General features: G+C 52.1%; 2 protein-coding genes across 7 annotated transcripts; both read right to left on the bottom strand.

Moving 5' to 3' along the window:
• Window positions 1-21982: 21982 nt before the first annotated feature.
• Window positions 21983-91595, bottom strand: USP10 (ubiquitin specific peptidase 10). 3 transcript variants are annotated; one of them, XM_047846199.1, is made up of 14 exons: window positions 91404-91595; window positions 61771-61839; window positions 54480-54540; window positions 49152-50192; window positions 39181-39272; window positions 38548-38657; window positions 38080-38135; window positions 37649-37752; window positions 34932-35031; window positions 34001-34178; window positions 30955-31120; window positions 27575-27719; window positions 26386-26451; window positions 21983-23013 (listed from the first exon to the last, which is right to left on the bottom strand). In XM_047846199.1, the coding sequence occupies exons 1-14, from the start codon at window positions 91593-91595 to the stop codon at window positions 22826-22828; spliced, it is 2568 nt and encodes an 855-aa protein (XP_047702155.1). In that variant the 3' UTR covers window positions 21983-22825. The 3 variants fall into 3 exon arrangements, with proteins under 3 accessions (XP_047702155.1, XP_047702156.1, XP_047702157.1); XM_047846200.1 differs by lacking the exon at window positions 61771-61839 and having other exon boundaries at window positions 91404-91526; XM_047846201.1 differs by lacking the exons at window positions 26386-26451; window positions 27575-27719 and having other exon boundaries at window positions 91404-91526.
• Window positions 91596-113357: 21762 nt separating this feature from the next.
• KLHL36 (kelch like family member 36) lies at window positions 113358-125806 on the bottom strand. Of its 4 annotated transcripts, none has more exons than XM_047846231.1 (5): window positions 125648-125806; window positions 123304-123382; window positions 117858-118931; window positions 116123-116280; window positions 113358-114110 (listed from the first exon to the last, which is right to left on the bottom strand). In XM_047846231.1, the coding sequence occupies exons 2-5, from the start codon at window positions 123364-123366 to the stop codon at window positions 113465-113467; spliced, it is 1941 nt and encodes a 646-aa protein (XP_047702187.1). In that variant the 5' UTR covers window positions 123367-123382; window positions 125648-125806; the 3' UTR covers window positions 113358-113464. The 4 variants fall into 4 exon arrangements, with proteins under 4 accessions (XP_047702187.1, XP_047702188.1, XP_047702189.1 ...); XM_047846232.1 differs by lacking the exon at window positions 125648-125806 and adding an exon at window positions 125452-125545; XM_047846233.1 differs by lacking the exon at window positions 125648-125806 and adding an exon at window positions 123731-124051.
• Between the last annotated feature and the right edge of the window lie 16619 nt (window positions 125807-142425).

Below are 142425 nucleotides of genomic sequence, written 5' to 3'. Positions count from 1 at the left end.
CAGGGAAGTGACCTCCCGGGTTTGCAGCAAATAAAACCGGGAAGGGTGTGGGCTCCGTAAACCGTGGCACAGAATACACATTTGCTGAATTTACTCCCATCCTCCACACGGTGGTAGAAAACTCCACTCATCACACACACAGACACACACACGCACACACACGGCCACAGGCACACACACGTACACAAGCACATTCCCGGCGTGCAGATAAAGAAAGGAAGGAAGCCTCAAGAGATGGTCCCGGATGGGGGCAGTTAAGCGATGGTCCAGACTGGGCACTTGACCTTCACGATCCCAGAACACGTTCACAGGAATCCAGTGGTGTGGTGGAAATGGTCCCGTTTCACAGATCAGACAGCTGAGGCCTGGAGAAGAGAGTGCCCGGAGTCCCGCTGCCGGCCAGCAGTAGGCTTGGTCTAGCTACATTATGCCCGCAGGCATTTAGCGTCCTTAACCGGTGCAGGTAACTACCTGGTCAATTTAGAGCCAGGAGAAACTGCCTTTGAAACACAAAAATCTAAGGCCCTGGCCAGCAGGTGAAGAAATCAAGGCTAGGGGACTAGAGGAGCGGGGGGACCGACTGTGTGCCGACCAGGGCAGGAAGAGCCTGTCCTCATGGTGCCCGTCCCTGCACGAAGACCGCCAGGAGTCCAGCACTCTGCACCAGCCCCCGTGCTCTGAAGCACCAGCAGGGCGGACAGGCCCCTCTGGGATCTCCCGCGTCAGGGGCACCCGGAAAGGTCAGAGCATATGGGGGTACACTGATGGAGAGCGAGTGGGGCAGGGACGAGGGAAGGCCCTTCGATGACCGGCAGGGCACGTGAGGCACAGATTCAGAAATCCACAACGCTTGCCCAGGGTTTTGGTGCAGCTCAAAAGCAAATAGTGGCACAGGCCTCCTGTTACCTTCGTTTGTTTCCTTCACTTTTCTCACTTTTGCAGCATCATGCCAGCTCAACGTTCACCTAATACTGACTAAGCAAGCACCTACTGTGTGCCAGGTTCTGTTCCAAACACCGTGGGGTACTCAGTGGTGCGCAGACAGGTCCAGAACATGTGCCCCGTTTGACAAAGGACAAACCCCAAGCAGAAGAGATGCTTCTCAGGCACCGGGCCTCCCCCGACCCCCAACAATTCTCCAAGGCTGGTGTCGCTGTCGTCAGGAAAGGCACAGAGGCCATACTGCTCCCGAGGGGAGGAACTGGGGTTTGGACTCACGTTGTCGTCCCCTCAGCTGTCACTTCTGCCATACTCTCAGTCGGATCACAGAGCTTGCCGAGGGTCAAGGAGACAGGATGTCAGTCACACACGTCTCAACAGCCGGAGATCAAAGCGTTTGCAGACGAGATACGTGACGACACACGGCCTGGCCCCGAGCAGACCCTCAACAGAAGAGAATCCATTCTTCTTAGGGGGCTAAGCTAAGTGGTCCAGTGGAATGGGCACCATATTTCCACCTCCATGGATGAGTGTCAATCCTGACCCCACCATGCACAGCTGTGCGTCTTTGCTGAACCCACTGGAACTCTCTGGGCGACAGCTGCCTCCCAGGGGACAGACTGAGCCCGTAACTCGCTGGTTGGTGCCATCGTTTGGAACCGGTCAGGCTGGGTCCCAATCCCAACGCCTCCGCTTTCAAGCTGCTGGCCTGTGCTCAGGTCCCCGTCTGCAAGATGAGGGTGATGGCGATGGCATCCTTCTCCCTGTGGGCTGCCTTTAAAACGTTACATCGTTTCAAGGTATAAATTAATTAAGGGAAAATAATTAGAACCGGATCTGGCCCGTAGCAGGAAGTAGTTAATATCGTTGCTATTAGAGCCAACCAAGTAAAACAAGAGACAGAGAATTGTGATTTTGGTGAACAGTTTTCCATCATTGTGCAATCTCAGAATCTAATTTCCACAACGTAATATGTGCATTTGAATCAGATGATGTGTCATGGGGAATGTGGGTTCCTGAGAGGCCCTGAATGGGAAAGGGCCAAGATGTACCCGAGCCCTCGTGGGAAGGGACTGGCCACTTCTCTCCTTGGAACTCCCAGCCAAGGATCCTTTTTGCTAGCCCGGCAGGAGTCAAGTCATGGAGCATTTGAGACAGAGGAACGTCTTTCTGGCTATAACGGGGCACAGCCTGAAGAGGGAGCATGTATGCAAGCCTGTCCCGAAATCCAGAAGGTCCCTCCCTCTGCCCACTTGCTCTCAGAGCCCAGGTGGGCTGCTCAGAGGGCCAGACGCACAAGTGCGGAACAGTGGGTCGCACCAGATGGTCCCGAAGGTTCCACCATTCGGAGCAAAGACCCGGTCTTTCCTTCCTATCTCGACGTGGTCGCCACAGGGCTGGTGGGTCTGGACTCACACCAACATCTTCTGCACCAGCTGTTTTCATCAGAAGCTCTTGGGCTGGACATCAAGAGCCCAGGGGACTTCCAGCTTCTGGTCTGTTCCTGCCACACCCGTTGAGCAGCTGCAGAACCGAGCCTCACTGCACCTCAACTGGCATGAAAGGCCGCTGACGATTTGAGACGAGGAGACGTGGAGGGGGTGCCATTTTGCGATGGGCATGGCTTTGAAAGAGGAACCAGAGGGTCATGAGCGACGGTGGTGACAATCGTGTGGTCCTCCGGGACCTCAGGGGGTGGTGGGTTTGCTTGGTTTGCTAACAGAGGACAAGTTGCTGTTGGCAGGCAACTCTTTGGGGGCCGTGCAGGCCCCGCCGGTGGGGAGACCTGGGGCAAGGTCCTGACGGAGTGAGGTTATAACGGAAACGCGCGCAAGTCAGCGGAGGCAGAGAAGGGGCTTCTCTGGAAGGGTGGCAGCTTGGTGTGGAACCCAAGGACGGCCAAGACCCTCAAAGAACCAGAGTCGGTCCTGGAAGGTGACGATGCTTCGTGTGCATTTCTCACAGCCCCGATTTGGGGGCCCTTCCGCCCTCCCTCTGTGGCCAGGCCTCCTCCACCTCCCGTGGACGTGACCATCACACCAGCACGGCCACACCCCCCTACTTCCATGGACGGGTCAGGCTGGGCCCAGGCACCTCTCAGTCGTGAATCCTGGAGACAGCATCTAACTGGCCCTGTTTGGGAGCGGACGTCCACCCTGGTCAATCAAGTGACACCCAGGCAACACGACCACGACGGCAGGCACCATGGGCTGGGGGGACGGGCCTGATGGCCAGACTGGTGGGGGTGGCCCCCGAGGAGTCTTCACATCCTTCCAAAAGGGGGGACCCCACTTTGTAGTTCCACGAGGCCCCCTGCTCATCCTGCTTTGACGTTAATCGTGGTCAGCCCACGCCAGCGTCCGAGACATGCCTGGGTTCCCGCCACCATCGGGGTTTCCGCGCCCTCCCTCTCCCATCTCCAGGCATCAAGGCCAGAAGAGGCCACGACCATGACTGGAAACTCTTCAGGAAACCCGGCTCTTTTGGCGAAGGCTGCCACGGTGATTGCTTTCTCCCTGGGTCACAGTCAGGCTTTTCCAGGGAGGCTTGGCCCGGAGTGTCACGCCCAGGGTGTGGTGTTTCCGGAAGATTCTAAACCTTTCTGTCAGCCTGGGAGGAAGCCAAGCCTCCGGATGCTGCTCATCTCCCGGGTCCCCCAGGGCCTGTGCTGGGCCCTTCTGTGAGCTGGGCCCCTGAGGGCAGCACCGCGCCCCCTGCTGGGGAGGGGCCCTCGCACACCTCCTCCCGGCCCCGAGCTTCCAGATGCCCCGTGGGGCCTTGAATCCAAGCTCCATCACGCCTGCCTTGACGTCTCTGTCCCCCCGTCTCCTCACCTGTAGATGGGAATACTAATAGCGCACGTACGGTGCCATGGCCTGGAATGAGCTAGTAACGGTTGAGAATCCACAGTATCAACCCTTCTATCTTCGTTCTCCAAGGTGTCCACACTCCCGTTCCTATAAACGCTGTGCCTGCCAAGCATGACCCCCCCCTCACCACCCCACCCCAGAAAACAGCCAAATAAGTAAGTCTGTGGTCAACGTTTGAAAAGCAGGGTGCGTGAGTACATCTGGTGACAGATGACCACGGATGGGGTGGGGGGGCCGGGACTGTAAGCGCCAGAATTTGTCACCGCCCGGAACGCCGCGTCTGAAACCCAGGTGTCGGCAGGACCGCATTCCCTCTGGAGCCTGAAGGCGGGGGATTCCTGCCTCCCCCGGTTTCTGTTCTGTTCGGATCTTGTCTTCTTCGAGGGACACCAGCCACATACGATTAGAGCCACGGCAACTCTGATGGCATCTCATCTTACGGCATCTGCCAAGATCCTTCTCCCAAATATGGCCACGTTCTGAGGTTCCGGGTAGACGTGAGTTTGGGAAGGACCCTCCTCCCTCGACTCTGGACTACACGACCAAGAATGTGGCAGAAGCGATGCGTGCCCCTCGCGGAAGCCCCCCACCATTGCTGTCAGGAAGCCCAAGCCGCCCTGGGGCGGGGAGGAACCAACAGCGGGCGGCAGGCCGGGACCCGCAGACGTGCCAAGTCCTAGCAGGTGCTTCGACCCGGGGACAAGCGTGAGAACGACCTCGTCCTGGGGGCAGGTATTCGGGATCACGGTCCTCAGTTCCGTAACAGGGGTCTGGCGCGCATCAGGTCTTGCTCTCAACCCAGGCAGAAGATGAAAATGTCCCTTCAGAAGAGAACTGCCCGTGTTGAGTCGTTAGAGATCGTTATGACGATGGCTCCCAGGGAACCCTGCATCCCCGTGTCCTGTCCCTTGCGTGACCCTGCCCCTTGGAGCATCAAGAGGTGGAGAGGATTTCTCTTGCGCGTGGGCTGGCCACGCGATTCACGTTGGCCAACAGGCCGTGTCAAATGAGGGGCACCCGTTCCAAGCCTGGGAGCGAAGGGCTGCGCAGCCTCTGCTCTCGCGCTCTCAGGCCGGGGACAGCTGTGGAGGAGCACAGTCCAGCTTCCTGGAGGCTGAGCGGCCCCATGGAGGCAGATCAGGGCGCTGAGCTGTCAGCCAGCACCATTCGAACGAGTGACCTTGGACAACAGAGCAACAGAAACTCGTGCTCTCCCAGCTCTGGAAGCCAGAAGTCCGGAATCAAGGTGTCAGCATGCTCCTTTCTCAGCTCCCGCTGGCCGTGGACAGTTGCTGGCGTTGTCTCCTCGGGCCCCGGTCTCTGTCTGCATCTTCAGGCGGCCGTGTTCCCTGTGCACCCTGGTCCAGACTTCCCTTTCCTTCCGAAGAAGCTGGTGCCTGCCTGGATCAGGGCCCATCCTGACCCACTACGACCTCGGCTTGGTCCCATTTTCACACCTCGCAGACCCTGTTTCCTAACAAGGTCACATTTGGGCGGGGGGGGGGGGGGGCCCTGTTCCGCCACACACCGTAAAAGGGACTTTGCCGATGTGATTAAGGATCCTGAAGTGACGAGATTGTCCTGCACTACCCCATGGGTCCAATGTGACCAGGTGGGGAAGCAGGGGAGTCAGAGATCAGAGAGGAGGTGACGTGGTGATTGCAGCAGAGGAGGGAGCGATATGCACTGATGGCGGAGGAGGGGCCACAAGCCAAGGGATGTTGGGGGCGGGGGGATGCCTCCGGAAGTTAGCGAAGGCCAGGAAGCGGACTCTCCCTGGAGCCTCTGGAAGGAGCACAGCCAGCCCTGCCCACACCTTGACTTTGGCCCCGCGAGGCCCATCCTGGACTTGTGACCTGCACAACTCGTTACAGGACACGGACACAGACCCACGATCGGCTGCGTCTGGCAACGGGCACAGGGGCTGCAGAGCTGGGCCGGGGGCCCCTGCACCGCCCGTCGGCGGGAAAGCCCCACGGAGCAGCACAGCACAGAGCAGCTTCCAGTCGGAGGGCTGTGCAGGCTGGGCAGCTCGCGGACCACACAGCACTGGCCTGGCCCGGAGTCATCCGGCTCCGAGAGGTGCCCCTTTACCAGAAGGGCCCTGGGTTTGCCTTTATTTTTCCAGTGATAGAGTAACACTTTCCAGATGCAAGCCTCTGCGTGGTCTGGGAGGTTCCTGTAAGCCACTCGGCGGGGGGGGGGCGCTTTGGCCCTCGTGGCCGTCACAGCACCCCCCGTGCCCTGGAGTGCTGCAGGGTCCCGGTGGGCAGCAGCCAGCCTGCCACCATCTGGGGAGCCTGGACGCGCCTGCAGGAGCCCCGACCGGGCCGCGGGCAGGGCATCCTCGGTGTCTCCCCGAGCCACCAAGCTCCACGCACCTCTCACGGGCATGGACGGGGCAGCCGCTCGCTCAGAGGTGTGTGTACCTTCTGTAACGGGCGGGTGGGGCGGTGCGGGGAGAGCCTCCCGCCGCTGGGTCTCCCTCAGCTCTCCCCTTCCTGAGATGCCAACGGGGGTGGAGCTTGGGGTCCTTGCGGTTTTGGTGGGGGGACAGCCCACCCCCAGGTCCCCAGACCCATCTCTGAGGCACAGGAGCCAAGGTTAGTAATCTGGGGCTCTGCCGGAACAAGTCCCCACAAACGAGGGTGGGGGGCGCTCAAGACAACAGGGGTTTCCTCTGTCCCACTTCCGGGGGCCTGAAGTCCAAACTCAAGGCGTCAGCAGAGCCACGCACCCTCCAAGGACCTAGGGGAGAACCCTCCCTGCCTCTTCCAGCTGCTGGTGGCTCCAGGTGTCCCTGTGGCCACATCACCCCTGTCTCTGCCTCCGTCCTGTTGTAGCCTTCTCTTCCTACAAGGACACTCGTCACTGCGTTCTGGGGCCCACCCAGGTGATCCAGGATGATCTTGGCCTGAGAGCTCTGCTGGCCTCACATCTGCAGACGCTCTGCCCAAGCAAGGTCACATTCACCAGTTCTGGGAATTGGCGCTTGGATACATCCTCTTAGTGGCCCCACTCGACGCACTAGCGGGCTCGCCTCCGGCGGGTGTCCCCTAGCCAGGCCGCACCGGACGCGGTGCAGAGACCACGTCTCACTCCCGCTGCCTCCTCAGCACGAGCACAGGGCCCACAGTTGAAGGGGAAGGCCTTTTAGAAGGCCTCGTGAAATTATGTATTACTCATTTCAGCCAGAGGAAGGAAAGACAGACCTAGGAGATCCCAGCAGGACGGGCCCTCTCTGGGACAGCTTAGAAGTTAAGACCGTGGGTTCTGATCACTGGACACCCCAGGCTTAAAGCCCAGCCGCTTTCTTAGGGGCCTGAGCCCCACAAAGTGGGGCTAACAACAACGTGAACCTCAGAGTGTTGTTGGGAGAAGGAGATGAATTAATGCGGGTAAAGCTCCGGGTATGGTACCTGGCACATTGTTGGGCCCAAAATGCTCCCCCAAAATTGGCATGTCAGAGAGATGTACAGGCCACCCCAAGAACTTAACAACGTAAGAATGGAAAACACTAGTTAAGAGAAATAGCCTTTGGCCAGGGCAGTTTTGGATCATGGAATACATCGCTCCGGAGAGACAGAGGCTTAGCATGAGGGAAGGAAGGAGAACCACAGGGAAGGAAGGGGAGAGAGGTGAGCACATCACTGCCGTTGGCTGAGCTTCTGTGCCATTACCTAGTTTCTCCCAAATTTCCAGGACTCTCCACTTTGTTCCTTTGAGGATTCCAACCATCGACACCACAACTGTGAGCTTAAGGAATAAAATGCTTCTGATGTTAAGTGTATTCTGTTTCCTAATGGTAACCAGGAGCAAATCCAAATATGCATTGTCATACTGACCTTTTCCTTAACCAATCGTCTTGGAATTTGGTCTCATTATTTTAGGGAAAACCTCTCCTTTCTCTACATCCCCTAATGAACTTTCAACTTTGTAAATATCTGCAAGCAAATAATAAAGGTAAATTGGAATCAGACAAGCCCTGCAATTAATCCAAAAGAAGAAAAATGAGAACAAAGTATCAAAGGAGATGTGAGACAAACTGAAAACAAAGAACAAGATGGCAGGTTTGACCTCAACTAATATTTATATTAAACGTAAATGGTCTAAACAATCCAACTGAAATGCAGAGGCTATCAGATTGTATGAAAAGGCAAGGCATGATGTGCTGTCTGCAAGAAACCAACTTGAGATACAAAGCCCCAAACAAGTTAAAGCAAAGGGAGGAAGGGGAGCCTGGGGGGCTCAGTCGGTTGGGCGTCCGACTTCGGCTCAGGTCACGATCTCGCGGTCTGTGAGTTCGAGCCCCGCGTCGGGCTCTGGGCTGACAGCTCGGAGCCTGGAGCCTGCTTCGGATTCTGGGGTCTCCCTCTCTCTGTTCCTCCCCCGCTCATGATCTGTCTCTCTCTCAAAAACAAATAAAGAATAATAAAAAAAAAAAAAAACTTTTTTTAAAGCAAATACTGTAATACTGCCTTGCTGGGTTTACAGTGTGTATGGACCACAAGGGCACAAAGTTGAGGGGGGCAGGGGAGATAAATGGAAATGTACTGTTGCAATGTTCCTGCATGTTCCTGGAGTCATTCACTAGTAACCTCAACTAAGCTGCAGTAAATTAAAGATGCACAGTGAAATCCCCAGAACCACCCTGAACCATGATGGTGTTTTCCGTGGCCCCGGGAAAAAGCTTGTGAAATACACTAAGCAAAAAGTAGAGAAAAACAACATCATATCAGGGGTATAATCCTAAATACACAGGGGCACCTGGGTGGCCCAATCGGTTAAGTGTCCTGCCTTTGACTGCAGCTCGAGGTCACGATCTCGTGGTTCATGAATTCAAGCCCCAAGTCAGGCTCTGCGTGGACAGTGTGGACTGGGATTCTCTCTCTCTCTCTCTCTTTCTCTGTCCCTCCCCCACTAGCTCACTCTCCCTCTCTCTCTCAAAATAAATAAATTAAAAAAAAACAACAACTATATTCCGAAATCCTAAATATATAAAAGGAACATAAAAAGGCTAAAAAGAGGGGCACCTGGGTGGCTCAGTTAAGCGTCTGACTTCAGGTTGGGTCCTGATCTCACAGTTCTTGAGTTTGAGCCCCACATCAGGCTCTGTGCTGACAGCTCGGAGCCTGGAGCCTGCTTCGGATTCTGGGTCTCCTTCTCTCTCTGCCCCTCCCCTGTTCGTACTCTGTCTCTCCGTCTCTCTCAAAAATAAATAAAACATTAAAAAAAAAAAAAAAGGCCAAAAAGAAATACACGGTCACGTGAATGAGATTATGGAATCATTTCTTTCCCGCTGTTCCATGCCTGACAAAAACTGCTTACAGTGAGCATGTGTTGCTTTAGAGGGAGATGTGCAAAACAGGAAAATGGAAGAAAAATGAGTGGGAGGGAAGAGGAGGAAAAAACAAGAAGGGAGAGAGGAAGGGCCAGAGGGACCGAAGGGAGGCATGTGGCAGGGCGTCCTGCAGAGGGAGGACAGAGTGGCATGTGCAAGCCGGGAGCTCCCCCCCCCTCCCCGCCCCCCCAGGGCACCGTTCAACGTAGGCTGACGGCGACCTGCCAGGACAGGGCATCCCGGGAACTTGCAGCAGCGGGACACCTACCCGTCCAACAGTCCACACCCCTAGCTGCACCCTCTGGGCTCATCACGACCCCAGGGCAAAGGGAGGCGGGCTGCCAGCTGTTCACTAACAGCAGCAACCCGATCGAGCCCTTGCAGCTGTGCAAGCCCCCCCACCCCCGCCCCTGCCGTGACCTGTTTCTGAGATTCATCAAAATGACGGAGTCGGGGAAATTTCTGGCCCTACCTCCTTAGAACCGGACCTCTCTGAGTCAGTGCTGCTGCCCAAGACCGGGCCGGGTCAGCGGAAGGGAAGGTTAAGAAGTTCCCCAGAGTGACGTGGTCTGGCTCCATCCGAAAAGGAGCCAACTCCGGTGTGTGTCCGGCTTCCCAGAATTCTTAATCAAGCTCAGCTGGCCTGCTGTGTTTACCTAGGGCGCGTCGGCGTTTTATTTTCTTCACTTATGCTAAGAGGCACCACGAAACGGGCACCGTGTTGGAGTCTTCGCCACGGCGCTTCCTTGCCGTGTGCCCTTGGGAAAGTCACTTCCCTTCTCTGGGCCCCACTCTTCCTGCCTCTCAATGAGGGTCGTGAGCACGATCTACCCCACAGGGCTGCGGGGCAGCTACACGAGAGGACCGTGAAGCGCTTAGGACCTGGTGAGCGCCCGATGTGGAGCGTGCAAGTACGCATTTAATGAGCGGTGGCACTCGCCGTGAGTATTAAAAATAGAGATTCTTGGCTGTGCGCGCATTCACTCCCTACATGAGTCACGCCCTGTGAGTGAACAGAAGGAAGGAAATAACAAAGACGAAAGGCAAAGGTCAATGACATTGGAAAGAGAAAATGAGAGAAAAGCAATGAAACCAGAAACTGGTACTTTAAAAAAGACCAATAAAACTGGACAGAATTCTAGCACGATTGCCAAAAGCGGGGGGGAGGAGGAGAGACGGGGTGGGGGGTGGGGAGACACTCATGACCGATACCCAGAATAAAAGGGGCCTATCACCAGACCTCACGGACACTAACAGGTAATGTGAGAACACTTCAAGTATCTCTATGCACACAAACTCAACGATGCAGATGAATGAGAAAAATTCCTGATAAAGCAACAGACGACCAGAACTCATCCAAGAGGAACCAGTCGCCCACGAGTCCTACTTCGTGGACTGTATCTTAAAGAAATTGAACTTGTAGCTAAAGACAAGAAATCTTCAGGCCCAGATGGTTTTACTGGTGAATTCTCCCAAATATTTAAAGAAGAAACAACACCAATCCTACACCAGTGTCTCCCAGAAAATGAAAGAGAAAGAAATCCTCGTCAACTGATGTCGTGAGACCAGTATTATTCTGACGCCCAAACCATACGAAAACAGGACAATGTACAGACCCGTGTGCATCATGAACACAGACACAAAACTCTTCAACACATATTAGCAAACTGAATCCAGCATTACATAAAAAATAGAATCTACCGTGACCAAATGGTGTTTATCCCAGGAGTGCAAGGCTGGCAACGTATTAGAAAAGGAAAAATCGGGGTGCCTGGGTGGCTTGGTCGGTTAAGCGTCCGACTTCGGCTCAGGTCATGATCTCACAGCCCGTGAGTTCGAGCCCCGCGTCAGGCTCTGTGCTGACTGCTCGGAGCCTGCAGCCTGTTCCAGATTCTGTGTCTCCCTCTCTCTCTGCCCCTCTGCTGTTCATGCTCTGTCTCTCTCTGTCTCAAAAATAAATAAACGCTAAAAAAAAAAATTAAAAAAAAAAAAAAAGAAAAGGAAAAATCAATCGACATACTCCATCGTATTAACAGACTAAAGAAGAAAACACACGATCAAATCAATATTGGTGCAGAACAAAAAAAAAAAGAAAAAAAAATTGGTGCAGAACAGCATTTGACAAAATTCAACACCCGTTCATGATAAAAACGCGCAGAAAGCAGAGAGAAGGGAACTTCCTTAATGTGACTAAGGACGTCTACAAAAATTCCTTAGTTAGCATATACCTGATTATACCTGATGGAAAGAGACCAAGTGACCTCCCGTAGATTCGGAAACAAAACACACACACACACACACACACACACACACACACACTTACCATTCCTAAGCTACATTTTACTGGAAGGCCCAGCCAGCGAGATATTGCAAGAAAAAGAAACAGACTAGAACAGAAGAAACACAACTGTCCCCGTTTGCATACATCACTGTCCAAGTAGAGAATTTTAAGGAACGTGTAAAAGCAGCTGATTGAAATGAGTTGAGCCAAGTCTCAGGACACAAGGCCAACAAAGTTCAATCCTATTTCTATACACTCACAATAAGCAAGTGATATCAGACATCTCAAAAATAACGCCATCTACGATTGCTCCTCCATAATGAAACACTTAGGTATAAATCTAAATTTAAACATGATTGGTAGGTTTCCTGAAAGCACCCATGGAAGAAATCAAAGGCCTAAATAAACGGAGAGGTACGGTGCTTATGGACTGGAAGATTCGACGTCACTAAGTTGCAAATTCTCCCCAAATTGATCTCTAGGTCTTGACACATCACAAAGAAAATTCCAGCACAGTTTTTGTAGACAGAGGCAAGCTGAAAGTAAAGCCAATGGGGAAAGCAAAGGACCCAGAAGAGAGAAAATACTTGTGAGAAAGAGGAAGGTTGAACTTGCTCTGCACCTGTGCAATCTGCCCTCCCTCTGGGCTCTCCCACCCCCCACCCTACCCTCCATCGGCCATTCCCCCCCCACCCCGCCCTCCGGCTCTTATGCACAGTCTGCCCTCCCTCTGGGCTCTCCCACCCCTCCTCTTGTGCTGGGACCGGAGCGCACGCTGTTGCTTCCCTCCCAGTCCCGGGCCCTGGGCCCAGCGTCCTCCCATTGACTGTGACTTCATCAAAATGGGTGAAATTCTCACCTCCTTTCACTTCTGATCTCCCCGCAACTACAAGCCAATCATGGCCCTGAGCTGGTGCTCAGTAACGGTTTGAAGAATGAATAAATCCAACTGAAGCTGCCCCAAGACCTGATTCTGGTGATGGTTAACAGTGGACTCAGGGCGAGTATTTCTGGGCAGGGGGCCGGAGGCGGGTGGGGAAGGCTGTTTTGTGATGGCGGAGGTTTGCTAGATCAGCGACCCCCAGACCCCATCTGCACCAGCACAAATCCCCAGGAGAGGTCTCCTTAGCCGTTTACAACCGTTTACAGCCCTCCGAGCGGACTGGCAAAGCCCCTACAGACCTAGTTATTAAGTATCAACTGGGATTCAGGCTGGAACCATCCCGGGTTTGGAAAATGTTTTTCAGATTTATTTTCCAAGTGTTTCATGAAACCCCAAAGAGATTTTTCCCAGGCCTATTTTCCCCAGAAGCTGGAAACCCGTAAGTATTTGAAGGAGAACTTAATCCTTAGGTTTAGCCTTTTGTTTGTGCTGAGCTCACCCCAACGGAACGGCACACGACGCCTGGGGGCTCGCACACCCCGCATCTGAAACGTGCAATTAGACACTTGCCCTCCGGGCGCCCGCCGGGAGCCTCACGGCCCTTCTCAGACCAGCACTGAAGTCCAAGCAGGCACACGCTTGGCAGACGTGTCCCCGATTACTGGACTCAAAAGAAGTCCCCCGGGTCGCAACGAAACCAAACTGCACGTCCTGGGGAACCAGGACCCTCGGTCTTCGGGAAGGGGACAGGAGGGGCTCCGGCTGGCCTGGCCTGCCAACTCCGGCTGGAAGACACAGAGAGAGGGTCAAAGCATTTTTAAGCTTCCAAAAGTAAAAAACACCCATCGTAGAAACCTCGGGATACATGTACGGATAGGTTCTAGCCAGCAACCTACAAAGACGAGCACTGGGGATGCTTTTAGACGAGGGTATTTGCTCTCGGGGCTCCGCCCTGGCCTTCGGGGACGGGCTCTGAAGGTGGCAAACGTGTCACGGGAAGGTGCGGTGGGGCTGCATGGACGTCGGCCCTTGGCCCCCTGGGAAAGCTTCAGGCCGGACAGGGCGGGGCTGTCCTCCCGGTGGCCAGCCTCGTCCCTCACACCAACTCCATCCAGAAAAACGGGAAACCGCTCTCTGCCCGTCCCACAGAGGCCGTGACATCGGGGTGGGAGCAAGCCGGAGGAGACGGGGTATGCCACGATGGGCGGAACGGGGCGGCTCTGCCCAGCCCCGCGAGCTCACCTTCATTTTCCTTGTTTTCACCTGGGACTCACGCGCTCCCCCTCTGCTCCAAGAGTCTGGGAGCATCAGGAGGACCCCGGGGGAGGACTCAGCGGGACCTGTTTCGCCTGGCGTTTGACTACGCGGCGCGCCTTCGATCGATGCTTTCAGGGCATTTTCAACCATGAGAGTTGATCACTTTGAGGGTAACGTGGGAGTCGATGCGGCATTACTAAAATACTGGCAGGCTCCGGCCTTATTTCTGTGACCTTAAACCTCCCTACTGTGAATTCTAACACGAGGGGACTCTGAGCCCGCCGAAAGGACTGCGCTAACCCTGCAGCGCGTTTACGACCGTGACGGGAGCGCCTCGACCGGCGTCCTCTCTCCCGGCTGGTAGTCTCGGAAGACTGGGTGACAGTGTCTGCTGATGTGCACTGGAGGGTCACCCCAGGACCTTGCACTTGCCCTCCCGAGCCCCCCACCCCCCGCCTCAGAGAAACAGACACGCACATACACCAGAAGAGGACTGCCTTAGCTTCACGCGGCCCCTCCATCAGCAACAGAGTCACCAACACACTGTGGCCCTCCCACGTGGCTCATTTCAGAGAACTAACCCTGAGTAAAAGAAAACATTCAGAGTGCGTGGTATAGAATAGCATTTACGTGAAGGCCCAAACGGTCAAAGCTGTCCACCGTGGCAGTCCCCAACCTGGCGTGACTTGGGCCATGCAGGGAGGTATGCTGGGCTGTCACGACCCGAAGGGCTGGAGGCCAGAACGCTAAGCCCCCTAGGACGCAAGGGAGGCCACCCCTCGCCACAGAGAATGACTGGCCCCAGATGCCCACGGCGCCGAGCGGAGTAACGTGGGGACCCCGGGGAGCTGCGAGGGCTCCCTACGTGTCCGTGGGTGTGTCGGTACCCAGCCACCCGTGGAGCGGCACACCCCCATCCCTGCGCTCTGTCCGCTGGGTGCAAGCTGCCAGCCCAGCACGGCGCAGCCTGGCCATCACCCCCACTTAAGTAGGACAGGGCGTCTCGGTCGATGAATTACTTTTACTCAAGTGAAATTAAAGGGTTGGGTTGCCGGGTCTCCCAAGTCAAACACAAACCATATGAACACGCAGACTCGCGGCAGCCGCTCCGTGCTCTTTCTCAATATTTTCCAAACCACCACCGTCGCAACATGTAAAAGCACAGAAGCCTCTAGAGTTTACGCTCCGCCTCCCCCCCCCCCCACTCCGTGCCCAGCCCCGCCCCAAGGTTTTATTGCTTTGGCACCATCACTTCAGAGAGCTCATCATTTCCGTGAAAGGTGGGCAGGGCCGGGCCCACCCCTTCCTGCTCCACACCAGCCACAAACCTACACGGGGCCGTCAGCGCTGGTGGCTGTGCAAAGACGCAGTGGGGGTCATCTGCCCCGTGGGCCCCAGGGGTGGGGGTGGGGGGGTCACTTCAGAAGAGCCGGCGTGCAGCTCAAGTTCTGAGCCATGACTTACTCCGGTCCCGCCGGGGGCAAGAGCGGGGTGGCGACCCCACGAGGAGGTCCCGCTGTGGCCACGGCTCCGGGAAGAGCGCACCGAGACCCAGACCCAGGACGCAGAGAAGCCATCAGCCCTGCTCACTCTGGTTTTCTTCGCGGGATTTTATTTTCCCTGTGATGCATTATTACCCCCGTCACCAGGACCGACCCCAACACACTGACAGAGATTCGGTTCGGAGAGAAAAACGCTCCGAAGGCACAGTAAAAAACGTGGGTTCTTCGGGCGCTGGCGACATAAACAGCCCAATGCCCCAAGAGAAAGGAGGCCACCGCGTGCTTGTAAATGACGGATGGGCTCTGGGGCCAACTGGACAGACACCTCCAGTCTCTAAAATGAGTCTCTAAGACGCAAACCATTCTCGGGTACTGAGACCTGCAGAATTCGAGCGAGCTCCGTCTCCAGGAGAAATGAGGCTGCTTCCTGGAGGGATGAGGGGGTTAGCGTTAACGAGGCTGATTCGGCGGCTGGTGGCGAACACGGCAGCCTGGCACAGAGACCCGCAGACTCGTCAGCACCTCGAGGCGCCCCCGGGCCCACGCCCCTCCCGGCCTCCTCACTCGCACCCTCTCTCCTCCCCCTGCGCCTCCACTCCCCTCCCGCAGCCTCACCCCTTCGGTGCCCTTAACTGGTCCCAGGACAGAATTAAAGCACATTATTTTTTTTTTTAAAGCACATTTTAAAGTGTGTGCTGTGGTTACTGAATGAGAGGTGTGCCTTCTTGTTGTGAGTGTTGAGTTGAGGATCTTTATTTATTTGAAAACAAATCTTCGGTTGTTCCCAATCTTAGGTCGGACTCATCTTTGGTTTATTTTTCCTGTGTTCTAGTGACTTTGATTTTTTTTTTCTTTTTTTTAAGCCCCATTAGAGCTGTCAAGAAGAGTAGACATTAAAAAGACACAAGGCGAGGGGCGCCTGGGTGGCGCAGTCGGTTAAGCGTCCGACTTCAGCCAGGTCACGATCTCGCGGTCCGTGAGTTCGAGCCCCGCGTCGGGCTCTGGGCTGGTGGCTCAGAGCCTGGAGCCTGTTTCCGATTCTGTGTCTCCCTCTCTCTCTGCCCCTCCCCCGTTCATGCTCTGTCTCTCTCTGTCCCAAAAATAAATAAACGTTGAAAAAAAAAAATTAAAAAAAAAAAAAAAGACACAAGGCGAGGGGCGCCTGGGGGGCTCAGTCGGTTGAGCGTCCGACTTCGGCTCAGGTCATGATCTCACGGCTCCTGGGTTCGAGCCCCGCGTCGGGCTCTGTGCTGACAGCTCGGAGCCTGGAGCCTGCTTCCGATCCTGTGTCTCCCTCTCTCTCTGACCCTCCCCTGCTCATGCTCTGTCTCTCTCTGTCTCAAAAATAAATAAATGTTAAAAAAAAAGATTTTTTTTTAAATGAATAAATTTTTTTTTTAATTTTTTTTTTCAACGTTTATTTATTTTTGGGACAGAGAGAGACAGAGCATGAACGGGGGAGGGGCAGAGAGAGAGGGAGACACAGAAGCGGAAACAGGCTCCAGGCTCTGAGCCATCAGCCCAGAGCCCGACGCGGGGCTCGAACACACGGACCACGAGATCGTGACCTGGCTGAAGTCGGCCGCTTAACCGACTGCGCCACCCAGGCGCCCCTAAATGAATAAATATTAAAAAAAAAAAAAGTACTCAAGGGGTCACCAGAGAACCAAACGTCTGTACAGAAGCAGGCCTGGTCCCCACGAAGCCCTGTCTTAGCCACCAGCAACATCTTCAAAAGGAAAGGATCCAAGCCATAAGCCAAAGGAGAGTCAATGTCCCAAAGAGGGCAGAGGCAGGCAGGGCAGCTGGAGAAGGGAGCTGTAGGGGCGGCAAGCGGGAGCACCCAAGGGTGACCGCAAAGGATGCCACGGTGCTCTGCCGGTCCCGGCCCCCAGGGGTCACCGTCAGCAGTGCAGGTGGTGGCTCCGTCTGAGTCCGCTGCCCGCACTGGGAGGTGTGACCCCAGGTGGCGGCATGCGTCTGAAGCCATGGGAAATGGGGTGTCACCCTAGAAAGCACGTGTCACTCACTGCCAAGTTAATTCGCACTTTTCTGAAAGCGCAACAGACACTCTGTCACTGCGTCACCCGCCAGGGGGACCCACTCGCTGGCCTCGGACGTGAGGGCGGGTGTGTGCTGTTCCCAGCTGAGGCACCAACTTACTCGTCCCGGGCCTGAAGCTGCATGTGACAAGAACAAGCAGCACAGCAAATCCAGTCCTGCGGCTGTCAGAAGCCATCGGTACGTGGTCACCCGGGCAAAGAATGACCTGCAGATCGGCAGTGTGGAGGCGCAGCGTGGGGCCCCACCGACGTCAACAGGCACTGAGGGAGGACAGAGTCAATTCGCATATCAGCAAGTAAATCCACATCGTACACAAGAGGTTTTCAATCTTTTTTTTTTTCTTTTGAGGCAGTGTGCGTGTGCAAGTGTGAGCAGGGGAGGGGCAGAGGGAGAGGGAGAGAGTCCCAAGCAGGCTCCATGCCGAGCATGGAACCCGACACAGGGATCGATCTCACGGTTGTGAGATCACGCCCGGAGCTGAAATTGAGAGTCAGACGCTTAACCAACTGAGCCACCCAGGCGCCCATCACTCTTTTTTTAAAAGTGGAAGAGTAACTTTTTCTTACGTCACATGAAGAATCCCCAAATTCTCTAAAAATACATGAAGAGGTTTGCTTTCTTTGAAGGACAGGTGGGAAACCCAAGGGCAGTTCACCAGACCCAACCTCGGAATCCATGGGTGATGCCGAACCCAGAAAACCACGCAGACGGCTGCACAACACAGACCAAAACTCACTCTGGAGGCGCTGAAATACTTAAAGAGGAGAAAAAAAAAAGCCTGTATTAAAAAAAAACAAAAACACAGCGCTGAGGTTTACCGGTTCCCAAGGATATCTCGGCTGTGCCGAGAACAACGTGAACGCTCCCCAAGGTCCGTCCGGGAACTCTGCAAATGCACATACACAGGCTTGCGTTTCGTTGGTTTCATGCAGAATAAACAAAGCCACCCTAATATTTTACTTGTTAGAAAACACACAAGAAACTTTGCCAACAAATAAACGGCAAGCGCTTCAAGAGTCAACCATGAGTAAGCGGGGCTCGTAAACAGAACATCAACACGATCACTCGGCGTGGAGTCCTAAGGTCAAAGGCGTCAGGACCTTGAATGCGGTTCTCTCCCCCCACCCCGCCCCTCCGCCTGCTTGTGCAGGTGCGCGTGCACTCTCCCCCTCTCTCAAAGTAAAGATATAAACTCAAAAAAAATAAAATAAAAAATACATAAAAAGCTTAAGCTCATTACTTGCTGGTTGTCTCCAAGGCAAGGTCACCTGATAAAACCCTCTTGTGTTCAGCAAATCAGGGCTTGTTAGCCAGTGATCTCAGCCACAATCAGGGTGCAGGAGACACAACCAGGTCTGAGGAACAAAACGTGTGTAACAGGGAGACATGGGCAGTACGCACTGTCCAGGGGAAGCCCCTGCTCAACGCACAGCGACGCGTCCTTCCCGTGGGAGCGGGGGCGCCAGACCAGAGACCGAGCGACTGCCTGACGGGGCCCAATGCGTGTTGGCTGGTTCATCGTTTGCTCCTTAAAAGAACAAACGTCACCGTGTGGGTGACGGGCTGTGAAGCGAATGTCCTTTTCCCAAGGAAATACATTTTTCTCCAAAAGATATAAGACGGGAATGGTTAGTTCAGAAGAGGAATACCCACACTTACGCAAACAATAAACGAATCCTTGGAAGCCTGCTGAAGAAAAGGCAGGCCTGCTTGGCGGTGTACTTGACTGGATTTCAATGAAAATCACCTCGGGGCGCCTGGGGGGGCTCAGTCGGTTGAGCGTCCGACTTCGGCTGAGGTCACGATCTCGCGGTTAATGAGTTCGAGCCCCGGGTCAGGCTTTGTGCTGATGGCTCGGAGCCTGGAGCTGCTTCGGATTCTGTGTCTCCCTCTCTCTCTGCCCCTCCCTCACTTGGGTTCTGTCTCTGTCAAAAATAAATTAAAAAAAAAAAAACATTAAAAAAATACATTAATAAGTAATAAATGAAAATCACCTCACGTGTACAGCTGGCTGGGAACAGGTGGTTCTCCTGGACAGTTTTAGGGGCATGGTCTCCCTGGGGACAGTCACCGAGCCAGCGCAGTGACAGAAAAGATACATCTCTTCCATCTGTCCTGATGGACCAAACAGACCATTAGACGGACGTGTCCTCAGCGGCACAACTTACTAACGGTGCAAGCTGGTCTGGAGGCTGTGCGGTGCGAAACCCGCGGGCCGACTGCGTTCATCCAAAGCGTCTGACTTTGACTGCAATCTCGGCCTCGTAACCAGGCATCCTGGCCAAGCGCAAACAGCCCGAGAGAGCGATAAACAGGAATTTCCGCTCAGAGAAAGGCGTAAGAGGGCGCGTGTGTTGATCACAAAGTTTCTGCTCGTGGTGCCCACGAGTCAGACCATGAGGATGCGACTGGTGATGCTGAGAAATGAGAGCAGGACGTTGCCACGAGCCACTCGGGCCGCTGGCCCGTGTACCACGTGGGACAACGAGAGGACCACCACTTCCGTTCTGAACAGAACCCGCTTTCTTGGCTGCTGGGCACACATTCCAAGCAGGTGAGTTTCGTGACATCGTTCCCTGTAGGAGAATGTCCACGTCTTGTTAGTGACCATTCACACATCAAAGACACATCTCCCTGTGATACGCTTCCCACGACCCCCCCCCCCAGTACGCACAGAGGCTTAAGAGCCCCCTAGAAAGACGTGTCACATGCTGACAAAGGAAAATCACAGAATTAACGACCCTCACACCAAGGTTAACGGGCCAAGTTCGAAACGTAAATGACCTAAAACCAGGGAAACGGTCTACAAAACTTACGAGAACACTAACGTGGCAGCACTAAATACTGAACCCAGAGTTCAAAATCTGAAGAACACAGACCCCACGGCTAACAATCCACTTGGGACCCTGGAAAACGTTGGATTTGCTAGAACAACCTTGTTCTCTAACCAGGGACAACATGAGAACTCTTGATTCCGGGCTGACTTCTTACTCTGCATACTCTCCCTTGGTGAGTTTACACCTCTTTCGCTGGGTGTGCGGGTCCATTTTTAAGGGAAGGAAACCGGGAAGCTCCATCTGTGTCTCTCTCTCTCTCTCTCACACACACACACACACACACACACACACACACACACGCACACACACACAATCAGGGAAGGCAGGTGTTCTCTCTTTCCTACAGAGCTGGAGTCCATCTTCCAAACAAATGACATACGGACCCAAAGGCCAGGAGGAGCCCTTTGCTGGCCGTTGGACGGCTGTACCGGGAAGTCCGGTGTCCCCCGGGGAACAGCAACGTCAAGAACCCATCCTACACTGACTAAGACACCCAAGGCCCTGAGGGACCAACTCACTTCCACCGCGCTTGAGAGACAGACTGGAGACCTTCCAAAGTTCCGTGATACCTCGTGGTCACCTCCCAAAGATGTTGGGCTTGCGAAATCCGTACCTTAGCAGCGTAAAGACCATACAGAAACCCCCGAACGCTATTTGGGGGGACGTGGTCTCATCTAAACACACAGGAAAACAGGTCCCAGCAAGGCACTGTTTCACCTCCAGAGGCCTATGAAAAGGCATGCTCAGACCAGAGGGCCTCGTCCTTGAGAGGGCACTCAGTCTGACTCACAGGGGATGGGGACAGTCCGGCAACAGAGACCCTCACCCTGCTGGGGGGCACGGGCAGCAGTGGTCGGAAGCTGGTGTGTGTCAGGACAGAGAAGCCATTCGCGAGCGAGGACATGACCTGGGTCACGGTATCACAGCACAGAGCTCGATGACAAGCTCTACGACACAGCTCCAGTTGGTCCCCGGCTGGGGCAGTGTTGGGGGGGGGAGGGGGGGGTGGGTCGCCTCCCCAGAGGGAATGTGGACTCCAAACACCATATGCTCCTGAGAAGGGTCTGTTTCTTTCTTTTTTTTTTTTTTTAATTTTTTTTTTCAACGTTTATTTATTTTTGGGACAGAGAGAGACAGAGCATGAATGGGGGAGGGGCAGAGAGAGAGGGAGACACAGAATCGGAAACAGGCTCCAGGCTCTGAGCCATCAGCCCAGAGCCCGACGCGGGGCTCGAACTCCCGGACCGCGAGATCGTGACCTGGCTGAAGTCGGACGCTTAACCGACTGCGCCACCCAGGCGCCCCAAGAGAAGGGTCTGTTTCAATGAAAACCGAACCATAACTTGTAGGTCGGCCAAGCAAATCCAGATAGGGTGGCGACAGGTGAGTGGGCTAAGTGGACAGCGTTAGTCCCATGACCGTGAAAACTAAGCTCGGAGCCCGAGCGGCACACGGCTAGGCTCAGGACCACCGGCTGCCACAAGGAAGAGCTCGGGGGTGAGGCCGTGACCATGTAAGCTGGCTGGCTTGTCTGGGGATCCCGGTTCATTACCATGAATGGTCTGCACGGGCTGGAAGCGGGACACCACAGGCACGAGAGCCACTGCGGGTGGCCTGACCCCCACGTGAACTCTCCTCCATCTCTTCTGCCCGGGAAGGGCTTCCTGTCCCCAACCCAAGGGCGGTGTCCGAAGTGCTGCTAAGATGCCCCAGCAGCACGGTGTTCAGCCGTGTGTGACGTAAGCCCACTGCTCTGGGGATGCTGACTGCGCTGGGGACAGGAACGAGGAACGGAGGAGAGTCACCTCCCTTTTCTGCTATCGGAAGATTCAAAAACTCCATCCCCCCAAATCGCTAGTTAGTGGCGTTGGCGACACTAAGCGGGCACGACCCGAGCCTTGGTTCGGCTGGCTGGAGGGCCCGCCGTGATTCTGGGGGAGCCCGCGGGCCCACGGGAGCGCCGGCGACCGGAAGTGGCGAGAGCAGTCAAAGAAACACCGTGCACAGCTTTAAACCAACTTTGTGATTTTTATTGGTGGGGGACAACTTCTGTAGTCCTAGAGATCACTAAACTGTGTACAATTAGAGACGCAGCATCACAGAAGAGCAGACGGCAGAATTGAACAGAGCGACTGAAGGAAAGATCCGTCGTCATGATTTTGCCCATTTTTCATTATGTGTACACAGAAGCATGAACGCAACGTGAAATCTTTTAATGGCAATAAAGTTTACAACCACCCACCTACGTGGGCTAACGTCTTAACTCCGGGTATCTGATCTGCAATGCATACGTAAGCAGCTTTTCATCGCACGATTACTAACACGTATCTTTCCGGTGAGGAACCAGCAACTTATTTTTCGTATTTATGTTTCTTTTAGAAGTAAGAACTATGTCTCCTCTGATAACTGGCTCGTTTTTATCGTTTATCAAAAACTAGAGGGTGGGGAAGGAAAGTGTGACGGATTAAAAAATTTACTCCTTAAGGAAAGATAAAATTCATTTTCACAAATTTACAAGTGTCGCTGGTGCAGGATTTATTCTACTAAGCAATTAGACTGCGAATCGAATGCAAGTTCCCCCTTCTCACTCAGGAATCGGCATTATTTCAGAAACACGGGTTCTGTGTATTTTCTCAAATCGAGTGACGGTCTGTTTCAACCAAATGATTCGGATCTGGAAGGCAGGCGGCAACGTGAACTGTTGCGCACAAGCCCCGAGGCGTCTGCTCTCCGTTCTAGCCCGTTCTGCCAAGGACGAAGAGGCTCCCCCTAGAGAGCCACTAAAGACGGGAAGGAAGTCAGAGGGAGTCGGCGTCTGCAAGCGGGCGGCGGGCACACGGCGCGCAGGCGGCTACAGCAGGTCCACGCGGCGGTAATACAGGAGGTAGGCTGTGCGTTCGGCAGTGGGCTTCACCACCTGGTACTGGTTCACCACCTTGACCGTCTGGTCATCGATGCGCAGCCAGCCGTTCAGACCGATCTGGAAGACGTCCGTGGTGTAGTGGCCGCCCGTCGCGCTGCTGCCGTGATGGTAGACCACTGTAAGAGAGGCCCGGCGCCCGGTGAGACCAGCGGGGCGGGGCGGGGCGGGGCGGGGCACGGCAGCCCGCCACGCCCCCCACGCGCGCCACGCCCCCACGCGCGCCACGCCCCCCACGCGCGCCAAGCCTGCCTGACCCCCCACAGAGCCACCTCGCGGGACACACCTTTCCGAGGCGCGTGGGGCAGAGATGCCACCACAAAGAGCAACGTCATGTAATCCAAAACCCTCAGCGACGCGCGAGAAAGTCACACTCGGACACCTTAACGACACACTCGGGACGTTCAAGGCCTCGCGGAGGAGTCGCCGGCCGGGCAGGGCTGTCCCACAAGCCAGCCCTCCCGGCGAGGACGGCCCACCGCTGAAGAGAGCACGCGGGGACCTAGCGCCAAAGACCCCCCCCCCAGCCCCCACGGAACCGGTAGCACTGACGGACCTCCAGAAATGCCACCCAGACCCCCAAACGCTCATGCTCTCGATCCAGCCCATCCCCTTCTAGACCGTTCTAAAGAGATCTGAACCTCCGACAAAGATTTGGTAAGAGTGAAAAAGCAAGGAAACGTCAAGAGCCGTGCACGGTAAGAGGAACAGGCTGAGAGCACGGCGATGTAGGAATATGCCGGTGTTACGTGGAAAATGGACAGTTCTAGGTTTTCTGTGACATCACGAGTGACCGCGCCGGCCCCAAGAGGGACAAACAGCAGGATGTCATGTGGGCAGAACGGGTGGGGTCCCCACCGAAATGGCACCTAGTCATTACTCTTTCTTCTTTTATGCTTAAACGAAGCTTTTCACTTAAAAAAATTGTGTAATCCAATCAAGAAGCCTTTGGTCAAAGGCCTAAAACAAACACAACCAACCACTGGAAGACGCAGTGAAGTCCCCTGAAGACACCAAGGGCCCCCGTCTTCCCCCCACGATGGGGAGGAGGGCCGGGCCGCAGGCAGGAGCCGGGGCGAGGGAGACGCCTCCCGAGGACAGGGGGCTGGCAAGGCGGCCGGGCGAGCTCGTGCCACCACCAGTGCAGAGGAACAAGACTCGGCTGGTGGCAGGGTGGCTGGGCCCTGGCGGCAGCGGTCACTCCAGCAGAGGGACGACCCTGTCCGGACCCCGTGGCCGAGGTCGTGGCTGGTGGGATGACAGTCCCCCCGGCAAAGGAGCCTCCGTGCTGGAGGCGCAGGGGACGCCCTTGCCAGCCACGTGACAAACACGGCTGGTGCCCTGGGGACAGAAGACCGCAGGAGGCCCCGGCAGGACACCAGCGGTGGGATCGGCACACACGGCAGGTCGCACCCATCAAAAGGCCATCGAGGACGTGGAAGAGGCTTGACATGGCCCGTCCCCCAGACCCCAAACCCACTTTAGGGCTTTCGTCCTGGATTTTCACCTCCAAGACACGTCTGGGGCAAGAGTTTTGATCGAGTGACCAAGTCAGTGGGATTTAAGGAGCTGTGGGTTTGTGTTTCCTGCAGGCCCCTCCCGTTCTAACACTTCAAGAGAAAGCACTCCACACGCGTTGTGGTGCCCTCAGCAGCACTCGGGGGCTGACACGGCACGTCAGGGCTCCGGGCGAGTCCCCCTGACTGAACGGGACCGGCCAGCACTTCTCGAACGTGCTCTCCGGGTCCCGCGGTCAGAACCATTTGTGCCAAGTGCTTCCTTACATTCCTGGCAGACCGGGAAAAGTCCAACTGATCCAATCTAGTGCCCTTATTTCTGAAGTGAGAAGCCATGAGAGGATTTGGGAACGCAGGGGAGCCCCAGGGCAGACGCCGGGCCACAGCCGGCAGGCAGAGCGGGACCACACCGGGGCTCCCCGAGCAGGAGAGACGGGGATTCCCGTCCTTGCCCCAGGTCGGCGGCCTCCCCCTGCAGCGGCCCCAGGCGGGGGAGGGCAGCAGGGAGACAGCAGGGCTGACCTTCATCTCCCCCTGGGGCCTCGGGGCCCAGCTCCGGACTCGGGCCCGCCGCTACGGCCTCTCTGGTCCCAGAGGCAGGTGGCAGAGTTTCCACGACAAGGCAGGGCTGGAAAGGGGTGGGGACACCCCAGGAGCGCAGGGCCCCCCTGCCTGGGGAGGGGCTGTGATCAGCTGACGTGGGGGAGAAGAGAAAGTCAAAGGCACAGCCTGGCAGGAAGAGCAAGGTGACCGGGCCCAAGCCCTCCTGGTGACGCACGGGGACCTGACCCGCGCTCCCTGGGGGACAACCAACTTTCTAAACAGGCAGGACGGATGGACGGAGGGTAGGAGGGTGAAGACCGGCCACACCACTGCGGGCCAGAGCGGGGCGTGTGTCCCAAACAAGAATTCGGGTTTCTTGTTTTATAAAACGGGGACACCACCACCCGCCTCGCAGGACAGCTGTGAGGAATAAATGAGATACCACGAAAAAGGCACCGAGTAGAAATGTTCACTAAACACGTGTCAGTAAATGGGAACTTAGTTTAAATTACACGCAGACGGAGCAAGGCCAACACAAAAGGAAGGATAACGAAGAAGCTAGGAAATTCTGGTAAAAACGGCCAGCAAGCACACGCAGCTGTTGCAAACAGCAACCAGCACAAGCACAGAGCCTCAAAGGCCCAGAAGACTCTGGCTACAAAAGAGGAAGGAGGAGCGGGAGGACGGACAGACAGTATTAGACAAACTGGGGCCGCAGGAAGCTCTGGGCCGAGAGAACAGGGGTCTCGGGGACCCGGCCCCCCGGGCGCCACCGTCCCCGCGCAGGGGCCACAACCGCAGCAGGAAAGGTCCCGTCTGCAAACCGCTAGCCCGGCAGGCGGCCTCCGACCCGATCCTCTGACTCACGGACAGAACTGATGTCCGTGAGAGACACCAGCTAAACACCGAATCCCGGTGAAAGACGTGGGTTTAACCAGAAAGCCACATACTTTAGCAAAACACCTCCTCTTGGGGGTGGTCAGAGACACTGGATGTGTGCAGGCTGCTGGAGGCAGCTTTGTCCCAGGGCCCGCCGCCAGCCTCAGCATTCCCAGGAGGGCCCAGTCCTTGGGTCGCATTTCTCTGCCCCTCTGCTCCCTTTCACTTCTCACCATCCCGCCCATAGTCAATCGTTTGTGAGGCCTGAGCTATGAGCGTCGCCATTTCTCGGGTGCCTGCAGCCACCACTCTGCAAGACAGGGTCTTAAGACGGATTCAGCTTAGAGCCAAAAGGATATTCTGTCAAATCCAAGCACCAACGTCAGGTCAAACGCACATTTTCAAAAGAAAACAGAGTCCCCTTATAGAGTCCAGGGGTTACCAGCAGAGACACTCTTCTCTATGCGAAGTGCTACTGTGGCAAAATTGGGCCTGGGTATTAAACGTCTTTGTCAGTGCTTTAGTAAGTGAATAACGTACAGATTTACTTACCTGCAAATAGCCTATAGGTTCTGTGGCATTTAAAATTCTTATTTTTAACCCCTGGAGAAAGCAGTTCTGAAAAACAAAACATCGACAGCTGCAATCTGTAAAAAAGCACTTATAGAGAGGCTCAGGGTGACAGAGACGAAGAGGTGCCGACAGCCCCGCTCACATGCGCCCCCTGGCAGACCAGGAAAACAAAACAAACTCCAGGCCTCCCTGGGCGCAAGCGCTGCCCAGGAGGGAAACCGGCTGTGCGACGCGGGAGCGCCGGGACCCGGCAGCCAGTCCGTTAAGAAACAGGGGAGATACACTGAGCCTGTTAAGCTCATGCCAGAAACCCCTTAAAAGCAGACATGCTAAAAAACGGAAAAGAAAGCCGCCCACTTAGAAACAAAACGGCCCGGGGACACTAAGAGTTCAAACGTTTTACAGGCCAGGGAGGCCGCAAAAGTTCCATTATGTAAGAGTAAGACGGTCCCTCCAAAGAGGCACTGTCCCCCTGCGGGAACGGCTCCCCGCAGATGGACCCTTCCGGGAGCCGCTCGCCACCGGCTTCTCCCCACCCCCACCCTTGACCCAAGCCAGGGCCTCTGGTCCCCGCTCATCTCGTTTCTCTTTCTGGAAAGCACTTCAGGTGGCAGCTGACACGAAGACACGCGTAACAAGCAAGACAACACGAGCTTGCTTTCATCAAAACGCGTTGAAGCTGAGGGGGCCCGGTTACCTGACGGAGACTCGGGGCGGACAGGGTGCCACAAACCTGACACGTGTCATTGCAACCGGAGGTCGGAGGAACGCCCAGGGGCCTATGGGAAACGTCCCTTCACTTCACTAAAAAAGTCCATTTAACAGGCCAGGACGTGCGATTCTCAACGTTTATGAAGAAAACCGCTTTGGCCCACTGATCCACAAGGTATTTCCAGAAAGACGATGCTCATCTTAATGGACAAAATCTCCTCCGGTTTTACAATCTAGTAAGATCATACGGTTTATTCACTTTTTGCCTTTATCTTTCAAGAGCTACCCTGGTGCCAATTTGAGCATCAAAATCCGTTACAAATCGAGAAATGTAAAACCAAACCGTCACGAGAGAGAACCTCCTGACTCCGGCATCTCGCGGAAACGCCGGGCGCCAAGCGCCCGGCCTCCCGGGGGAGCCGGCACCACGCACGCGGTCTCCGTCCGTGGCCACTACCTTTGCTGATCTCCAGGTCCACAGGGTACTCGACGCTCTTGACGAGCTTCTGACACCCGCCGGTCTTCTCGTAAACAAACCGCTTCAGGTGCAGCACGAGCACGGGAGGGAGCTTCTCCAGAGTCACCCTTCGACTTATCTCCACCTAGGGCACAGAGCAGAGCAGGACGCGCGTCCCTCACTCCACGCGGCAGACGCCACGTCCGTCCCCCAAGAACCCCCTCCGGGAGCCGACGGCCTGCGGCTCCGCGGCCCCGTTCCCCGCTCGGCCGGGTCAGGGGAGCGTCTGAGGATCTAACGTCCCGCCAAGAGGTCTCGCGAGAGCCACCCGCACCCACACTCCCCGCGGGAAAGCGCACACGTGCCTGCAGACACGGCGGCACGGGACGCCACGGCTCCGCGGGCCCAAGCGTGAACTCCGCGGCAGGAAGCCCTGCTCTGGCGTCGGTTAAGCATCAGACTTCCGGTCGGGTCACGCTCTCACGGTCTGTGAGGTCGAGCCCGCATCGGGTGAGCCCCGCTTCTCTCTCTCTCTCTCCACCTCTGTCCCTCATGAGATTCTCTCTGCCCCTCGCTCGCTCGTCCTCTCGCTCTCAAAAAAAACAAAAACCTGTTCTGTGACATGAATGGCAAATTGGCACAAAAATTAACAGCTAACGCGGCAGTGGCACCTCGCATTATGTACGTATTAGCGTGCTTTTTAGTAACTCACACCGAAGCCAAAGTGTTTCTCGAATTAGGTGTTCTACGTAACCCAAAAGCTATCTCTTGTAACCATTAGCTTCGCAGGTTTGTTTTATCAATTTACACGTCTCTCATCTGCTTCCACAGTGTCCAATGAATGCTGCGCTTCATTAAAAATGCATCCTTGCCAACAATGCCTATTACCTTTATTTGCTGTTCTTTATAATTATAAACTCTCGGATGCTCCCTGTATTTAGATGAAGAATCCTTTTGGTCGAAATGCCCGTTCGGGTGACCGTCGGAAAGAGAACAGCGGAAGCGAACTGTATGGCAACGTTCAGAAGACCGTACGTGCATCTGGGCAGAGGTGTCCTAATGGGCGCCCGGCTTCCCACTCAGGCTCAGATCCCAGGCGGGGAACCACCCGACCCGCCTCTGGATGCTCATCGCGGGTCCGGAGCCCGGTGTCTCCGTACCCGACGAGGATGCGCAAGCGATCGGAAAGCGTGGCTACGGCCCAAGGGCAAGAGACCGAGGTTGCGGCAAGAGGACTCCAGCGTCCCCGCGCGTGAACCGAGGGCTGGGCGAATGCATCTCGGGGACGCTCTCCAGCCAGGGACCTAGGACTCTGACCTCAGACTTTCGGGCAGCTCACTAAGTGGCTAATCGGACATTCTTCCGTGTATTTTGCGTTTCCACACAAACTTGACGCACTCTTCTTCACGCAACAAAACCAGACCCGTTCCGCACAGCAAGTATTTTCTATAGTCCTATTTTCCCATGGGCCTTCGTCAAGTGGTCCCACAGCAAAATGAATCTCGTGACCTTAAAACACAGTAACGTCAAACTCAGTATTTTAAAAAGTCCGTTCAAGGGGCGCCTGGGTGGCGCAGTCGGTTAAGCGTCCGACTTCAGCCAGGTCACGATCTCGCGGTCCGTGAGTTCGAGCCCCGCGTCGGGCTCTGGGCTGATGGCTCAGAGCCTGGAGCCTGCTTCGGATTCTGTGTCTCCCTCTCTCTCTCTGCCCCTCGCCCGTTCATGCTCTGTCTCTCTCTGTCCCAAAAATAAATAAACGTTAAAAAAAAAAAAAAAATTTAAAAAAAAAAAAAAAAAAGTCCGTTCAAAGAAAACACATTCCAGAAAATGTGATACTTGCTCTTTCCGGATATCCCCGCCCCATACGAACCGTCCAAGATCTCCCTTTCTCAAACGTCTGCTTTTCGGAGAGTTTTCGCTCTTCTCGGTAACATGCCACCGCCATCACCGAGCCGGGACACGCAGCGTGTTGCTTCTTCCTCTTCGAGGCTCTGCCAAAGGGCCTCTTTTTTCCTGGGTCCTTCTCCCCGCTCCCCCCAGCCATCTGGAATAAACCATCTTTCTTCTCACATCCCCTACCTCGATCTCATCTGCACCCTCCTGACGTGCACGCGTCACCACAGCAGGAACAAGAGAGGAAAAGACGCGTGAGGGGGCGGGGGCTAGGTCTGCAGGATGAGTGGCCACCAACCCCTACAGGTGGCCGCGGGAGAGCGAGCGAGAGAGGCGCTGGGGGGTGGGGGTGGGGGTGGGCAGGACGGCGACTCCACCTCTGGAGCCGCGGCTGCCACACAACGAGCCAAGTACACGGCTCAGCCACACCAACCCACCTCCTGAAAACAAATACCCACTTTCTCTCTCATTAAGTTGCACCGCCAGACTCGGCTGATTCACTTAAGCCAAGCGCCGAGATTCTGTCTCTCGCTCCTACCGCTTTTCTTTTTTAAACAAAATCGCCCGTGGGAAGCAAGTCAGAAAACACGGTGGAGGATCAGGCCAAACTACGTGCCCATCTCCCAAGAGGAGGCTTGACCGGTCCAGGCGGGAGGCCCCAGGGGAACCGCAGGCGCCCAGGTGCTCCTCTGCTCTGCTCCCCGTGCGCCTTCAGCCACCACAGCCTCATTGAGTCACGCTCCCCAGGGATACTACGAGCTGTCCAGACAGGTGCCGCCCGTAACTAGCCTGAGTCCATCTGTCACGTTTCTCTGAATTCACCAACCCCGAGATCACCAGCACGGTCTCGGCAGCGGAGACGACACCCTCCTCAGCCCCGGAGTGGAAACAGCGGCCGCTGGCACATCTGGACCCCAGGCACCAGGAAGCGCTCCGGGAGCAAACACTCCAGCTCTCTCCTGACTCGGCTGACAGGTACCCCGCACGAAGCCATCTGCCTCTCTGACTCCCGAACACTGAAGACTCAAAGACTTTCCTCCTGTCCACATCCGATTAAAGACTAACACACAGGAAAACAGCTACTTTCTAATTGTTTTTGATCTCCTGGAAGACCTACGACCAAATGCTAAATAGACGTGTTTGGAACCTCTTTTCTGCCCTGCCTAAGCTCATGAAATTATGCTTTGTGACGTCAGAAGCCGCTCGGCCTCTGTTCGACGTGGTGCTGACTTTACGGTACCGCGATCGCACTAGCAAAGTTACACAGCTCAGGACAGACGCTCCCGACGACCGTCACCCTGGGCTACGTGAAGTGGTGTCAGGACCAGCCGTTTCAGCCGTCCCGTTCTAAACACGTGGAAACTTTCCGTGTGAAACAGTGAAGCAAGGGGCCTGAGAGGCAGAGCGCGGACCCACTTGCGCCACGTGCTCTTTCCACCAGACCGGGGCGCCTCGGCACACACGTTCAAGACCAACTATGGCTGTACCTCTTGTTTGGTCTTTGTGGTATAACCCTGGACAGATTCTCTCGCCACCAGGCTCTCCAATGCGTCCTGGACCGTACGTATCTTGTCAGACTGGATGTCCAGCTGCAGCGTGAAGAAGGGCTGCAAAGTGGCGGATTCTCTGGAACTCTGCTGGTAGACCACAGACCTGCGGGTTGGAAGACACGACCAGACAACTGTGACACAACGCTCCTTCCCGCCTTCCCTCAAGATCACCCAGCAGCAGAAGAGGGATTAACGCGGGGAACGAGATTTCTCAGGACCGCTCTCAGAAGGCCAGAGAGGGAAAAGAGCCACCAATGTACCGAATTTAAAAATAATCAGGCGGGAAAAACAAATAAATAAAATAAAATAATGACACCAACTATTGGCGGGAAAAAATAATCAGGCGGGAAAAATAAATAAAATAAAATAAAATAAAATAAAATAAAATAAAATAAAATAAAATAAAATAAAATAAAATAAAATAAAATAAAATAAAATAAAATAAAATAAAATAAAATAAAATAAAATAAAATAAAATAAAATAAAATAAAATAAAATAAAATAAAATAAAATAAAATAAAAAAATAAAATAAAGACACCAACTATTGGCGGGAAGAGAAAAATAATAATAATCAGGCTGAATACCACCTCCTGAGTATTTCTAAGCAAAAGCCCACCAGTTCAGCGGATCGCGTTCCCAGCGCAAGCACACTGGAAGAAAACCTACTTCATCTTCCAAATTCCTTCCCTTCCACTCCACACTTTATTTAATGCACCAGTTAGTAACTGCCCTAATCCCGCCATGGCCTCAAAATGCTGACACTTCTCATCTTCGTAAAGTATCAGAGCCATTCTAATAAAATAGAGGAAACCCCAAGGTAAACAATATTTTTAATGGCATTTTTCCCCTATAAAAATGACTTACAAAAGAGAAGCAGGGTGTGTCTAACAAAAACTAAGCTAACATTCCAGGAAACAAGGCTACCTACCACCCTCAAGAAGAAGGGTGCCAGTTCAACCTTGTTTTCTTAGCTGGTTTTTCATTTCATTTTTCTCTGAGTTTCTCTGAGTAAAACTTGTGTGCTCAGCCCATCTCCCGTTTAGCCCCGGCAGGGAAACATTCCAGGCGCGCAAGGAGAATTCTGCTTCTGCAGCCTGAGTGACCCAGTTTACGAAAGGAATCAGATGGGTGCCTGGGGGTTCAGGCTTTGCAGAGCAGGTGCCCCCAAGAGCGAACTAAACGCTCCTCCGCCTCGGGCTTCACGTCCACACGCGCTCCCCTGCCACATGGACCAGGAAGCATCTTTGTGCTCCCTCCGAGGGCACAGACTCGAGAGCCACGGCCGTTCCCCTGGTTCCAAGAGCAACGGGGGAGGGCGGTCATTAAAACTGGTGGCGGAATCAAGAAGCGGTCCTCCGGACTCCAACGGCCTCGATTTTATTCAAGGCTCCGAACGGGCGGGGGGAAAAGGGTGAAGAAAGGTGACGGTTTCTCCAGGGGGAGTGAAAACCCACCCAAGGAAGGTGGATTTGCAAAGAAGACCACACTTCATGATGGCTACCACACACACGGAAGTTCCTAAATTTTAAGAAATCATTCCCACCTTTGCTCTGTTAGTTCTCCAAAGTATCAACAAGCCGTTTCAACACTTAAAAAGCCCTCCAAGGCCAGGGCCAGAGGTCCTGCACGGCAGGGCCGTGCACGCCGAGCTAGAATTTCCTCCAAATCGGATGCTGGTTATTCTCAAACAAATGTGAGATCTTGGGGTACGCCGGCCTCAGGAGCCTTGCACGTTCCACCTACGCGCGCACACACGGTGCTGTCACACCCACTGGGCTGGCCCAAGAGCACGGACATCAGGCTGCCGGTCTCACGCAGAGCCAAAGGCACAAGATGGCCTTCTCCCAGTGCCGTGCCTGACCTGGATCCCAGCTTCCCTTCCCGAAACAGCCCAGCCCAAGGAATCATATCCGCAACACCAAGTCACAGGGGCAGCAGTCCCCAGGGTACACCTGACCACAAGGCTGACGTGGAGACGTCACAACGGAAGGGGGCCCGGCGGCTCTAGCGCACAGTGGGGAGCCCAGAAAGGACGCGTTCAAGGGGACAAGGCGGCACGACTGGCTTCTGGATCCGGCGCGGCACAGCAGCACCGCCCGGGGCCGTGAAGGAGCCAGTGGACGTGCGGGGGTTGCATCAGCCTCGCTGAAAGGGACTCGGCCTAAGCTGTGGGGCAGGGCGAGCCCGAACTGACTCTGCCTGCCTCTGCCTCGGACAGGGTGTCACTTCTTCTGGATGCACGGCATTCGGGACAAGCAAAGGCTGCGTCTCACTACGAACCCCCCCCCTCGTAGGTTCCAACGCCAGGCCGTCCGCGAGGAAACCCTGCTCCGGGGGCCCTTTGGGACTCTGGACGCTTGGGCCTCCCTGGAGCCGGCCCCAGCGCTCCTGAGTTCCACATCGAAGCGGCAACGAATGTCTGTCTCTAATGCACTCAGACAGAACTCTTCTAGAAGGAGGTCATTAAAGAGCAACGAGCATCTGGTTTATGGGAACTGGGCCAGAGGAGGGAACCCAGCCCTCCAGGAGGCCCCACGTCCCCCTTTATGTGAAAGTATCTCCCTCCACACTCCCTCACCTTTCTAGCTCACTCGGTTCCAGAGCCTAAATAAAATTCCTCCAGCCAGACACAGAATTTCTTCTCTTAACAGAACCTGCCTGCCAACTTAACAAGTCTTTCTCTTTCTACCTAGCTGTGAGCGGCTGGAGCGCTGACGGAGGGAGGAGTCAGGAGGGCAGCAGGGCCTGGGGGACGGCGGCAGTGCCCGGGGCCGAAGGGCCTTGGTGCCGGGCGAGAGCAGTGAAAGCACCCGGCAGGAGAGGCGCAGGGACGGCGGGGGACACAGAGCAGGCACAGGGGCTCGTTGAGGCAAAGCGTCGAGCCCAGAATTCCTCAGACACGTCTTACACCCTCCCCCTTCGGCCAGATGGCAAAACCCTGAGAGAGGCCAACACTACAGTATATTCCAGAAGAGCATAAACCTGATGTGTCCGCCAAAAATGCCAGTGATCGGGGTCTGAACAAACTCCGCCTGGCGCGTGACTGAAGTCTTGCTCCTGGGGCCCACTTGCTCCCACTCGTCCTCGCTGCCTTCGCCCGGCTCGTCCTGCTCGTCTTCGTGCACCGACGGGCTCCCGGGTCCGTTGGAAACAGTGACTTCTGAAAAGGAGACAGTCCGCTTAGGCCGCTCACGGCAACAACGACAGCAAAACAGCTTCCTTAAAAAAAGGTTCTCCGTAAGCCGCCTGCACGGAGTGAGCCTTCAAGGCGAAACCAAGGCGCGCTCTGCACAAAGAACAGAGGCGACAGGGACGGACGCCCGCCTGAATGCTGCTGGCATAAACCACCAAGGACGGCGCTCCTGGGACAGCCGGAGAGCCGTGAAGACAGACCGGAAGCCAGGCAGCACGGTGGGAGCGCGGCCCGTCTTCCTCACGTGCTAAGGGGCTTTGGTCACACAGGAGAGCACTCTCAGTCTCCGGACATGCGTGCTTTGGCCATTTTAGGGGCGAACTAAACTGTTACTTCCCACTTAATTTGTGTCACTCAGGAAATGCGTGCACACGCCGTGCGTGGGGACACAGAGAGAGAAAGCACGGCAGGACGTTAACGGGTACAGAATCCAGCGGCTGCACAGGTATTCACCAAACCATTCTCCCAGCTTTTCCGTATGTTTGATCGTTTTCCTCATTAAAAGCTGAACGAACAAAAGCAGAGGTGCTGGATGTACTCTGATTTACCCAGAGGGAGCATTTTCGGTGGTATAAAAAATTAGCAGCGTAGAGATAACCAGAGTCGCCCTGGTGAGAAAGTGACTCAAAGGGCCAACGATCTGGGGAGGAAGCGGCTCCGTGTACGAACACGCGACATCTGTTCAGAATTAATTCTTGGGGCCAACAGACCACGACCTACTTTGGTTACTGGGTGACAGAAGTTTCTTCAGGTTCAGCATTTCCTCATGAAGTCCATTTAGAATGAAGCCTAAATATTCCTCCGCGTCTTCTTGTCGACCCTGAAAAGGCCAGATAGGAACACGTTAATTTTAACTGATCACCACGCAAGGCCTGCAGGGAATACTGAGCCTGCATATTCAGACCAGGTCTCCTCTTCAATTTTTAACAAGACTTAATGTAAAGTGTTTCCAGAAATCATGTGACTTTTTTTTTTTTTAATTTCTTTTTACGTTTTTATTTTGAGACAGAGCGCGAGTGGGGGAGGGGCAGAGAGAGAGAGAGACAGACAGACAGACACAGAATCGGAAGCAGGCCCCAGGCTCCAAGCTGTCGGCACAGAGCCCGACGCGGGGCTTGAACCCACGAACCGTGAGATCATGACCTGAGCCGAAGCCGGACGCTTAACGGACGGATCCCCCCTAGGCGCCCTTCGCTGACTTCTTTGTGGGCTGAAACAGGTGGAGTGAGGGGGGCACAGGTGGGGGTGGGGGTGCAAAGTAAACCTTTATGTCTAAGTGTAGGATGAGGAGGAACTTCCATCTGTTACGTTTTCTCCGGCTTTTTGAAATTTTCTACAATAAATACACGTTACCCTCAGAACAAAACACTTATTGAAAAGTTGCTCTTCTGTGGACACGAAAGGGACGAACAAGCACTAGACACGAGGGCCCCCTCGTCTCACAACCCCAGGGGCCAAAGGTCACACTGTGGCTGTGAAGGGGAGTCCGGGCGGTCCTCCCGTTGGCAACGATGGGCAACTACAGGGGAAAGGACCCAAATCACACGTGAAAACCTCTCCTGATTCAAAGGCTCCGCTGACGGTTTTTTTTACGCACACACATCAGCAAATTCATCTCCAGACGAGTCACGCGACAGCCAGATATCTGTTTTATGATCTCAGGATGAGTTCGTATTTCCTTCTTTGGAGAAGGACCGCAGGGACCGAGGATTTCCGAACCCTTCTTTCAGCCTCTGGCGTACCCGCTCCAAACAGGACTCCAAACGGACGGCAGCCGTTGGGCGTGGAGCACGCTCTGTGTGTGCGGCAAAGGGCGGAAACCGGCACGGCTCGGAGGCACAAGGGTCAACGCGGCAGGCCTGACGTTCTCGGGAAGGGCCGCTTGCCGGGTCGGGTCGCTCCCTGGTTGGCATCTGGGAAGTGGGATTTGGGGAGGGTCCCCCCGCTCCAAGAACTGACAAGGGAATGTGCCTGAATCGTAAAACACGGTTTACGCTGAACACCCACTTTCCTTGTGCAGGTGTGGAATTCTGGTCTGCGCCGGGCAGAGGACGCCTGGGGACCCCGGGCACGGAGTCTCCAATGTGCTTCCCTAGCAGAGGGCATCTTTCCACGTGCTGTCGCACTCTGACGCCGAGGAATGAAGCGCGTTCTCTGTGACGCACCAGGACGCGAGTCTCCAGGTTTCCCGCACACCGGACGTCTCGTCTTGCCTTGTGTCCTCGTGCTGTCCTAACCCGATTGTGAGGATAACGGCTTCTGAGTCCTTCCGATAACGGCTGTGACTCACAGCCCTTCTGTCGGACCACCAAGCCTGAGGGTGGCATGGGGGACCCAACACAGCCAGGATGCACCTAACTTCAAAAGACACTTCCGTCCACGAACATAACCTCGGAGCCGGATGTCAGTGGGGCTTGGCCACGGGACGCCCCTGAACTTCACTGCTTTTCCTGGGCCGCCACCTGAACCGCCACCTGAACCGGGTGGCCCGCCTCGGCTTCTCAAGCATCTGCATTTGCATCTATCTTAGGACTTCTTTGCTGTTTCCTTAGATTGAATATCTAATTCCCCTACCGGACGGTGAGCTGTCTGCGGGCAGAGGGTGCAGCGTAATCTGCTTCTGCATTCCCACCATTCCGTACATTCCCGCCACCCTGGAAATGTCAATCTCCAACTGAAGGCGGAGAGGCACAGTTCGCGCCTTCGCCACCCCAGCCACTCACCCTCCGCAAAACAATGGCGCTTCAACACACTTTACTTAGCTTTAATGGAATTTTGGGGGGGGGGTGGTTTTTCTCTCTAAATAATCCCCATAAGTATCATTTCAATTGCTTGTATGGACTCATCACAGACTGTCAGGGAGGAAAGAAAGGCTCCAGTTAACTTTGCAGAAAGGGTATGCAATTCACTCTCGACAGCTGTCGGCGCCCTACGCGAGACCCCCTTGGCCCCTGGTCCCACGCCTTTAGTAGCAAAGTGTGTGACAAAAGATGCAGCTAAGAGAGTCAAGGAGCCGTGTGAGTGTGATGGAGACGCAGCTCTCCCGAATGCCGCCACGGTTCCGGGCCCCAGGACCACGCTCCACGTGAAAGGCCGTGCGGCGGTCAAGGAGCTGGCCGTGATGCCAGGCGCTGCATTTACGAGCTATGTGGCCTTGGAAAAGGATCGCCCTTTTCTCAAATGTAACAACGAGAGGACCGCAGGGGGCGAGGTCGGCTAAGGTACGGAAAAAACTTACAAGGGTGCTCGGTGCCCAGTAAGTGATGCACGCCCTGCCTCTGGTTACGAGGACGATCGTCGTATTTTTAAATTTCATTCAAGCAACTGACTCCACAACAAGCCTAGATCTACCGAACACCCACCAAATGGCAGCAATGCAAGTGCAAGGCGAGCACTGAACAAGCAGGGACCGGAGCTACGCGCGAGCAGGGCCAAACCTTTTCAGACAGGCTCGACTTGATCACCGTCAGGAGTCTGTAAATGTACGTAGGTTCAAAAGCAGCTCCAGGGCGGATATCCCTCACGATTTTATCCCCAAGAGCTGCAACGGAACAGGACACAGATTCTCGTCACTAAAACAGAGTCTTAACACGATGAAAGGCAACATCACCGGGGCACCCCGCCCCCGCACAGCCCCGCCCCCGCACAGCCCCGCCCCCGCACAGCCCCGCCCCCGCACAGCCCCGCCCCCGCACAGCCCCGCCCCCGCACAGCCCCGCCCCCCACGCGACGCTGAGAACAGCACAGGTGTAGCGCCGGTTATTTTAAAAACCTTTTCTTTGCGACAAGACCGAACGTATGAAATTTAGCCACCTGCCTCCCCAGCCGTCCGTACACAATGGCATCAGGAGGCCTCACCGCTACTCACCTTGTCTGGGTTTTGGAGGTACTGGCATATTAGTAAACTCATTCATTAGCCGAACACTAAACATGGGGGAGAAAAAGTTTAGTACATTTTTGTAAAAGACATCCTTTCACTAGAGACTCTCGATGGCTACTCAGAATATCAGTCAGTATGAAGGTGGCAAGTTTTTGGCAACTGATGCCAGAGCGGTGAGTGGTTCTTCCACCTTTTCTACGTAACTTCCCGAAGATCTTCAGGGACACACACTGGCAAGCACTAAACTGACATAAACAAATCTGAGGAACACAGGCAGTACTCCAATTGCATTTCTGGTTAGCTTCCACATAAAAACACAAACAGTGAATTTTAAAAAATTAAAAAATTAAAGGACTCGTCTGCAAGGAAGTAAGAACGTTGCTAAACTATTTGAATTTGAATTATCAGAGGCGAAACGACCCAGCCCCTGGACACATCTGGAGGCACCTTACTTACAAGCTATCTATCATGGGTGTCGACGTACAAGGCCTTTGCACTTTCGAATACAGAGGGATGAACTTCATCAGGTGATACATCGGAGGGCAGGCGACCAGTGCCTGCAGCGTCTAAGGAGTGGCAGTAAGGAAGCGTAAAGGAAATGAAACAGACACTCCAAACTTCTGAAAGGCACATTAAACACAAAGCATGTAAAACTAAGCCAAGGACACTGAAAGACTTACGTATGTAAACTTTCAAGGAATCGACCAAATAACCATAAGGACAACTGCCTTGCGATTTCCATGTAAGGCCTTACTCTGCAGTCAGTTTACGTACAAAAACTTGATTCGACCAAGATGTAGCAATTACAACGTTTCCAGCTGTAAGTGGACACGCTACCCTATTACTCGAGGCCATGCTAATGAAAATAAAACTGGCCTCATTCTGTCACTCACCGGTCAACAAATCATCTTTTTGGGGGGCAGGAAGAACTCTATCTTTTAAGCAAGGTAGGCAGACTAAGTAAGGAACCAAGTTTTCGGATTCAAAGTTGAAGGCAGAAGCCCCATGGCAGCTGAACTAAGTTAAATGCATCGGAGGAAGAGAACGCCGTGGTCCGCGGGCCTTGGAGACAGCATGTGAGAAGGATACAGCATTAATGTAGCACCAGTTTCCTTTATTGATCAGCCCCCGGGGTTGCAATGACACTGGTTTATGTATTAGGGTCACATTCTCCAGTAACTCTGAAAGAGTGAAGAAGCATATTTAAGAAGTTAACGACATCCAGTAAATAACAGTGAACGAAATTCCTACACTCTGGAGGAGCGTTAAAATCCCCCTCAAGAAAGTACATATCCAAGGAAAAGGCACACTGTGTTGAAGCTTCACGGGGCCCAATATCGTGTGCAATAACCAACGATTTAAAATTTTTAAAAATACTCTCCCCCCAAACACTAGGTTTGTTTATCTTTCCTGGGGATGCAACCAGGGAGCAGAGAACTATTTTAACAAGAAACAGAAACGGCTGAACTACATGGGTTACAGCGAACAGACCTGAGACACACAGGCTCCTCCCCGCACGCTGACAGCGAGGCAGGCCCCGCCAACGGCACAGTCCCTCGAACGCCAGCTACGGAGGAGTTCGAGTGCAGACGGGAGCCTCGTCCGGGGGAAGCCCCAGCAACTGCCACGGCACCCCACGCACCCCAACGGTGGGCGACCCATCACCGTCCAGGGAGGGGCGACACTCCTTTCTGAGACAGCGGTCTCACGTAGCGCAGTTCTACTCCTCACACAAGGCGTGTGCTCGAACGCCCTGGCTCCCGGCAGGAACACACCTCTCGGCAGATTCACCCTGACGTCACTCTTCTCTACGGCCGGCAGACAGACGGGATTGCCATCTTCACAGAACACTCGAGTGGTGCAATTAGACGCCTTAAGTAATTTTTTTCAGTAAAGTTTTAAAACAAGACAAAGCCTCCCCATGTCCCGTTACGAGTCTTGTACCGGTGAAGCCACAAGTCAAGGACACCTCTTACCCGGGCCAGCGCTCGATGACGTACAAGCGCCAAGGGGCTGCACTGAATCCTCAGCAATCCATCCCCCTTTCACCAGGAAGGAGACGGAGTCTCTAAACCCCCCGCCGGCCGGCCTGTGTCACTCGGGAGCTACGCGGCACAGCCGGTGCCTAAAAGCCACGATCTGCAGCCACACCGCTTCCTTTTAAATCGTGTCCCAGAAAAGAGAAAGGGAGTGAGCGTACGTGTGATGTCAGCACCCATCCAAGGCATCCAACAAAAGCAAGCTTTTTAATTCTACACCGCAGCTGGACTGGCAGGTCTCAGACTTGAGCTTTAAATGAGGAAATTAATGTGCACGGCTCTAACGTCCGCACACACCTATCCCCTCCCTCCTGGGACAGGAAATGTCCTCTTCCCTCTAACTGATGAAGCACAGTGAATGAGTTTCCCATTTACAAAAAGGAAAGCATCACAGGCTCCAGAAGACCTGTTCAACTAGTCTGGGCTGGCACAGCTCTCCGCTCTCTCCCCTACCTCGGGTGCAGCGCTGGGCGTCCGTGAGGACCGCGCCAGGTACAGAGCTGAGCCACGCGCGACAGGTGACGGCTCCCGGCAGAGACGGGACAGGGCGTGTGACAAGACACTGTGCCGCGGGGCTCAGCTGTACCGTTCGTTACTGTGCTCGCACCCGTCGGGGGGCCACCGCTATCCTGCTCACGTCACAGGCGAGAGAACAGAGGCCCAGAAGGTTAGGGAGCCGGCACGGCTGTGGCCTGAGCTGACGCGTCACCCGCGTCCGCACTGCCCCTCAGCAAGTACCGGGCTCCACGCCACGACCCTTTCACACAAAGGTTTCAGGGCTCACTTTCCCCACAGGCTTAAGATCTCCTCCTTAAAACAGAGCTGTGTGTGTGTTTGTGGCGTATTATCACGACGGTCCATACCTGTCAATGTGTGCCCCAGAACGGCAATTATTTAACATAATTATTCCATTAAAAATCTGTGCATTTACAAATGGGCATCCGTCCCAGATGAACGCTCTAGCAGAGGCACGACCCCTGTGAGTCTCTGCCACAGCAGCTTTACGTCTACGAACAATAATGCTGTTTCTGCCAAACCAGAAGACTCGGAATCAACCGCCTTCTCACCACCAGGACCTCTGCTAAATGACACGCTGCCGTTTGCTGAGCCCCGCCCGGGCACCGGGTCCTGGAAGCACAGAGGTGGCTGAGAGGTGGCCCTGCTGCAGGAGAGCTTGTAGACCAGCGAAAAGGGGACAACGGGGTAGGCTGAACCGAAGGCGGGTCGGCGGACGGGATGCTCGGCCAGATCCACAGACTGGACAACCCGTCAGGCGGCAGGGGGCCGAGGACAGCAAATGGCAGCTGGCACGGCAAGGTCTCCGGCCGGGGCCATGGTGCCTCCCACCCAGGGCAGGCTTCTTGTTGTTGCATACAGTGATGAGGTCACAAGCTCAGTTTCAGAGGTGTGGAAACGAGGTGCCCAGATTACACCAGTCGGCAGTGCACTCACACCCACAAGAGCAGCAAGTACCACATCTACACACACACACACACACACACACACACACACACACACAGGCCCACAGCTTGCACCTGGCACCAGACATCCTCAGCAGGAGTGATGTGTCAGGAGCGGAGCCCTAAGCACCACCCACATGTAAGAGGCAGCCCAAGAAGAACCTAGAAGGACGCGGGGGTTTGAATTAACAGTGGAGGCGGAGGCAGGCTCTAGGCCCCCGGGAAGGAGAGCCAGAGCGGAGCGGCCTGAAGCCTGCCTGAGGAGTGAGACAGGACTGGGGTGCTGAGGGGCTCACAGGACTGTGGAGGGAGGGAGCCAGGGAAGGAGCGACTCACCGCTATGCTATGCTGGGGAAAGAAAGGAAACAGCAGCCTCCATTTCTTTTGAGGATTGCAAGGAAGGAGCGGCTTCTAGGGAGGGGGGAGGGGCAAAGACAGAAGAGGGAGGTGGCTTAGGGACAGTAATTCTTGTTTAGCAAGACACGGAAGGAAAATGGAAAGAAAAGGACCAGAAGATCTGAAATTTCCCTCCCATGTTAACTTCCTTAACAGACTCAAAAACATGTTTGCAGACGGTCAAAAGTACTTTGAATTAATATCTTCTTAAATATAAAAAAAAAAAAAATCAACTCCACGCTCAAAAGGAAACAGGTGTGGGGCGCCTGGGTGGCTCAGTCAGTGAAGCGTCCAACTTCGGCTCAGGTCACGATCTCAAGGTTCATGAGTTCGAGCCCCAGGTCGGGCTCTGTGCTGACAGCTTGGATTCGGTGCCTCCCTCACTCTCTGCTCCTCCCCTGCTTATGTTTGCAACCGAGCCACGTGCCCAGAATAATCTGCATACCTGCAGGCTGAAACACTCCAGCCCTGTGCAGGCAGAGAATATACCCAATTTAAAGTTGACTATCAGCTGACTTCTTTCCAACACTGATCTGGGAAGCAGCAGGTACTGGCTGGACAGAAACCTTTAGTTTCTACATCGACCCTTCCCATTGGAAGCGACGCCAGCTTCGGGCCATTGCTCTCAGTTCACTTATTTTTTAAGGGAGGGGGAAAAAAAAAAAAGCAGTTTCACTGTTCGGCATCTACAACCTCAAATTCAAGTCTCTCAGCATCACCTAGTGGTTTGCTCAATGACTGCAAGTAACAGAACATTCCAAACAGCTATGTAGCCACAAAATGAACAGGGCAAAAACTCAAAGCACGTAATCTGGAACAAAAAGACACTCAGTACATTTACTAGAGGATGTACTGAACTAGCTTCAAGTCTTCAACATTCTTTACAAGAGCCTCTGGTACAATATTCAAACATTTGTCGATTAAGGTCTTTATGGTAGAACATACAGAGAAGAAACCATTCCAGACGTTCCACATTTTCCTTAATCATGACACTGCTGTTCTAGAACGTTCTCTACAGTGGCAAGTCTTACCCAAGCTAAAATAAAGTTACCATTCTGTCGTTAGCATCTTCCAGTGAGCCTAAACACCACTCTCGAAGGCGGGCTGACTGGAAGCAGTCTTCCCTGAAGGCACACTGCGTATCTCCACGGCAGGAGGCGCCATCACCCCCACCTAGTATCAGACAACCCCGTCACGCCGCTAACTGCTCTGCTGAGTCCTTCCCGTGTGGGTACCAGAGCTTCCTGGCCTCCTCGGTCCCGGCCTGATCTTGCCATCCCCACTGATTCCAGCACACCTCCTACTGGCCTCAGGCCCCACACCTCTCTGCAGACGATTGCTGTCTTTCTGCTAATAAGAGCGGACATCTGTTCCTTTCGTATCTTATTCTTCAGACAACGCTCAAGACAAGGCCAATCATCACTCACTGACCTAGAGAGTAGGTGGCATACAGAAAGTAACTATTAAGGGTAACGTGGGGGTGAAATAAACATCTGGAGACTAAAGTTGTTGGTTCCACTCAAGTTTGTTAGAAACGACCTGGCGGAGTTTGAGGGTCATCCTATCACACCGTTCAGAAAGCCTCCAGGCGCCCCTGCAAAGGAGACTCAAGGCACGAGTCCAGGAAGACAATGAGCAGACACCCAGAGTTCAAACCCTGACTCTGCCGCTCCATTCACTTCGCAGCCTGGAACAGAAGACTCCAGCCTCCCTTGTGGCAGAGTCGACAGGCTGCACCGTGCAAGGCCATGACAGGTGCCGACACGAGAGCACAACGGGTCTACAGAGACACCTAGCAGGATGGCAGGCGCTGATAATCCTTATTAGAATAGAAAGAAGGGTGGGGCTCCTGGGTGGCTAGTGGGTTAAGCGTCCGACTTCGGCTCGGGTCATGTTCTCACTGTTCGTGGGTTCGAGCCCCACGTCGGGCTCTGTGCTGACAGCTTGGAGCCTGGAGCCTGCTCCCGATTCTGGGTCTCCCTCTCTCTCTGCCCCTCCCCTGCTCGTGCTCGGTCTCTCTCTCTCAAAAATTAACAAACATTAAAAAACATATGTTTTTTTAAAAAAGAAAAGAAACAACTGATGTAGGCAGGAAGACACGGAAAAAGGAAATTGATTTACGGAAAACTTTGAGCAAACCAACAAATTTCAGTACTGCAAGAAGTTAAATTACTTAAAATTAAGTTTTGGACACTTTGTGAATATACATCAAGTTCAATTTAAAAAGAAATGAAAGTTTGTAACAAAATTAAAATTAAATATCTCCTTGGGGCGCCTGGGCGGCTAGGTGGGCTAAATGTCCAACTCTTGGTCTTGGCTCAGGTTGTGGTTTCACGTTTTGTGGGTTCGAGCCCCGCATCAGGCTCTGAGCCGACGGCGCGGGGCCTGCTTGGGATTCTCTTTCTCTCCTCCTCTCTCTGCCCCTCCCCCGCTCACTCTCTTTCTCTCTCAAAATGAATACACTTAAAAAAAAAAAAAATGAAATTTCTTCTCATCTTCTCTTAAGAAACACACATCCAAACGATGGAAAGGTTTGGTTCTGCAGCACCTGCCACTGGGCCCACCCCCCTCAACAGCTGCAAAGACCACAACCGGGCGAAACACAGACAGACACCTGTGATGCGCTCCTCCTCTCCCTCCTGGCGACACACGCGTGCAAAGATCCTAATTCCTATCAAGGATCATCTGTCACTATTGCTGAATCCTGCCACTTGTAACTCAAGTCAATTCTTCTTGACTTGCAGACAAGCCAGTAGGAATCTGGCTTTGGCCTAACTCTCGGCTGCATTTAGTTCAGTTTCTTTCATAACATCACCAATTCCATTCGCTATTGTATTCCTATCCTGAAGTCCAATAAGCACTCTAACAATTTCTGAGGTCAAAAGAATTAAAACCAGGAAGGGCGGAGCCAAAGGACAAAAGGCAGGGTACTTCCTGAGGCTGAAACTTGAGGTGGGACCTGTGAACCCAAAGTCATCACTGTTGGTTCTCTATTTCACCTTTTAAGGCAAATAAACACAAGTTAACTGGAACAACAAACCTCCCCGGAGGCCTTCCTTCCAGTTCATTATTGTCAGTGTAATTTACTACTCAGATCCACCCAGACAGCGGCTGTAGGAAGCTGGCCTCCTCAATCCACCCTTCGCACCGGGCTGGGGGACTGCCCCACGCAACGCTGACTAGAATGGCACAGAATGCCAGAATGATCCATACCACATACAAGGTCCGAAGTGCCTTCGCTTCTGTACCAGCTTAAACATTAAATGGCTGAATTAAAATTAACTTTCTTATGAAATCTGCTGACACACGGAAAAACTGAGTGGTTAACAGCCTTTCTTGTATTTGAAGACATACACAGCGGCTCACTTAAACTGCCACAAATCATTCCAATGAAATGATTTACAAACCTGGAGGCAACACTTGCACTGTAAACTTTCAAGTCAGTATAAAGCAGGATTCTTTTTGTATGTATTTTAGGCATCAAATTTTGCTTTCCTACAATTAGGATTCAGAGGTCACGGTACCTTTTAAAATCTGTGAAAATGCAGGGCAGAGAACTTTCCTGGATTCTTAAGGCCCAGTAACCGGCCGGTAACCAACATTCTGACGCTGACCTGCTTTTTCTGTCGCCTTCCTCAACTGTCCAGAGCATCCAGTAAGTGTTTCCCTTTCCCTCATCACACCGCTTTGGAAGGACACAAGCCCTCTTGGGTTACCAGATCAGGAGCAGGACAGCAAAGTGACCAAAACGTACCACTATCCGTTGGCCGCATAGACCAACACGCGTCTGTAAGTAAGTGGAGGGGGGTCTCGATTTAGTTCCGTAAGAGAGAGACGCGGCCCAAATACCAGCAGGACCATGAACACAGTGAATCAGACAGGGACCGAACGCTCCATCCACAAGCATGACTCCTACAAACCGGTGCTGGTACCTTTTCAGCTACATCAGGCTACATTATCACTACCTCCGCTGCCCTGGAAAAGCTGAAGAGGAAATACAAAATATTTAAGAAATCATTCCCCTATGGGGCGCCTGGGTGGCACAGTCGGTTAAGCGTCCGACTTCAGCCAGGTCACGATCTCGCGGTCCGGGAGTTCGAGCCCCGCGTCGGGCTCTGGGCTGATGGCTCAGAGCCTGGAGCCTGTTTCCGATTCTGTGTCTCCCTCTCTCTCTGCCCCTCCCTCGTTCATGCTCTGTCTCTCGCTGTCCCAAAAATAAATAAAAACGTTGGAAAAAAAAAAAATTAAAAAAAAAAAAAAAAAGAAATCATTCCCCTAGGAAAAGGGAAGTATAAATAAATCTGGCTTATAAGCCACCAAAATGATCGATCACAAGGTATGTACTTGTTTACATATTTGAAATAAATACGGACGCAGGAATTCATTTTTCTGAGCAGATCCAACTTGTAATGATTCTGCTGCTGTCTCCAGGAACAAATTTTAGGTATAAAACCACTGTGCGATTCCATACATTAATAGGTTTTGACTAAAACTCATAATAAACGGTAGCATTAGGGACTTCAATTTCTTCACCAGACAGGCGTATTTTTAGAGCTGTCAAGGACCTCAGTTTACTTCGCTCTTTCCCCCTGGAATTTTAATTCATTTTATTTGGGTTTCAGCCTAGTCCCTCTCCTTGCCCACCATTATTTACACTCCTTTGAGACAAGATACACCGATGCACGATTTTAAAAGCCGAACATCAAATACAAAACAGCTCTATTTGTGACTCGAAAGCATCGGATATGATAAACGTTTTTTAGCAAAAGCCCAGAAAAGTTAAACATTCGTCGCAACACACAGGGAATCCCTGTACTACCTGTGTGTCCCCCACACTTACTCTTAAACGTGGACAGGTCTACGGCTTGGTAACCACTTTCAAACACAAGCTAAGATTTTCAAGTTTCTTTTCCTCACCTCCTGGTTCAGCTGTTACTACTGAAAAGTGGCAAATATCCCCTCTCAGATTGCAACAAGCAGGTACTGCCACAGAACCCGCCCCCAAGCCCATGCAGGCCCCTGCTCCCTGCAGGCTGGAGGAAAGCACTCTGGGGGTCAGCCCAAGTGCTCTTCCCTTCCAACTCCTGGAGTAAGAGTTTCTACCTGAGTTCCCACCAATGCAACAAAACGTGGACAACCTACACCAAGAAGGTGAGAGCAGAACCCACTAACATAACGGATCAACACGTACAAGTAGTCGAGAGCGGGCTGTATTTCGGGTCAAAATGCCTTACGCGGTGTTCTTATCGTTTACAGTTGGTTTATCTTCCTAATTTGTATCTCATTGGTGGTTACACAAAAATTAGTTGGCATTTATTAACCACAGACTTAATGACAGGGCAGAGGATCCTGAAATGTGGACATTCAAACTAAATGAACTTGGGATTTAAAAAAAAAAAAAAAAAAATCAAATGTGGATACTGATATTATTCTAAGAATTCAAAACAGAAAAAACTTCATATCTGAACTATTTCCCTCTCCCTGTTGACCAAAAGTTAATAAATACAATAATCAACATAAAAATTACTCTCTTAGTAGAACCAGTTAGATGCTAATGCTAATTCTAATTCTGGGATAACCATCATCAACAGATCTTTTAATGGAACTAGAGTCTCTCTCAGTTAAATGCTGCTTAAAATAAGTGGGCCTACGCTTAAAAACCTGCCCATTCGAGCGAAGTCTGTAGCAGTGATCTTACTCGTAACAAACTGAATTTATTTCACCGTCTTACAAAGTAAACGTCTACACAGGAGCCTATAACAAAGAGGAAGAAATTGCAAACAATACCACTTTGCCTAAGCTGTGTGTGGTCCCAGGAGTTTAGTGTCGCTGCTACCACTGCTCTGTTTTACAGGAAGCAATACTCAAAACTACTTTCTATATTTCTAAGCAGCAATTTCTAAGTCTCTATTTCTAAGACTCAATAAAAAGTCTCAAAATAATAAAGTATCTTTTTTTTTAAGTTTATTCATTTTTGAGAGACAGAGCGCAAGTGGGAGAGAAGCAGAGACAGAGGGAGACACAGAATCCGAAGCAGGCTCCAGGCTCCAAGCTGTCAGCAGAGCCTGACGCGGGGCTCGAACTCACAAACTGCGAGATCATGACCTGAGCCGAAGTCCGATGCTCAACTGACTGAGCCACCCAGGCGCCCCGAGACAGCCTTTTTTAACTCCGCTAGCAGGACGAGACCCTGAAGAGCTGGCGACTGAACTTCTCAGGACAGAGAAACCTGAAGAAATACGTTGGCTTCTTAGCTATGTATAAACATAGACAGCCCCTGCATTTCTGATTCTTAGTAAATTCGCCCTTTGAGCCTGAACCCTCAAAAAAAAAAATCATCAACTTTGTCCCAAATTACTGCAGTTTTTCTTTTCCTGTCAAGAGCTGACCCTCATATGCTACAACGAACTAAAATCCATGTCCTCAATCCAAAACAGACGACAAAAGAAAACCACCCCGCCAGGGTGCCTGGGCGGCTCAGGCAGTTGAGCAGCCGACTTTGGTTCAGGTCGTGATCTCACAGTTCGTTCGTGGGTTCAACCCCCATGTCAGGCTCTGTGCTGACAGCTCAGAGCCTGGAGCCTGCTTTGGATTCTATGTCTGTCTGTCTCTCTCTCTCTCTCTCTCTCTCTGCCCCCCACCCCCCTCGTGCTCTGTCTCTCTCCCTCTCTCAAAAATAATAAACATTAAAAAAATTTAAAGAAAGAAAAAACCCCAAATGCTTTCTAATATCCTAAGAAAGAACAGAACAGAAACAGTGCAAAGTTCAGTCCACATCCAGGATTCCACCGCAAAGGTGTGCAAGAGCTGTGACACACATACACGTCCATTCACTCACACGATGGAGAACTACTGGATCAAAAGGCAAGAAAGTGGAAATGTAACCCGTCAGCAGAAAAGGACTGGTGATAGACACTGACTGTTCACTTAACACAAAGGTATGAGCACCCCCCACCCCCGCCCCTGGCATTGTGCTTAGATATCCTTTTACGTCTACACAGGTAACCATTAAGGCATGGCCATTCTCGAGTAATTCCTAGTAACCCACAGGTCAGGGCCTGCTGCCGCGGGTAACCGTCAGCCCAGACAGCCTCAAAGTTCCTCACCCGGAGCGAAGGAGCCCTGCTCCCATCTCCACTCTCCACCTGTGTCTTTTGAACTATACCTGCAATCTTTATGGCTACGGGATCCTCTGAAACTGGAACAAGCCCTTCTTTGACTTCGACCTGCTTTTCAGAGACCAGGGGGGACGTGGCGGGAGGGGAATACTTAGTTTCCACGGAAGCCACGGGCGAGGAGGAAGAGGGCTTAGAATCATGAAAAAGACTGGCCCACGACTTAGGCTGGCTGGCGGGAGCGGTGCCCGCCACAGAGGCCGGGGCATCGGCAGCAGGGGCAGCGCTCTCGGCTTTAGCAGCGTCCGAGTCCGGGCTTTCCACAGTGTGCAACTCGACCCCATTGGCAGCTGAGCCCTCGCCCGAGGATTCAAGTATTTGTCCATTAGCAACGGCAAGGTTTTCAGTAGTGTGAGTCCCCGTGTAAGGCTGAGCCACCGCTGTCCTCAACAGGCTGTCCCTGCCGGCCTCTGCGGGGAGGCAGGACTGTTCCAAGTCAGCCCCGTGGCAGCTCCCGGGCTGCCCTGCAGTCCTCGCATCGCCGTCGAGGGCTCCAGGGAAAGGCCCGCCGGACACAGCGTCGCTGACGAAGTCCGTGGAACCCTGAGGGCTGCCGCAAGTCCTGGGTGTCCCCGATGGGGGCGCCGCGCCCGCTAACTCCACGTCCTCTGAGCCTACGCTGTTCGGGACCGCTGGGTTGGCGTGGCCATTGACCAGGGCGTCTGTGGGAATACTCCCCTCACCGCCATCTTTCAAGTAACTGTAATATCCTGGTGGACGTTTTTTCTTCTTTTTACGCTCCCTCTGTCCGAGACCACCCGCGACACCGTCGTTTTCTAGAACTTCCACCTCCACGCTAGAGCTGCCGTCCAGAGCAAGGGCAGAGCCTGGGTACTGGCAGTCCACGGAGCTGTAGGCCGCTTCTTTATCTACGTCATCAGGGATCTTTTTGGAAGTTGTGCAACTGAGGATAAATTCAGGGGCCTGAGGATTCAATGTGCTTGAAATACTGTAGTTGGGAGTTCTCGGCAAAGTGTCGTTAGGTTCAATTACTTCATTAACACCAAACTCAATTCTCTGATATTCTTGTCCTGTTTAGAAAGACAAGGATCAGCGAATATCCCATTAGTTGAGAACACGGCTTACAGACGTCTCAAAAATTATTTTCTTTTTGAAACTGAACCCTTAAAGTCTTCTTCTAATTAACAAAGCTATGACATTTTATTTCTGTGCCAAAAAATCTGCTGAAAATAAATAACTATGAAATTTTATTTAATTTAGAGATATGAAAAACAGAAGCCTGTATTTATTTTCCACTTTCAGGGTGGCCACGGGAGACTTCCAGAAGGCAGAAATTTAAATGAGATTATAAGAGAAGGCAAGTAATATTTTGCCTGTCTAAAAACACCCCTCAGTGAAATATGACTTCATTGGCTTGCTTTCTGGGGTATATGTATTTTGGACAACTTAATTAAAAAAAAAAAAATCATGACAACTAACTTAGGGACTTGAAGTCATTGCTGTATTTATGACTTCTCTAACTGGTGTAATTTAATAATTCAGAAAATATAAACTACACTGGAATTAATCCTCTACATAAAAGCACACTTCAGAGGTGCTCCTTACAATTACCCGTCTCCTCGGGGCGCCTGGGTGGCTCAGTCGGTTAAGCATGTGACTTCGGCTCAGGTCATGATCTCGCAGTTTGTGAGTTCAAGCCCCACACTGGGCTCCGTACTGACAGCTCAGAGCCTGGAGCCTGCTTCGGATTCTGTGTCTCCTTCTCTCTCTGCCCCTTCCCTGCTCATGCTCTGTCTCTCTCTCCCAAAAAATGAATAAACATTAAAAAAATAAAATAACAAAACAATCACCCATCTCCTGATCTCCTCCGATGACAACCTTAACTGAAGTCTGAAAATGGCTTTGCATGAATGCATGTAAATGTGCACTAAATGAATTCATAATGGATGAACTCCACGGGTGAAGAAGATACTTCCAAAAATACCCCAAGACAGTTAGGACTGCACACTTTTAGAAACCTCTTTGGGACCTTTCACTACTTCCTGCCAACGGACAACAATCTACACGTGCCACCATTCCGAAAGGTACATTTTTTTCATAGTTTACATTTCTGAAATTACGTTCAGTTTTAGAATCAACTGCAGCTTTCAACAGACATCAAGCATCAGTGTCGATTCTATCTGACGCAACAGTTCTAAATTCTGAAGTTAAGGAAAGGCCACATGCCTTCTAACTCATCTTTAACGCCTAACTGAGGATTTCTCCGAGTCTAGCCTAAGAAGTCAACTTCTCAAAACTTGTATTTCAAAAAAACCCACCCTATAGGCCAGAAGAACTGTGCTCTATTAGAAATAACCTATGTTTCACCTCGGAAGTCTTTTAAAAAGCAGCCCCCAGGAGGCGGCAATTACATGCAAGTTACTGGAGGGCAGGGGTGTCAACAGTCTAATTCTTCATCCGTTCAGTGATCACACCTGGGGGGCGGGAGGGGCGAACACCTGCCCAACACCAGAAAGTTCCTGAAAAAGGAATACTAGTGATGGTTACACCTAACAGCACATTTCCACATAAAGCCGCCACCATGACCACTTGAATCCTTTGGCCCTTGAACACTGAGTATTTGTTTCCTTATTTTGAAAAGAACCACTAAAGACAAGTGAACTTCTCCACCATCATGCCTAGAAGTAGACCGTCCACTCCGCTTCCAGGCATCCCCTACTCCGCGGTGCTGCGAGGGCGCAATGCCGCTGCGTGGACTGACACGGATGTATCTGAGGAAATGAAGAGCACGCCACACAGGGAGGCTACCCTGGGGACACTGGTGCGTACTGTGACATCTGATTATAAATTAGCATGCGCTGTGTCAGGCAGTCTGTGCAAGATTTTAACTCCAACAGACACAGTGCCTTCCACATCTCAATCCTTGATCTTATCGTGTCCCAGAATATTCTGGAACACGATATGACATTTCCTTAATCTTATCGTATCACAGAACATCCTAGAACATGATATGACATTAATGGAATCATTTCACTACGCTACGGCCACTGTGAAAACATGATCCTGTCTAGGGTCTGACTGCATCACTGGAAGGCAGAGTCCTACCCGGAACAGCTCCTCCTCTTCGCCAGAACACACACCACGGACACGCGTGCGCACTGCCCCACACGGCAGAGGAGTCAGGAGAAGCCAGTCGGTGCGGGCCGACGGACCGGTGGAAGCCCGCGAAGCCAGGCTTTACACAACACAGTCGAAGCAGTGGGTGACTGGGGACCGCTCAGCGCTCAGGCTATACAGGCAGTGGGTGGTTGGGGGAGGAAAGCAGCTCAAGCAAAACAATGACATCCTAGCAGCGTTTTGCCAAGCGTGCTCCCTGCAGCGCCCTGGGTTCCTGAACGCGCCCCGCGGTCTGCAATGCTCAGGGGCCCCTACAGGTTGTCGTGCCCGCCACTGTCTAAGAACTGCTGCTTAAGTGGCTTGCTCAGCTCATTTCTCCAATTAATAGAGCAGCCAGCCACGTGCAAAGTGCTTACTATTATCACAGACGGTTGAGTGATGAGTAAGGCAGAGTCCCTGCCCCAGGGAGTTACATTTACCTGCAGACAAACACCTCGCACTGAAGCTGACAGTACGGAGGGAGGGCAAGACAAGGCCTCAACGGTTTAGAGAGAATGCTTCCAGATACAGGAAAGAGCGCCAATTTCAGTGAGAAGCTACAGAGGCGTCCGCGGAAGACGCAGGACAGCTGGCTGGGAGCGGGGGGGGGGGCACACTATTTCCAGCTGTGGGAAGTGACTGAAGGAAAGGAGAGGCAGGAAAGGCACGCCGTGATGAGCCCCCGCAAAGAGCCCGCTGCAGCCGCCTACGGTGGGAGGCAGAGGACGTCATCCTAAATCATTCATCCAAAACCATACTGGGGGCTGACAACATTCCAGATACGACACCGTGCAGCTGCTGAGCACACAGACGTGGACGACTACGATCCCTGCCGCCACGGCTGCACTCAGCCCGGAAAGGGGGGCGGACTCGTCACTGGACAGTGGGACAAGCACTGTAAGAGAAACAGACGTCATGGAAACGCGAGAGAACAGAAAAGGCCTCAGAGAAAAAGGGGCCTTTAAGCTGGCCGGTCTCTAACAGCACGAGCAGGTGGCAAGGTCCCAGCTGTGTTTTCAGCAGATTAAAAGGCGGACTTGAGACAATGGAGAACAGGGGACAAGAAGCAGTAACTGAAGAGAGAACAGCCTGGGAGGCGGGTACGGCGCGAGAAAGGGAAGGAGAGAGCTGGACGCTGGGAAGAGCTGGCAGGGCCTCCCGTCTCCAGCCTGCGCCCCTTGGGCGGGTGGTGAGGCCGTTCACTGGGCAAGAATAAAAGGAATAACATGAAAGGGAAAAGAACGAGACGTTTTAAAGCACTGAGGAGACACCTGCAGCATGCTTACGACGTGCAGAATACACGGAGACAGACTGCAATCCAGCGGACTCGGGCAACAGCCGCCCTGGAGGCTGGGCGGCAGGCAGGGGGGCCGGCTCCCTCCAGCTCACTTCACTCCGTCCCGCCCTGAGCCGCCACCAGAACTGCCCTTCCCCTCGCCATCTCCGAGACGCCGGCTTCTCAGCTGCTAACGTGAGACACAGGCTCGCTCTGATTTTACCGGGCACAAAGTCCAGACAGTCTCTTCAAAGCACATGTCTAGATTATAATTAAGAGCCCATGCTAACGAAGCACGGAACCGGATCCCTGGCTCTCCAAGGAAAGGGTCAGCGTTCGCTTCTCCGAGGCCAGCGAGGGACCTTAATGATCCAGACTGAACACGGTCCACACGGACCCGACCCACGCGGTGACGGCAGCCCGTGGTAACCGAACCACCCGCCACTCCTTAAACCCCACAGCCTTCGACAACACAAAGTCACTGCATCTCAGCGGGCACCGTCTCCGGGAATCGGCTCTGCGCCCGCTCTCGGGGAGGCGGCAGCTGCGGCCCGGCAGCCTCCCCAACCAGGAGGAAGCCCACGGAGAAGTTTCTCAGAAAGCACTGGCCGTGAAAAACCTACCTGTGCCGCTGAGAACGGTGAAGAGAAAAACAGACTCGAACAAGCAACTCCTTCGCTAAACCTGGAACATCTGATACTCTGAAGCCCAGAAGACACTTAACTCCTCAGTCAAAACGGTGCAGTGATCAAATATGCTATAGCTTACAGCAAAAACACTGAGCAGTAAGGCAATGTTTACTGGAAAAGTAGGAACGAGCAGGAAACGTGGCTTCCAGGCCTCCTGCCTGTCCCCCCCCGCCCCCCTCGCCCCAGCACACAGGGCCAGCACGCATGTCCGGGGGGTAGAGGAGAGACCAGCTTACCATCGGGTAGTTCATCGGGAGCTTGTGTGCCACACAGAACTGTTCCATTGTAGGGAGGAAGCTGCACAGGGAATTGGAAAACAAATTTTAATTCAACAACATGTTAACACCCAACACATGTTTCTTCGTTAAAGCAACACTTCGTTAAAACTCTTTATCCGTTTAACTTCTCGTGACATTTGTTTACCACAATAACATACACTGACAGTAAAATTAAATCACCTTCATTTGAGAAAAAAATACCACAGGAATGCTTTTAAATATTGCCATTAAGATCCAAAAATGAGGCAAAATAATAAAAACGGACTCCAACGGACACGTGAATCAACTACGATACAATGCTACGACAAACACCCCCGTCTCACAGGACGTCAGGCGGCCCACAGGTACCGCGGCCACTTGTCCCGGGCCCCCGACAAAGATGACCCGTACTGCCCGTCGGCGTTTCAGGTTCACCTCACAGGCGTCAGCACGGCCAGTGGAGGCCAGGACCAGGCCCACGGGCAGAGTGCCGAGAGCCCACAGAGAAGTCTGAGAATCACGGCTCCTTTTTGACACAGAGCCTTAAATAGCTGAATTAAAGGCTGGAAAAAAACATTCCTTGTTTAGGAGAGAGAATGCAAAACAGCAAGTATCTGACCTCTTTATAAAAAGCAGGAAGGTAGTGTTATGAATGTCCCCAATTTTTCTTCTTCCTAGCTACTCCATAGCATTTAAGACTTGGAAATGTTTCAAACGGACACATTCGGGTAAGAATGCTTAGGACGGAAGGGCTAAGGCAAGTGGACCTGAAGAAAGAACAGAAGAGCAAAGCAACGACACCCTAACACAGCCCTTCTCCAAGCATGTCCCCCCGCAGCGCCCGGGCTTCCCGGACGGGCCCCGGGACTGTCACGCCTGCCAATGTCTGAGAACTGCTGCATGAGTGGCCTCCTCGGCTGATTTCTCCCATTAACTCTCAGCAAGTCGACTCAATAAACACAGAGACAAACACTTATCACTCCAAGTAACCAAGTTCTCTCCCCCAGAGAACCTAAGGAAACAAAGAGCAGTTCAAAAGGAACTGAACAGGGGCGCCTGGGTGGCTCTGTCAGTTAAGCGGCCGACTTGGGCTCAGGTCATGATCTCGCGGTCCGTTGAGTTCAAGCCCCACATCGGGCTCTGTGCTGACAGCTCAGAGCCTGGAGCCTGTTTTGGATTCTGTGTCTCCCTCTCTCTCTCTGAACCTCCCCCGTTCATGCTCTCTCTCTCTCTCTCTCTCTCTCTCTCTCTCTCTCTCTCTCTCAAAAATCAATAAAGTTTAAAAAAATTTTTAAAAAACAAAAGGAAGTGAACACTTTCAGGACCGGAGAGCTATGCATGTTTCCACCACGTATTCCCACTAGGGGGCGCACGGTTCCCATCCGCTGACACACCAGGAGAACCCATTCCGGGTGCAGCCAGGGGCTACCCTGGGACTCGCACCTTGCACGGGGTGCTGCAGCGTTGACCTCTGGCACAGACACACGGAGCAAAAAGGGCGCACGTGAGGACCAGTCGCTTCCCGTTCCTCTGCAGCCACAAGGGAAGTTTATCAAGCTCCCGGATGCAGAGGGCCTTCTCTTTCTCTATCAGAGACGGCAGGGTGCCCCCTGGTGACAGAAATCTAATCAACCGTAAGGCACCGAAAGTGCTTAGTTTTTTAATCACGCTGTATTTACACACACCGTGGTAAGGGGTAGAGGCAGGTCCCGAAAACAGACCTCCCACCCCAGCAGACTCCAGGGCAACACTGACAACCTGTTGGTGTTTAAAACACTCTGAGTTACTAATCTGGTAAGAGTGCAAATGTGGGAATTAGTGACACTGGAATGACTTCTGGCACAAAAGTGTGTGTGTGTGTGTGTGTGTGTGTGTGTGTGTATTTTTACTCTGTAAGCACATGGCACCTTTAATTCAACAAACCTCCACCATTCATAAGATGCCCCTTAGTCTGTGGTAAATGTGCATTTATTATAGACAGCGGAGTGAAATTGTAAGAGTTGTTCAAAGTTCCCTCTTTAACCGTGCAGCTATTTACGAGCATACAGACTTTCAAATTGAAGCAAAACCATAAAGCTCTCACACACGAATGTACGGTGAGCGACGCAAGACGCTGACATCTCGCGACATCAGGTACAAAGTGAGATCAACTTAGGCTGAGGATAGTGCCACCGTCTGGAGAAGTCACTGCTTGGGCCCTTTGATGAAGAAGGTAATGTTTTCAACAAATACTGTATGACATCCCTTACCTCTGGAATCTCAAAAACGAAAACACCTCAAATCCAAAACCCAAAGAGTGGAATGGTGGGTAGTTCCCAAGGCTGTGGACTGGGGGAACGGGAGAGACGCTGCTGAGGGGTAAGTACCTGCAACTCGCAGGTAAGCCCTGGACAGGTGACACACTACACGGATTACAGGCAGCAAACCTGGCTGTGTGTGAACTTGAAGCCTGAGAGACCAGAGTTTAACCGTTGTCACGGCAACTCTGTGACGAGACACCGCTAACTCTATGACAGCAATCTTGCAACATAAATGTATCAGATGTGGCACGCACCTTATTAAGCTTACACAATTTTGTGTCGATCACATTTCATGAACTAACGTTTCAAAACCTTTTGGCACTGCCCCCATTTGTTCCGCCGTCTAAAAGCCCCTCGTGAACCTCAAGTCTCTCCTCTGAAGCCCCACAAGGACACCAAACCCCCGAGAGGAACAGTCTTAACTCTCCATAGCCAGACCCACACCCACGCACGCACAGACACACACACCCTCGCGTCTGCAGCGTGGCCCATCCCGCTCTGGTCTTGTTTTTCCCGTAACCGCATTAAGCATGTGTGCGTGTTGCCCCCAATACTGAAGCTCCGGAAGTCCCAAGAACAAGGAGCATTCACTCACCCCTTATCTGTGAACACTACTGACATGATGACGACCGGGGTTCAAAGCATGCTTATTCAGTAAAGTGACTGTGTTTCTTCCATCTGGAGAAACTCATTTTTAAATCACGCTGGCTTACAAACTAGAGCACAGCTTTATAAAAAAAGACACGCGGTATGTGACCTTTAAATTTCTACTAATATTTAAGATCACATACAGAAACCAGCTGAGAGGGTTTCTTCGGACTCTGTTCAACTACTGACCGTCCTGTCTGGCCAGGGGCAAGCTTTCAAACGGGGAAAGTAAAACGGAGTCCAACACTCAGCTGAGAGAACGGGAGAAAAGCAGAATGTTCCTACAGTTTAACACTTTATGTTTCTCACACTTTGTTTTTTCAGTTCTTGGCCCCAGGGAGAGGAAAAAAATGCTTCTCAAATCCCTAACAGCCAAACAAGTAGTACGTGATGAACAGGGCTGGTGCGAGTTCCCACGACGGCCACACGGCAGGCACGGCGCGGGCAGGAGCCACCGCCGTTCTCAGCGCGGGGCCACGGGCCCGAGCCACGAGGCCACAGCGCCAGGAGACAACAGCGCCCACACACCCACCCATGCAGCCACGCGGCACGCCGCGCGACAGTCTGTGCCCCACGTGATGATGCTACTAGCACGCTCCGGACTCCTGAATTTCAACAATTACGACACTCGGAGAGCGCGCTTGGCCCCATCGCATTAATTAGCCTGTGTCTCCCCTCTGCGGGTCACTGGACCTTATGTGATTCTGGCAGACGACATCTGTCATACCTGCCCCCAAACGCAACGCATATTCAAAAGCGAAAACACAGAAGACCCAGAAATGAGCCAGGCTTATGAAGATTTCTGGCTATAAACTCGTTCTGTCAAGACACAGCCATTACTTCTACAGTAAAAAGCCTGACACGACTTCACCATCAAATCCTTATGTGCGAAGGTCTTCCACAGTAACTAATGACCGCCCAACATTCTGAGAGGTAAACAAACACCCCCGTTTTCCTGTAAGGAAGCACGACGCGTGGGAGGAAACTGCCAGAGCCACCAGGCCTACCTGAGTAGCAGAGTGACCAAGGAGCGCAGCTCTCCAGACTCTGAAATACGGTACATTCCCTACCTTCACATCACAGGGAAGGAAAGCCACGTTTTTACTCTGACACCTACCTGCAAACAGGCTCTCACAAACCCACACAAATGCACGCACTCGCGAAAGGCTTTTGTGAAAGACACGAGTGGGGCTTTATCATCTTTTGAAACCTTAATTGCCAAGCGCACAGGCTGTCCTGTCCCTGGCAGGTGCCTCTGTACTCCACTGTGATTCAAAGACAGAAATGACCTAAAACTCGAACCATCAGTGCACAGAGTAGAACCTCAATTACACTAACACTCGGGGAACACGGGACGATCATGTTTTCCCTAACTGTGACTTTTTCTGTCAGGACACACTCAACTCCAAGCCTCACTCTACAAAATCTAACACGCACAGATGCATTTTACTGCCTTAGGAAATACACTCTATAACGCAGCGTTCACGGTTTCCTGGCTCCTACCCTTAGATTCCTTAAAACGCCCTTAACACCAATGAACACAAAACAGATGGAGATGGGCACTGAAGGGACTTAGTCACCTTCTCAACTGTAACCTGACCAAGCTTTGCTTTCGGTGATTTCTTCCTTTTTCCTGAAGTCAAAGAGGAGAAACCAATAAATCGCTCTCTAGTCTGTGCAGCTGAAGTAACGCTTTCAACACGCTGTCATTTAATCCTTCCTCTCCAGCCCCAGAGTCTCGAGTTCAAGGAGCCAAGGTGAAACGGGCAGGACTGGCCAAGGCCACATGCAACGCGGGCCGTGTGGCTCCAATCCTGAGGAGTCAGTATCTTCTGCTCCATCTTGCCAAGTAAAAAGAACTCCACACAGAAACACTCAAGTGGCTGGTTAGGTCTCATCAACGTCCTTATCCTTACCCTTACTCGTACCTCCCTTTGTTCTTTTCGATACAGTTTCAACAGTTTTCATACTTAAAATACGAATACGAAAAGATATTCCAGATCAGTTTTATTAAACTAAAACAGAAATCATTAATTACATGTAAAAGACCTGAATGGTGAAACGTACCAAAATCGTGTTTAGGAAAACTCTCATAAAATTGTGAATTCTCGTACAAATGAGCCCATAATTAACACAATTCTAACTGAAATCTCAATGGGATTTTTCATGGAACTTGGCCTGCTGATCACAGATTCTTAAGGAACAGTTAAGGAAGAAGGAGAACCAAAACACTTGGGGTAATAAGCACAAGACGGTGAGGGCCCTCCCAGAAGACAGACTACAGAGCCGCACCAATTAAAACGAGTGGCACTGTTGCAGGGATCAAGCACAAGGCCCAGAGCAAAGGGGCACTGCAACTGAGGACCCAGTGCTGGGACAGCTCCCTGCGGCCAAGGCAGAGGACGAGGTCAAGCCCCACTGCACATGCACAGCAAAGTCCATTCAGCTGCACTACATACTACGGTGAACACAAAAACCTTAAAACTTTCAGGAAAAAAACGGTGTCTTTGCTACGTCAGGGCAGGGAAGAATTTCTTAAAGACATTTATAAACCGGAAGTAAAAAAAAAACAAGACGTTTGGCATGAAAGTTAAAAACTTTCTTCCCATACCCAGCAAGCAAGCAAGCAAGCAAGCAAGCAAGAAAGAAAGAAAAGAAATGTGCATCTCACATGAAGTTTTTAAAAAGCCCCCGTGCTAGGGGCACCTGGATGGCTCACTAAGTTACATGTCCAGCTTCAGCTCAGGTCATGATTTCAGTCTGTGAGTTCGAGCCCTGCGTCTGGCTCTGTGCTGACAGCTCAGAGCCTGCTTCAGATTCTGGGTTGCCCCCTCTCTCTGCCCTTCCCCCCACTCACACTCTGTCTCTCAAAATAAAGACACACACACACACACACACACACACACACACACACACACACACACACATTTTTTAAAGCCCTCATGCCAGGAAAAGATACTTGTAATATGCAAAACCAAAGACTATGAGTCCTGTAAGCAATAAGAAAAAGACAAGCCACTTAATAAAAAATGCGGACAAGGGAGACAGGTAATTCACAGAAGGGCTGGGCATACGAAAGTAACGAAGCGGTTCTCAACTTTGCACCCTGGGAATATTGTAAATTAAAACAGTGAGAACCCATTCATAACCAGCCCGGCAGACTCACAAAAATTTTGAGCACACCTGTAGTGAGAATAAGCGAGAAGCTTTTCTTTAACTGAGATGGTGACAGCGCTCACGCACAGCTGGTGGCCATGCAGACGGTGAAACCCTCAGAAAGCGGATGAGCAGAGTAGCCAGTAAAACTAAACACTTACTCCTGGTGGCCCCAGCAATCCCACCCCTAGGAGCAGATCTTGGAGAAACCCACAGAGCATGAGGACACACAGTAAAATATGTTTACCGCCAACGTTTCTGTAGTAGCGTAGGAACCAAAGATCTAAACGGTCCTCAACAGGAAACAAGGCAAACGTTCTACTGACAGTATCGAGAAATTGAAATCAAAGAACATGAATGTAGAACATGAACGTACATTCATCAAAGCATGAATGTAAAGAATGTTACCTTAAAAGAAACAAACTACAAAAGGATGAATCTACAGCTGACCCTTGGACAACACGGGTGTGAACCGTGCAGGCCCACGTCAGGCGGATTTTTTTCCAAAAACACAGAACAGTACTGTAAATGTATTTTCTCTTCCTTATTATTTTAACCTTTCCTTTTCTCTAGCTTACTTGGTTCTGAGAATACAGTATATAATACTTATAAAACCCAAAATGTGGTAATCAACTGTTACCATTGTCATGGGTAAGGCTTCCGGTCAACAACAGGCTACGGGTAGTTAAGTTGCGAGGAATCAAAAGTTACTGCGGATTTGCAACTGCGCTGGGGTCGACACTCCCAATCCCCGTGCCGTTCAAGAGCCAACCGCAGTATGACTCGGTTTACCATTTAAACCACAGGAAACAATATGGTGCTACAATCTGTTGACAACCACGTATGTAGTGAAAGGTGAAGATGACAGTCCGAAAACAATACCAATCCGGCAGAGTTGTTACTTCTGGGGAGGGAAGGCAGGAGGTGGGAACGGGTACAAGGGAGGCCACGACGATATCTGTGACGTTTTGCTGTTTAATAAATACAGCAAAACGTTAACAGTAGTCAAATCCGCTCGGTGGGTTTGGGCATTTCTTGTATTAGTCTCTGCGCTTTTCTGTGCGTTGGATTTCCTTCTCAACAGGCAAAATTAAAAACTCAAAACTAAAACGTAACCATTAGTTATATCTATACACATATTCAAACAAAACACTGTTTTGTCTTACCTCAACTGAAGAGCGAGGAGTCACAAAGAACTGATTGAATTCATCAGGGCTAAAGTCTCCAAAAATATACTGGAAAAAAAAAAAGCCACCGATCACATAAAATATACAATTTATATTTTCAGGCAAGATGCTACAGACTATACCAATCCTATGAAATACGTAGGCCAGAACACCCAAGACCCTTTCTCAATTAAACGGATCAAGGGTCGGCAGAAAAGATTCCGAGGTGTGATTTTCCGATCACAAACAAGAAAATGCTTAGCCGTTTCCGCAAACTGTCAAAGAACACTCTGAAATTGATAAAGCCTATTCTGAAACAGGTCAACTGTGTGCACCACACTTATCCTGAAGGAAAACCTTCGGGATCACAAGCCCTTCCAGGTGTTCCGTTTACCTGTCTGTCGACATGTCACTATCTCCATTTCAGCCCTCTCCGCCGCACATACTAATGAAAAGCAGAAAACGTCGTTCAAAAGGCAAGACAGGGAAATCCAAAACAAGAAAAATGCTAATGATCCTGATGAATGATATTTAAGATATATATGTGATTTTTTTATCCTGAAGTTTCATTTAAATATGATGCACAGACAAACGTATTTTTTAAAGTTTATTCATTTATTGTTTCTGTGAGAGAGAGCGAGAGAGAGCGAGCATGCGTGCTCACAAGTGGGGGAGGGGCAAAGACAGAGGGAGACACAGAGTCCAAAGCAGGCTCCAGGCTCTGGGCTGTCAGCATAGAGCCCAACACGGGCCTCGAACTCCTTACAAACTGTGAGATCATGACCTGAGCCGAAGTTGGATGCTTAACTGAATGAGCCACTCAGGTGCCCAAAGTATTTTTTAATTTTTTATATTATTTTTATTATTGTAAATTTATTCATCTATCCTGAGAAACAGAGCCGGTGAGAGTGGGGGAGGGGCAGAGACAGAGGGGGAGAGAATCCCAAGCAGGCTCCAAGCTACCAGTGCAGAGCGCGACCAGGGTCCAAACTCACAAAACCACGAGATCATGACCTGAGCCGAAAGCGAGAGGGAGACACTTCACCAACTAAGCCACCCAGGTGCCCCCAGATAAACATATTATTGAACAGATACAAGCCTATTTGTGAACTCCTGCTTCACAGAATTCTGAATGTGACTTTCTGAAAAAACAACTGGTTTACCTGCATGGAAGCAAGTTTGGCAAGTACCTGGCAGTTCATATTCTCCCCGAAGCTTCTAAAAATAAGTCACTGAAAAGAATCAGTATGACCAGATTTCTACAACAGAGAACACTCACTGAATTATTCATTCATATAATCAACAATTATTTAGAGCCTACTAACTGCCAAGCACGATGATCGGTTGCTGGGGATAAAAATGGTAAGCAGAGGGGCACCCGGGTGGCTCAGTCAGTTGAGCGTCCAACTCTTGACTTCGCCTTGGATCACGATCCCAGGGTGGTGGGATTGAGCCCTACCTGGGCTCCACACTGAGTATGGAGCCCTGCCTGAGATTCTCTCTCCCTCCCTCCCTCCCTCCCTCCCTCCCTCCCTCCCTCCCTCTCTCTCTCTCTCCCCCCCCCCCGCCCCTCCCCACTGCTTGTGCTCTCACACTCTCTAAAATAAAGGAAAAAAAAAGAAAATGGTAAGCAGAGTTAGGGCTCCTCTGCTCTAATGGAGCTCAATAACCTACAGGGAAATTTACAAGCATGTAATCAAAAGTAACCAGTAACTACATATTATAGATGTGGATAATGCCCAGTCTTATTGTAAATGTAGATAAATGCCAATTAACTCTCACAGCCTGTCAGTAAGAATGCACCAATACTTTTCAGGAAAATATTTCTGGAGGGCTCTCTGCCAATAGCTACCAAAACTGTAAATATATATATAAAAAAAACAAGAACAGCTTCACACAATACTTCCATATACTTGCAAAAAATCCGCAAAGAAATTGTGTGTTGATGCTAATGGTGAAAATAAGCAGTCTCGAAACAATTTAAAAATAATCACCTGCGATACTTTCATTCTGAACTTAGACCTTATCATCATTTCCCGCACTGAGGAGAAGCCTGTATTAATTTCAGTCTGGTGTAATACCACGCAATGGAAGGAAAAGGTATCTTTCAGTGAAAAGGAAGCGGGAGAAACGGTGGGGAGGGGAAGCAGGGTGTAATGAAATGACAGCGCTGGCTGGTATTCCCACTACATACAGAGATCGTAAAGTCTAGATATAAATAAACCTCCAAATGTGCTCAGGAGGGAATGAAAAGACAAGCCAAACTAAGAGAAAATATTTCCAACAATACCAAATGCTGACAAGGATCTGGAACGACTGGGACTTTCTACATGGCCGACACAAATGAAGAATGGCACAGCCACTCTGGAAAAGAGCCAGGCAGTTTCTTATAAAATTACTTACCATCAGACCCAGCAATCCCATGCCTCCTCACTCACCCAAGAGAAATGGAAACCTATGTCCACAAAAACAAAAAACAAAAAACAAAACAAACAAACAAAAAAAAAACACCCCTGTAGGCTGATGTTTATAGCAGCCCTATTCAAAACTGGAAACAACCCAGGGGCGCCTGGGTGGCTCAGTTGGTTGAGTGACCGACTCAGCTCATGATCTCGCAGTTTGTGAGTTTGAGCCCCGCATCGGGTTCTGTGCTGACAGCTCGGAGCCTGGAGCCTGCTTCAGATTCTGTGTCTCCCCCTCTCTCTCTAGCCCTCCCCTGCTCACGCTCTGTGTCTCTCTGTCTCTCAATAGTAAATAAACATTAAAAAAAAATTTTTTTTTTAAAAACTGGAAACAACCCAAACGTCCGTCAAGAGGCGAACGTGGTACGTCTATAAAATGAAACACTACTCAATGGCCCTCAAAAGCATCATGCTAAGCGAAAGAAGTCTGACTTAAAAAGCTACATGCGGTATGATTACACTTGTGTAACACTTGTGTAACATTCTAGGGCAAAACTGTAAGGAGAGAAAACAGCTCAGTGGCTGTGTCAAGGGCTGGGGAAGGACTGATTACAAAGAAGCACAAGGGAACTTTTGGGAGTGATGAAATATTCGCAGCGGAAGCCTGTTGGAAAAACAGTAACCCTCCTAATTGCCAAGGAAACACACAACCCACTAAAACACTAATGACTTCAGGGGCACCTGGGTGGCTCAGTGGGTCGAGCGTCTGACTTCAGCTCGGGTCATGGTCTTACGATTCATGAGTTCAAACCCCGTGTCGGGCTCTGTGCCGGGAGCCTGAAGCCTGCTTCGGATTCTGTGTCTCCCTCTCTCTCTGCCCCTCCCCAGCTTGTGCTCGCGCGCGCTCTCTCACTCTCTCTCTCCCTCTCAAAAACATTTAAAAAGATTTAAAAAAACAACACTAATGACTTCAGTCCCCATACAAGGAATGGACAACAAATATTCACAGGACATGTGAGGACAAAAATGAAGAGAATTACTTTTAAAAATGAGTCGGTCGGTACAGGGGCACCTGCCTGGCTCAGTCACGATCTCATGGTGTGTGGGATCAAGCCCCGCATCGGGCCTTGCGCTGACAGTGCACAGCTTGCTTGGGATTCCTCTCTCTGCCCACCCTGCCTCTCGGGCGCTCTCTCTCACCATAAATAAACTTAAAAAAGAAAAACCTCTGAGTCACACTTTCTAAGCACCCATTCTTATTGTCGTTCACATACAATGTGAAGTGTTCACAAGAGAGATACGGGTAGTGCAGCAGGAGAACTAAATCTCCAGATGATTTCATAATATCGTGTCAATAAAGGGGGTGGGGGGGGGGGCGGGCGGGCACGTAATTCCTGGTGGCACCTGCAGGTACCACATCCCCACAGCCGGTGGCTGGAAGAAGCCTCACCATCAACCTAGGCGATGCTCAGAAAGATGCCAAGGAAAACTTTTCTCTTGTGTCATTTTCAATTTTACCATTTTTACTGCTTTCTTTATTTTTAAAGTATGATCTGAAAAACTTTCCTACAGATTTTAAAGGCGTTTTTATTACCATTTCATGCCCATAGTTTCTCCAAGGATATGTGCCTTCAATCTCATCACAAGACTGATGGGAAAAATGAGGAAAAGCTTGATGTGCAGGTGGGGAGGAGTCTCCAGGATACCGTTAAATGAAGAAAACGCTCTTTGGGCACAAAAAGGAAGAAAAGCTGGAGAGAGTACAGTGGCACCAGATTCCTAGCAGATCTCTTGCCAGAATTCTTAGTTCTGAACCATAGAAATACCTAATTTACTTAAAAAGTTACTTGCAAAAAGTCAATGTAAACAACCGAAATCACTGCCCAACTATTCAAAGACACCCACTCTGCACAACAGTTACAAGCCCTGTGCTCCTCTCAAGGTCTCAATGACAACAGATTAGGACTTGATGAAACGCTTAATCCAAAAAAGCCATCCTAAGCAACTGCTAACTATCAACTACACAACGCCAAAGTATCACTTACCGCTCAACAGACGGCTAGCGGGAGCTGTGGTCAACTCCAACGTGATTCCCTCAACACTGGCACACGTGTATCCGAAAACAACTCGGTCCACTCGCTCCTCTTGCCACAATCAGGCCAGACCGATCTTCAATCTTTCAAACGCATGAGTTTCCGAACACGAGCAGTTACACCCCACTAATACAAGAAACAGTCGTTTCAATTCTGTGACTGAGATGACGGAGGGAATGCTAAGAGGCTGGCACCAAGAAGAGTGAGCGTTTCTACAAGGTGCTCACCACCCCGAGGAGTCTGGTTAGGATTTCTACTTCCTACAGAATGAGTGAGTATTCCCCATATGTTCATGGCAGATAAACCGCCTGAGTCTTCTTCCTATGTGTCTGTACACACACGGCTCATATTTAACCAGAAATCCAAATATAAGGAAGTAACCGCAGATGCAGGAAGGCCTGAGGGTTGGGGGATTCATTCTCACAGGGCGGCCAAGGTCAAGCCCCTGAGGTGTCAGGCAAGGGAAGGCTTAATAAAGGCCATCTCCCACCTTCACGGTGCATGCAAGAAGGACAACTCCTTTCTAGGCAGAATAACTAACTACCGCCTCTTTGGGAACCCTCTTTGGGAACCACGCAAACAATCATTTGGAATGGAGTGAGAAAATACCCCACGTAAACTCTGAGGCTGTGACATCATTTCAGGGTTTAACAAAATCAACTGTATCATCCAAAGCTGACTACAGGACGCATTACCACGAATAAGCATTTTATTATCCACATTGTTCCAAAAAGGCAAATAAGAGTGTTGCTTATAAAATAAAATTTAGCCTAAATAAATTTATTAGGAGCAAAAAAGGTAACTTTTTAATGTCCTGATAAAAAACTACAAAAGCAAAGGCCAAGTGTTTACTCAAACCCCGGTGAGTGGACATAAATCACACGGCCCTGCATTTTACTGACAAAATTATTGAACTAAAATTATACCTAAGGGCTCAGGCAACACTGTTGGGACACTGAGGAGGGGAACCAAACTGCCATTAAGTGTTCAGGTTCTACCATCTCCTTCTCCAAAAGCCTTCTTAATTTTCCATCACAAAATATTTCAGGTGTTTGGCAAAATGAAGAACGTGACCAAAATAGAGGGGCGGGACTGTGTTCTTCAAAAATTCAGTGTTACGAAGGCTGTAGAAAAGCTCCAGATTACAGAAGCTACAGACACCCGCCAACTACAGGCAACACCCGGCCCCAGACTGGATCCTGTCCCGGACGGGAGACGCTCTAAAGGAGATTCTTAGGTCAACTGACAAAATTAGAATACGGACGGCAGGTTATAAAAAGTATTGTCTCAATGTAAATTTATGAACGCGGGAACTGTCCAGCTGTGGTTATGTAAGAGAATATTCCCATTCTTAGGAAATACCTTCAAGCATATGCAAGGTAAAAGATCATGGCGTGTGTAATCTCTCAAATCTCAGAGGGTGGATGACAAAATGTGTATCTGCACACGCACGTGTTAAGTGAGTAAGTCTGGGAATATGCCTGTGGAGAGAGAACTCAGGCACACACATAAATGACTATGCAAAGGGGGTTAAAGCTTTTATTTTTTTTTAAGTGAGAGAGAGAGAAAGACAGAGACGGCGGTGGGCGGGGGGGGGGGGGGGGGGGAGGGCAGAGGGAGACAGAATCTTAAGCAGGCTCCGCATAGGGCTCAATCCCATGACCCTGGGATCATGACCTGAGTCGAAATCAAGGGTTAATGCTCCAGTGATGAGCCACCCAGGCGCCCCCAAAGGGTCGATCTGGGTAAAGGAGTAAATGGGGGTTCTTTGTACCGTTCTTACTTTTGCAACTTCTGTAAATCTGAAATTATTCCCAAATAAAGAGATTTAATTTAAAAGTCAAAGCTGAAAACACTCATTTGTGAGACTAACCTTTAACCCCTCTCTTTATGTGAGTATGAAACATTCTCCTTCCTCTGGAGAAGTATTAATAAATACATTCTAAAGTCTTTTTAGGGAAAAAATATTGTAGGAGTCTGGGTTAAAAAAAAAAAAAGGTAAATACGGAGCTCCTGGGTGGTTCAGGCAGTTGAGCATCCGACATCGGCTGAGGTCATAAACTTGCGGTTCATGAGTTCGAGCCCCACATCGGGCTCTGTGCTGACAGCTCAGAGCCTGGAGCCTGCTTCGGATTCTGTGTCTCCCTCTCCCTCTATTCCTCCCCGGTTCACACTCTGTCTCTCTCTGTCTCTTTCTCTCTCTCTCAAAAATAAAGATTAAAAAAAATAATAAAAAAGAAACATGACTCTGCCTGATTTCATAGGATTTATAATTTATTGGGGAAGAAAAAGCCACTGACCGCATGAATGAGTTCTGTCCTGTAAGAAAGAGCAGAAAAAGATACAACAGGACAATTGAGTCTGCATGAAGAAGAAACAGTAGGAGTAAGTGCATTCTTTCTTGCATTTCCAAAGCCGGGCACGGGGCCCAGCACAGACAGATGCTCAGTCAATGGGTTCGGTGAGGACAGAACAAAAGAAGGTGCCTGAAGGCCCTCTGGTGGCCCACCTGCACTACAGCAATGTTTACATTGCCATTAATAATTTTACTCTCTCAACAGCTGTAGCAGACTCTGTAAAGCAAAGCTGGAAACTCCCTCTAGGTTTTCAGCAACCCCCACCTGAGGTGGATGAATAATGGAGTCACGAGAAGGAACAGGAAAGCAACCATCGAAGGCTCCCTTCCCAGCTGCCATGATGCCCACGGGAAAGGCCCGCAGTCAGGGGCATGCCCCACGGGCTTCTGGGCTCCCCAAGCCCCTTCTCCAGGAAGCAAGCCTGTAAGGTGCAGAGGCTCTCGCCCACGACCGGGGACGCAGCTGACTTCTCCTCATTTCCAACTAATTCCAGCTCAGGCTTTCAGAACTCCCACTGTTCACATGTTTGATTATTTTCTGATCCTTTCTAGAAAGGACATGATAACAACAATAACAACAACAACAACAACAACAACAACAACAACAAAGACGTAGAAAGTGCTTCCGGAAAACAGGGCAAACCCACAATACAGGACGGAAACCCGCCCCCAGGCTGAAGCACAGCCCCTGGGCACGGCTGCTCTGGGTTTCACCTTCTGGAGACCCGATCTGGCCCCTGCAGGGAGGGCCTGGCTCTGAGAACGCTGAAGAAGGGGCTAGGCAAACCTGGAAACACCACGTTCACACTAAAGGAAAAAACAAAGACGCGATGTCACCCCAGGAAGGTGGGAAGGAAAGATGCTGGCCGTCGCCTGCACCGCGTCCGCGTCCTGCACAGACCGCGGGAAGCCACACTAGGGAGGCACGGGGACTCCCACCCCAGCGCGGCGCTAGGGGGCGCTGGAGCACCGCGTGCTGCGCCTTCAGTCCCACTTTCAAAATCTCATCTCTAAAAGCACGAATACAAACAGAGGGTGCCACCAAAGCGACGTTCTGCCTTCAGAAGGACGCGCGGAAATAAAAGATCAGCCTCTGAGAGAAAAAAATAAAGCTACGAGGCAGCGATCGATGAGCACCCTGCCGCGTGTGCACGGTACTCGGTTTCCCAAAGCAGTGAGACACCGGTGAGCCAGCTCCCAGAACCACCGCCAGCCGACGGGCATCAAGCCAAGCCTCGCCGGGTGAGAGGACAGAACCAGGCACAGCTACCAAGAGGCTGAGAGACACAACGTCTTCTCCTCCCTCAGCATCCAACCCAGCAAGGCTGAATTTGGGAGAGAGGAGGAAAGACGAAGGACTAACAAACTCGTTCATTTCGAGAGTGACGAAGTCTGAATTTCCTCTCTAGTGGACGTGAGGGGGTGCTGGACTGGGCAACTGGGAGCGTTCTGCCAGCTCCGAAGGCATCTCCTGGATCTAACAAGGACAAAGCAGCAGGGGTGTGGAAATGTCCCCAGGCTGATCCATGCGACCACATGGAAGAACCCTGAAAACCATGCTGAGTAAAAGTCAGGCACGAAGGGCCACGTGCTGTATGATTCCACTCCTGCGCAACGTCCAGAAGAGGCAAATCTCTAGAGACAGAAAGCAGACTGTGATCGCCAAGGGTTAGGAACGGGAAATGAGAAGTCGCTGCTAATGGATCCGGGGTTTCCTTCTGGAGTGGTGAAATGCTCTGACATGGACTGTGCTGATGGTTGCACAACTCCAGGAACACACCAAAAACCACTGAAATGTACTCGTATTGACATGGGTGAATTCTATGGGATGTGAATTAGATCTGAACAAAGTAAAAAAGAACGTCAGTGCCTGCCTAAAAAAGTCTAATTTCTTCACTAAACTATACTGATCAGGCCTGCTAGGTGACGGATGCTCAGTGACAGCTACCGAACAGTCACAGCACACTTTCAACTCTACAAAGTGGTGTGCAGAGAGGACACTGTTCAGGCAGTCGAGGCGCGACGGGAATTTCGCTGACTTAACCATATGCGCTGAGCACCAACTATCTACAACAGAGCTGTGTCGGATCAGAATACACTGAGTAAGACAGACACAGGGTTCAGGACAGCACCACATTTACAGTTCTGTCACAGCACAAGTGAACTGCAAGCTGCACTGGGAGCTACAGAGGGCAAAAGCAGACAAAGAGGGAGGCAGAGAAGGGCCTGCTGCCCAAAGCACTGGGCTGGAGCAGAACCCTGCTTTACCTTCTTGGGGCCGAGGGATCCCGAGAAGGGGACAAAAGGACAAACTGTTACAAAGCCACTCCCATGGGCGGTGCCCTCTTCTTAGGATTCTAGCATCCAAATGCTGCAATATCGTGTCAGTTTCACAGGGTTTGTGTGTTTCACGTGACTACTAAAGTCCATGAGAAGATCACCGCGCACACCTTCCAAAGCAGGATCTATGACGGGCTGGCTGCGTATTCCTTCAGAGCTTTCATGGAGATTCTGAGCTAAAACTTGTTCCCACCAAATCTATTTCCAAAATTAGAAAATATGATTCATCTAACAGAAATCCATTTCGTACCAACTTCCCAGTCCTACATCTGCATTAGGTACTTTACACAATGGCAGTTAAATTTTAACTTACTTTGCTCTAAACTAATACTAAACAGAAGGATAAAAGAGCCCTCATTACACAATAGCTTCTATCTAGAATTTTTATCACATGGACGAAAGCTGATAAATTATTAGGGAGTGAATTTAGCTCCAGTAGAAAAGTTCAAGATTCCACCATTTTCATTTCCATTACCACCACCCAGCTGCTAATCTAGGGAGGAAGGAACAGGGTTGGTGGGGAGACACAAGGCAGGGAGGAAGAGAGAACAGAGAACAAAAAAGAGAGAACAGAGAAGAAAAGGGAAAACAAGCAAAACACCAACGAACAAGACACCGAAACAGCAGCGCTCCCTCTGCTGGGGCCAAGGGTGAGTGCGGACAGGCTTCGGGGAGGGGAGGTCTGGGGAGCCACTGCAAGGGTAGAAAAGTACCTTAACTGTTGACGTGACCACATAAGTGGGCACATTTGTTGAGACTCATCATGTATACTTTAAATGGGTGACATTCCCTGCACATAAATTATGCCCCCATAAAGGTTTTTTTTTAATGAACAGGAGCCAAGTTAAATTCATCTGCGTGTTGCCGGCAGTCAATGCAGTACTTGGCATACAGTAGGTGCTCAAAAAAGCTTTGCTGAACAAATCATTTCAAGAAGAGGAAGAAGAGATCCCCACTCTCCCACCCCAACTATAAGTTCTTGGGATAAGGAATGACAGCCTCTCCAACCTCCACAACAACAGGAAACTTCCCCCATGTCAGTGCCACCAAATCACCCCGTTTGCTCTGACTGGTTTTTAAGATCACAAGAGATGTTCCAGCCAGAAGCACAATTTTCACGTTTAAATATAATCTTTAGGGGGGGCAGCGTCTGGGTGACTCAGGCGGTTGAGCATCCAACTTTTGATTTCAGCTCAGGTCATGATCTCACGGTTTCTGGGTTCAAGCCCCATGTCAGGCTCTGCACTGACAGCACAGAGCCTGCTTGGGATCCCCCCACACACATACAAAAGAAATACACACACACACACACACACACACACACACACACACACACACACACACACTTTAAATGTAATCTTTAGGGATACCTAGGTGGTTTACTCAGTTGAGCAGACTCTTGGTTTCAGCTCAGGTCATGATCTCACAGTTCACGGGATCAAGTCCCACGTTGGGCCCTGCACTGTCAGCAAGGAGCCTGCTTGGGATTCTCTCTCCCCCTCTATCTCTGCCCCTCGCCAACTCACTCGCCCTCTCTCTTTCAAAATAAATAAACTTTAAAAACTAAATAAACATAATCTTTAAATATAACCAAGATATAACCTTTCATTTTTAAATATATATTTAAACATAATCAAGAGAATCTGAATTAAGCTTTACAGAAAACTTATTAAGAGCATACTTGTTTTGGCCTAGAGGAAAATCATTCACAATTACCACGTGGTCTCCCAGACTAAAGAAAAATCGACTTTCACATTTTAAATCTAGAAGGAAAAAAGGGGGTAGAAAAAACCATGCGTGTGATTACAAAGTATCGGGGCCAGTCAACCTTTCAAAAATCCGTTTTCATTCCCTACCACCCCCCTACTATCCTTGCCTACCAAGAAAGTCACCTGTGTCCAGTGTGGAGAGGGCACTCTCCTAGTCTTTACTGTCCCCCTCTATTTTTGGCTTAAACTTTTTTTTTTTTTTTTAACATATTTTACTAAGAACCACCTATTTGCAGTCAGATCCACTTCTCGGTCATAAATATGACTCATGTTCTTGTGGATAAAAAATTCTTTCCTTTTAAACTGAGGCACAAGAAAGTTAACATAACTGAGAATACCAAGTGCTGGTGAGGCTCCGGAAGAAGGGGGATCCTCACGGTTGCTGGTGGAGATAGAAAATGACACAGCTACTTTGGAGAAGCTGGCAGTTTTCTATGAAACAAAACACACCGCTGACCACATGACCCAACAATCCCACTTCTAGGTATTTTACTCACAAAAGCGAAAATCTACGTCCACCAAAGACTTGCAGATAAACGCAAGTCTTAGTTTAGCTTCGTTCCTAACAAACACTGGAACAAAACCGTGCACCAAGAGGTGAAGAGAGAGGGGCGCCTGGGGGGCTCAGTCGGTTAAGCGTCCGACTCTTGATCTCAGCTCAGGTCATGATGCCAGGGTCGTGGGATGGAGCCCCACATCGGGCTCCACCCTGAGCTGAGCGGCGAGCCTGCTGGGGGTTCTTTCTCTCTCCCTCTCTCTGCCCTTCCCCTGCTCGCTCACTCTCTCTCTCTCAAAATAAATAAATAATTACATTAAAAAAAAAAAAAAGAGGTAAAGAGAGGAACTGTGTTACTTCCATAATGAAATACTGCTCAGCACTGAAAAGGAGAGGACTCTTACCCACAGTACGGATGAATCTGAAAGTGCTGTGGAGAACGAAAGAAGCCAGAGAGAGGAGTACACTCCGCATAACTCCACAGAAACAAACTCCTACAAAAGGGGATATGCCCAGTGACAGAAAGCAGATCAGCAGTCACCCACTGTGGGGCAGAGACTCATGGCAAAGGGGCATGAGGGAACTTTCTGGACAACAGATTGATTGTGGTAACAGTTACCCTGGCATAGACGTGTCAAACCTCAATCTGAAAATTTTAAATCGGTACATTTATTCTATTAAATTATACCTCAAAATGGTTAATGTTTTAAAATTGGTGCAGAATTAACCAATGCACGTCTACAAATAAGGTGGATGAGGCAGCTGCACTACAGAAGCAACTCTGGGAGCGCCTGGGGGGGGGGGGGGGGCTCAGTCGCTTGAGCGTCTGACTCCTGATTTCGGCTCAGGTCATGGTCTCACAGTTCGTGAGTTCAAGCCCTGCACTGGGCTCTACCCTGCTTGGGATTCTCTCTCTCTGCCCCCGCCTCTTGCTCGTGCGTGCTCTCTCCTTCCCTCTCTCTCTCAAAATAAACTTTTAAAACATTAAACCAGAATCGAATAAGTAAAAGCAGCTCTTGAAGACCAAGGACCACAGTATTAACCCTTCACTTACATTAAGCAGATTCTTAAATACTCTGCTAACATCCACACGCTGAGATGCGTTTTAAGATTTCGTGTTCCTGGGTCCCAAGACTCTTACTAGTAGTACCCAGCACCACCTACGATACTGGGCATGACACCTGTAACCTGCTGCCTGGTATCGCCATCAGGGTGCCCACTCCCGTAGTTGCCCGAGGACTAGACCAGAGACTGTTCCAGCCCGGCACGGCCTCTCTAACTGCCTAGATCCCCCAACCGCCTACTCAAACCCCACACCACACACAGACAGTTGCTGCCAGTAACACTGAATCAGACCTTGGGTGTTTCATTAAAAAGAGTGCTACGCGGGCAGAAACTTGCACATGCATCTGTTCTACAGGGTTTTTCACTTAATGGAACAGGCTGGAACCAAACCAACAGAAGCTCAGCTACCGAAGGCCACCTGCCAAAAAGGAGCGTGCATCACTAAACCAGAACTTTAAGTTAAAACACATTTGGAAAAAAGCAGTGTGACTACATAAACAATTTCCTTCTAATCTGCTGCCCACTGCCAATGGTTTCCTAAATACCTTGCAAGATCCAGAGCTGCCTGACTTACACCCCGCAGCCCACACACCCAGAGGGAGCAAGTTTAGAACGTTCCCCTTCAGGAGTCGCTCTGCTTGTTAATGAAAACCAAAGTTACTTAGAAGAGTCGGTCCAAGCAGTAAAAGCTGCAAAATTACGATCTGCTGAAAATAAGAGAAAGCAAAACCGGGTGCTGACAGCTAAGGCCGGGCCGAGCCCACTGAGGAAGCAGTCCGCTGCTGGCTTTTTCGGCTTCACTTTCACCTAATGATCTGCCGAAAACAAAGCCCGCAACTATGCAGAAACAGCTTCCTTTACCAGCCAAAATAACAGATTGCGCTCCATTCCTGAATTACGTTTGTAAGATGGCTGTTAGGATTAAAAATCTTTTATTAGAAAAAAACAAAACCTGAGACTTCGGGAAGTCTGCCCTATAGTAAAGATGGGGAGCTCGAAACTTGAATCTCCTGGAAAAGTATTTCACCCACCTGGCTCACAATGCTGTTTTCCCTATAGAACACCAACCACTGGTGGGGCTCACCTGGCAGGGGAGCGGGGTCAGCTGTGCAGGACGAAGGCCCGTGGCAGTGGTTCTCAGCCCCAAGCTACCCCTAGAATCGTCTGAGGATCCTCGGGCCTTCCCTGCAAAACTCCAGGGTTCAGTGGGGGCAAGCAGGGAGCCCAGGCTTCACTCAACATGCTAAACACTTTGTGTCCTCGTGACGTGCAGTTAGGGTTCTGGCCCGCCGTGGAGGGCGCTCCCACGGCCACTCCAGGCAGCTGAGGAGTTGGGGAAACTAAGACAGCACGAGGGAAGGCCAGGCGAGCACAGCTACCTCACCACTCAGTTATGGCCCCAAACCAGACAGAAGCAACCAGGAAACCAGTTGAAGCGATCACTTTGTGAAAGGACCCTCTGCTTGATGAACAACATGCAGAGCATGTTTTTAAAACGGGAACTCTGTCAGTGCTTTCAAGGGTTTACTGATCACTAACAACTTACCGGCAAACCACAAAGCTAAATGTCAACCAGAAGAGAAAGTATCGTGCAAGCAAACTGGAAACAATTTGATAAAAAAATTCCATTCCCAGGTAACTTTTCGACCCGTCTTTTCCACAAGGACCATTCTTTTATAACTGAGCTCATTTCCCATTTGCTCTTAACTGAAATCGAACACTCCCCTCCAACACTCTGCTTTTTCACAAACAACCTCCCATCCTAGCATCCTTTCACACCCTCCAGCTAGTCTGTCTCTCCATCACGCACCCGATTTGTCCACACTGGGAGCTCTCTCTCACACACACACTCTTCCCGTGGGTGGCTCCCGCCCCCTGCAGGTCCGGACTCTGCTCCAGCCACCCCTCCTCCCCACCCCCCCCCCCGTCCACGCCTGTCCCCGTCCCGCAGGCAGCTCTGTTCCCCGCCTCAAACCGTGCTGGTGAAGCCCAGACTCCCATCCTCTCCCGGCCGCTCGGTCAAGTTCCAGGCCCACTTCTCAGGCTGCCAGCCCCACGGCACTCCTACTTTCGAGCTCTGGTTTCGCCTTCAATTCCAAACGCCCGTTATTTTCTCAAAACCAGCTCCTACACGAACGCCAACGGCAGACTTCATGGTTCTGCCAACCTCCCGGAAGAGAAACCTTGAAGATTATCTTAAATCATGTACCTTTCCATCCCAAATTCCTGGGACAATCTCAACAAAGTACCAAAATGTTCAGAAAGCTTTATCTGGCAAGAACAAGGGCAACTACATGAAGAGAAAGTGATTAACTGACCCCTATCGACATCCCACGACTGAGACCCAGAGAACAGTATCTCCATGAATCAAAGGCAGGAGTAGCACCTTTCTGAACACACACCGCACCTCAATAATAAGATTATGGGGCACCTGGGGGGCTCAGTCAGTTGAGCATCTGACTTCGGCTCAGGTCATGATCTCACGGTTCGTGGGTTCGAGCCCCGCATCAGGCTCTGTGCTTCCAGCTTGGAGCCTGGAGCCTGCTTCCGATCCTGTGTCTCCCTCTCTCTCTGCCCCTCCCCTGCTTGTACTCTGTCTCTCTCTCGAAAGTGAACATTAAAAATGATTGATACACAGATGTCATTTTATCATTACATTCTTTCTTAAAGACAGGGATTTCTAACTGTTATTTGGGGGGAGTAGACCCCTCTGAGAACACAGTCCACTACCTGAAGAATGCACACACGGAGGAAGTGACAGACCTGGAAAAGGAGAGGGGGAAGGAGTGGTGCTCCCGGATGGGACTGTAACGGACTCTGCAGCCATCCTCCACATGTCCATTTTCCTCCTCCCCTGCTGCTTAGTGGTCACCCAGTCCAGAAGGCTGATACACACCCACTCCCAGCTCTAGATGGGAGCCCGACCTGGAATGCCACCCACCTTCCCTGCCCACAGCACCCGGTTCAAGGGTGACCCAGAAGGCACAAACCCCAAGACACAGCCAAGAATTCTGGATCACACGTCCACTCTCTTGTTCTGGTTGATGTGGAATAGGCTGGACATATATAGGAAGCCTACAACCGCTGTGACTATTTTCTCATTCGGAGGAAAACTAGTCTTAGGAAAATGCTGACACAACAGAAGTGAAAAGAAACCAGATCCTCAAAGATATCACTGAATTGATTAATCAAACCAACCTTGAAGCGTGACCTACCTCTGGGATTTCTGGTTCCATGAGCCAATAAATCTCTAGTTTATGCTGTAAGCCAATTAGAGCTGGCCTTTCTTTCACTTGTTCTCACAAGCATCCTACCTAAGACAGGAACGAAGCGCACAATAAAGGACATAAAAAGGCTTGTTCCAGGTTCAGTGGCAGCAACCAAGGGACTCAGAGAAAGTAAGGTCACTCCAAAAGCCAAAATCAGGTTGATCAGAAACGCAGGCCCTACTGTCTGCCCACAGGATGCCCTCCGCCTGCCTCCCCATTTGCCAAAATCCTATTTCACTGTCAAGGCTGTTCATCCCTCCCTTCCTTCACCCTCTGAATTACTGCTGCAGAGCCTCGCACGTGCACCTCCCAAGCACCGAGCACGTAACTACACGACTCAGGACGTGCCCGGCACTTTCCTACACCTCAGTTACAGGCTTAGTCACCCACTACCTACACAGGGTAAGAGCACCAGTTATCTTCCTGAACATCTGTAGCAACAGCTAAAATAGTTGGCCTTCTCCAAACATTAATCAGCTTATTGACAAACACTTTATGAAAAGATCTTTCTCAATCTTTTCCAAGTAGTTCACACATAGAACTGGCTTCTGATCAAACTGGTACAAAGTGTTAAAATCCAAACATGAAAAAACGTCATGTTGGGGGCGCCTAGGTGGTTCAGTCAACTGAGTGTCCAACTCCGGATTTCATGATCATGGAATAGAGCCCCACACTGGGCTCCACGCAGAGTGTGAAGGCTGCTTGGGATTTTCTCTCTCTCTCTCCCTCTGCCCCTCTCCCCCTGCTCGCACACACGTGTGCTCTCTCTCTCTCGAATAAAAATAAAAATATAATAAAAAACTTATTTTCGGGGCACCTGGCTGGCGCAGTCAGTACAGCATGAGATTCTTGATCTCAGGGTTGTGAGTTTGAGCCCCAATGTTGGGTGTAGAGATCACTTAAAAATAAAATTTTGAAAAAAAAGCCCTTCATGTTTTAAATTACCACTAATTACTTAATATTACTTAGCAAAATATATCTTCTCCTCTACCCCCCAAATAACCAATGAATTAAATGTATCTTTCAGTTTACTTTAATGCTTTAATTAGTTCTGGGAAATAAGGTAATTCACAACCAGAAACAGCTAAAAAATGTATCCAAAAAATGTCCATCACTGTTTTTAGTACGTGTAAAATATAATTGTGAATATACCACAGTACTTAAAAATAACATTGAGGAAAAAGTTGAATAATGGAGAATACTCACAAGTGGGGGAGAAAAAAAAAACCTTCACTCAACAACATATAGTATAATCCTATTCCATTAAAGAGGAAAGTGCATTATTATTATTACGTATGTTACAACAAAGCTGCCTGGTTCCCTCTGCATCCCATTTCAACTGGCCACCCAAAAGCCTTATTCGGCCCCCATGGCCTTTTGTGCTGCTCAGCTGGTCATGGGAGCACCCAACTGCCCCTTCCTGCCTCCAGGCTCAGCCTCCACCCTCCAAGCCACATGTGGCCACCACGGCACTTTCTCCAAAATGGGAATCTGATTTTGGTCCCTAGGAGCAGCCTATCACAACCGTTCAGGACAAAAAGCCCCAGCAGAGCACATAAGAGCTCAGCGCCTGGCACTCATCTACCTTCCCAGACTCAGGGGCCAAGGCTCCCCACACCCCAGCCGTGCACGCTGCTGTGCATGCTGGGCCTCTCTGGCCTGGATGACCTCTCACATCATAGAACACAGTTCCAGAGTCTCAGCTTTACCAACTATTTTCCAAAAAAACCTGCTGAGTTACACACTCTTGATTGTAACAGCTGATTAGCCTCTATCTTACATGCAACTGTGAACTTCCTCAATATATGGACTGGGCTACATCTCCCATTAATTTCTACATCAATATATACTCACTGAGCACTGATCATGTTCTAAGCCCTGGAGATGTATCAATGAACAAAACAAACAAATCTCTGCCCTCATGAAACTTATGCTCAGCTCTGACCTACAGTTAGGCTCTCCACCTGGGAAGCTGTTGGCTCTGTGGCTCTCGAATTGGGAGAGTTAACGGCACTGGCTCTGACGGGATCAGAGGATCACTGCCACGGCCTACTAACAGGGCATGGGAAAGCTGTCCTAAAAGCACTGTATTTGCATCAGTAACTGCCTTTTGATCTATCTCAGGACTACATTTACTGAGAAACAACCCAGAGAATTAAACAAAATACTTTATGATCTGATATACAGATCAGTCGCCTGGATTCAAGGAACTACACAACAGAGATAAAGAAAGCCATGAAGACCCTTAAAAGAAGCTCGGGTCGCCTGTGCATTTTTTTTTTTTTTTTAAAGCAAAGTCTACACCCAACAGGGGGCTTGAACTCACACCCCAAGACCAAGAGTCACGTGTTCACCGATGGAGCCAGCCAGGCACCCCGCCCACTCGTTCTTAATGCAAAAATTACAACCAATCAGAACACTTCATGAGCAGCTCATCCTTCTTATTCAGGACTGGCACTAAAGGGTATTTCCACCAAGGACGAATTTGTCCCTCGCCGTTCTGCACGCTGCGGTGCTAATCTTCATGCCCAGAACGAGAAACCCCACAACAAACCCATGTGCAGCCCTGAATGTACTGAATGTACTGGTCATTTCCTCCAAGTGGCCCCTCTGTCAAGTAACTTACCCACTGCACACACCACAAAGGCGAGACCCTGTACTGGCAGTGGAGGTGCTGGAGGAGAACCAGACCTCAAGAAAGCCTTCCTGTGCCACCAGGTCACTCCCGGGATCCTTACTCTTATTTCAGAGCACCTGAGAGAGCTCGAGTTAGACAACCGACCCGTGCTGTTCTCCCCTGCCAGGCAGGGCCCCGTCTGGGCACAGGGCCCACACAGGGCCCGGAAGGCTACAGGCCTCCACGAACAGCTGACTGACCCTCGGAGGAAAGATAAGGCATCTACAGAACCAAAGTCCACGGGGGCCTCAAAGCTCACCCTGCACATTGCATGCAAGGCAGTCCTTTCCTTTTTCATAGGAAAGTGAAGGACTGACAAAGCTAACTCAAACCTATGTTCCCACCCGAAAAGAAATCAATGTCCAAGAAACAAAATGATACTGTACTTTACTTTCTGTCCACCTTAAAAAGAAAAGAAGTCCATCTGTTCAACTTGTGCCATAGGATAAGAGGCAAACTCCAAACTCAGCCGTGGTAATTGTTTCCAAAACTAGTCAATGCTAGGATATTGCTACAGTGTCACCGTGTGTAGTCAGCTAAGTTTCCAGCCAAAACTACTGCAGAGACTACTGCGAATTATATATATATATATACATGTATACATATACACATATATATACACATATATACGTGTGTGTGTGTGTGTGTGTGTATATATATAAATATAAAAGCTATCTCCTACCTCTTATCTCCTTCTCATTTGCCTCTAGTCCCAGAAAAGTAAATGTACGTTCCTGACCCTCAACTCATACCATATAGCCGTGGCACGTAAAAGGCAGGAGTTCGATCAGAGCCTGCAGCCTGTTTCCGATTCTGTGTCTCCCTCTCTCTCTGCCCCTCCCCCATTCATGCTCTCTCTCTGTCCCAAAAATAAATAAACGTTGAAAAAAAAAATTTTTAAAAAGGCAGGAGTTCGATAAGGAGAGGGAAGGAGCAGTAATTATGCTCGCACGTCTGTGGAAAAGTGGAGGCAAGAATTTCCTCAACGGACAAATCCATGACCAGCAGCAAAAAAAGATGGCAAGAATTTCTGATGGCAGACTGGCTTAATGCCGTACACACAACCTCAGACAAATTTTGACTACGACCAGACCTGAGAACAAATTAGAAAGTTCATCCCAATTCACTGGGACATCAGATGGTCACGGCTGAAATGAGCCATGGTGGAGTCTGGGCCGCTTCCACCCCGTCCCCTACATCCCACCCACAATGCAGAGCACAGGGGTCAGCAGCGGTGCGCCTCTCTGGCTTGGGAGAGTGTATTTGTACTCAGATTACTTCTCTGTAACTGTGTCTTGCAACTAACACCCCATCCAGGGCCTGGCACACAGCAAGAGCTGGATAAATGCCGAAAAGGAATGAATCAGGAACGTCCTTCTGAAGACCCAATGGGACAGATCTTCAAAGTGGCAAAATTTTCAGGCGTCTCGTGCTGGTTCGGTCCCCACAATCCATTCTACTCGGTGCTAAAATTAGATCTTATCACCTCTCACAGTGGTACATACATCTATCTTGGTTGTTGTTCACAGTCAACCTAGACTGGATAAATTATTTTATCCAAAATATGATTTAGCTAATCCTATTCATGGCAACGTGTTCAATGGGTTACGTGAAACAAACTGGAAACAAAGCCATGTGGAGGCTCTGAAACCTGAGCCGAGCTGCGATACCCTGGGGGGAGCTGTCCTAAACCCAGATTTAGAGGCCTGCCCGCAAGGAGCCCCAGCAAGTAGGTCTGGATGGCCATCAGGTGATTATGACAGAAGACTAGGACCAAGGGTCCCCACCTGAGAAATACTATCATATAGGGGCGCCTGGGTGGCTCAGTTAGGCATCTGACTTCTGCTCGGGTCATTATCTCAGGGTTCGTGAGTTTGAGCCCCGCGTCGGGCTCTGAGCTGACAGCTCGGAGCCTGGAGCCTGGAGCCTGGAGCCTGGAGCCTGCTTCAGATTCTGTGACTCCCTCTCTCTGCCCCTCCTTTGCCCACACTCTGTCTCTCTCTCAAATATAAGTAAATGTTAACACGAAAGAAAAAAATACTATCATATAAAATGATTCCAAATTTCTAAAATCTCCTATAAAAAAGACTGAAGAGGGGCACCTGGGCACCTCAGTCGGTTGAGTGTCCAACTTCAGCTCCGGTCATGACCTCACAGTCGGTGAGTGTCAGACTCGCTGCTGTCAGCACGGAGCCACCTTGGGATCCTCTGTCCTTTCTCTGCCCCTCCCCACTCGCACGCGCACGCTCCTTCTCAAGAATAAAAACATTAAAAAAAAAAAAAAAAAGGACTGAAGAAAAGCATTTCAAAGTATTAACCTCAGAAGTCACCTCTGGGTCATGGGATATTATGAGGGACATGTTCTTCTTATATTTTATTTCCTAAGACCATAATGAAGAAACAAATGTTTGTTTTTAAAGGTGCCCCCCCAAAACTAAAGGGCATAATGTCCCCACATGGCCTTCCTAACACTCTACCAATCAGCACTGAGGACACCCAAAAGCTATTCGCCTTGCATTAATCCGCCTCAGATGTCCCCAAAAGAATGCCCTGCTTTTCCCCCTCCAAGTTCTGGGGTTCAAGACGCTCGGGGTGCTGACGTGAGCACAGAGTACGCTCCCGGATCTGGGCGACAGCCGGAAGAGGGACACCTCTGACAGCCGGGAAGTACCACACCTGGCCCCCCGAGGCCGTCGCCACGGGCAAGGCTGGCACAGAGCGGTGCCACCACTTACTAAAACCCGTGGTTTTGTTCCGAAATCCTGTGGGTTCTCACAGACCCGCACCTGCTCACAAGACCCACGGTGTCTGCGGCTTGGCCTCTCTCGGGGTCCCTCACCTCGCCTCTGACTCCGGCCCCACCCGTTCCCCCCACACAGCACTTCAGCCACAAACCTCTTCCGGGTCCCCACACGTGCCTCAGGTTTTGGGACTCTGCTCCTCCGCCCGCCGTCTCCCAGATGCCCTTGTCCTTGTGCTCCTCTGCCCAAATGCCACCTTTTCAGAAGAGACATCCTCCCAGCCTCCCCTGACGCTCAGTCTCGCTCTCCTCCTGTTCAATCCGTCTTACACCTAAATACCTTTTACTAAATCATGCCACTGCTCTACCCTGCACTCTCCCTGAACAAGAATCCAAAAGCCCCCCGGCCTCATCTCGTGGCCCCCGTGATCTCGTTACAACGCGTCTACTCCGCACAGGGCGGTCACAGCGTCAGCCCACGAGGCAGCTCGATCACGTGCTTCCACGGTCAAACGCCGGACGGCCCCCTCCTTCCACACTTTTCTCGGCGTAAAGACGTTAACATTCGGGAAACCCTACAAGGTTGGGCAGACCCCTGGAGGCCTCTCCTCTCCGGCACGGAGCTCTACACTTACGTGGGCTTTCTCCGAGTCCTCTTAACTGCCCTCTCAACTCGCTCCAGCCACGGGGCCGGTACATCCGCAGCTTGCACAGTCCCCAGCTGTGCATCTCAGCCAAGGCACCCCTTCCAGGGAAGAAAACTCTTCCCCGACCCTCCCGGGCCACACCAACACACTGCGTTCCCTTCCTCTGGGACACACTTCTCAGTCTGGAACGACACAGCCATTGCTGTGATTATCTGACCAGCGACCGTCTCCCTCACCAGACAGTAAGCTCCCTGGTAGGAGGGACAATGCCCGCTTTTGCCCATCACCCCATCCTCAGTGCCTGGTACACAGTAGCCACTCAATAACTACTTGCTGAGTGAACGAACGAAAGTTCTTGGCAATGTTCTCCACACTTCTGTTGCAGGAACTACCACCGCAAATCAGGGTTCGCCAACGAGCCTGTTTCTCTCCCCCCTCCCACTCCGTGAACTTCTAAAGCACAGCAACTCGCTCTTCAGCTCTGCGTTCCTAATGCCCAGGCGCCAAAAATTTTGCTTTGAACAATCACAAAAGATACAAAGTCCTTTATACGTGGTTCTGAATAAAAGTGTCTGATAGCCTACAAAGTAATTCCAGCTGAAGCAGAACGCTACCCTTGGAAGACCTGATCTTGCGTTTTATTAGAGTCAGAAGTGGTGGAATGCCGTCGTCTCCGGGGAGAGGGACCCGAGGTGGGCAAGGGGACAGTGCTTCATCTTCTGCCACTGTAGCACGTTGCTTGTAAAACAAGGGGGGAGGAGGAGAAAACCCGATTTCTGGAGAAGGCAGGAAAATCCAAGTTAATTACCGGCACCCCCACTATTCACTCAGGCTGGTGACCACTGTCTCCAAATAAGGAAAGCTTCATCCTCACAGTAACCTTCTCTAGTGAAGAGGGGACCAAGAGACAAGAATCTGAGTTTGAGTCAGACCTCTTTTCACCGTATAAAAACTGGATGGCACGGCTGCTATAACTAAGGGGTTGAATTCTTCAAAAAGCCATGTCTTTAAAAAAAAAAAAAAAAAAGTCTTTGGACATTTTATTACTCAGAAATCTCTAGAGCATTTCCACAGTTCTCAGTATACTTTAACCTCTAGAGTATCTGCTCCGTTCCCTGGCTAAAACAGGTAAAACGAAGAAAACTTACTGTGCTTGAATAGATGCCTTCAAAAATTTTAGAAACAAGGTTTGCTCCAAAAAGTTCAGCTCAGTGGCCGTGTGGTTCGAGCAGACTGTATTACGTACAGTGAACAACAGAACCGCAGAAACGCCCCACGGGAAAAGGGGAGGAAGACGTATATCAAACTGAGCATTAAAGGCCAGAGAGAAAGAGCATGACTTCAACTTTTCACGTTAAATACTTCTGGGTCGTTGGCATGTGTTAGAAAGAGCACATCTGTACTATGTGTTTCAAAATAAAATCAATAAGGACACACCCCACACAAAATTCAGCAACTGGTAACATACTAGCAACTCTTAGTGAGATCACAGTCCTGAATCATTTCCATTTTTATTTCACTCATTCATCCATTCTATCAACTTTCACTCAGGAGCTGCTCCGGCGGGGTCACTATGTGAAGCATTACACCTTGATCAGTCTCTTGCAGGAAAGCAGTCTGGCAAAGCAGAAAAAACAAAGGATTCAGAAGTCCAACGACCTGCTGGCAAGCCCCCAGTGATGCACGTAGCAGCCACGTGACTTCAAGTCCCACGCTGCGTGGGTCTCACTTTTTCATCTGTGAACCGGTGATGACAAGACACCGCAGGATGGCTGTAAGGCTCAAACAAGCCATGCCCTTTACAAACCATGACACTTACACACTGCACAACACTCAAGTGCTGATCACTGCAATTTTAGTGTGTTGTAATTAATAAGTTCCTCCGCGTCCAATTATCAGATCTACCCAGAAGGTCTACTTCCGGCCTCAAATAAATATACACACATTGACAGCCATCTAAGTGGAATTACTACTTAAAATTTCAAGGGACATATTTGACAACACTGGGCAAGAATCTCAAAAAACTCTGGAATTAAATTTCACTGTCAAATTCTCTTCCATTTCCCCCGAAAGCTTCAACAGGTCCTGTCAAAAGGAAAAAGATTATGACGTTCAGAAAGAACAGGGAGTGCACACATTTTAACGACACAAGACGAAAGTCTCTCGACAGAGGCACTGCTTCACTCCGCTAGTTATAAAACGTCTACAGTGGAAGAAAGCCCCCCCCAAAAACCACTAGAAATCCTCTTGACAATTATTAGAATACCAAATACATTCACAAGTTAATTGGTCCTAACTAAATTTAAATGCATGCGATAAAATTTAAAAGGCACCCCTTGTACCAGAGCAAAGGAAGGGCATCTCCGTGTTTACATGCAGACTGCAACCCATCGGGCCAAATGGCAACTCAAAATGTTCTATGGAGTCATCTGCAATGTTCCTGAACGGTTCCTATGTCACAAGGGCCATGGCTTGCAAATATAACGTATACAGACGTCTAGCTTTACTTACTGCATCTTACAACATGAGTATTTATGACATGTACTCGCAGTAATGGTAAACGACTATTTTTGTGGACAGTGAGCAGAACTCAATTGAGACACTGGTCTGAAAAGCCACCCCCACCACTTCCAGCACAACCAGCAGGTCCCCTCTTAGAATGACAGCTCCAGGGGGTGCACTGCTCATGGCACTCTGCACCCCCACCCTGCCAGCAATTTGCATACAGTACACGGAGATGAAAAAAATTTCTTCCTCATGAAATAAGGACAAGGAAAACAAAATCTGCCACTGTCATATATGATAAGTAGGGGTGAAAGAAAGGGCAACTAGATGTAAAAAAAAATGCCCAAGGTGCAAGAGTGGGGAGCCCAGACTTTCCACCAGGAGGCGCCTCCACTTGTAACGCACCAGTGGTGAGAAGGAGAGTTAGAAGTCCCACCAGCCGACACCAAAAACATAAACTGAGAATTGATCTGAAGATTGGCAACCACTAAAGCCGCAGACAAAGCCCACCAGAGAGGGGCCTGAGGATCACAAGAGCAGACGGCATCGGCGCGTGAACACTTGGCGGCAGGCGCTGGGCGAAGGCTACGCGCATGCTGTCATCTAACAAATCTCCAGGAGGCCAGAAAAGGAAACTGTAGGAAAATGTAATAGGCACTAAACCCTTTGCATCACCTTACTCTCCCAGCCCTAAACCACACCTCCACCTCTACACCTCACCTACTGGATTCCGGGGAGAGGGCAACAGGAGAACCGCACGTGTCAAGACAGAGGGCAGAATGGAGTTACTGGCCCAGAGCTTCTGGCTTCTCAGGTCTTCTGCTGGAATGGGGTCACGGCTGAGGAGCTTTCAAACACACAGAAACAGCCAGCTCGCAAAAAGCATACATTTCGAAGACGCCACATCTAGGGTTATGACAGATTCTACAATGTCTAATCCTTGAAACAAATACTATGAGCATAACCCACGGGCCACCTTTATGTTGCCCACACTAGTCCTTAATCCAGCCTGCAGTGACAGAGACGGTCACAAAAAGACCTTTGGGGAGATCACTTCAACAAACGGGCAAACTGCAATCCAAGCACATGTAAGTCTTTGGAAACGAACATCGACACTGCTGAAGTGGCACTAAAGTGACAAACGACAGTAATCCAATGGCCCCAGGCCAATTAACTCCATTGCAAACAGATTTATCTGTTTTGTGCCCAGTGGTTCTCGCACGGGAAGCAGTAAATAGAAATGCAGCCGCCTAATTACAAACCCAAAAGCGAGCTCTTCCTACAATTTCTCGAGTTCTTCCTACAATTTCTCATACTTCAGTGTGCGAGCAGCAAAGTAACAAGTGTCCTCGACAACCACCTTTAATGATCCTCTTGAAAAACCAGATCCATTAACAGCAAAAACTCACATGACAAATCAGTACAAACGCAAAAAGGAACAAAAAATTAGCCTTGATGTGGCTGATAATTCAAACACAGATGACACAACTTTTCCCAAGTTCCTGAATATCATACACGGGCAGAGAAAATGTGCAACAGGTTTGGCATGAGACGATCGCTACACTTTGTAACCCTTTCCTCCTGTAAGTTTTCCCACATCGAGCACTATTGGATCACGCCAGCTCCACATAAAAGTGCAATGGAATGCAGGTCCTAACTTTTGCTCTAGAGAGGAACTGAAAACGAGGCAGGTTGGCTTAGCGCTCACTGCAATTTCGGTAAACTGTGGTCCCACCAAGACGGACCCAAGCGCACGACGCACCTCGTCTGCACTGCCGACCGGTACGTCACTTCACCAACTTGAAACCCACCTAGTCGCAGAACAGGTTTGAGTTTCTGCTGTCGCTGTGCAAAGGAAAATCAGCATCTCCAAATATCCTGTATTTCAAATAACTGTATCTGCTTCAGCTGCCTCACTACGAGGTTCCAGTAAAAATGTATCTTTTGAGAAATACTAATACAGCGGTCAGTTATAAACAGATAGATATTCCACCACACGGGGACACTCCGCCATATGCTGTAAAGTGGATCCAAGAGATTCCATGATGTAAAGTGTGGGGCCCCATCACTGCCAGGTAATGCAAAGACCAGAGTGAGCCTGCTTCAGGGCACCAGGACAGGAAGCCACGTGATATCCAAATAAAGTGTAGAAGGCATTACCAGGGGGAATTTCACTACAACGACCACAAACCCACAAACGATTCCTGGTTTAAGGAAGGACTGGTCGGTTCACACTAATTACCCCAAATCATTTCATCAGACGACAAATACTCACAAATTAAGAGATGTACTTACACTTCCATTGTCAAAGTTCCTCCTTTATACCTGTTAAAATGTTGAAAACTATTGGCATTAGCAATGTTTCCAAGTTTTCCACTGGTTCACTTCAATCAGGGAACAGGGTTCAACAATCATATGGAAATAGAATATAATCTATATAAATTTTCAAAATTGTAAGCATAACAATCCAATTTTGTTTTATTTTTTAAAGTTTATTTATTTATTTTGAGAGAGACAGAATGAGCAGGAGAGGGGCAGAGGGGGGGACAGAGGATCCGAGAAGCGGGCTCTGTGCTGACAGTAGAGAGGACAATGTGGGACTCGAGCCCACAAACTGCAAGATCATGACCTGAGCCGAAGTCCGACACTTAACCGACTGAGCCACCCAGGTGCCCCAACAACCCAATTTTAATATAAAACCCTTACTGTTGATTTGTGGTTGTCATTCCCAATTGTACACAAGTAACATGCATCTCATGATGCTTAACACATGGTAAGTGATCGGTAACTGTTGAATTAATGAGTGAATGACCAGTGTCTCTGCAGGGCTCTTAGGACAGAAGGTCTAATAAAACAAATGTATTAAGATGCTCAGCCTGGGGTGCCTGGGAGGCTCAGTGGGTTAAACGTCCGACTCTTGATTTTGGCTCAGGTCATGATCTCACGGTTTCGTGGGACTGAGCTCCAAGGCGGGCTCTGAGCAGACAGCACCAACCTGACCGGGATGCTCTCTCCCTCTCTTGTCTGGCCCTCCCCTGCTTGTGCACGTGCTCTCACTCCTGCTTTCGCTCTGTCTCTTCCAAAATAAATAAAATTAAAAAAAAAAAATGTTCAGCCTGATGCAAGCAGGATACAATTACCAAATCTTGTCACATTATTTCATTACTTGTTTTCATTACTCTTCTTTGAAAAAGACTGAGAAATCAAACTACTCTTTTGCTACGTTCTCCATGCTAGAACTTAAAAGCACTCAAATTATACTTAAAAATAAACGTATTAAAAGAATAACCTCAAAGAGTTGCTAACACTTATGTTCAACTGACTTTCGCCACTGCGGTTTTCTAAAAATGGGTATAGGCGGGGCGCCTGGGTGGCGCAGTCGGTTAAGCGTCCGACTTCGGCCAGGTCACGATCTCGCGGCCCGTGAGTTCGAGCCCCGCGTCAGGCTCTGGGCTGATGACTCAGAGCCTGGAGCCTGTCTCCGATTCTGTGTCTCCCTCTCTCTCTGCCCCTCCCCCGTTCATGCTCTGTCTCTCTCTGTCCCAAAAATAAATAAACGTTGAAAAAAAAAAATTAAAAAAAAAAAAAAATGGGTATAGGCAATATTGTTTGAAACGTCAATACTAGGACAATGAATGTAGATGAAATTACAATTAAGTTTATATATCGTCACGGCTAGTTATCATTTAAATCAGGTTTGCATTGTAACTGGTGCTTATGATGATGGACTGAATTAGGGGTGCCTGTAGCGCACGCAACTCTTGACCTCAAGGTTGTGAGCTTGAGCCCCACAGTTAAGCATAGAAATTACTTAAAAAAATAAAATCTTGAAAAAAAAATAATAATAGAATGAATTATGGCTAAACATGCCTTCACTTCAAAATCACTATGAATACATTACACGTTCGTTCACAATGAATCTCGTACCTGTTCATACCAATTTTAACAACGAGCTATACACGTTTATATTTGAGAAAAAGGCAAATATCAAACCTCTTAAGAAAACAAAAATCTTTCAATTACACATTTGTAAAAAATTACTCAAATGCTAAGCCCCCTTTTTTTTGCAAAGAACCATAGGAAATACTCACAAAGTAGATGAACAAGTGAACAAGAAGTTAAAGGGAGAAACTTCTGCAAACTAAAGCATCAAAAATTTGACAACATTCCAGCCTCCTGTAAGATCTCATTTAAGAAAAAAAAAAAAAGTTTTCGCGTTTTAAATTTCAGGATAGGCATTAATCTCAACAGCTATTAAAATCGACTTCATTTCCAAAGGGCGAGAAACACCCAACAGTTCGCAGAGGCGATCTGCGGCCACCAGTGTTCCCAGTAGCTACTTTGTTTCACTTTCCCACATTTCAATACCAAAGCACACTGCGACGGTATAAAGTGCAGAAATTTCTAGGGATTAGGTGTCAAAAAACCAGCGGTCGAAAGCAAGCCTGAAAGATAATACCATAGGAGCAACTGTAATACCCAGAGTCATTGAAAATTGGGGGGGGGGGGGGGGGTCAACTCTACACGTACACCTCCCCAGAAGAGAAAAAGGTGCGTCTCACTCTTTCCCTCCACTATGGGATCATTGTAAATGGTCCCTAAACTTCGGCTGGTGCTGTGACACGGCGCGTTAGCGTCAGCCAGGCTGAGATGGGTTCATGCAAAAGATGTCACTCAGATGCAACTCAAAGTACGGTCCTGGGGACTTGATTTCCACTTTCCTTTGCAACAGTAACCGAAGGCTGTTCCCCAGTGACTCGCGTCCCCAAACCAGAGAACCAGCAAGCCCCCCGCGGTCCATCAAGCTGAGGAAGCGACCTTTGGGGGCACGGGGGCAGCGGGGCACCCCCACGCCTTGGGGTCCCGCTCCGCGCCCAGAGGTGACCCGAGTGCCTGGAGAGCCCCGCCGAGGCGGGGCCTCTCGAAGCCCCCCGGCTGCCTCTCCCGGGGCGCCCAGGGCGCCCCCCCCCCACCTCCGCACCCCCGGCTCCCCCGCGGTCCGCCCGGAGGTTAACCCCTTCGCGACCCCCGCAGGCGGCCCGGCGCCCCTCCCCGCTGCTCCCCGAAGGCGGGCCCCTGCTGGCTCCGCGCGGGGCGGCGGCGGGCGGCCGGGGCGCGGCGGCGGCGGGAGGCCGGGGCCTAGTCCGGGGCAGCGTGTCCCGGCGCCCTCCCCCACTCCCACACGCTCGCTCCGGGCAGGGCGCGCCCGCCCGCCCCGGGGCCGCCCGCCGCGGCTCGGGGCCGCTCCCGCCCAGGGCGCGGGCCGGCAGCTACCTGCGGGTTGCGGAGGGCCATGGCGGCCCGTTTCAATGAGCCTCGGCGCTCGTCCGACTCCTCACGCTGCTTCCCCCGCCGCCGCCATCTTCTCGCCCGCACATACACACTCGCATCGGCCGCCGCGCCTGCGCACTGGCCGCGCGCCGCGGGGCGCGGGGCGGCCGGGCGCGCCGGGCGCCTGGTGCGCATGCGCGGCCGACAGGTGGGCGTGCGCGGCGGGAGTGGGCCTGGTGGACTCCGAGCCCGCGCCCCTTCGCGGTGCGGGCCGCGGGGCCGCGCGCTGGGGGCCCCGGCCGCGGTCCGGGAAGGAGAAAGGGCGGGGGACGGGGGTAATGATGCCAAAGCGCCCGGCCGGCCCGGGCCTCTCACCTGCTGGCGGGCCTCCGGGGTGCTGGGCGTGACTCGGGACGTCCGGAGCCCGGGGCCGCGCGACCTGAGGCCGGCCCCGGGCGCCGAACCCCAAAGTCTCCCTGGGCCGGGGTCTCCCAAATGAGCGCCGAGGGCCCGGGAGGAGCCTCCCCTGCTCGTGGTGATAACAGTTCCGTGCATTCATTCATTTATTCACTGTTCATCCCACAAACGTTGCCTGAGCGCCCACTCTGGGCCACGCCTATTGCCAGGCAGTGGCGAAGACTCAAACGCACACGTAAAGCGCTTAGCATCGGGGCCCGGCGCCTGGTGAGCGCTCAGTCCGTGTTGCCCGTTACACACGTGCAGGCACGTACGCAGACAGATCGACTTTGGGGGCACGGATTCCAGAAACAGTGAGCCCCCTACCAGGCCACGCACTTAACCATCTGGTTGGGCCTCCCTTTCTAGGTGAGTGATTTCAGACCTGTTACTTCCCTTTCTAAACCCTTCTGTTTTCCTCACCTGTAAAGGAGACTCATACAATTTCTGAACTCACAGGATTTCTGGGAAGGCCCTATTAGATGAGTGTGAACAACTTGGCCAACTCTCAAAAGCAAAAAAAAAAAAAAAAAAAAGTAGCTTCTGTGATTCTTTTTCACAACCCTTATCCCTGGTCTCGCTTGTTCCACGAACGTGCACGGAGAGAGCTTGCTATTGCCGGACCCCGTGCCAAGCAGCAGAGGTCAACAGTATGATCCATGGTTACATTTCAAGACCGAGGGCCTCGCCTTCTCAAAAATGGGATGCCATGCAAAATAGATCAGGGAGAGGGAGGAAACTGTTCTAAAATGAAAGAGCTAAAAATATAACCAAATACAGTGGGTGAATCTTGATGGGATCCTGATATGTTTTTTAAGCCGGTGAATGTCTTTTGACAGAGAAATTGGAGTATGGCCCGGAGATACAGAGGCGTTCAGTGAATTATTGGTAATTGTCGTGGCATACTAATGATATTATGCTCACGTGAGAGAATGTTCTTATTGTTAGAATATGCCTCTGAAGAATTTAGGGGTCAATGTCACAATGCCTGTGAGTTATTTTTTAATGGTTCAACAAAAAACAGCGTATAAAGACGCACAACTGTACATGGAAGGCAAATGAGGCGTATGTTCACAATCGGATCAAAGGGGTACCATCAACTTTTGTGTGCGTTTGAAAAATTATATAACAGAAAGCTGGGGAAGCAATATAATATTGTATCCATGCTATCCAGAAAAATAATACATGCGCATGAATAAAGACAAAGGTATGTGAAAACCCACTGGTGTCTTGGGGTGGTTGATGTCTGATTTTTATCGTAACGGTGCTTGAACAAAAAATAAAAATTATAATAAATAAGACCTAATTCTAATCTTCAAATCACTCATAGAGATAATAACACGGTTTCTCGATACAAAGGAGTAAATAGTAAAGAGAAAATATCAACAATCATCATGGGCCCTATAGTGCTGAGCAGGCCCTGGTCTTTGCAATGCGTTTAGGGATACGGTAGGAACCCAGAGTCAAGATAAGCCTGAATTAAAATCCTGACTCCCCCAACTCACTGGTTGTGTGAACTTCAGCAGGTTACTTCACCTTTCTGTGAGTCTTTTGTAAAAAGGGGTACCGTAGGCAAAATAATGCCAGCCCCCCTCCCATCCCCAAAGTACCCACGTCCTAATTCCTGGAATCTGTGACTACATGACCTCACGTGACAAAAAGGATGGGATTAAGTTGAGGACCTGGAGAATTAAGGACCTTGAGAGGAAGAGAGCTTTCTGGATTATCTGGGTGGGCCCCTTGTAAGCACAAGGGTTCTTACAAGGAAAAAAGGGAGGCGGCACCAGAGGGAGAGTGGGGAGGGAGAGGGAGATTGCTTTGAAGATGTTACGCTGCTGGCTTTGAAGATGGAGGAAAGGGCCATGAGCCCAGGAATGCACGCAGTCTCTAGAAGCTAGAAAACGGAAAGAAACAGATTTTCTCCTCCTTCTCCCAGAAGGAACAGAGCCTTGACCACACCTCGATTTTCGTAAATCTTCTGACCTGCAGAATTGTAAAATAGTCATACGTAAACCAGTAGATTTGTGGTCCTTTTTTACGGCAACAACAGGACGTTAGTTAACACAGGGGATGAAACCGCCACTTTGCAAGTATGTTGCCACGAGGACATGAAATAATGGTCCAGCACATGGGATATCGTGCCTGGCACTTGTTAACGATCGTTAACATTTGGAAGATGTGCATAACTCAGGGAATCGGTATTTTCCATATGACCCATGTGGGATGTTATAAAATCATGCACAAGTAAAAGATCCGTGTAGAGCACAAGATAGACTGATGGATTTCAACCTGAGTACAATAAAGTTCATTGATACGATTTCACATGCCAATTTGAATTTTCCCTTAAGAAATCTGTCAGCTTTGGGCAGAGCAACGAAGAAAGATAGCCACAATTATCTGCAAACCTCACTTCTTAAAAAAATGAATGGGGGCCCCTGGGTGGCTCAGTCGGTTCAGCATCCGCCCTCAACTCAGGTCACGATCTCGCGGTCTGTGAGTTCGAGCCCCGAGTCGGGCTCTGTGCTGACGGCTCGGAGCCCGGAGCCTGCTTCGGATTCTGCGTCTCCCTCTCTCTCTGCCCCTCCCCCGCTCATGCTCTGTCTCTCTCTGTCTCAGAAATAAACACTTAAAAAAAATTTTTTTTTAATGAATGAAGTTAAAAAATAAAAGCATCACTCCTTTTGAGGAATATACTTTTTAGGACAATACCCCTCCCTCCCTGCCCCCACCACATTCCCTGTGCGAGGCTGGATTTTCTCCATACGCTTCAGTCAAAGCAACATATCACAACAGACTGAATTCGGCAGCAGATACGAGAGCCCAGCTATTTTCTTATTAAGCCAGACGTTAAAGAGCTTTACAGAAATCCACCATACTGCCACTCTCCTCACGCAAATTATTTGCCTTGGAAAAGAGTTATTTTCCACTTTAAAAAAAAATACGTTATTTTTATGTTGATATACAATGACTTTATGATTATTACATTATTATACTTATTTTTAAATGTCTCAGTTTTCATTCCCCCCCCCCCTTTTTTTTTTGAGAGACAGAGAGAGAGAGAGGATCCCAAGCAGGCTGACACGGAGCGAGAGCCCCCAAACCATGCGACCGTGACCTGAGCTGAAGTCAAGAATTGGACGCTGAACTGACTGAGGCCCCCAGGGACACCTCAGTTTTCATCCCTAAATGGTAAATAACAACAGACATAACTTATAAAAACAAAGGCTTTCTGGAGTCCCGAAGTAAAGCAGTTTGAGAATGACAGCCCCAAGGTACCAGGCTGCCCGGAACTTTCTTTCCCCTTACCCACTCAGGTCTCTGAGAAGAGGTCACGGCCACTCTGGCCCTCATGGCCACCTTCCGTCCTTCCCTCCTGTTAGCCTGCTTTGTTTTGCTCTACGGAACTTCCCACTCGCTGACAGTCTGGAAGGGCTGCTATAACAAAGCACAAACCAGAGACTTAAGACCCCGGGAATCTGTCCTCTTACAGTTCTGGGGGCCGGGAGTCTGGGATGAAGGTGTGGACAGGCTGGGCTCCTTCTGGACGCTCCGGGGACCGTCTGCTCCAGGCCTCTCTCCAGCTTCTGGCGTTGGCAAGCCTCGGCTTGTGGCCGCGTGGCTCCCCTCTCTGTCTCCGTCGTCACGTGGCCCTTCTGCTGTGGGGCTCCTCTGGGCCCCTTAATAAAACCAACACAGAGGACTTTTCATCCAGAGCCGACTGGAACCCGAGGTTGTCCACTTGAGCCCCCAGCTGCGGCTCACGGCACAGGACGCGTTACGTGAAACCTGCTTAACGCTACCCGTCAAGGCCGCACTCCGGCCCGGCCGGCTGCCCTGGGAGCACTCGGGGACCCAGGCTGCCACCTCCCAGCCCGTGCCCTTGCAGTGGTGCCCCTGTCTCCTCTGGTTGTCCTCTCCTCTGGTTGTGCTCTCGTTTTGGGTTGGCAGTCGTGATCGAGTTGACGTATCCGTGCAAAGCAGCAGCACACCCACCCACTGTCCCTGTCTCCCCCACACCTGGCACCACCCCAGGCAGGGACGTCCCCGTCGCCAGGGGAGACACCGGTAAGGAAAGCGGAGACCAGGGGAGAGGCACCAGTGGTCTGGATGGCACTCCCCATTCTGAGCCTGCCTGAGAAGGCACTGAACGCTCACTCACAGAAGGCTCACTGCCATTCTGATTTTCCACTGATTTTCCGGAACGTCCAGCGTATCCTGCCGGCCTCAGAGGACCGGGCCCGGGATCGGCCCAGAGACGGATGTGCCGGCGACTTCGGTCTCATGAAACGAGCCATTAACCACGGCACCTTCGCATTAGCGAGGAGTTCAGGCGGCAACGTTGCCATTTAATGCCCTTCATTTGTCTCCGTCCCGTCGCCCCTGCGAGCCCTTCCTTCCCCACTCGGCCAAGCACAGCTTCGTTTTTCATGGGCTTTCGTCGAACTTAGGTTTTTCTCTTCCGCCAGACAGGCAGCTCGGAGGGGAAAAGAAATAATCTTCAATCTCCTGCAGCCTACAAAAATAAGTATCTTTTCTACTCTAAAGGCAAGATTAATTATTATGACAAAACCAAGAGATTTTGAAAAAAAAAATAATAATAATCCGTGACCCCAGCACTCCAGCACAAATACTATGACTTCTCAATTATTTTTTTTTCTTCTGAAGGCTGTCAACATGGATGGGACTGGGGGCACCTGGGTGGCTGAGTCGGTTAAGCATCTGACTCTTGGTTTTGACTCAGGTCACGATCTCACAGTTCGTGGGTTCGAGCCCCACACTGGGCTCTACTCTGACAGTGCAGAGCCTGCTTGGGATTCTGTCTCTCTCCCTCTCTGTCTGCCCCTCCCCTGCTCACGCTCTGTCTCTCTCTCTCTCAAAAATAAATAAGTGAACATGAAAAAAAAAATAATAAAAATAAAAATAAATTACGGGGGGCCTGGGCGGCTCAGTTGGTTAAGCGTCCGACTTCGGCTCAGGTCATGATCTCACGGTTCATGGGTTCGAGCCCCACGTCGGGCTCTGGGCTGACAGCTCGGAGCCTGGAGCCTGCTTCGGATTCTGTCTCCCTCTTTCTCTCTGCCCCTCCCCCACTCACACTCTGTCTCTCTCTCTCAAAAATAAATAAACATTAAAAAAAATTTTAATGAAATAAATAAATAATAAAAATAAAAATCAATTAAAAAAAAAAAACATGGACGGGACAGGAATCTCCAGAGTGGACTTTGGGGTCCGATGGGTCTGAGCTCAGCTCCTAGCTGTCCGTCCGCTCAGCCGCAGGGGATCCGTGGGCAAGCCCCCTGCTGGAAGTCTCCGTTTCTCTTCTCACAGGATCGGCAGGGTTAAACAAAAATCCTATCTGTCTGGTAGAGTGGGGTGAGCTGAGGATCGCAAAGAGGCGTCAGCCAAGGCATCCCAAGCAGCCCATACCCACCGGCCCCGCGAGGGTTGCGGTGGGGCCTAAGCAGGTGGAGAGCAGCTCGGTCCAGGAAACGCTGGAGGAATCCACGTAGTACCTGGAAAGCCGGGCTGGACCGGCAGTGAGGCTTGGCAGAGAGGATGCTGGAGAGACAGCCAGGGGACTGGAGGCAGGTCGTATAATGACGTCTACCGTGTACTGAGGGCTGTGTGCTGGGCACTTGGACTACATTGTGTATTTGCATCAGCCCACTATTTATTCATTTGGCAAAAGTTCATGGAGCTGCTACCATTCGCAAGTATTAATTTAGAAGCTGGAGAGGGACAGGAGGGAAAGTGACGTGAAATGTGGACGGGAGGGAAAGTGACGCGAAATGTATCCATTTACTGACTGCAGGTACAGATACACGCAGGTTCTTAGCTCATGCTGTCGGTGTAGTTTGTTTCCAGAATGTCACCGACGCTGAGGACACTGCCATGAAAGGAGTGTTTCTTAACGGGTCTCCATCTGACTTTATTTTTGATTGTTAATTGAATAAGCAATAACTGGGTGGCCGGGGAGCACAGTTCAGCTGGGGGATCACCCAGGGGTTTCCTGACAGGTGTGACTTCCCATAGAGGAGGCCACGTGGCGCTGAGGACACAGAGCAGGAGACTGATCATCTTTTGTCCCGTCGCTTGCTGCTCAGCCAAAGCCGCGAGGTTCCCCCATTCTGCCCCGATAATTATGAGGCTGCCCTGGGGAGGTGGGGTCCACACACGCCTTGCTTTCTATGAGAGCCTCAACTCTAGCATGATCCCTGACCCGTGGTGAGTGTCCCACTAATACCTAATGAATTAATGAACAGTTGGAGCCCCAAGAATATTAGAACCATAAGCTAGCGTCTCCAGACAGGGAGGCAACAGCTTTGAGCCTTCCGAGGCTCACGCTTTCTCCTGAGCGGAGATTCTCTTTCTTCCGAGCCACGACCGATTAGATCTCTCAGACGTGACGAGGTGACCCAGCTAGTTAGCAACGGAAAAATTAGCCACTCGCACCTTGGCTGGGTGATAGCAATACCCTATAATGCAATATCCCACCACTCCAACCTGCTGCTTCCGTCTAACCCCGAGGCAGCGGCCAGAGAGCCTGGCAAAACTCACACTTGATTCTGTCCCTCCTCTGCCCGGGACTTTCCACAGGCCCCCACCGCTCTGAGTAGAAGTCCACACAGTGACCTACGAGGCCCTCCACGATCTGGTCCTGACCCCCAAATCCTGTCCTCCTTCCCCGACACCCTCTCTTCTCTAGCACACCAGCCTCCCTGCTGTTCCTCCTGCCCCAGGACATTAGCACTTGCTCGGCCATCCTCCTGGAATGTCCTCTCCACCTGTCCGTTCTCTCCCACGAGGACCTCCCTGGTTGCCCTTGATAAAGTGGACCCTACCCCCAACACTGTTTATCCTCTTTTTTGTCCCATAAGTGTTCAGACACCAAGTTTATGATCAATGTGCTGATTTAATGAAGCGCTTGGCTAATGAATGCAAATGGGGGTCTCCTGAGGGCCAGGACAAGTCACTTTCTTTGGGGACTTCTCTGGAGACATAGGGAGGATGTCCCCAAATCTCTAAGAATCTCTTACCTCCGACGACTGTTACCTCCAAACATCAAGATTTTGACTACGCATCCGATGGTTCCAAAACATGGTTTTGCTGGTTTTTTTTTTTTTTTTTTTCCCATTTGAAATGTGCTCTAAAGCACGCTGGCCTTTATTGCCACCACACTCCAAGTCACCCTGGGGATTTCTTCGTGCGTTAACTCCCCCCAGAGCCATCTGTGTGGAAGATTACAGACGGCTGCCAGCTCTTTGACACTGTGCCCTGAGAGACGGAGCCGGCGTCCCTCCCCTTAAATTGCTGGCCCCGTGACTTGCTTGACCAACAGAGCGCGGTACCAGCCCCGCTTTGTAAATTCCAAGGCTGAGCCTTTCTCTCAAGTACTTGGAGTGTTTCCTCATGGAAACCGTGAGCCCACAATATCATGACAGATGATTGTCTTAAGCCACTATATTTCAGGCGATCTGTTACGCAGTCATAAATAATCAAATGCCCCCGGTCTGTTGGGGCTGCGATGACGGAATACCGTCAACTGGACGGCTTGTAAACAGTGGAAATGCATTTCCCGCAGTTCTGGAGTCTGAGACGTCCGAGATGAAGACACTCGCGGATTCAGGGCCGCCTGGGGAGCTCAGTCGGTTAAGGGTCCGACTCTTCATTTCAGCTCAGGTCATGATCTCACGGTTCGTGGGTTCGAGCCCCATGTCGGGCTCTGTGCTGACAGCTTGGAGCCTGGAACCTGCTTCAGATTCTGTGTCTGCCTCTCCCTCTGCCCCCCCCCCCTTCTCGTTTTCTCTCTCTCTCTCTCTCACACACACACAAAATAAGTAAATAAACATTAAACAAATAAATAGTAAAAAAATTGGAAAAAAAACCTTCCGAGGGAAAAAATAATAATAAATAAATAAAACCTCCTGAGGTGTTTTTGCCTCTTGTTTTTACTTATATTTTTATTTATTTTTTTATTTAAAAAAAATTTTTTTTTTTCAACGTTTATTTATTTTTGGGACAGAGACAGAGCATGAACGGGGGAGGGGCAGAGAGAGAGGGAGACACAGAAGCGGAAACAGGCTCCAGGCTCTGAGCCATCAGCCCAGAGCCTGACGCGGGGCTCGAACTCACAGACCGCGAGATCGTGACCTGGCTGAAGTCGGACGCTTAACCGACTGCGCCACCCAGGCGCCCCTATATTTTTATTTTTTAAGTATTACAAATTTTTTTTTTAATTTTGAAACTTTAAAATTTTTATTTATTTTTATTTATTTATTTTTTAAATCAGAAGCAGGCCCCAGTCCCTGAGCTGTCAGCACGGAGCCCGACATGGGGCTTGAACTCACGAACCGTGAGATCATGACCTGAGCCGAAATCCACAATCAGTCAGGCGCCCTGACCCTACCTGACTGAGCTACCCAGGTGCCCCTACCTGTGTGTTTAAAACAATGATGCCAGGGGCCTGGGTGGCGCAGTCGGTTAAGCGTCCGACTTCAGCCAGGTCACGATCTCGCAGTCCGTGAGTTCGAGCCCCGTGTCGGTCTCTGGGCTGATGGCTCAGAGCCTGGAGCCTGTTTCCGATTCTGTGTTTCCCTCTCTCTGCCCCTCCCCCATTCATGCTCTGTCTCTCTCTGTCCCAAAAAAAATAAATAAACGTTGAAAAAAAAAATTTTTTTTTAAAACAATGATGCCAGATCCCATCCTAGACCGAGTCGATCGAAGTCTCCAGGCATGGGCTTGGGCACAGGTGTTTTATGAAACTCCCCCCGTCCCACGCTGTTCTAGCAGGCACAACCTGGGATGAAACCCGCTGCGTGGGCTCTCCGGCCTTGGCCATGGCCTCACTGGCTGGCCAGCCGCTAGAGGCCACACGATCTCTCACAGCTCCATAGCTTAGCAGGGCCCTTCCCTCTGTCTAAAACACCCTTCCCTGTCCCTCCAGGCTAGCAAAGTCCTATTGACTCACTGTGGGCATCCCAGTACCAGCATTATTGGAAACCACACAAGCTTGGGATTCAGGTAGATTTGGGTCTGACGCCACAACAAGCGATTTACTCTTTTTGGAAGCGAGCGAGACAGAGACAGAGGAAGAGAGAGGCCTGATAACTAGAGACAACGCACGTTTCCACGTGAACTGAGACCCCCCTCCCCCATCTTTAAACGTTCGCTCCTTTGTGAGGTCTGTTTCGTTTTCGTTTGTTGAGAAAGAGAGAGAATCCTAAGCACGCGCCGTACCCAGCGCAGGGCCCAACACGGGGCTCGATCCCGCTACCCCGGGATCGAGACCTGAGCCGAAATCAAGAGTCAGACGCTCAACTGAGTGAGCCACCCGGGCGCCTCTAGACTTGGGCTACTTTGGACTGGGACTGTGTCACTTGCCACCAAAGGAGCGCCATGAACACATTGTTGCTATTGTTGTGCACCTATCGTTTCAGGAAGCTAAAACCACGACCTCATGTGAATACACCGCGAGCCATGTCAGAGGTTTACTCAGCTCACAAGTGAGGGAAGCAGCAGGATGGGAATTGGGTTCCGGGAAGGACAAGAGGGACTGACGTCGATGAGGTTCATGAAAGAAAGAAAAAGCCATCGGTAACTTACTGATACTCGACAAGCCCTAAGAGCAAACAGTAAGTCAAACACAACGACCTTTCCCTAGAGCAGCAAACCACCGTGGCCCACATGGGTGACCAGATTTTCATTCTAGAAAGATACCTCAGGCATCGACAGGTAAACCATCAGGGGGTAGGGGTGGGAAGGCGGTGAGGTTAGAGAAACACAAAAAGATGGGAGGCCTTGTAGCTAGTTTAGAGCCTGTAACTGAATCCCAAGCTGGAGCCACTTTGTGAACTCCTGGATGCAGCCATACCAGAAGCTGGAAAGAATTCACAGACTTCCCAATGAAGCCAGCCTGAAAAGGACACTGGAGAGAAGGTAGGTAAGGGGACAGAATTGGAAGATATTGACCTGATGGAATCCAGCAACTGATGTGCCAGGTGACAGGCAGCCAATGTTCTCCTGTAGCCAATGTCGCCATATTTTTGATTTGTTGGACTGGTTATGTGGGGCAGCCCAGGAGGAGGTGTTTAACTGCACGTAGAACCTCTCTGATTGCTTCCAATATGCTGGGAGAGAGAAACATCGGCCAAGGGAACGACAGTGCTCTTCAAACACAGTATACACATCTCGTCTTCCTCTTCACTTCCATCAACACGCTTCGCGAACACCACAGCCGAAGTTAAGAACACACTTCTACAGGCAACAGCACGGCGGCTGAGCTCTCCTCGCTTCCGAGTTAAATGCTCCCAGGCTTAAACCACGCTAGCCCTGCCCCCCAACAAGAATTTTACTCACGGCGATGAGGAATATGTCTGAGACATCGAATGCAAAGTGCTTTGCACGGTGCCTGGTATGTGCTAAGGGCCTCCTCAGAGGTGGGGGTTTTGATGATCCTTCTGGGGACGCCAAACAGACATTTTGTGACTAACTGGCTTGTGACACGGATTACTTCTTTCCAATTTGAGATGCTTTTTTTTTTTTTAATGGACGTTGAAAGAAAATAAGGCATAATTTCCATTTCATAGGTAATTTCCGCGCGGTGCTTGCTCTAGGATAAATAAAAGGGATTTGCATGGAAGATAATATTGCTCCTGTTAGTGCTACTGATGTATCAGCTATACGATAATACCGACTTTAACTTCATGGGTAGATTCTGGGGATGGTAGTCTTCCAGGCGGGGGAAAGGGGCGCCCCACCACCCTCCATCGCTGGCCCCACTAGTGCTGTGACCTCAGAAAAATGGGAAGGAGAATCAGAGGTAGGAGACTGAGGCTCCAATCCTACTCTTAAAAATCCAGTTTCATGGGGCGCCTGGGTGGCTCAGTCGGTTGGGCGTCCGACTTCGGCTCAGGTCACGATCTAGTGGTCCGCGAGTTCGAGCCCCGCGTCGGGCTCCGGGCTGACAGCTCAGAGCCCGGAGCCTGTTTCGGATTCTGTGTCTCCCTCTCTCTGACCCTCCCCCATTCATGCTGTCTCTCCCTGTCTCAAAAATAAATAAACGTTAAAAAAAAAAAAATTAAAAAAAAAATCCAATACCATGCCTCTCTCGATTGGAAGGAATTGGTTCGTGTGATTACGGAGGCTGGCCAGTCCAGAATCCGCAGGACAGGCTGGTGGGCTGGAGACCTGGGGGAGGGGCTGATGTTGCATTTCAAGCCTGAGGACAGTCTACTGGAGAATTCCCTCTTGCTCTAGGAAGGTTAGTCTTTGTTCTCTTAAGGCCTTCACCTGATTGGATGAAGCCCACCCACACTGTGGAGGGCCATCTGCTTTCCTCACTGTCCACCAATTTAAATGTTAATCACACCCGGGGCGCCTGGGTGGCTCTGACTTTGGCTCGGGTCATGAATTCACGGTTCATGGGTTCGAGCCCCGTGTCTGCTCTGTGCTGACAGCTCAGAGCCTGGAGCCCGCTTCGGGTTCTGTGTCTCCCTCTCTCTCTCTCTCTCTCTTTGCCCCTCCCCTGCTCAATCTCTCTCTCTCAAAAATAAACAAACATTAACAATTTTTAAAAAACCCCCAGTAACCACATCAAGCCACCAGCCTCCGTGGGGAATATATCTTACAAAGGCAGCTGACCGTCTCCCCTGATGTCTCTGTGGCACCTCTCCATGTGGCTGATGAAACGGTCGCCTGATCTTAGACTGTCAGAGGGGATGGGACACAGAAATCGTCCAACTTCCCATTTCCCAGAGGGGGACGTGCTGGCACACGGCCTCTGGAGTCGTTGTCACTACCAACAGAGTAGCGAAGGGGGGGTCAGGAGCAAACGAGTTTGGGGGATCCTGGTTTAAGCGAAGGCAGATGGGTGTCCTTGGTGGGACTTTTGGAGGCTGTAATACGCACGCGTGTACCCTGCTGTGACTCCCCCAAGAGGCGGATCCTGTCTCGGGCATTTCCCAGGCCCCTCCTGACCAGAGCTCCCTTAGGCGGCTGCCTAGGGGACGAGGGCTCTCTGCGGGGCGCCCCGCCCGACCCGAATCGTCTCACAGCCCAAGGAACGGAGACTTACGAGATGGGGTGCCTCGCCCCGGAGGCACGTGACACAGCCAACGCGAGAATCTGCCTTCCTGCCCGGGGACATCACGGAGACGTGGTCTAGGACCCCGTTCTACCGACAGGAGCCGCTGAGCGAAGCCACCCCCTTGCTGGAGGCTCGCTTGTGACGAACGCCGCGTGGGAATCCAGATCTTTCGAACCTCAGCCAGGCACCAAAAAAGGCCCAGGGCATTGGCACACTTGGAAGTTGGGGGCCGCGTGCGGGGGGTTATGTATTTGTAGCGCCTTCAGATGACAGAGGCGGTGGTACCGTGGCCCCCGGGAAAGAGGAGTCACTAACGTGGCGTGCCTGCTCAAATGATTCCCTTGGGCCGAGGAGGCTGGACATCGCTCAGAGGGTTGGGCCACGCCGGAGCTTCCGGAGCTTCCAGGCCCCGTCGGCAGGAAGTCCACAGGCGACGTTCACTTTCTCTGGGGCACAGGCAGGTGTGTGGCCCCGTGCGAGTTTGCTCCGAGACCCCAAGCTGCAGCACCACCCCTGGACTGGGCTGTGCTTCGCCAGAGAGGAGTCCCGCGGTTCGGGTTGGGGCCACGGTCACCCGATTTGTCGGAGACTCGCGGCCCAGAAAGGTCTGTGGCTGGAGTTAGGACACAGACACCTCCAGAGGGTGGCGGTCCCCGACGGAGCACGGGCTACACTCGCCGGGAGGGCTTGTGACAATACACGTGGCTAGGCCTGATCCGGCAGGCCTGGGGTGGGGCCTGAGAATCTGCGTGCCCGGCGAGTTCCCTGTGATGGTGACGTCGCTGGTCCAGGGGACTATGGTTTGAGGACCAGTGCCCTGGGTCCCCCCCACACACAGAGGTGCTGCCCCACAGGCCTAGAATGAATGCTGCCTCTATTCTCATCATTTATGTAATTACTTTCAGAGCGAGAGAGAGACAGACAGTGTGAGTAGGGGAGGGGCAGAGAGAGTGGGAGAGAGAGAATCCCAAGCAGGCTCCACACTGTCCTCGCAGAGCCCGATGCGTGGCTTGAACTCACGACACCGTGAGATCGTGACCTGAGCTGAAGTCACTTAACTGACTGAGCCACCCAGCCGCCCCCGTCCCCCGTTTTAAAACCCAGGTAGGGAGCTTTGTCTCCTGGCTCTCAACCTGTGGCTATCTGGGGGACCAAACCCCGAACTCGGAGAGTGGGCTGGATTATTGCTCTGATGCCTTAACCAACTCTATTGAGATGTAACTCACACAACATGCAAGTCACCCCGTTGAAGTGTATTCGACGACTTTTCGCGGTCACGGGGATGTGCAACCGTAACCACGATCGGTTTGCGGGCCTTTTCATCGCCACCAATAAGAAACATTGTCCCCCTCTCCCCGTCACCCCCACCCCAGCCCTAAGCAACGCTTCATCCACTTGCTGGCTCCGTAAATTTGCGCGTCCTGGCTGTTGGCATGTTAAGTGGGATCCTGCAGGACAAGCCCCCTGGGTCCCGCCTCTGTGACTCGCCACGGTGTTCACCAGGTTTACCCATGACGCAGCCTGGATCACAGCTTCACTCCCGTTCAAGGCCGTGTAATATTTCGTCGACCAGTTAGAGTCCGTTTAGTTTGTCCGTTCGTCCGTGGTTGGGCTTTAGTTTCTGCAGAAAATGGTTGCTCATCTGTTAAAATTCATGGAACTGTGCACACAGGGTACGTCTTACCGTCTGCTGATTTTTGGAAAAGGGACCCCGGCGGCTTCCTCTTCCTGTCTCAGAACGGGGTTGGGCTGAGCCCAACAGTTCGGGCGTCTCCGCTCAGAGACCACCTTGCGGGAAAGGCCGGGCCGGCCCAGCTGAGGCCAGCCTCCCCTCTGGAGTGGCTGTGGAGTGAGGCCGGGCCACCAAGAGGACCCCCCCCCCCCCAGGGAGCTGCGGGGAACAGTACAACCTCCCAGGTGCCCCCCCGCCTCCCCTCGGAGCTGTAAGATACAAGTGGTTATTGTGAAACGCCAGGAATGCGTGTGGTTTGTTTCAGGGCCTTAGGTACTGGGGCAGCCGTGGCGCGCCTCCCTGGGGGAGGGGGGGTCTGTCAGGGACGCCTCCCCGGCCAGAAGCCAGCCCTGTCCACCCGCAGACGGCCGTCTCCCTCCTCCTACCTTCCCCCCCCCCCATGTCCTTCCATTCCACCACGGCCAAGGCTTTGCTCTGAAGACGGGGGGATCAAGTCGCTTCCCTCCTGAGTCCGAGCCCCAGCTCCCGACCCTCACCTCGTCCCACCTCACTCAGAGCTTTCGCTCTTCCTCGCCCGCCATGCAGGAGACATGGGGACATAATCCACGCACGTAAAAATCGAGCCCTTTGAAGGGTACAGTTCGATGGGTTCCTGTACATCCGTGTCACGTGTCGCTAGCTGACCTGCATTTATTGGTCTGTGACTCCCCACTAGGGTTGGCACCTCGGGGGTGTGATCAGCACCGTGTCCCCAGCCACCCCCCTCCCCCCCCCAGCGGTGCCTGGCTGGCACAGTGCAGAAGCCTGGTGAACGCGTGTCACCCTGGTGAGCACAGAGTTGCCTGGGTCCACGGAGAAGGTGACCTCCAGGATTGAGGGCAAGTCCTTGAGACGATGGCACGGCCTCTGCTGACATGTGGTGAGGACCAGGCCTGTGCGGGGCTCTGAAGTGATAGGCGTGCGTCCCCCACTCTGCCTCCCGTCCAGCCCCTTACAGACTTACCTGTGTCGTGCCTCCTGCCACCTGTGAGTCAGGGCGCATCTCAGAGCCTCTCTGGTTATCCCCTTAGGTCACATAGCTGCATCCTAGGGGGACCTTTGGGAGACACGATACCTCACATGCAGGCTTTGAGTGGCGGTGGTCATTTAAACCAATTTTTTTTAATGTTTACTTTTGAGAGAGAGAGAGGGAGAGACAGAGACAGAGCACGAGCGGGGGAGGGGCCGAGACAGAGGGAGACACAGAATCGGAAGCAGGTTCCAGGCTCCGAGCTGTCAGCGCAGAGACGGACGCGGGGCTCGAACCCGTAGCTGAAAAGAGCCGGGTCTGTGTTAGAAGCTGTGCAGCTGCTAACTTGGGACGTGGGGTCTGGGAGCCTTTGGCGGCCATGTGAGAAATCTGGATGCGGCCACCATGTGGAGAAACCAGAGAGGGCTAGGGGCCTGGAGGGGTAGGGAGGCAAGAGGAGGAGGAGAGATCGAGAGTGGGGTGCTGGAGGAGCCCCATCTCACCGCGAGCCTCGGGGAATGGATCCCTGACCCTGACCCTGACCCTGAGTGAGACTCCTGGGGATGGGGGGGAGAGGGCTGCCTAGTGGAGCCCAGTCGACTCTTGGGTTTGTCCCCAAAGTAAATGCTTATTACCATTTATAAATTTTTTTAATGTTTATTTGGTTTTTTTTGTTTTTTTTAATTTTTTTTTTTAACGTTTTTATTTTATTTTTGGGACAGAGAGAGACAGAGCATGAACGGGGGAGGGGCAGAGAGAGAGGGAGACACAGAATCGGAAACAGGCTCCAGGCTCTGAGCCATCAGCCCAGAGCCCGACGCGGGGCTCGAACTCATGGACCGCGAGATCATGACCTGGCTGAAGTCGGACGCTTAACCGACTGCGCCACCCAGGCGCCCCAATGTTTATTTGTTTTTGAGAGACAGAACGTGAGCAGGGGAGGGACAGAGAGAGAGGGAGGCACAGAATCCAAAGCAGGCTCCAGACTCTGAGCTGTCAGCACAGAGCGCGATGTGCGGCTCGAACTCACGGACCGCGAGATCGTGACCTGAGCCGAAGCCGGATGCTCAACCGATGGAGCCCCGCAGGCGCCCCGATGCTTGTTATCATTCAAAGCCACTACCTGGGAGTGGTTTCTTACTCCGCTGCAGATAAAACTCCTTGTCATCTGCCTTTCTTCCCCGCCCCCCGGTCTCACGCCCGCCCGCTTCTTGGGGACCACCTCCCCAGATAAATCACCTGCCTCGTGTCAAGTTCTGGGTTCCAGAGAACCCAGGGCAACACAAGCACCGAGCAGCTGGGCGGGTAAGGTAATTCACCTTCGGGAAGATGATGCGGCCCAAGCCTTGGGTTCCTCATCCGGGAGATGGGAAGAGCGTCATTTCTAACCCAAGATTCTTCTCAGGCCGAAGGAAGGGGTCCTGGTGAGCTTGGCATCTGCTGGCCTGGGGCCTGCCTGGGGCAGCTCATTGGCTCAGGGGCAAATTCTAGGCCAGGTTCCAGGTGTGATGGGCACGCGGGTACCCTCCCCACCGTCCTCCCGATGCCAAACTGCTAAAGGTACAGGGAAAAGGTGTCCCCAAGCGTGACTGGGCTTGTCTGCTGGCGGCCTCGTGAAATCCCGACGGGGCAGAGGGGTGACAGTCTTCTTCTCGGGCCCGTGGGACATACAGCAAACTCGGTTCTCACAGAAACGTTCTGCTGTTTTTCTGATAAAGACAACAAACTGCGGGGTGCCTGGGGGGCTCCGTCGGTTGAGCGTCCAAGTTCGCTCAGGTCATGATCTCACAGTCTGTGTGTTCGAGCCCCGCGTCGGGCTCTGTGCTGACCGCTCGGAGCCTGGAGCCCGCTTCATGTTCTGGGTCTCCCTCTCCCTCTCTCTGTCTCTCAAAAATAAATAAACATTAAAAAAAAAAAAAGATAATAAATTGCTTGCCATAAGCTATGCTTCTTTCCCCTGGTTTCTGTTTTTCTTCTCTAATCAAATTACCCCCACTGACACAAATTTAAGCAAATAGTTTCATTTCGGGTCACAGGACTTCGCGGTGCAATCAAGGATCTGAATGAAATTCCTGGGAAAATATAGTAATTAGAAGCACAATGAGAGCAGCCTCAAAACGTCCCAGCCCCCCACCGTCCTAAAGGGCAGTCTGGTTAATTTCCAAATTATATTTGGGCTCAACATGCAAGGGGTTCTTTTTCACCCGGGCAGAGAAAACAGGCCTGAAGATCATTACAATAACCACACAAGCCTGGGACTATAATTATAAAATAAACCATACCCTAGCAGGCAAACCATTTTCATGAGTTTTGGGAAGTGAATATTCTGGACGGAATCAAAAACAGAGGGGGGGGAAGAAAATCAACGCGCAGGAAATGAGTTAAAAAGAGGTAAGACACAGAAAACCTCCGAGTGTCATAAAATCACAAATACAAAAGCAACGAATCAAAACACACACTCACACACACACATATAGTTACAGATTTTGATAACATCAGTAGCCAGAAGATACCAGGGAATTACTTAACGGTCAAATATCTTACTGCTTTTCCAAGGGGGGGCTGGTGGTGATGACAAACTTCAGTCGACCCCAAAGGATTTGGGTCTCCCTTCCAATCAATGCCAAGCGAACCTGTGACGATGACGTCGGGTCACTGGGTTCCTTTTCTCCAAGAAAATGGACACGGGAGGTTTATCCCCTCGGCCCCACTCTACCGCCGAACCTGTACGTTCATTCACCTCTTTTAACCAAGGCAACCAAGACTTCTTGAGACCTTGATGCACCCTCAGAAGCCACGGATTCTATTCGTGTTAAAAAAGAGAGGAACGGACCTCCGAGCTGAGGGCAGTAATTCTGTCAAGTGCAGGATGGCTCGCTGTTACAGACTTTGCGTTGAAGTGTCTTTAAAAGAAGGGCTGGACAGGAGTGGATGAGGGCCCCGGCGAGTAGTGACCCGTGACAGGTGACAGACGGACTGGACCCGTCCTCGGGGATGGTTTCACCTCTGTGCATGCCGCTGAGGTAGGAGCAGCTTCAGAATAAATACAACAGTATCTTAAGGGAGTGAGGAAGTCTTCTTGGCCGATCAGTGCCCTCTACCTCAGCGGGGGGGGGGGGGGGGGGAGAAGGAAGCTAAGGTGGTCACAGCCATGGGTATCAAAAAGTATCAAAATGTTTCAAACAACTTGAAAAGCTGCCAGGCTGGGCGACTCTGCAGGGCCGGACCTCCCAGTACCCTTGGAGCTGCCCTGCGCTCCAGGGGTTTATGCTGGAGGCAGGACACCGCCCCCTCCCCTCCCCTCCCCTCCCCTCCCCTCCCCTCCAGAGACACTCAGAATCCGTGGAGAGGCCAAGGATGAAGGGGCCCCTCCCGGGGCGGGGGGGGGGGGGTGTGGGGGGGGGGGTGTGTGGGGGGGGTTGGGCAGCAGTCTGAGATTCTAGCCGAAAGCTCAGAGACACAGAAGGCCCGTGAGCTGCTCCTCAGGCAGGTGGTGGCCAAGCCACGTGCCACGAGGACCAGGGTAATGGTGGAAGGTTGACAACTCTACAAGGGGGGTGGGGGCGGGCGTCCCTCACTTCCCACGGTGCTGCAAGCCCCTGAAAGGTCGCCCTGGCTCAGGGGCCAGGGACTTTGAACCGCAGGTTAACTCGCTCGAGCAGAGTGGGGACCCCGGACCTCAGAGGACAGACTCCACTCCCTTTTTGGCATTTGGGTTTGCACCCCGAACTGAAGACCCCTTAGGGCTGGCTTCTGGGGTTTCTACTAAGTCGCCAAGAGGTCACCTTATCAGTAAGCAGCAAGGGGAGGGGCATTCACGATACAGATACACACGCACCGAGGTTTTCTGCCCAGGTGGAGACCTACAAAGCCCCACCCGGGCGCCTTTCTAAAATGGGAAAATGTTAACGCCTCACATCTAACGTGAGAAACCCTGAGAGCCGCACGCACAAAACAAGTTGCTGAGACGACCTCCGTATGTTCCGACGGCAGGAAGAACACGGTAAGTCGCAGCGCTTTCCACGTTCCTTCCAATTCTGGTGTTACATTCAGGTCTTCGGCAAACAGGGTTCTGACGTCGGGGAAGGGGCAAACTCAAGACGTACGACTGTGAACCGAAAACTCTAGTTCTTTCAGAGTGAGAAAAAAACCCCAAAAAGCCAAAAAAATACCAACCCCAAACCTGCACGGAGGCCCACCACGCGCATTTCGAACGATCGCCAGAAATGACCCGGGTGCCCTCCGAGACCGAAAGCAGTGCCGCTGTGTCTCAGGGGGGCCGCCCGCCGGAACCCAGTCTCTGTCGCTGCGGTGGGAAACCACACTCCCATGATTCTGCAGTTCTATCGGCCACCTGCAGGAGTACCTCCCCAAGCTCTGCCCATCGCGGGGGGGGGGGGGGGGGAAGCGTTTCCTCCCGTGACTTCTGTCTTAACACCTCGGACAGCTGCCATGGGTCCCATCGCTGCGCGGGCTGGTGCCCAGACGCCGCTCCTCGGTCCCGAGACTCTTTCCCACTGACCCCTAAGAACGGCTCCAAAACCTTTCGTGGCACAGGGAGACCACCCCCAATTAGGTGACGTTAGTTTACGAGAAGGAACTTCTCAACCTCACCTTTAAGAGAACGCTCCCAACGCTAGTGATGTTAGATTCTAAGCCACGTAAATAGCAAAGTGCCTTCAGAGCGGCAAGAGTGACGTCACGAAGCGTGAGGTGCGGGACACTGGACGTAATCCACAAGGCGCAAGAAAATCAGAAGAGTGACAAGCGCTGCGCCCTTATCCGGGGACATGACCTGGTGGTCAAAAATAAGAGAGCTGGCTTAAGCTAAAAACTGACGGTTCGCCTCTTCCCAAGGTCAAAGCCATCCTGCTGCCCAAAGCGCACGTGGAATCTATGTTGATTCCCCTGGAGTCTGGTTGAACCACCAACCACCTCTCTGTTCACGAGTTAGGCTGAGCTGGGGAGAAAAGACCACGGGTTCCATGCCTTCTAAAGGGTCTTCACGTAATGAAATCTTTCCTGGAATAGGAAGGGGGTAGGCTATCCCAAAGTTGGGCAGAAGTTCTGCAAAACAAATGATGTGGAGGGCTGTATGAGATAGAAGACACACACACACACACACACACACACACACATACACACAAAAAGGGTTTCAGGCTCAGTGAAGTTCGGAAACGCGGGGCTGATGGAATGCTAAGTTAATGCAGAACTTCTCAGAGCCTTTAATACAGCAAAGTATTGTGGAGCTCCAAGAAGAGTATAGAGTTTTTGGTTTGATTGTTTGCATGCCTTGCAGAACCTCTCAACAAGCCTCTAGGGACTTCCACGTGCACAGAACTAGCTAAGTCAGCAGACCCCTCACCCCACTAACAACAGAGGGCCACGATTCGGGTACTGAAGCTTTCAACGCCCCAGCTGCTCAAAATCACAGTAATCCTTTCTGGGAAAGGAAAAGAAGTACAAAGGAGATAATTTTTCGTTTTAAAGGAAATTAACGGAGAGTCGTATTCTAACGTCAAGGTTAACAATAAATCTTGAGGTGTTCTCGGCTCTGCAATCTGATCTTTGTCAAGGCATAGATCACGAACGCCTCCCTTGGCTCGTGATAAAAACCGAGCACGCTCTTATCTTCCCAACGTCCTTGTGTCCACAGCAGCTTGGGCAAGAGTCCCCAGCTCGCCTTCGAGGGCACAAACCGTTGGTGACACCTGCAGGCAATCTGCACAGGACGGTCACACATCTCAAGAGGAGGGGTTGAACACGCATTGCTAGCTTATACAGACTGAAGCAGCCGGGCCCTGGGATTCTGACCTGCCGCTTGCATGAGGGATCAGCCAGGGCCTGTTAAAACTTGCCCAGCAGCACAAAACGGCTGAGCAGCGGACTGCTGAGATGGGGGGGGGGGGGGGGGGCAGAGGGGGGTACCTGACAGCCTCCTTTGGGAGCAACGTGTACTCGGCCGGCTCCCGGAGGGGCTCCAGAGGGCTTCTTGGTGCCGAGCCACAGAAAACAATGGCACGTTCTAGGATGCCCACTCTTTCTTTCCTGAGAAAGGAACATAGATTTTGGGGGCTCAGCACATCAGTAATGTAAGGTAACAGTGGGTTCAGGAAAAATAAAGCAAAAAGCACAAATTACAGAAAAATGTTTATAAAAGAGCTTCATGCCTTTTTTTTTTTTTTTTTTTTTTTTTTTTTAGTTTTTGGATTACCTAGACCCTTTCAGAATTCGGGAAGAGCTACCCATCAGGAAAATGGGGATACTCAGAAACAAGAGTCACCTGATCAGGAAATCCCGGTGGGAACACCTCCCTGGTGAGAAGTCCCAGGTCCTGCCTGTCTAGTGAGCGTCACTCAGTCACCCAGTCACCCTGTCGGGGTCTCTGTGTCCCCACTCACGACACGAATGCACTTGGCCTTGCCTGCGATTTGCCAGACGTGGCCAGTGCTCAGTCACTCCGGGAACTGGTTGAAACACACCGCCTCCAGGCACCCCCTCCGCCCTCGCTCCGGGTACTTTTACAAGGGATACTTCTCAAGTGGGGCCCCGGAACCTGAATTTTGCACAAGCTCAGCCAAGTGGAGGGAGGTGCTCAGCCAAGTGGAGGGGGGGCACCCTCGGGGATTCGTCGCGAGGGAGGAAGGGGCCCTGCACAGAGAGGAGGGTTGTGTCTCCTGCCTGGGCCCAGGTTCAATGACTCGAGCCAGAGGATACGTAAAAGGATATAGAATATTTAATCGGTTACTGTGATATCATAGAAACACCAAGCATCATCAAAGTAAAAAAGGCTGCTAGGAGGTACGTGACGGGTCCGGACGCTACGGGGTCGTGGCTGGCCCCCGGCCCCCGGCGGGGGGCGGCGGGGCCCGGGGCCCCTCGAGGCCCGGCGGGGGGGGCGGGGGGCGGGGTCGCTGGCCCCGGTCCTGGTGCCTCTTGCCCCTGCCCTTCTTCTTCTTGTCCTCCAGCCGCGGCTTCAGGGCGCACACGCAGGCGGACACGCCGGCGATGGCCTTGGGCAGGTCGGTGCCCCGGCTCCACGCGTCCTTGTCGCGGTCGTACACCTGCACGGTCTTGGAGAAGGCCGTGCTCTCCCAGCTGTAGCCGCCCAGGACGTAGATGCGGCCCTGCCACACGGCCACGCCCGACTCGCTGTTGGCGTGCAGCAGGGGCGCCACGCGGGTCCACTGGTTGCACTGCGGGCTGTAGGCCTCCACACCCAGCACGTCGAAGCGCTCCATGGACTCGATGCTGTCGTCGCTGCCGCCGATGGAGTAGATGCTGTCGCCCAGGCTGCACATGCTGTGCCAGCCGCGCGCCGTGGTCATGGGCCGCCGCTCCTCCCACACGTCCGTCCGGTGGTCGTAGCACAGCAGGTTCTTGCGGTAGGGGCCGATCTGGTAGTCGTGCCCCCCCGAGATGTACACGAAGTCCTTGTAGATGGCGCCCGCGTGGCCGTAGGTGAACCTGCGGAGACGGACGGACGGACGGAGACACAGAGGGGGCTCAGTGCCGCTCCGGGGCCCCGTGCTTTCCCTCTTCGTGGGGGGCCGCGGGGCCCCGAGGGGACCACGGAGGGAGCGGGCGGCCCCCGCACGCTTTGCAGATGGCAGCTGTCACCGGACAGAAAGCGGCGGAGCCGGGCGGGCAAATGTGCACGTGGCTCGGCAGCCGGACCGCCCGGCCCGTGCCCGCAGCCCATTTCCCCGTGTCAGGACGGGGATAATGACACGGCAGATCCCTCGCCTAAGAGCTAAAAACAATGGACCGTGTGACTGAGGCACTCGTGGGTTCCCTTCAAATTATACAGCAAACGGGAACGAAACAAAGCACAGCCTCAACTCTGCGACATTCCGGAAAAGACTACAGGGGCAGTGGAAAAAACCCTTGGGCCGTCGGGGCCCGGAGCTCGGGTGGGATGAATGTGTGGAGCGCAGGAGGCTCACAGGACAGTGAAAACACTGTGTGACACGCGTGGCTGGAGGCGCGCCCCTGACATTTGTCCAAACCTACAGCCCAGGCGACAGTGAGCCTTCGCCTAGCACGGACCTTGGTGAGCATCTTGTAGCCACTTGGGTGCGTCAGTTGTAACAAATGTAGCGCAGAGGGAATGAGGTCAGGGGAGAGAGTCTATGGGAACGATCTGTACCTTCTGCTCGATTTTCCGTACACCTAAAACTGCTCTAAAAAGTGCCGTGTGGGGGCGCCTTGGTGGATCCGTCGGTGAGGCGTCCAACCTCGGCTCGGAATGTGACCTCAGTTGGTGGGTTCGAGCCCCGCGTCGGGCTCTGTGCTGACAGCTCAGCACACGCACTAACGATTACGGCATCATGCACTATGTTTACTCCAACCTCGGACCCCTAAGGCCCATTTAGAAAGAAAAAAATCAGGTTTGTTTTAGCGTTTAGGTACGTGAATCACTCCAGCTGGCCCACAGCAATGGCCGCAGAGGCTCTTATCACTATCGTTGAGCCTCACTCCTCCATCTGTGAAATGGGATGATTTAAAAAAAAAAAAAAAAAAGTACCTAAACCTAAAGAGATCACAGGTCTCGGTCTGCCTGTGACGGGGTCGGTATTTACAGTTAACGTTCAGTGCCATCCTGGTTGGGATGACAGATTATATGGGCGCCTACCCCCACCCCACCAGGTCCCTGGGTGTCAAGGGACTCGTCATATCAAGCACTTGGCCCAGAGGTGACACACGGTCCTCCCAACGGCCAAAGGCACTGCTCCACCGGCTTCTTAGAACCTCCACACGAAGGTGGTAGTGACTGGGGACTGGAGGACGGTGGGATTCACCACCAAACGCTCACACCGCTCACCCGTCCAGCTCCTGGGGACGCACCCAAGACCGCCGGACGCGTTCCACAGCAGGACTGGTTCGGAACGCGTGCCTGACGCTCAGCCACGGGGAACTGCTGACGTTAAGCGGCAGGCACCTTCTGCTAAACCCGTCAGGGTGACAGGGGCTCCCTGAGTGCACACCGGCACGCGGGGCAACCGAGGAGGAGGAGCTCCGAGCCCTGGGACACCCCGGGAGCCCCCGGGCGCTGGATGCCGTGGAGCAGGGTGGGGGGAAGGCTCCTTGGGAACATCTCGCTCCCAACAGCCCTATTCTGTCACCTCGAGGACCAACCCAGGTCCACGCTCAGGGACGTTTCTCGGGAAAGCCCTCGCTATCTAAACCTAACGCTCTCTCCCTGAAGCTCCAGGAGGGAACAGACTTGGAAACTGAGGGACGTCTGTCTTGGCGGCAGAGGTGACATTGCACTTGGATGGTCTGTCCCCTGACCTGTTACCGCCATGCCCTATGCCCCCACAGTCTACCCAGAGTTATCTACAAGCCAGGAGATTTTTCCTGAAATTAGAGACCAAGACATCTAGAAGATGAGGTGGACAACCAGAGCCCCAGAGTAGAGCCCGCCTGAGGACTCTGCGCCCGCCCCCCCCCCCCCCCGCCCCCCGGCCCCCAGTCACCTCGGCAAGCCAGCCACGTAGGACCAGGAGTCAGTCTTGGGGCTGTAAGTCTCCACTGAAGAAAGAGCTCCGTTCTCGTTCCGGCCACCGACGGCCACCAGCATGTCTTCGATGGAGGCCAGGTAGAAGTCCACACGGCGCTGGTTCATGGAGGCCACCTGCGGAGGCGGGACACCTGTACCTTCCCTTCCCCACGCTCGGGACAACGTCAGCATCGAGCACTCGGCTCCCAAATGCGTGCTGTGGGATGCACAGCCCAGGAAGGTCAGGCAGTGGCCAAGCGCGTCTGGGGAAGGGAGTCACCCTTGACGAAAGAGGGACTCTTCGGACAGGACTTCTCAAGAGCTCCCAGAACCCTTGAGACCTTGTCCCCGGGGAAGGGGACAGAGAACACAGTCCCCCAACCGGCCTGGGCAGTGGCTGACCTTGTGGACTCGGATTCTGCAGAACATACGGTTCAGAATGACCAGTTTAGTGGTTTCCTGGAACAAAAACTCATCTCTCCTCTTGCTCCTCCCACACCAGACACTTTTAGAATTAATGCCGATTGCTATCGTGTTGACGGACAGAAAGGGGCAATCAGCGGGAAATTAAAAAGCAGAAGACTCAACTTTTTTTTTTTTTTTTTTAAATAATCCAAGCAGAACGCAGAAACGAACACAGTCCCAAAGGAGACCGCGCCTGCAGGCCGCCCCTGCTACGGAGCTCTCGGGGACGGGCTCCAAACAGGGGGCCTCTTTCGAGGGGGAGGACCTACACGCTGGAGGGTGGTTTGCAGACTTTCGAGACTAAAACAGAAAGGTCACCGGAGCCCATTCCGAGTTTCGCGCTCAGATAAAATCACCAAGTAAAAGCGCAGAGGCACGGGCAGAAAGGCAGACCGGTTTCTGAGGGTCGTGGTCTGGGGAGGTGTTTGTGGGAGGAGAGGACTGCCTTCTCTGAGCCGGGGGCTTGCCAACCCCCACCGGCCCCAGCCCCTGACCTTGGGATGTCCACGGTCCCCCTACCGACCCCGTTTCCGGAGGCGGAAGCTGGAAATCTGGAGGGCGAGGAAGCAGTCTGAAATCCCCAGCAGCGACTCAGCACAGCTGGGGTGTGAACTCGGGCCTGACACCGAGACCCAGCCTTGGGTCTCGCCATCTTTGCCACACCTGCTGGGCCACGGCTGCCACCAGGCAGGAGCCTCCGTGGCCTCCTTAAACGAGCTCCAAACCCTTCCCGAAGGGGGAGCTCTGGGGCGACTCTGGGGGAACACCGTCCGAACCCTGGGTCCAACCTCTAGGCCGGCACCATCCAGCATGGCAGCCACCAGCCTCGTGCGGCCATTTACGCTCGGACAGACGTCAGTTAGTTCAGGTGAAATACAACCCCAAATTCAGTCCTTGGGTCCCACTGGCCGCATTCTGAGCGCTCAGTCACCACACGTGGCTGGTGGCCGGGGTATCGGACAGCACAGGCGCAGAACGTCTGTGTCGCCCGCAGAAAGTTCTACTGGAGGGCCCCGCGCCGGCGGGACGACCGCGCCTGCGTGGCGGCCGCTCGGCCCTCCCTCACCCCTCCCCCGCCCCGGGCAGGGCGCGGGCTCGCGGCCGGGCGCGCCCCTGTGTCCTCACGCCGCCTCGGTCAGAACAGAGGCAGGACGGGGGCCGAGGCCCGAGAGCAAGGGGGCAGCCAAGGCTAGGTTAAGAGAGCAAAAGTCCTCAAGAGTAAAGAAATAATCTGGCTTTAATCTCACCTTGATCCACTGTTTACAGCGGGGGTCATACCTATAAAGAAGATTGGACGCCGCATCCCCTCCGTTGTCCCGGGAGAAGCTGCCGCCGGCAATGAAGATGAACCCCCCCAGCACGGCGACGCAGTGGTGGCTCCGCCGGGCCGGCAGGGGCGTCTCCTTGACCCACTGCTCGCTCTTGGCGTCCAGGTAGCAGGTGTCATCGCTGAGCTCCAGACACCGCTCGGAGACCTCGCCGCCCACGAACAGGAGGCGCTCCTCGTTGGTGCGGAGCGCCGTGCGCTTGGTCTGCATGACCGGCTGGGCCGCCAGGCTGTTGTGGTAGCGCACCGCCTCCTCGATGAAGCCCTCGCAGTTGGCCTCGCGGGGCAGAAGCGAGCACACGGCCGGCTTGACGCGGTGCAGCAGGTCGTTCTTGGGGATGAGCGGGAAGTGGATGTTCTCCAGCACCTGGTAGGCGTGGGCCTCGCGCTCCGGCTGCTGCGTCAGCCACTGCAGGGCGGCCTGCAGCAGGTCGTGCTCGCACTCCCGCTGCACCTGGCTGCTGCTCAGGTAGACGCACAGCTTCTGCATGGAGACGTTCTGCAGGAAGTCGGGCGTGAAGGACAGCGTGCCGAAGTGGCTCAGGATGAAGCCGTCGATGAAGGCGTCGAGCCGCTTGAGGCTGTAGATGGAGGCCAGCTCCTGCAGGTACAGGTAGTTGTCCTCGCTCACCTCCTGCTCCAGGTACTCGCAGCAGAAGTCCACGGCCGTCCAGATCTGCAGCAGGTGCGCCGTCTCCAGGATGTAGTCGATGTTGCCGCCGTCCAGCGCCAGCTCCCCGCCGTACAGGAAGTCCACCACGGCCTTGAGCCCGATGTAGGAGGCGCCCACGAGCTCCACCTCCTTCTGGAAGGCCTCGCGCATGCCGATGGTGAACATGGAGTTGAAGTAGTCGCTGCACACGGCCAGCAGGTTGCGGTGGGCCGGCACGCGCTGCTCGTCCGCCACCAGGACGATGTCGCAGAAGAGGCCGCGGAGGCGCTGCTCGTTCAGCCGCTGCAGCACCGTGGTCGAGTGGTCGGCCCAGTGGTACACCTGCGGCCGAGAGAGAGCGCGCGCGCGCGCACGCGTCAGGGCTCGGCCGGCAGCCCCGCCCCCCGGCCCCGCCCCCCCCTGCAGCAGGGTCCCGGGGTCTCCGGCACTTAACGAAAGGAGAGCGGGCAGAGCCCGCGGAAAACGAGGGCGATTCGGTGCACACCCTGTAGCGTTCCCTCTTTCTTTTCAAATGCCAGCTCCTAAAGGGGCGCCCGGCTGGCTCAGTCGCCGGAGCAGGACACTCTTGACGTCGGGGTGTGGCTTTGAGCCCTACAGTGGGGGCAGAGATCACTTACCAAACAATGTGGCCTAGCAAAGGCAATTTCTAAAAACTTACCGTTCTCCTTTCCTTCCTACCTACCGTCTTTCTTTATAAATACAATCCCTAAAAACGTAATCTCTCTTCCTCGTTCGTCTTTCCTGGTTTTTTTCTTTCCAAATACAGTTCCTCAAAGTTTTATTGTTTCTCTCCCTGCCCCCTTTCTTTCTTACTGTGGGTCCGGAGCAGATAGGTTTAAAAATGGCCGTCCCGTAGGGGCAGCCCAGTTGCTCAGGTATAGCCTGTAAACGCGGACAGAAGCTGGGTCTGAATCCCAGGCCTGCTACTTACTAGCTGTGTGATCTTGAGAAAGCCCTGAGAAGCCTCTGAGCCCCCTTTTCCTGGTCTCACAAGTGCGGACGAGGGCGTTTACCACTTGGGATGGGACGTTAAGAGGACGGGGCGCGGTTCCAGGAGACCCAGCGTTCCCACCGAGGCCTCCCACCAAGGAAGACTGCTCGCTCCGTGTTTTAGAAAATGCTTAGCGCCCAGCCATGCGAGGGGCTCCCACTTCTACCGAGGATTCCAGGGATGGGGCGGGTCCCAGAGACTCTGCGATGCATCCCGACTAAAGTGCTCTGGGGGGTCCTACTTTCAGAAAAGCGAGAAATCAGGAAAAGTGCAGGAGCGTGGCCTCTTCCCCAGGGCAGGGCTTATACGAATCTCGCACTGTGCGCTGGGTATGTGCTCTCTCATTCGCGGGTCACAATGACCCTCCTCCAAGGGAAGGTCTGTAATCATGCCCATTTCCCAGATGAGGAGAAACTGAGGTTCAGAGACTAGGAAACTTGCCCAAAGTCCCACAGTGGCTGAGAGGCAGGGCTGGGATTTGCGGCTAGGTCTGATTCCGGAGCCCGAACTTTTAATCACCACACGGCACCGGAATCAACAAATCAGTTCATGTGAACAACGAAAATGGGTCAATTCAAGCAACCCAGGTCGGGAGACGTTTGCGGAGTGCTGTCTTCCTGCCACGTGCTTTGGAGGGCACGAGGCCACGTCAGACCCAGGCAGCAGCATCTCCATCCTTGGAAGACCAATCAGGCTCCGGGGGCTCGGGATCCACACACCGCCCGGTTTGTTTACGTCAGAAACACCACGAAATTCAGTACAGGGAGGCACAGGCCGTCCAGGCACATCGGGGACGTAGCTGGTCTATTTGAGGGTGTCGGCAGACAGGGCTGGCCGGGCACTGAGCCTCAAAGGGGAAGTGGTGCGGGTGAGGGGAGGTGGGCTGAGGGCTTAGCAGGTGTGAGCAGCTGTTGGGGGGGGACCGCCAGGTTCCCGCAGGCCACTTTGCAACCTGTGCCCTGCCGTGTGTCATCGCCTTCTTCCCTTCCTCCCAACACACCCGTGACGGGGGTAATAACTGTTTCCCCGCGGTCCCTCCTCATCCGGCCACTCCCAACACCCACCGCTCCCTCTAGGTTACAGGTGCGGGCAACGTTCTCGGACTTGTGACGCGCACGCCTAACAGATACTGCCCGAAGCTGCCTTCCCTTCCAAGTGCGGAGAGCCAGGCTGTGTTGTTCTCACATCACAGGACGGTTTCTCGGAGGTTCCATACGTGGATCTCTCCGCCTATTCTGGTTACCGGCAGAGAGAGCCCGGCTGGCCTGGTCTGGGCTGCAACACACCCCGACTTGGGGCCCCTCTCGGGCGCGGACTCGAGGAAGGAAGCGTCAAAGCACCACACGGGCGGGCCCTCTCGTGACCACGAGGGCTCAAAGCCCCCGGAAGTGAGGGGCGTCAGGTGGGCTGTGTGCCCCCGCCCCAGGCCCCCGGTTGTCTGTAAGCTGGTGGGGATGTGGGGCCAGCACACTTCAATGGGTGCACACAGGACCCCCAGCTGCGGCGTAAAAAGAAAGACCAGCCCCCTGGAGGGGGTGGGGGATGGGGACAGCCCCAGATGACAGCTGCGGAGAGGACCATCTGCTCCAGTGAGCCAGGGCAGGGAAAAGGGCAGCCACTGTTTCTAAAACTGGGTCTCCATGCTAAGTAGGCACGCTTCATTCTTCACCTGGGTCTCAGTGACAACCCGTTTCTGGATATTTTAGTGCAGCGGCAGAGATGAAGACTTTCAAAAGAAAAAAAAAAAACCCAACACCAAAAAACACCAAACACGACCTCCCGGTTTCAAAGGGACCTCAGCAACAGAGTCGCAGCGTTTCCTAAAACCTAGAAGCTTCGACCCCCACACTCTTCGATGGTGCTAACTCTTACTCGTTCATTTATTCCCTATTTTAGTGCCTCCACCAGCAGCAAGGCGACGTGAGAGAACAAACACAGGCCCTCAGCAGCCAACCCTAGCCAGAATGCAGCACGTCCGGAGGGTTTTACATGCAAACGGGATTCATCATCAGAATGGATCAACACATTTCAGAGCAGATGAACCAGCAGCGGCCGTCACACAATGGAAGACGCCATCGCGCCCGGAAGGTGAACAGCCTACCGCTTACAGGCAGCAACAGGGCCAGACCTCAGAGGCGTAGTAACCGGCGAAAGGAGCCTGACTCGCACTGAGTTCAAGGGCAGACAACACTCCAGCCGCGGAAGCTGGCGACTGGGACTGGAGGGTCCGGTAATCTCTGCTGTAACCTGGGGGCTGGCTACCTGGGTGTGTTTGACGTCTAGAAAATCCAGGCTACACTTCCCCTCCGGGCCCTCTTTAAGTACAGTAAGTCAGAAACACGGATACCATGTAACCACGGGATAGATTCCGACAGAAACGAACCCAGAACGCGCCTTTCGGGGACAAAGATTTCCAGCACTATCACCACGCTCAGAAAGCCGTACTGTCTCTGCAGCCAGGCTCTGAAACAAAGCCTCTTTGAGACAGCCGCGAGACCTTTCTGGGTTTTCGCGGCAGATAAAGCCGGGCTTGGCAAGAGCCTTCTCGGTAACTCAGATGGAAATAAGAGCCCGTTTCTCCGGAGAACCCACCTCTCCTGAAAATTCTACCCCGTTTTCCTTCTATGCACATCTGCAGAACCTCTGTTTTGCCCTCAAATCTACACGCTGCTCACAGGTCCCTTTATCTAAAGTGGTTACCTCCGTCTTTTTTCAGTCTTCTTTTGACATATTTTTTCCTAAGGGCGCCCATGAGATTCTAATGCCACACATATCCTGTGTATTTGTACGTGAACTGTACGTATAGCTGTGCTCTCTGATCGCAAAAAAGAGAATTCTTTTTAAACCCTCCCCTCTCCCAAGAACCAATTTTGGGGGCAATATTGGCCCCAGTGAAAATGCACGATCTGAGGTAACCAGAACATTTAAATCTGCAAAAGGGCCACTTTTAAAGAAAAGTGGTGATAAAAAAATTAAAAAAAAAAAAAAAAAATTTTTTTTTTTAAAGAAAAAAAGAGGTGTTACTGATATTTATAGAGGAACAGGTGTGAACGGAGACTGGCCTGAAAACTGGTCCCCCAATCCTTATTTATAGTAGCCTTGAGTCTGCTGAAGGTACAGATTCCCAGGTCCTGCTCTCAGATTGTAGTTTAGTAGGTCTGGGGTGGGGCCCGGCATATGCATTCCGAATTGGATACGTTCCCCCCCTGCCAGGGTGATCCTGATGTGGCCTGCAGGACACAGGTTGGTAGGCTGGCCATAGGGAACCCACCCTCACTCGCTCCTAGGGTCCCAGAAAGGCAGACTGGGGGAAAGACTCCGGGCCCTTAATATCCAGGTACGCAACACGGGACCCCGACCGGTAGGTCAGGTGCTGGCTTGTCAATGCACGTGTCCTTGGAGTTTGGGGGCCCCCAAGTGGGGACACACATCCCATGGCTTTTTCCTTCTGTCCCATCCACGTCTTTGAGTTGCGGCACAGAACAAGCGAGTCAAGGTGTATCTCTAACGACCCTCACGCTCCTGCTCTGAGTTTCCGATGTTTTCTACCCCGTGCCCGAGCTACCTGTCTACTCATTGTTAAGGAGGCTAACACCACCACCAGGAACAGAAAATCCGTCTGGCCTTTAGGACTGATCTCATCAGAAAAATACCACACTTCGTAGGCAACTTGCACAGGGTGGCGAGCGGCCATTCACAGACCTTTGAAGATTCGCTGATCTTGTACGGCCGGGACACTCGCGTCTGCCGGCTTCCCTCCATCATAGAAGAGATCCCAGCCCTAGGACAAGAACAGGGATTTTTGAGTGTGCGGTAAAAAAAAAACCCCAGGTCACTCAGTAATCGCAGGCTGCTGGCAGATATCGAGGACGACGAGGGTGAAACCAGGCACACGGAGGAAAGACGGAGAGAAGACAGAAATGAGAACTCTTTGACGCGGAGTTGAAAAACTCAGCTGATTAGAATCCGACAGTGCACTTAACGTCGTTCCTTTATTAACTAAAATCTGACAGTATCCTGTCTTTTACAGCCCACCTCCTACAAATACCTGCCTTCTGATGCTTGATCTCAACTAGGCCTTCGGCTAGACCAAGATAGAATGAAGGCAGACGCCGGCTAAGGGATTTACCTGTGCTGTCTCGTGTAAGCCCCGCAACTACTCGGCCAGGCTAACGTCACACCCCATTTTGCAGCTGAGGACGTTGAGCTCCAGTCACCACGCTCGTAAACGGCTGGGAATCAAACCCGGCGCCGTCCGGCCCCCAAACGTGGCCAGACATGGGCCCTTCACCGCGAAGCTCTGCTGAACGTGGCCCAGTCTGTGAGAACAGCTTAACTTTTGAAAGATCATGACGAAGGCAGGGCTGTGACCCGGTGATGACTGCCACGTGTAAAACACGTTCACGGTCGCGACACCGGTACTTTTCCTTTAAGTGCCTTCCTGTGTCTTCACGGATTTAATCCCCAGAAAAACCCCGTGAGTCCAAGGCTACTGCCCAGCATCACACAGCCAGGAAGGAGCTGCGGAGTTGGGCCTCCCACCCAGGGGGGCCTCCTTGCTCTCAACCCCAAGCTACCCTGTCTGGCCATTCAAAACAGAAAAAAAAAAAAAAGAAAAAGAAAAAAATTGCCCACAGGCAGGAAACCTCTACTGAGGCCTAGGCCCTGCCTGGACCACCCAGTATAAAATCAAACGCTCACGTTCACCTCCAGACGTCGTAATCACGTCTCCGGGATGGGCGGGTGAATCAGACACCTTAAAGTTTCTTCCAGCCAAGTAACTCACTAACAATAGCACAGAGGTAGGCTTTAGGGGATCTGGAGGGCATGGGGGCACCGAGAAAGGACTTAAGCAAGTCACACCCTGGGCTTCACGAGGAATTTCTTCCCCTTGCTAAGTTGCTACCTACTGAACCGACAGCCTAGGCTAATAAAGAAAAATGTCACAAAACGTAAGCACAGTGTCAAGATAATGGGGGACATACATTCGGGCACAATCCATCCTGTCCAGCTCCCTGGGAAAGGAAAGAACGGCTAGATTTCCCCTGACAAACTAGCAACTTTGTGACAAAGGCCAGCTGTAGCCACCCCCCTGTCCCTTTTGACTGCCCCTGGGCTGCTGGGGGGGCTCATGAGGGAGAGGAAGGAAATCAATATTCGGCCGGGCCTGCTGGATGTTTTCCCTTCACCCTCTGAGACTCTGACGCTCGGGTGGTGGAGGGGGCCGTCCAAGGTCACACCCCAGAAAGCAGCAGGTCCCTCTCTCTCCACAACCCTCCCCCGCACCCCCCCCCCCAACCAGCCAGAGCTCAGGTTTGCTCTCAGCGCTCAAAGCGTTCTTTTCTAGGCCAAGATTTCTTAAGAGAGTTCCCCTTGGTGGAGGCTCCCTTTTGTCTCGGGGCAAGCGGTTTGGGGCCAATGTGTACAGGAGCGCTGGGTGTCAGCCGCCTCGCGTGCTTTAAGGGGTCAAGGCCATCCGCACGGGCAGCGGCGATCCCCAGTTCCGCGTTACAAGATCTCTTAGTAAACATGGGACCAGAGGCCACGTCCGGACGGAGGGTCCCCAGGGAGCCTGCTCTCCGAGCTGCCTCCGGGTTTCTACCCTGAACCTGCCGGACCTCGGCGATCGGGACATGGCCTCGGACACCCGCCGCTACTCACCAGCCCCGGGTCTCGAGGACAGGGTCTCGGGGCCGCCGCGGTCGCTGGGTCGCACCCCCCCCCACACACACACCCCCGCCGGCGGAACTGGCGGCCCAACGGCCGCCGGGCCAGCTCGAGCGGGCGGCGAGCAGGCGGAGTCGGGACGCGGCCGGGCCGGCGCCCGCGGCGGGACGCGGGGACACTCACCTGGGCCGCGCAGGCCGCACCTGTCTCACCTGCGGCGGCGGCCGCTGCCCCTCCGTGTTCCCCTTCCCGCCGCCCCCCCCCCCAGCACCGCGGGACGCCGGGAGGGGGAGGGGGCGGCGCGGCCGGGGGTCGCCGCTCGCGGGGCGGGGGCCCTCCCCACTCCCCGGATCCCCCGACGGCGCGCGCGGAGGCCCACCTGGAGGGCGCGCTACGGGAGCGGCGCGGGGACCCCCGGCGGCGGCGGGACCGGACGGGCGCGGCGGCGGGGCCGGGTCGCCGGAGCCCCGGGACCGGCCGGCTGCGCAGCCATGGCTCCGCCAGGAAGTGCGAGGCCGAGGGCGGAGGCGGCGCGCGCGGCCAATGGCGGCGGCCACGAGGAGGTGGGCTCAGGCGGCGCTGAGGCGGGGCCTGCGCCGGGGAGGGAGGAGGGCGCGCGCGGCCGCGGGGGGGGGGGCAGGGGGAGGCGCGCGCGGCAGGAGGGGGGCGGTGAAGGGAGGCGCGCGCGGCCGGGGAGGGAGGCGGTGGTGCGCGCGGCCGAGGGAAGAGGGGGCGGTGCGCGCGGCCGGGGGAGGGAGGCCGTGGTGCGCGCGGCCGGGGGAGTTGGGGGCGGTGCGCGCGGCCGGAGGAGGGGGAGCCGTGAGCGCGGCCGCGGGAGGGGGCGGGGCCGGAGCGCCCACCCTCGGCCGCAGCCCCACCCCCCGCCACGGGACTCGCCCCCGCGCGCGCAGCCCCCAGGTTGGCCCTGCGAAGCGCCCGCTAGGGTCCGCCAGAGTCCCTGGCGCGGCCCCTAGGGACCGACCTGAGCGCTGCAAGGGGTCCTCAGCCCGCTGCGCTCACCCTAAAGTGAGGCCGCCGTTGGCCCCTCTAGGTATGGTCACCCCCCCCCCCCCGTCGCCGCTTGCAGCTTTGCGCTTCACTTGGCTCTTGGCGCCGTTGAATGTGCCAAATCCCTTTCTTACTCATTGGGTTTAGGGTCTCTCTCCCCCACTAGAAACCCTCCGGGACAGAGTTTACGGTCGGTTTTATTCCTGGCCGGGAACTCAGGACTGGCACGCAGTAGGCGCTCCGTAATCTGGTTAACACTGTGGGATGAGTGAATTTAACTATCCCCCACCCGTCTATCAGTTGTCCAGCTTACCTCCTGCTACAGCTCGGTTGAACCTGGACACCATTACGCTGAGTGAAGGAAGTCAGACGCCAGAAGGACACATAGGGTATGGTTTTAGTTACATGAAGCGTCCGGAACAGGGGAACCCATGGAGACAAAGTAGGTTGGTGGTTGCCTGGGTCTGGGGGGGCTGGGAGGAAACGGGGGCGGCCGTACAAGGGATTTCTCCTTGGGGGTGATAAAAATGTTCTGGAATTGGGTAATAGTGATGATTGCACAACTCTGAATATACCAAAAGCCATTGAATTGTACCATTTAAAAAGGCAAATTTATGCTATGCGAATTACCTCTCAGTAAAGCTGTTACAAAAAGAAAATCAAACAAAAGCCTCTCTCTCCTTGTTTTTCTGCTCCCTGTCTTCTCTGGGAAGGATTCAGCGCGTCTTTCAGGGCCCCGTAAAGCAGGGGCTGGTTGCAGCCCTGAAGATGGGCCAGAAAAGAATAGAAAATAGGGCTGGGGAGTCAGCATGGCCGGGGAAATCCTCGAGGCTGGTCTTTGCCCTTTCCGTGCCAGACACAACACTCATGGGCCTTTTTCAAAGATGACTTGGGACGATTGGGATTGGTAATTGGTGGAGAAACAAAAGTATAGAAAGTATCTTTTTAATTTAAAGGGACTTAGGGTAGGGGGCGCCTGGGTGGCTCAGTCGGTTGAGCCTCTGACTTCGGCTCAGGTCACGATCTGAGGGTTTGTGAGTTCGAGCCCCGCGTCGGGCTCTGCGCTGACGGCTCGGAGCCTGGAGCCTGCTTCCGATTCTGCGTCTCCCCCTCTCTCTCTGCCCCTCCCCTGCTCTCGCACTCTCTCTCTCTCTCTCAAAATTAAATGAACGTTAAAAAAAATAACATAAAATAAAGGGACTTACGGTAAAACTAACGTTGGAACCACCTTCAGGCCTTCAGTCAGGCATCATGTTTACTCGGAAGCCTTCCTTGCTCATCTTTGACCCTCCCTCATCTATGTCTAACCCCCCCAAAAAAGCTAAGCCCACATCTTGTTCTACCTCTGTATCTCGCCATGTGAATGTATGCTATTCCTTGAACTCACGCCTGCCTTCATTCATTAGTTCATTCAACAGACTTGGAGGGAGTTTCTTTTTTTTTTTTTAACGTTTATTTATTTTCGAGACAGAGACAGAGCATGAACGGGGGAGGGGCCGAGAGAGAGGGAGACACAGAATCGGAAGCAGGCTCCAGGCTCTGAGCCGTCAGCCCAGAGCCCGACGCGGGGCTCGAACTCACGGACCGCGAGATCGTGACCTGAGCTGAAGTCGGACGCCCAACCGACTGAGCCACCCAGGCGCCCCAGGAGTTTTTACAATGCTCCAGGCACTGTGGTACGTGCCTGGGATAGAAGACATTTTCAGGAATTTTAGGCAGGGAGGCAAGCGAGTGAGTGAGCAATTACCATATCATGGTCAGTCTCCTGTTGGGGTTCTTTTTCGGCGCTGTGGGTGGGAGTATTCTTTTTTATAGTTGTAGTTAACGATTCCTTCTCTGTATATATACATATTATATATATAGTAGATAGATGGATGGATATAGTATAGTAAATGATATATGTACGAATCTGTGTGTATATGGATATATATCTATTGGAAAGATTTAGCTATAGATACTTGATCGCGAGAGCCTCTAATTCAGCACTGGCGTCTGTCCACCAGATGTTGGATCCTTTTTGAAGGAGAACTCGGACCACAACCGGATGAGGAGGCCTAGAATAAGGGCCTGGGACAAGCTCAAGAATCCACTGGGGACCTTGACCGGAAAAGCATGCAGATTTCATGCTGTTTTCCTGTGGAACCTCACTTCATCCTGTTTTCCCCGACACTTTCACTTTTATTTCCCCTTTAATTACTATTTTCTTTCCAATTCTAAAAGGAGTGCATGCTTCAAGGGGGATGCAGAGAAGTCCAAAAGGAAAAGTAAACCACTCACTTCTGCACCATCCAGAAATAACGATTGCTAATATTGTTGCGTCTTTGGGTTTTTCTCTTATATAATTTCTTTACAAGAATAACATCAATGCTATATGCAGCTTGCTATGAGCTAGCCATTGGTCTGAGCCCCTTGCACCTCTGAACTCATTTCATCTCCCTGGCTCTTTGAGGGAGGTGGTATTACTCGCCCGGCTCACAGACGGGGAGACTGAGGCCCAGAGAAGTTCAATCACTTGCCCAGGGTCACAGAGCTTGGCCAGAGCAGAACCGAGCTTTGAACCCAGGCAGTCAAGCCTCACAGTCTGCAGGTCTGAACTAAGCTTGCCCCCTGCACCGTCGCTCCTCTGTGCAGTGGCAAAAGTGATGTGCGCCCGTGTGTGGAAGTTGAAAACACGCACCCACAAAAGGGGAAAAAAAATCGCCCACCTAAGGAGAGCAGCTGTCAGTACTTAAGTGTAAGTCAGCCCAGTGTATGTTGCCCACACATCTATGCAAATGAAGTCACGTGGTACAGGCCCTCTGCTGACTGCCTTTTTTCCTCTTTTGCAAATATCATGAGTTTTTCTCACGCCCTAAGTTCTCCTCTACGACATGCTTCTCCAGGGGCATCTGATCCCTCCCCCCCATCTTGATTGTACGCTTGACCCCCTCCCCCATTGTTGGGCCGCTTTCCCTGTTATAAATAACGCTGGCCCAGAGGAGTGCATATTTGTGAGGCTCTAAATAACCCCCCAAAGGCTGTTCCGGTGGGAACCCCTGGCAGTGGCTCAGTGCCCTGACACTTCTGAGATTCGGGCACCAGACGGAACCACGGCCAGCTACGTAATTTGCAGGGTCCGGGGCAAAATGAAAATGTGGGGCCCCTAAAGCAAGAAGAACGTGATTTCCTTTCTTCGGCAATCTCTCTCTATCTGTCGTGGTGCCGTCTTGCGCCGGGTGCCTTGAGCATGGAGATACTTGTGGGACACATGCAGACCCTCACGGCACCCCAGGCCGTGGAATTTGGTGGGCAGCGCCCAGAGGCTTGGCCCTAAGCCTCCCTGCACCTGTCTGTGCCCAAGCCCCCACGGAGCGACAGTGACGTAAACCTGTGAGCCACGCCCACCAACCGACTCATACAAATCCAACAAATGGAATTATTAAGAATTCCAAGACAACAATCTCAGAGCGTTAAATCCCAAGCCTGAGCGTCGAGCTCTGTGAGGCTGCCGGCCCTAGATGGGGCAGGTGGAACTGTCACCAGAGAGGGACACGCGAGGCTGTTATTTCTATGCTCGATAACTTCAGGAACACGCACAGCTGACTCTCCCTCGTAAAGAACACGTCATCTGGATACACAGAATGGCAAAAAATAAAAATAGGAGAAAAAAAAAAAGGAAAGAAAAAGGCACGGGGCGGGGAGGAGGAAGGTGTAGGCAAGTGAGGCCTAGTTAATGGCAGGTAATACACAGGCCCTCACGGTAGCCTTCGGGGCCCATGCTACCGTCACCCCACTTTACAGATGAGCAAACAGAGGCTCGAGGAGTGGAGGACGCATCCGGTACCACACAGATGGGTGAGGAACCCACGCCACCGTGCGCCAGCGCCCAAAGTTAACCAGCGCGCTAGAAGCTTCTCTGAAAGGGTTGCAAGCTGCTTTTCTTTCAGGCTACTGAGTTGGCCCTGACCTGCCTGTGCCCAGGAGGTTGCAGCCGGTGGGAAGGGGAGGCAGACAAAGGTGTCCCCGCGAGCGTGAGTGTGAAAGGCCAGCCAGACTTCCAGAGAGCAGCTGGGCTTGGCAGGGGCGGGCCCTGAGAACTTGCACTTGGAGCTGGCCCCGCCCCGCCCCCCGCGGGGAGTTTGCAGGCTCCCCTGTCTCCTGGAGGAGGAGGGAGGGAGAAGGAGGTGGGCCTGTTCTCTAAACAGTCTGTTCTTCTCACCAAGTGTTTGTCCTTGGCCCAGCTTCCCTCCCAAAAGCTGAGTAATCTAGAAAAATTGCAGCCGGGCACCGAGGGGCAGGCCCAGGGGCCGACCTGGATCACCGCCCCAAGCGCAGTTCTTGGCAGGCTCACTCTTGTAAGTTTGTAACTGTTTAGACCAGAGGACAGGAAGCACCAGATGCCTCTAGAGGATCAGGCCGGCCAATGGGCAGAGCCACACTGGGGGTCTGTCTGGGCGGCTCAGTCGGTTGAGCCTCTGACTTCCGCTCAAGTCACGATCTTGCGGTTCGTGGGTTCCAGCCCCGCACCGGGCTCTGTGCTGACAGCTCGGAGCCTGGAGCCTGCTTCGGAACCTGTGTCTCCCTCTCTCTCTGCCCCTACCCCGCTCACGTTCTGTCTCTCTCTGTCTCAAAAATAAAGAAATATTTAAAAAATAATAAGAAATCACTGATTTACCCTATGACCAGCACTCCCGGCGGCACCTGCCACGGACAGCTGACTATGTGTGAGCTTTTGCTGATGATGCCTGACGCTCGGCCAGCCGGAGAGCGGTTCCCAGCTGAAGCCCCTTCTTCCTGTCAAAAGAGAAATTGTCGGGCAGTGGACGCGCTGCCTCCCGGTCGTTTATACCTTAGCGTTTCCATCAGCTTCTGGCACTTTCTCAGGAGGATGCCGTGACTGGAAGGAAGGAAAGACGGCCGCCCCCGGCCAGAGGTAGGGACAAGGTGACCGGGGAAGCAGGTGCCACGTGTAAGATGTACAAGAGGCTCCCCGCCCGTCACGGTTTCACCTGCTGCTGACTCTGTCTTGGGTCGTGCCGCTTACACCGAGGCCCCTAACTAAAGCTCGCATCGCCCGCGGCCTGACTCCCCCGTGGCACGCCAGGCGCACCACGTGTTTCTCTTTTCGTCAACTGTTAAAATGAAACACTTGGGAGGGACTTCAGGGTCTGGGTCCAAGGCCAGCAGGTAACCCCGAGTGGGCCATATCCTCCTCTGGAGTCTTCCGACGTCTCGTGTAAAGTTAGACAACGCGGAAAAAAGCCTTCCCAGAACTGTTGCAGCCGGCAGAACACAAACACGGTTGTTCGTGGTAAGTCCACTCCTTGGTTACACCCCTGCCCTCCCCGACGGAACTGCAACCGAGCACGTCTCAGGGTATCCCTGCGCATCGGTGGAGACCGGGAACGTCTCAGGGTATCCGTGTGCATCAGAACCACATTCTGAATCTGGCGTCTGGTATCGGTCTAGGGGGGGAGTCAAGCTCCCCAGGCTCTAGAGCGATGCTGTGCAAAGTGGTCACCAACGGCCCCCGGTGGCCATTTCAATGTCAATTAGCTAAGACCACCTACGACTCAAAATTCGTCGCTTGAGCCTCATGTCGAGCATTCACAGCCACACGCACTAGGGACTGTTGCCCTGGACAACAGAGGTTACAGGACGATGCCATCATCACAAAGTTGTACAAGAGACGCTGTCCCACAGCGGTGCTTCCTGCTAGGTGCAGGCCTGGGAGCAAGTCGCTTACCCCTCTGGGCCTCAGTGTCGTCATCTGCAAAATGAGAGTTAATCTAGTCAACAGCAGATGCTTCGCGGAGGCCCTGCCAGGTACTCTTCGAGGGGCTGGGGATACAGCAGTAAGCAACACAGGGAGATAAAATCATGGCCCTCGTGGAACGGACCTTCTAAAGGAGGGGCCGCCCTTATCTCCCGGAGCTGGTTTGAGAATGAAATGAAATAGGGCAGGAAAAGCACTTTTTGTGGTTTCTGGCACGTTCCAAGAGCTCAGTAGATGGTAGCCGCTAGTGTTACTAGTTATCAGCTCCCTCCTCCCACGCCCCGCTAACTGGGATGGTAAACACGCGTAACCTTACTGCCTATACTTCTAATCCTATACCCGTGGCAGACATTGCTAATCGATCACAGCACACTCTCCACTGAGCCCAGACGTGGTGCCTGAAGGATTCTAGGAATAGAGCGTCAGGCAGCACTCTCAGACAAATCCCCTCAGAACCCCCATCACCCTGTTCGACATCACCTCTGCATTCCTCTACAAGCTGCCTGTCCCCCCCCCCCCAATCCTGGATGCTGGACCCCCGTGGTCCTCCGGAAGGTCAGACTCCAGGCCCAGGCCTGCCCCCACTTGGGAGAAAGAACAAGTGTCTGGTCAGTACCTGGTCAGCTGAGCAGCTGGTCTGCTCTGACCTGCCAGGGACTGGCTTCTTGAGTCACTGCCTCCCGGAGTGGGTTCTGGCTTTGTTCCCACCAGGGCTCCTGGGGTCTCGAACCCTGTCCCTCTTTTTTGTTCCAGAAAAGTGGATTGTTTCTAGGCAGGGCAAATAAGTCCTGGCCAAAAGGTCTGAGTGAAACCCAGCGCGCGTCCCCCGTGAACACACAGTTGTGACACGGAGAAGATAAGGGGTGGGCGGAGGAGGCCCTGTGCCCCGGGGACCCAAGGGAGGCCGGGACACCGGGTCCCTGGGAGTCGGCTTCACAGACGAGATGCATGTCCTGGACTGCAGGCTCCAGCCAGAACCCTTGCACTGCCTGCCCGAGCCTCGCTGTCTTCCACTGCGGGGACTCACCCGGAGGGCTGTCCTCTCTCCGGATCCTGTGTCACTTCGTGTATGCCGGTCCCTCCAATCATTCCTTCGGCAGGGCAGGTAGTAATGATACCCGGTGTCGTTGTCGGGAGTTCAGCTCTCCCATCTACCATTTACCAGCTGTGTGACCTCGGGCAAGTTACCGAGACTCTCTGTGCCTTGCTTTTCTCCTCTGTGAAACGGGGTTTACAACCGAGCCTACAGGGAGCGTCTGGGTCACAGGGAGAATTTAGTGAGTCATTGCAGAGGGCTTAGCAGGGTGCCTGGGGTGCTGTACTCAGTCCACAACACAGGTTCACTGCCGCGGTCAGTGTTTTCTTTTTTTACTCTGTTGGCGTGGTAAATTTCATGAACTACTTTTTTTTTTTTTTTTCAAATACTGAAGTTTTCTGGCACCCCTGGGATAAAGCTTACCCGCTTTTGACACAGAGCGATCGGAGACTGACATCTGAGCTTTTCACAGGGGTACGTGGGGGATCAGTAGGCAGGTGAAGGAGGAAAGGGCATGAAAGGCAGAGGAAACAGTGGGTACGAAGGCCGGGGTAAGAGGCAGCAGGTGAGTCCAGGGAGGGCCCAACCTGGCTCCAACCAGGGGAGCTTGCGGGGAACAGCGGGAAACGCGGACTCCAGGAACATGGAAACCCGTCAGCACTGAGCTGTGCGTCTGGCACTGGGTGATTGAGCACCTTTATTTAAAAAAAATTTTTTTGATATTTATTTTTGAGAGAGACAGAGACAGAGTGTGAGCAGGGGAGGGGCAGAGAGAGAGAGAGGGAGACACAGAATCCGAAGCGGGCTCCAGGCTCCGAGCGGTCAGCAAAGAGCCCGACGTGGGGCTCGAACTCACCAACCGTGAGATCTCGTGACCTGAGCCGAAGTCAGCTGCTTAACCCATCGAGTCACCCAGGTGCCCCAAGGCAGCTTTATTTTAAGTTCTACAAGTGCACCATAAACTTGGAGAAGGCAAAGCGCCTGTATCCTTTTTTTTTTTTTTTGCCACATTCAGTATATATTTGTTGTCCGTGTCGAGTTTTAGCAGCTTTGAGCCTCCTTTTCCCACAAGCTGCAATCCACAAGTAGAAGATGCAGCCCGGGCCTCCCCCAGATCCCATCCGTTGTGAATAGTTGTGAATACCCAGAATATTCCGCCTAGAGGCTTTCAACCTCCTCCCCTTGAGGGCAGCCCGCCGCCTCCGGTTGACCAGTATCAGAGTACAAAGCCGGGGCCCCCTTGCCTCAAGGTGGAGGGGATAATTTTGTGGGTTTTTTTTTTTAATTTATTTTTTATTTTTGGGACAGAGAGAGACAGAGCATGAACGGGGGAGGGGCAGAGAGAGAGGGAGACACAGAATCGGAAACAGGCTCCAGGCCCTGAGCCATCAGCCCAGAGCCTGACGCGGGGCTCTAACTCACGGACCGCGAGATCGTGACCTGGCTGAAGTCGGACGCTTAACCGACTGCGCCACCCAGGCGCCCCGATAATTTTGTGTTTCTAGTCAAGCTCCAGAGCTCTTTCTGGGAATGAGCTGAGATCCCCCTTGGCTGGGCTTCCTCCTGCCCTGTCCTGCTTCCTCCCTTCCTTACAGGTTTCTCCTGAGGGCTCTCCCGTCGCAAACCAGGGCAGAGAATCCAGGTCTCGAGATCTGCTTCTTAGACGCCCGACCTAAAGCTCTGTAGATGGACGGGTAAATGAGAAAGCAGGGCTGTGGGTGCCCACGGTTATTTTGCCCTTCTTGCGCAGGGACAGCCCTGCCCCCTACCGATCGCCGGGGTTCCCCAGGCGCAGGCCTTGAGGCTAAGATCCAAGTTCAAGTAGCTGATTTGGAAAGTGCAGAAACGCTGACTGGGAGGAAGGAGCAAGAGAGCAAAAGGGAAGGCGTCCTCGCGGCACGAATGAAGCCAGCCCCGCTTCCGAAGGTGGCCGGAGCTTTACGCACAGGGAACTCTCGGAAACAGTGGAGAACACACCCTTTGGAGCTTTCCCACCCCAGGGGTGGGGCGGACCCGGTACTTACACAACACTCCTGGCGCGTATTGGCTGACAGCTGCTCGCAGGGCTAACCGGCCTGCGTTTCCGGCCGGCCTGGCCAGGGGACAGAATCGAAGGCCTCAGATCCAGGCCTGCAGGTACTGGCAGCTGCAGAAGGGAGGCCGGAGGAATACGGACGGAACGCCAACAGCATGGGCTGCATCGTCCTTTAGGAAACGATTCCTCCCCAAAGTCCCTTCCGGGAGCTTCTCTTGAAGTTGCCGAGCTGAGAAGCCCACCCACGGGCCTGGGCGGATAACCCATATTTAGCCAATCACAGCAGCCCACTTCCTTGGCGACAAGTGATTGGCTCAAAGGGCAGACACGTCCTCCGGGCTGGGCCAATCAGAATCGTTCCCTGGCGTTTTTATACAGTTGGGGGGGGGGGAGAGAAGTCCTCTTTTCTTTATCGCTGAGGGAGGATGTAAGCTGGAAATTCTCTGCATGGAAGGAAGTGAATTACACTGCGAGAGAAGTGAATTACATCCCCCCTCTTTTTCTTCTCCCCAAACTATTGGCTTATGTCAGTACGGTTTCTGTTTCTCTCACTTGCAACAACTGAGTCCGAACTCATATGGGGTCTATCCTTCTCGCACTCCCTCAGACTCACGAGTGGCAGCATTCTGGAGACGAAGACCTATTTGTTGACTGAGAATCTTGGATTACGAGTCTGTGTACTCAAGGCCAGGCCATTCCCATGTGGTTTGTTCCCGGAAGGCTGAGCTCAACTGGAAAGCTTCATATTTTTCTCTTCCAAGTTGCATAACACATGTGATTCCAGGAAGTAGGAATGGGGGTTGGGGGTGCAGAACAGGGAATCAGAGGGATATACCATGGAGTTGTCCAATGCCCTGCCCCCACGCAGGGGCGCCTGCATGGTGGATCTCATGGGACCTCTGGGGAGCCTGTGTAATCCAGCTCAGAACTGTCCTTCCAGGAGACAAAACGGGGACACATTTGTGTGTGGGTTCCTGAGCCCCACTGTTCAAGGGGAGGCCGTGGGAGTTAACCCCATGGCCAAATTCTGGGTTGTGCATGTGTGAGTCCCCAAAGGGCTCTGCAATATTGCATGCCATGGTGTCTGAGAAGTCTGAGGGCCAAAGGCAAGATGTACCTGGCCTTGGCTGGGTCTCCCCGTCACTTTGCTTTTGACAAAGCAGCTCTGTGCATCGGACAGGCCCATGCAGTGACGTGGGTCGGGTAGGGAGAGGGGGTGGGAAGGGTGTGTACCTCTCCAAGTGACCGTTTCTCATCCAGCAGATTGGGGGCCAAAGTCCACCCGTGCTGGGATTTTTTGGGTTAGGATGATACTTGTGGAGTCATGTCTGTCTGCCACACCTCTTCTCTGCCTTGTTGACCTCCAATCAATCTCGTGCAAAGTCCTTTTTCTGGTCACCTCCCGGGCCTCCAAAGACTTGGCTGGCCTGGTCTGTGTGTCGATCCCCTGTCCCCTGCCTGCTTCCCCTGACGCCGTTGATGGGCTGGCACCAATCCTTCCCTGGCTGCCATGTTCTCCTCCTGGCCCTGCCCCTTCTTCTTGTGTTCATCTCACCGACTTCTGGACATTGTAAAGGAAAAAGGAATTCTGATCCCATCAATGAGGCCACCCATTGGCAAGCAGGGTGGGCTGATTGTTCCCCATTGGCTCGCCCCCCACACCTCTCCCCCATCCATTCTCCAGGTTCTCCAGATCCTAGAAGTTTGACATTGACGGACATCACCTGGGCCCCCTCCCTGTGGACGTCCTGTTGGCTTCAGCCAATGGAAGCCACGAGGAGATTGGAGGGCGGGAAGGGGGAGGTTGGGACATTTCTTTTCCTGCACACTCCCTGCTCTAGGTTGATGTTCTGTCAGTGGCTGCTCTCTTCCATGACCCTGGCTCCTCTCAGTCCATCCTATTAAAAAAGAAATTATTCTGACAGTCGTTAAAGATGCAAATAGACTTGTTTTAAGACCATGGCAATAGGAGAGAGGCTCTGAGCTCACCTCTGAATACAGCGGAGACAGCTGGGGGTTTACAGCTGGATGGGGGGGGGGTGGCGAGCCCTGGATGGAACCTTATAGGGAGGAGTCATGGTGGGGGGCACAGTTCTTGCTGAAGACAGGCCAAAGGTGGGAGATGAGGAATTTGATCAGATACCAAGGGTCAGGGGATTCTCCCTGAACTGACTTTGCAGGATTCTTTGCCCAAACTGGGCTTGGCAGGTCCAAGAGGATGGGAGCCAAGGTCAAGGCCTCATCAAGGAGAGGGCTCAGAGGAGCCTGACTAACATCCGGTCAAGGAAGGAGGAGCTTTAGCAATCCCCATCCGAGGCTCCCGCCCCCCAGGCTGCGGGAACACTCTTTCCTGTCTCCCCATCCCCAGGCTCAGGGGACTGACAGCTTCATTCTTGCTGGCTTGGGGTGCCTCAGTAGCCCTTGTTGGTTCTAACTCAGAAATTCTCTTCAGCATTCTCTCAGACATGCCTTGGGTCCGCGGTCCTCACCGTGGCTCTCTCCCCTGGGAAAATGTGCCTTTCTGTCCATTTCTCTGTCATTTTCCAAAGTGGCTTTTAGAGTTGTCTCCTTTCTGTCTCACACTGTCACCACGGAGGATCTGAACTTTGGTCCCGGGGGAAGATGAATCGGAACCCACAGCATTGCATAGAGGAAGCACCCGAGGGTCTGGGTTCCAGGCTGGCCACTTTTTACTTGCCATCTGTGTGCCGATGGACAGGTGGCTGAGCCCCAGACTCCCCTTCAATAAAAAAGGACATAGTAACAGTGACTCTGCCAATTAGCCTGCCGTAAGCACCGCATCGAGTATTATCAGGTCACGGAAGGAATCTTTATTGAACAAAAAAGTAAATGGATGACCAACAAAATGAGCTAATGCATAAAGTCATCCCTAACTTCTAATGTCTAATCAAACTTTATTTATTTATTTATTTATTTATTTATTTTTTGAGAGAGAGAGCGAGAGAGAGCCAGCCTGTGGGGAAGGAGCAGAGGGAGAGAAAGAATCCCAACCAGACTCTTCCCTGTTAGCACAGAGCCCGATGTGGGGCTCGATTCCACAAACCATGAGACCATGACCTGAGCTAAAATCAAGATTCAGACACTTGACTGACCGAGCCACCCCGGCGCCCCCCAATTTTAATTTATAAACATTTATCTTTTAAGATGACTCTCTTAGGGGCGCCTGGGTGGCGCAGTCGGTTAAGCGTCTGACTTCAGCCAGGTCACGATCTCGCGGTCCGTGAGTTCGAGCCCCGAGTCAGGCTCTGGGCTGATGGCTCAGAGTCTGGAGCCTGTTTCCGATTCTGTGTCTCCCTCTCTCTCTCTGCCCCTCCCCCGTTCATGCTCTGTCTCTCTGTCCCAAAAATAAAAAAAAAAAATAAAACGTTGAAAAAAAAAAGATGACTCTCTTAGCCAACTTCCACCTGATTTTTTTTTCAACCTGGTTTTCTTTTGTTAATAATCAATTCATAAATTAGTGGGTTAAAATTTCCCCTGCAATTAACTCCATTTACAAATTTCGTTCTTTAAAAAATTTTTTTTCAACGTTTATTCGTCTATGAGAGACAGAGAGACAGAGCAGGAGCAGGGAAGGGGCAGAGAGAGGGAGACACAGAATCTGAGGCAGGCTCCAAGCTCTGAGCTGTCAGCACAGAACCTGACGTGGGGCCGGAACTCACGAACCGTGAGATCATGACCTGAGCCGAAGTGACTGAGCCACCCAGGTGCCCCAAATTTAGTTATTTTAAGTTCCCTTAAGTGTTCCAAACTACATTCAAAATTTCTAATTTTTTTTTTCAACATTTATTTATTTTTGGGACAGAGAGAGACAGAGCATGAACGGGGGAGGGGCAGAGAGAGGGAGACACAGAATTGGAAGCAGGCTCCAGGCTCTGAGCCATCAGCCCAGAGCCTGACGCGGGGCTCGAACTCACGGACCGCGAGATCGTGACCTGGCTGAAGTCGGACGCTTAACCGACTGCGCCACCCAGGCGCCCCCATTCAAAATTTTCAAATGTCTCAATCTTAGACACCTTAAAAAACAACTAAATGTGCTTTTTTTTTTATAATGGTGAAAAATACATAACATAAAGCTTAGCATTTTTACCATTAAATTTTTAAAAATTAATTAGTTAATTTCTTAATTTACATCCAAGTTAGCATATAGTGCAACAATGATTTCAGGAGTAGATTCCTTAAGCCCCTTCCCCATTTAGCCCATCGCCCCTCCCACCACGCCTCCAGCAGCCCTCTGTTCTCTATATTTAAGAGTCTCTTATGTTTTGTCCCCCTCCCTGTTTTTATATTATTTTTGTTTCCCTTCCCTTATGTTCGTCTGTTTTGCGTCTTAAAGTCCTCATGTGAGTGAAGTCATGATTTTTGTCTTTCTCTAATTTCACTTAGCATAATAACCTCCAGTTCCATCCACGTAGTTGCAAATGGCAAGATTTCATTCTTTTTGATCGCCGAGTAATACTCCATCGTCTATATATACCACGTCTTCTTTGTCCATTCGTCCATCGGGGGACATTTGGGCTCTTTCCATACTTTGGCTATTGTCGATGATCCTGCTATAAACATGGGGGTGCACGTGTCCCTTTGAAACAGCACTCCTGTATCCCTGGGGTAAATACCTTAGTAGTGCAATTGCTGGGCCGTAGGGTAGTTCTACCCTAGTTCAATTTTGGGGGGAACCTCCATCCTGTTTTCCAGAGTGGCTGCACCAGCTTGCATTCCCACCAACAATGCAAAGGAGATCCTCTTTCGCCGTGTCCTCGCCAACATCTGTTGTTGCCTGAGTTGTTGATGTTAGCCATTCTGACCGGGGGGAGGGTGTATCTCATTGAGGTTTTGATTTGTATTTCCCTGATGAGGAGTGACGTGGAGCATTTTCTCATGTGTCGGTTGGTCATCTGGGTGTCTTCTTTGGAGAAGTGTCTGTTCATGTCTTTGGCCCATTCCTTCACTGGATTATGTGTTTTTTGGGTGCTGAGTTTGAGAAGTTCTTTATAGATTGTTGGATACTAACCCTTTATCTGATAGGTCGTTCGCAAATATCTTCTCCCATTCTGTCAGTTGCCTTTTAGTTTCGCCGATTGTTTCCTTCGCTGTGCAGAAGCTTTTTATTTTGATGAGGTCCCAGTAGTTCATTCTTGCTTTTGTTTCCCTTGCCTCCGAAGACGTGTTGAGTAAGAAGTTGCTGTGGCCAAGATCAAAGAGGTTTTTGCCTGCTTTCTCCTCGAGGATTTTGATGGCTTCCTGTCATACATTGAGGTCTTTCGTCCATTTTGAGTTTATTTTTGTGTCTGGTGTAAGAAAGTGGTCCAGGTTCATTCTTCTGCCTGTCGCTGTCCAGTTTTCCCAGCACCATTTGCTGAAGAGACTGTCTTTATTCCATGGATGTTCTTTCCTGCTTCGTCAAAGATGAGTTGGCCATGCATTGGTGGGTCCATTTCTGGGTTCTCTATTCTGTTGGCCTGACTGTCTTTTTGTGCCGGTACCATACTGTCTTGATGATGACAGCTCTGTACTATGGCTTGAAGTCTGGGATTGGGATGCCTCCTGTTTTGGTTTTCTTTTTCAAGATTGCTTTGGCTATGCGGGATCTTTTCTGGTTCCATACAAATTTCAGGATTGTTTGTTCTAGCTCTGTGAAGAATGCTGGTGTTATTTTGATAGGGACTGCCCAACTGACTCCCTCGGTTAGCAGACGGGTCCTGTTTCTTCTGTGAAACACGGTAGCACGCTCAACCCTGCACCTGTGGACTCCTTCCCCTACCAATTGGTCTCAATGCTTATCTAGGGTTGGGTGCGTTTGTGCCCAAACTTGTTCCTGGCAGTTGTGTTTGCCATTGTCATTAACTGATTTAATTACGCATTGCGTACACCGTGGGAATTTGAGGGTGACAAGAACGAGCGAATGTTGTCTCTAGGAAATCTAGGAAGGGGTGGATTCCAGGCTAAGGGAACTGATATCGACTTTGCTGATTGACCAGAGTCCTGATTTCTAGAATAAGAAAGCCTCCTTGTCTTTCCGAACTTCTCTGTCTTCCCTTTTTCCTGCTCTTCCGGTTTTCTCTGCTAGTTTGTCTTCCCTTTTTCTCTGCCTATTAAATGTCCAAACAGGGAACTGGTTTTTAAATGGATTTCATTTTAATTCTATTGAATATTTGATTTCTGATGTATTGCATTCCTTGAACCACATGGAATATTCCCCGTTAATTAACTCGAACAGTCTGTCTTTACTCTCGGCATGTCACTGCTATGGTTGCTTCAACCCAAAGGGATGCTCACTTTCGCTGTGTCCTGTAGACTGTTGTGGCTTCTGATTTGCATATTGTCCACATGAATTTCTTCCTCCCCGTGGGGCCTCCCCATTGTAATGGTTTCCCTTCTCTGGCGTGAAATAAATGGTTCCGAAAACATCTCCTGTGAACCTGAAAGTATTCAACATTCAAATTACTGTTGGAAAACCTTTTGCGTCAGATGTGCAGGCTTGTCTGTTTTCAGCAAAACCGGAAAACCCAGGTTTTCATATACTGTGTTTGCCTAAAGTCAGGCAGCTGTACAGACACATTCCTGCCTCTGAGGAATTTATACCCTGTTCAGGGGAGAGAAGACAGAAAATGTGAAAATTTAGCAGATGCTGTAAGAGTCGCTACCTCACAGAGGAGCCCATTCCGTCTGCATCAGAAAGAGCTTCTTTATCCTGACGCCAGTCTGTCTTCCGGTAACTGTTTTTCATCTGCTTTCCGAAGGTTCATGCGCGGAGACGGCCAGTTGCCAAATGGAGAGGCAGTTCTCCCGTCCTCCGTGAGGACTGCCCTCCTGAAGGATATACTGCATCTGAGGCCTCTCTCCCCGATCTGTCCTGAGCACTGCCTTGTGTCAGCCGGGCTCCTCCTCTAAGCGTGGTCCCCCCCATCAGCACGCAATTCTCAAACTGTGGTCTGACCGCTCACCGTAAAGCACGACCCCCTCTTCCCGTGTTCGGGGCAGGAGTGCTCCTCTAGAGCCAGTTAGGTCTGCGCCTCCCCCTTGCGTCACTGTGGGGGTGGGAGAAGGGCCTCCCCCACCCCACCACCTCCCATACCCCGGCTGTATTTCCCAGGCTCCCTGGTCAGTGGCTTCCTGCTGGGTCTGGCCAATGGGGGACACTGGTAGAGACTGAACGGCAGGAGGGGGAAAAAGGCCGGGGTATTTCTACTCCTTTTTGGAGCAAATCTCTAGCAGCCGTACCTCCTCCACGCTTCAGCTTTTCCTGGGTGACCCCAGCCCCAGGGCTCTCTGTCCCTCCAGCCCAGGGCTGATTGCCAGTCTCCG

Source organism: Prionailurus viverrinus, unplaced genomic scaffold, assembly GCF_022837055.1.
Source record: "Prionailurus viverrinus isolate Anna unplaced genomic scaffold, UM_Priviv_1.0 scaffold_38, whole genome shotgun sequence".
NCBI lineage: Eukaryota > Metazoa > Chordata > Mammalia > Carnivora > Felidae > Prionailurus > Prionailurus viverrinus.
The sequence above is the reverse complement of the archived record's forward strand: the minus strand, read 5'-3'. Positions and strand labels throughout refer to the sequence as shown.

Bases quoted from the DNA above. Each gene is read 5' to 3' on its own strand.
- USP10 (XM_047846199.1), bottom strand. From the start codon at position 91,595: ATGCGCACCAGGCGCCCGGCGCGCCCGGCCGCCCCGCGCCCCGCGGCG. The intron at 50,193-54,479 runs GTAAGCTGGTCT...CTTTCTAAACAG, and splicing joins TCCCGATGAACTACCCGATG to GACAAGAATATCAGAGAATT. The intron at 37,753-38,079 runs GTGAGTAGCGGT...GTTCCGTTGCAG, and splicing joins ACCTCCAAAACCCAGACAAG to CTCTTGGGGATAAAATCGTG.
- KLHL36 (XM_047846231.1), bottom strand. From the start codon at position 123,366: ATGATGGAGGGAAGCCGGCAGACGCGAGTGTCCCGGCCGTACAAGATC. The intron at 118,932-123,303 runs GTCTGTGAATGG...TCTCGGCCGCAG, and splicing joins AGATCAGCGAATCTTCAAAG to GTGTACCACTGGGCCGACCA. The intron at 114,111-116,122 runs GTGACTGGGGGC...CCGTCTCCGCAG, and splicing joins TACGTGGCTGGCTTGCCGAG to GTTCACCTACGGCCACGCGG.